This window comes from Pongo pygmaeus, chromosome 1, assembly GCF_028885625.2.
Source record: "Pongo pygmaeus isolate AG05252 chromosome 1, NHGRI_mPonPyg2-v2.0_pri, whole genome shotgun sequence".
In the NCBI taxonomy this organism is placed as follows: domain Eukaryota; kingdom Metazoa; phylum Chordata; class Mammalia; order Primates; family Hominidae; genus Pongo; species Pongo pygmaeus.
In genome coordinates, this window is record NC_072373.2 from 95,272,590 (window position 1) to 95,375,126 (window position 102,537).

Sequence of the window (102,537 nt, forward strand, 5' to 3'; positions counted from 1 at the left end):
CGCATCCTCTGCCTCCCAGGTTCAAGCAATTCTCCTGCCTCAGCCTCTCGAGTAGCTGGGAATAGATGGCTGCATTTTACAGGGCAGAGTACTGGAGAGGAAAGAGCTGCACAGCTATCTGCAGGGTCTCCCTCAAGTCTTCAGCTGCATGCTGAGCCGTATATGCATACGAGGAAAGGACAGGATTAGGGAAAGAACCACAGGAAAGATGCAGGAAGGCCGGGTGTGGTGGCTCATGCCTGTAATCCCAGCACTTTGAGAGGCTGAGGTGGGCAGATCACCTGAGGTTAGGAGTTTAAGACCAGCCTGGCCAACATGGTGAAACCTTGTCTCTACTAAATATGCAAAAATTACTCAAGCGTAGTAGTGCGAGCCTGTAATCCCAGCTACTCAGGAGGCAGGAGAATTGCTTGAACCCAGGAGGCGGAGGTTGCAGTGAGCGGAGATCGTGTCACTGTACTCCAGCATGGGCAGAAAGAGCAAAACTCCATCTCAAAAAAAAAAAAAAAAAGCAAAAAATCGGAAGTACTCACACAGTGCCAGGAATACTTTGTGTTCCCACAGACCAGAGTGGAAAGACCTCCTCACAGTTATCAGTTTGTGCCAGTTATTAATGTATTGCCTCTCAGCTCTAAATTGATTTTTCATTGCCTGCTCTGTGAAAATGTAGCTGGGCCCTTTAATTACTTTTCTTTTGCCAGCCCAGCATGATGTTAAGCTTTGTCAATGCAAAGTGCTAGAGAGACACCATGGGAGAAAGGAGCTTTTCTTCCTGATTCTGGTGTGCTCCATGAGTCCATAGCACATGCAGCTTCTCAGATGCAGAGAGGGGAGCTGGGAAACAAGGACCATCTTCTCACTTGCTTTTTTTTTTTTTTTTTGAGACTGGGTCTTACTCTGTCGCCCAGGCTGGAGTGCAGTGCCAAAATCTCAGCTCACTGCAACCTCTTCCTCCCAGGCAGCTGCAATTCCAGGCATGTGCCACCATGCCCAGCTAATTTTTGTATTTTTTAAAATTTTTATTTATTTATTTACTTATTTTTTGAGACGGAGTCTCACTCTATCACCGAGGCTGGAGTGCAGTGGCGCGATCTTGGCTCACTGCGAACTCCACCTCCCAGGTTCATGCCATTTTCCTGCCTCAGCCTCCCGAGTAGCTGGGACTACAGGCGCCTGCCACCGCGCTCGGCTAATTTTTTGTATTTTTAGTAGAGACGGGATTTCACCGTGTTAGCCAGGATGGTCGCGATCTCCTGACCTCGTGATCCGCCCGCCTCAGCCTCCCAAAGTGCTGGAATTACAGGCGTGAGCCACTGCGCCCGGCCAATTTTTGTATTTTTAGTAGAGACGGGGTTTCACCATGTTGGCCCAGCTGGTCTCAAACTCCTGACCTCAAGTGATCCACCCACCTCAGCCTCCCAAAGTGCTGGGATTACAGGCATGAGCCACCGCACCCGGCCCCACCTGCTTTAAACAACTAAAACACCTGACAGACTATATGAAACAGTGATTCCAGACATAGGACAACAGGCAGAATGGGGAGGGCCATTCTTGGGTGTTCCACCTTAGCCCCAGGAATAGCGGTCACTTCTTGTACCTGCTATTCCTGAATTTTTTTTTTTTTTTTTTTTTTGAGAGAGAGTCTCGCTCTGTCACCCAGGCTGGAGTGCAATGGCAGGATCTCGGCTCAGTGCAACCTCTGCCCTCCCCGGTTCAAGCAATTCTCCTGCCTCAGCCGCCTGAGTAGCTGGGATTACAGGCACCCGCCATCATGCCCAGCTAATTTTTGTATTTCTGTAGAGACAGGGTTTCACCATGTTGCCCAGGCTGGTCTTGAACTCCTGACCTCAGGTGATCTACCCGCCTCAGCCTCCTAAAGTGCTGGGATTACAGGCATGAGCCACTGCACCTGGCCCCCTATTCCTGTATTCATTTAGAGTTCTCTTTATTTCTCACTAGCCAATCCCTTCTAACCTCAATTCCTTGTTAAGTTAATACCTTTTTACATTAGGCTGCGTGTGGTGGGTCACACCTGTGATTCCAGCACTTTGGGAAGCTGAGGTGGGAGGATTGCTTAAATCCAGGAGTTCCAGACCAGCCTGGGCAACACAGGGCGACCCTCTGTCTCTACAAAAGAAATGTAAAAATTAGCCAGATGTGGTAGCAGATGCCTGTGATCCCAGCTACTCAGGAAGCTAAGGCTGGAGAACCACTTCAGCCCAGGAGGTGGAAGCTATGGTGAGCCATGATTGCACCACTGCATACCAGCATGGGTAACAAAGCGAGACCTTGTTTCAAAAAAAAAAAAATTTTTTTTTTACATTAAACTTTCCCTGTTCAAATTGCTGCGTGGTTTCTGCCTCTTGACTAGATACTGACTGATACATGGGACATAAGTAGAATCATCAGATGATACTACCTCAGTGGTGAGAGCAAATTAGCCTTAGACCAAAGGCTATTCTCCTCTTGCCAAATGGTACCTAAAAGCAAACCTTAAAAGGATCAATCTGTTTCCAAGTAACTTAAGTCCCTGAACGAGGCTCAAATATATTCAAAGGAATACAAAAAAATCCAGCACCAAACAACATAAAATATACAATGTCTGGCATCCAATCAATAATGACCAGGCATGCAAAGACACAGGCAAATAATGACACAAAGCTGACCCAGAAATGTCACAGGATTAGTAGACAAGGACTTTAGCTCCAATAGCTATTATTAAATACCACCCATATATTCAAGCAGATATGGAAAAACATAAACACGACGTAGAGAGGTGTGAAAGATATGAAATAAGACCTCAACTGAACTTCTAAAGATGAAATGTGTAATATCTGAGATGAAAAGTATACTGGATGGAAATAAAAGCAGATTAGACCTTGTAGAAAAAAAGGTTTTTGAAGACTTAGCAATAGAAACTATCCAAGATGAAACACAGAGAGGAAAAAAAGACTTAAAAACAAACAAACAAAACAAAACAAAAAAAACCCTCCAAAACCAAAATCCAGAAAATCAGTGAGATGTGGAATAACAAGTAGCCTGTATACCAGTTTGGAGACCAGAAAAGTGGGTCTAAGAGATTCACAGGAGAGATGACAGAAAAAATATCTGAAGGAACAGTAATTTTCAAATTTGATGGAAACTATAAATCCCTATGTCGAAGAAGCTCAATAAACCCTAAGCAGAAGAAATATGAAGACAACTACACCAAGGGTACATCATAATCTGCCTTAATCACTGCTGAACACCAGTGATAAAGACACAAATCTTAAGAGCTGACAGAGAAAAAAAACACATTGTGTAAAAAGGAAAAATAGAAGTGATTTCTCGTCAGAAACCATGCAACCCTGAAGACAGTGGAGTAATGTCTTTAAAGTACGAAAAGATAAAAGCTGTCAACCTAGAATTCAGTGGAGATATCTTTCAAATAGGAAGATGGAATAAAGATGCATTCAGACATTCAAAAGCTGAAAGAATTCATCACCAGTAGACCTGCACTAGAAGAACGGCTTTAAAAAGTCCTTCAAGCAGAAGAAAAATGATACCAGATGGAAATCTCCATCTACACAAAGGAATGAAGAGAGCTGGAAATGGTAAATATGTGGGTAGACAGAAAAGATATTTTTCTGATTTTAAAATTCTCTTTAAAAGATACTTGAGGGTTTAGAGCAAATCTAATAATGTATTGTGGGGCTTATAGCATGTGTAGAAATAAATCCATGGTGACAATAGCACAAAGGCAGAGAGGTGGGGAATGGGAGGAAGGTGTTTGCGCTGAGTGGTGTGATATTACTTGATGGAGATAGACTGTAAGTTAAAGAAGCATTGTGTAATCCTAAAAGAACCACAAAAAAAATATAAGTGTAGCATCATGAACCAATAAAGGAGATAAAATGAAGATCACAGGGGGCGTGCTGGCCACCCCCTTGGCACACAGAACAGTTGGGTGGGGTTCCCCAGCCCAGCAGGGTCCCATAGAGCCTCTGTAGGTGTTTGGGATAGAATGAGTACCGTCAGAAAGAAACTTCCTCTCCTGCCACCTTCTGGCAGTAAATCCAGCCTATTTTTAACTCGGGCCTCTGCTTAAGTGCTTTTGGCTAAAAGAGAATTGCTGCTTCTAAGAATCTCAGGCAGCCACAGTCTCCCTGGCTTCTCTGCTCGCTCCAGCCCTAGAAGGCTCAGGGACCACTCAGATGTCCCCGACTTCCCAACCACTTGTCCCAGGAGAGGAGGCTCCCTCAACTGTGGGTGCTCACTGTGGGCACCCACAGACAGGCAGCCCTTCAGCAGGGTGCAGGTGTGAGAGGATCTCTAGGGGATGTCATCTCATGGATACTGCAGGGATGGTGCCATGGAGTGGTGCGAGGGCAGCCTGGAGCGAACAGACCGCAGAGTCTTGCTCCAGGAGGGTGCACATGTGCACAAAGGCGCCCTGTGTGAAAAGGGCGTGCTCTGTTGTGAGTGTGAATGTTTTTGTGACTGCTTATGCTTTGAAACATAAACACAGCAGCCTCCATCCTTTTGATCATGCTGCCCCCTCTGCTGGCCTGTCTCCCCTCGTAGTCCCTCCCAGCCAACACCCACACCCTAGCTGGCAAACTGCCAATCATCCCTCAAGCCTCTCATCTCTCCCAAAGTCTTCCCTGACAACCCTGGCCAGAGGCCCAGCCAAATGGCCGCCAGATTCTGGGTTGTATACCCAGGGGTTAGCATGATGCCTGCTGTGTGCTTAGCCTGCAAGGAGGGAGGAAGGCTCTTAAGGCCTCTTTTGGGGGCCATTTTAGGAGGGCACTGAGAATATTCGCTTTTTCCACTGTCAGACCAGGTCCTGCCAGGCCCTGAAGGGCACCCAAGTGACAAGCCTGGGGTCACAGAGGGATGCGAGGGTCACCCTCCATGCCCAGTGTGCTTAATGGTGCAGAGAGGCCAGGCCTGGGGTCTGTGCCCAGAGTGGGCAGTGCTGGTGTCCAGGTAGTCAGATATGGGCATGGCCCCTCGTGGAGTTGGGCAGCCTCTGTTGATTTCTCCTCAGGGCTCTCCCTGGAGGCTCAAGGTCTGGCATCTGTGTGTGTGTGCACATGTACATGTGTGTGTGCAGGCATGTCTGTGGTATGGGAAGAGGGCTTTCTCCTGTCTCAAGCTTAGCTCTTACTCTTCGCAGCCCCCTCTGCTCCCCGCCACCATTGTCTTCTCCTTCACCAGCACAAGGTAGGAGTGGGTAGGAGGTTCCCAAGGTCCCTGGGAAGAATGTGGTGGGCACTGCGTGTGATGTTGGGTGTGGGCACGTATCTGTGGGTGCACATATTGATGTGATTGAGAAGCCCCTGCGTCTCCTTGTGTTTGTGTATGTGTCTGGGTATATCCTTGGGGTCCTAGAGGTTGTTTTTGTGTCTCCTGTGGCTGTTGAAATGACCTAACGGTTTCCAGAGGGTGTGAATGTGGCTCTGATCTACCCCTTCCCACCTCCTCCCTCTTCTGATTTTCTCGACTCTAGGGTTTGCCCAGTTGGCTTGGCTGAGATTGTCATTGGGTCTGTGTTAGAGAATTGTATCATCTGTTGAATGCCAGCCCTCAAGTGTGTCACCCTATGTGACCCTGGATGCAAGCGCGGCTCAGGGTATCTGGGAGCCCCTTGCCCTGTGTGGGGTCTGGTGCCTGTGTGAGTGTGTTATAGACAATGGGGCGTTAGTGTGTGCCTAATGCCCATGAATGGCTTGAGTGCGACGGCCGCAAAACGGGTCGAATGTGCACACATGGATGTGTGTGCAAGTGATGGATGAGTGTGTGTGCATGTTCCCTCCTGTGGGTGCCTGGGCTGGTCCCTCAGCCCCGTGGGGGGCCTCTCCCACTTCAGCTGTGTGAACAAAGCCTCTGCTTTCCTCCCTGCTTTGCCCCCCAGCCCCCTCTCCCTCAGCACTGAGTTTGATTGACTGTGTGCGGTTGCAAGGTTATGAGATTATATGATTGGTGTGCATTGAAGTGTATGCCATTGAATGTGAAACTCTAGTATCCCCTGGCCAATGCCAGCCTCTCAGGGGCAGGCTGGTGAACCCCTCGGTCAGTTGAACCTAGCTCTCCCAGGTTCCTAGGCTGGTCCATCCATCTTTTATAGCCAGGCTTGGCGACAGCCCTGTAATTACCGGGGGCCAGATGCTGTGGTGAAGGCCAAGAGTTTGGTGCTGACACTCTGGGGAGGGGTCATATCTGCCCCTCCCCCGGGCCACACCAGGGGAGACTGGAGGAGGCCAGACCTCTTTGGAGTCAGATCACAGGCCAGATCACTGGGTTCAGCCTGAAGCTGCTCTGCTGCTCTGGGCCCAATGTGTCTCTGGCTGACCTGGCCCCAGCACATCTGGGCTATCCCATCCTAGTCACGCTTCCCCAGGCTGTCATCCACAGGCTGCAGACACCGAGCCTATGTTCCCATCACCTCCCCCCTGGGCCCCTCTTGCCAGTCCATGCCCCCAACCCAGCTCATGCCTCTCGTTCCCCCCTTCCATATCCTCCCGCCCCCCTCATCCTAGTCCTTGTCTCCTGGTCCCAGTCTGTGTCCTTCATTCCAATCCATGGCCCCCCAGTCCCGTCACCACCACCTCCAGTCCACGCCTCTGTCCCCCCCACGTACCTCCAGCCCAGTCTGTATCCCTGGTTTGCCAGCTGGACGGAACATGGAGGTTGGGAGAGAATGGCGAGATTTGCGTGCCGAGTAGGTCTGGGCTGGATGGCTGTGGACTGAGCCCAAGTCCTCTCCCAATCCCATGGCATCTACAACCAGGGGAGGAAAAGAAGAGAGTGGGGATAAGAGAAATGGACGGAGAGTGGGCTGGGTCTTAGCCCACCCTGCCCCAGGCCTGAGACAGAGGGTCCTATGGCGCAGCTGCTTGAGTCCCCTCAAGGACCAACACCCGCTCCACCGACCACAAACCCATCCCAAGCTCCTCTCACAGCTCCCGCGAGTCCCAGCCCGGGTGCTGCGCCACCTGGTGGATATCGGCAGACTTGCAGGCCCCAAGTGGCAAACCCACGTGGCAGCGAGGCTTAGACTCCAGCCGGGATTGTAAATAGCTCCTTCCCTCCTACCCACAGCGCTGCTGGAGTGACCTCTCACCCAGAAGGGAGGGGCGGGGCAGCTCTGAACTTTACTCTCCAAGCCAAAATCTCTGTTCAGTTGTTTGATGTTGCTGTTGTTTTTCACCCTGGGGAGGACGGGAAGAGGAGGGATGTGCGCGATCTCTACCTGTGTTGGGGGCATTAACCTGTGACAGCCTCTGGGAATGCCAGCGTGTCAGGTGGGAGCCCTCTTTGTGCCCGTGCTGGAGGGGGCTAACATGAGACAAAACAAGGGTGAAGAAGACCCTGCCCAGGGTGAGGCTGCTCTGCCCTCAGGCCATACCACTGTGCCTGGTGACATCTTACCACTGCCTTGGCCAGGACGCCCTGGTCTCTGCAGACCTTGGTGTCACAAAGTAGGGCCCTGTACCAGACAGGCTCAGGGTCATTGGTGTCTGGCCATCTAAGTGCAGACCTCTCTCCCCAGTCTCCCTTACATGTTCTGGGATTGAAAGCCTCACTGGACGGGAAAATCCTCAGCAGGGCTCTGCAGCTTTTAAAACTGATTTCATTTATTTATTATTTATTTAGTTATTTATTTTTGAGAGACAGAGTCTCGTTCTGTCGCCCAGGATGGAGTGCAGTGGCTCAATCTCGACCCACTGGAACCTCCGCCTCCCAGGTTCAAGCGATTCTCCTGCCTCAGCCTCCTGAGTAGTTGGGATTACAGACATGCACCACGTGCCTGGCTAATTTTTGTATTTTTAGTAGATACTGGGTTTCGCCATGTTGTCCAGGATGGTCTCGAACTCCTGACCTCAAATGATCTGCCTGCCTTGGCCTCCCAAGTGCTGTGATTACAAGTGTGAGCCACAGTGCCTGGCCAATTTACTTATTTATTTATTTTAAAGACAGGGTCAGCCAGGCGCGGTGGCTCATGCCTGTAATTCCTGCACTTTGGGAGGCTGAGGTGGGCGGATCACCTGAGGTTGGGAGTTTGAGACCAGCTTGACCAACATGGAGAAACCGTGTCTCTACTAAAAATACAAAATTAGCCAGGTGTGGTGGCACATGCCTGTAATCCCAGCTACTCGGGAGGCTGAGGCAGGAGAATCACTTGAACCCAGGAGGTGGAGGTTGCGGTGAGATGAGATCACACCATCGCACTCCAGTTTGGGCAACAAGAGCAAAACTCCACCTCAAAAAAAAAAGTCAGGGTCTTGCTCTTGTTCTGTCGCCCAGGCTGGAGTGCAGTGGTGTGATCATAGCACATTGTAGCCTTGACCTCCTGGGCTCAAGCAATTCTCCCGTCTCAGCCTCCTGAGTAGCTAGAACTACAGGTGCATGCCACCACACCTAACTTTTTTTTTTTTTTTTTTTGTAGAAACAGGGTCTCACTATGTTGCCCTAGGTGGTCTTGCACTCCTGGGTTCAAGCAATCCTCTCACCTCAGTCTTCCCAGTAGCTGGGACTAAAGGTTTGTCACCACACCTGGATTTTTTTTATTTTTTGTAGAGATGGAGTCTTCCTATGTTGCCCAGGCTGGTCTCGAACCCCTGGGCTCAAGTGATCCTCCTACCTCAGCCTCCCAAAGTGCTGGGATTAGAGGCCTGAGCCACTGTGCCTGGCCATTTGTTTTGTTTTTGTTTTTGTTTTTTTAAAGATGGGGTCGGCTGGGCACAGTGGCTCACGCCTGTAATCCCAGCACTTTGGGAGGCTGAGGCGGGCAGATCACCTGAGGTCAGGAGTTCAAGAACAGTCTGGCCAACATGGCGAAACCCCATCTCTACTGAAAATACAAAAATTAGCCAGGCATGGTGGCATGCACCTGTAATCCCAGCTACTCAGGAGGCTGAGGCAGGAGAATCACTTGAACCCGGGAGGCGGAGGTTGCAGTGAGCCAAGATGGCGCCACTGCACTCCAGCCTGGGCGACTGAATGAGACTCTGTCTCAAAAAAAATAAAAATAAAAGACGGGGTCTTGCTATATTACCTGGGCTGGCATTAAACTCCAGAGGTCAAGCGGTCCTCCCACCTCAGCCTCCTGTTAGACCCACTTTGAATGCCAGCCCTATCATTAGCCAGGCTGTGTGGCCCTAGTCTTAGATCCTCATCTGTGTTATTGGAATAGTGAGGCTTACCAAGGCGCAACACTTGGCACATAGGAGGTGCTCAGTGAATGGAAGTTGGCTTATTCTAGTTACTGCCCAAAGCGCCTGGCCCTTTCAGTCTTACCATTCGTGAATTTTTGAATCTGCAAGGCCCTCCCCCATCCCATCTGGCCAGCCCCTATCCTGCCTGGCCCGGGAAATTGAAGCAAGCCTGCAGCCCAGGCCCACCGCTATGGGTCCTTGAGATTCTCCCCAACAGGACCCGACCCCAGCTCTGTGTATCTCCTCCTCCCTGAAGCCTCTTTCCTCTGTCCCTAGGCAAGTGTGTGCTTTTTCTTGGCATTCCCACAGCTCCCAGGCATTTACCCACGAAAGAGCTGGTTATGTTGTCAGTTATGTATGTGTGTGTTACCAATTTCTGCTCATACATCAACACATACTAAAGTATGAGCTTATTTTGGGGTAGAGGCTATATCTTGTTTCTCCAATACCCAGGATAGAACCTGGCACTTGGCAGGTGCTCGATAAATGTGGATTGGATGCATGGACAATTGGATGGATAGGCCCACCTTTTCTGTCTTATCAGTCCGTAGGGAGTCTCAGACTGGTCTAGTGGCTGCCCCCAGTTCTTTCCCCACCTGCTCTCCCACCCCACACTCTTCCCTGTTCCACTATTGGGAAACCCATCCACTCTGCAGAGTCGAACTCAGATTCCATTTTCCATGTTTTATGGTTAGAGAGGAGGAGAAAACACAGTCCTTACCACCAAGGGCTCACTCTCACAAAGCAACTGGCAAGAGCCGCAGGGGCACACAGGATCCGGCCTGCCCACACAGTGCCAATTAGAGAGCTTGGGTGGGATGGAGTCCCATGGGTGCACAGCTTGGCAATAAGGTGTCCCCTCCCTGGGCCAGGCACTTGGCTCAGCAAGTGAAGTTGCAGGTACATTTCAGCCCCTATCCGTACTCCCTTATGCTGTGCCGGCCTGTAAACCCTGACCTTCCCTGGGGCCCCTGGGAAGTGGCCATTCTCCTGTCTTTTGCCCTTCTGTCCCCTCTGCCCTCCCGAGCGATGCAGGGTGGTGTAGTTATGAGCAGCCCCAGCCCCAGCAAACTCCCAGCACCTTGGGCATAATGTTTGAAATGAGTAAAATTACAAAGGGTTATAAAGAAAGCTAATTATATTGAAAGAGTTATCAAAACATTTACACTTCTTGATATAGTAATATATATGCTTTCTTATTAACACATTAAAAATGAGGAAGGTCTAACAACTATGATCATTTCAAAGTACTAATGGGTGTAAATGGTATTTTGAGATATCTTCAACAACTATAATGCAGCCTGAAAACATCTGTGATTTCTGGTTACAAAGTCACAGGTACTATTAATACTATTATGGCTTGCTGCCCAAGCACACAAGAGAATGTTAAATTTTAGTTATAGGCAAGTGAAAATAAAGATAGTTTTTTTTCTGTCTAGGTTCTCAAATCCCCTGAAATCCATAGACTCCAGTCAAGAACCTCAATTACAGAATGGAAGGGGAAGAAAAGGTGGAAACCATAATTGATGGAGCCTTTAACTCCCTGCGTCATTTAATCCCTACACCAACCCTGAGAAAGAGATACCACAACCAGTTTTTCTGGTGGGATACCTGAGAATCAGAGAGGTTGAGTGATTTGCCCAAAGTCAACCAGGCCCTGCCTGGAGGCCCCTCTTGCTCTTTCCAAGCAGCGCTGCCTTTGTAATGAAGATGAGCCCCAGAAAAAGTTTTAAATACCTTGTTGTGACCCTTTGGCCCCAGAATTCCCTCTCCTACTCAGGCCCGGTGCCCTGTGAGGTTTAACCAGTGTAACAGAAGGGTGATGGCCCTTTGAAATCACACACACTCAGTTATTTTTATCTCCAGTTTATTTTTTTTAGACTAAGAGCAGAGTATGAAAGTCACAGCCAAAGCACTTGAAAAAGGCCCAGGAGGATGGGTGGGACCACATAGGGTGAGCAGGGCAAGGTCCTGGGAGATGGTTCCCGGCTCAGGGCTGGAAGGGAGGGGGCGTTGTTGTTTTACGGTCTCCAAAAGTGTCTGTGCGTTGCATAGGTCCTGTCTTCACAGAAGACAAAAGAGGGGCCAGGGGGTCCCCCAGGTGTGGGGGGCCTAGCCTGGTGGGGAAGGGGTCTGAAGCTGGAAGGGGAAGTCAAGAAAGGTCAGGGGGTTAAAGAGGGAAGGGACTCTGTCTGTCTGTACATTATATATAGAGATATAGAGTCTGTACATGCCTGCCTGGCACCCCAATGCCCACCCCGTACCATCCTTGTCCACTGCCTGCCTCCCCAGGGGTGTCTACTTGTAAACTTGGTTTCAATCCAAACCACAATCCTGGAAGTGGGAGTGGGGGAGGAGGACGTGCTTATTGCTGTAAACAGGGGAAGGAGGCAGCAGGCAGTGCTGCCCCTTGCCCATCTAGTCCCCTCCCCATGTTCTGCCCCTGGAGGAGAGCAATGGGGGTGCCTCCCACGCTTCGATTTGCTCTCTCTGGGGGCATATGTCTCTCTGGGGGGACAAAGGGAGAGGGCACCGGGAGTCAGGGAAAGGTACCAGGGGCCAGGGAGTCCTGAGCACTGCCCTTTTTGGCCCCCAAGTTTGGTACCAAACATTACCAGAGCCACAAGGCCACCTGGGACCCATGGCTGTCCCCGTGCTTGGTCCACTACAGTGCGCTACCTGGGGGGGAAGGGGTAGAGGGGGCGGACACAGATGTATGGTGCAGGCCCCACTTCTAGCCATGGGAGGAGGGGTCTAGGCCCACTAGGCTTCCCTTGGAGAGGCCAAAGGCTCCCTGCTCCTTCCAAGCCCCGCCCCATCTCTCCCCCCCAGGGGAGGGGGCAGAGCTAGGAGGCCAAGAACGTCATGAGGAAGAAGGCGATGCCCACGGCCAGGGGCAGGTGTTCCCGTTTGGGGCTGGTCCCGCTGATGCTCTTCTCAAGCTTGGGCACCTGAGGGTTCTCTCCCTCAAAGTCTTCTGTGAACAGAGGAACAGACAGACTGGTGAGGGCTGGGTTGCGCGCCAGGGCAGGGGCACGCGGCAGCGGCAGCAGCAGTGGAGCCAGGGACGTGACCACCCACGGGGTAGGAAGTATCAGTAGTGCCCCCGGGGAAGGCATGCGAGGTGAGCAGGCACCGGGGCGGGGGCTGCGGTTCCAGCAGTGGCCACCAGAGGGCGCTGCGCAGACTCACCCAGCACGTTGATCTTCACATTGGGGCCCATGGTGAACTGGGGGAGAGTGGGGACCGGCTTCTCCCCGGAGTGCGATGCTGCGGGGTGGGGTGCGGGTGGGGAGAGAGGAGGGGAGAGTCAGGGCCAGGATTCCCTCCCCTTGCTACGGCTGGGGAGCAAGCCCCCCTCACCTGTGCCCTCCGCCCCCACCCCCAGGAAGCCAGGGGAGCCCCAAAGCAGGGAGCTGAGGATGGGGGCGCGGCTCGGAGCCGATTCTACTCACTGGAGGCGCAGCAGACGAACACCTTCATCCTCAGACACTTCCAGTGCAGGTTGTGAGTGGGCGTGGCTGGGGAGGAGACCGGGCCTGAGTCACTTTCGCCCATTGTGTGCCCTGTGCCCTCCCTCGACGGCTGTATTTCTCACCCCCTCCAAACTGTCCCCGTCGGGCGGTCTCCTTCAGAGCTCCTCTACCCTTTGGACACGGGTCACTGTAGCTCTGCCGTCGGCCCTAGACGCCCCTTTGGTCCCACCCCTCAAGAAACTGGGATCCCTGATGTTCCAACCCCGGAATGTCCCTCACAGAAACAGCGATTCTCTGCAGCCCAAACTTGGGACTGTCACCAAACTCCTCTCTTGGCCCCACGACCTCGTCTGAGCTGAACCCCTGAGGCGCCCTGTGCCCACGCCTCCTCCCTGGTCTCAGCCGTGAGACCTGGCGCCCGCCGCGCCGGCCCCGCCCCGGAGCCTCGGGGCTCCACCCCCTGGCTGTCACTCAGACTCTCGCGTTCAGACCAGCCCGCCCGGCCGCCGTCACTCACAGATGTAGTAGTACTCGTGGCCAGCGTGGAACTCGTAGCCCAGCGAGAAGGCGCTGTAGCGCTGGAACTTCTCCGAGAACTTGATGGGGCTGTGCGGGGCGTGCGGCCGGTTGCACTCCCAGCGCTTGAAGCCCTGGCTGGCGTTGCAGGTGCGGTAGCCGTTGCGGCTCACCATGTACAGCACGTACTGCTCTGCCCCGCCTCCGGGCCCCGGCCCCGCCCCGGGGCCCACCCCCGAGCTGTTGTAGTGCGGGCAGTAAATATCCAGATAGTCGTTCACGTTCACCTGCACGGTGTAGCCCTCTCGCCGCAGGCTGTGGGGAAGAGGAAGTGGCTCAGAGAGAAGAAACCCCAGAGCAAAGCCGCTTTCCATCTGACCGCTCCGCAGCCCCTCCCCAGGGTCCGCGTAGCCTCCCGACTTTTCCTCGGAGCTTCCTCGCGGCTCAGCCCTGTCTCTGCCCCCGGGGCCCTAGTGCCGCCGCTCGCCGAAGTCTCCTTCCGTGCCCTCCTTCTTGGCCTGTCCTTCTCCTGTTGGCCACCAGAGGGTAGCAAAGGCGCAGGGAAGCCCGGCCTGCCTCCAAAGAAAAGGAGGCGAGGGAGAGGGGCGGAGGGAAGAAGAGAACGTACGCTTTGGTTGCCACAGAAACGGCGCAGGCCCCAGAGACTCCCAGACCCAGGCCCGGATTTCCTCCGTCCATTCCCCATAATTCAGCAGCCGGGAGGAGGGATGGGAGGGATGGAAGCCAAGGGTGAACGTGGGAGGGATCCCCTCCGAGGGACACACACCCTCCATCGCTTCTCCCACCATGCTTCCCTGCGGCTGCCAGTCCACCCCGGGGGCCAGTCCAACAGGACCTGCCCTTACAGACGCATGTATGGCGGCTTCATGCATATACATGCATAAGTTCTATGGCACACACACAAATATGTCCACCGCCCACTCATAGGCAGCAGACACACAGAAAAGCTGGGCTGTATGTGTGCTGGCCCGCATGCCAGTATTGGTTGACCCCACCAATCTGGGGGTCTCTCCCTGCCCTCCCCATACTACAATATCACTGGCTTCTGTACCTTGAGTCCCGTGAGAGACCCCACCCTGAGGCCAAGGACAGTTAGGCTCCCAGGAACTTTAAACACATGAGGGCGCTAAGGGACTCAGTACCAAGACTCCACGTGGCATCATGCCAACCAGCCCAAACTTCTGTCTCATTGTGCACCTCCTTCCTCAACCTGGCACAATGGCTCCCCTTAATGATGCTGGGCAGAGCAGTGGGCACAGGGCCTAGACAAGATGGCTGCGCCTCTTATTTCCCTGATCCCTCTTTGGGACAGAGAAGCAGATGCTGGGTCCCTTGTAATCCCCACCTGCCTTGCTAGTCACCATCAAAGTGTTGGTCTTAACACCCTCGATGGCAGTACTGAGCGGTGTGGGGATGGAGAAACCTCTGAATGGAGAAAGAAACTCGGAGAGGGGGCAGTTTTCCCTAATTTCTTTAAGGTAAGAATGCACATATCTTAGCAGTGCAAGGAGAGTGGTGGACACAGAAAGGCATGGGGTCCTTGGCAAAATGTCAAACCACGGGGTCCCTAGTCCCTGGGAGCTCCCTGGGGGGAGAGACTGGCTCCCTATGTCACCAGGCACCACCCAGTTCCCCAAACAGTAATTAGATCCATTAAAGAAATGAGCGTGGAGGCTTCTGCACACGGTGGGGCCTTGGGGGTCCCTCCCACCTGACCCCACTTCCCTGGCTTTGCCTGTGCTGTCCCCTCCACCAGCAACCCATTCCAAGCCTGGCAGTGAGGCAGGCAGACAGCTGATGTTTGGGTACCCCAGTAAGAATTGGCACAGCCTCCTTTGGTCATCAGGAATGCCAGCAGCCCCACTCTGTTCCCATGGGAGTAATGGGTCACTCAGGCCCCTCCCTTGCCCTGGCACTCAGGTGGGCAGGAGCCTCGGCCTGGGGCACTGGGAGCAGGAAAACGGGTTAGACCAGGCCTGGCTCCAAACTGCCATCCTAGGCTTGCCTGTCCGTCACCAACCCATAATCTGTTCCTCTCCTCAGGCCTTGGGGAGGGGGCCTCCAGTGGTGAGGGTGCCAGGTCTGGAGCAGCTGCACAGCCACACTGGGATCTCTGTCTTTGAGCCTCACCCATGTTTCCAGTCCCACTCTGAAGCAGCCCCTCCCTGCTGTACCGCCCATTCCCCCTACAACACACCCCATTCCAGCAGGGAGGAAGCCAACACCCAAGGTATTCCTACAGGTAATTCCATTTCCTCAACAGGGCAGGACTAGCCTTATAAAAAAGGTTGCAGGGCGACCACAGGTGAAGGGAAGCCATCTGTTATGTACTCCTGCGCTGGGTGGCAGGAACAGCCCCTGAAATGCCCCCCAAGGCTGGGCATGTGAGAGAAAGACCTGCCGGTGGGGTGGCTGGGCCCAGTTGGTACACAGAGGGCACGGGGACAAACGGGGTGAGAGCCAGGAATTCCCAACCACAACTCTTTGGAGACCCAACGTGTCTCCTTGGCTTGGGCACTTTAATTGAATCTGTCATCCTCCCTCCCTCTCCCTAGCAGTGCGGAGAGAGAGGTGCCGCTGGGCCCCTGCGAAGCTCCGCAGCTAACCCCGCCTCCAGGGCCGAACCTCCTGCGGAAGGGTGGGGGTGGGCTGGGACCTGGGGACCGGGTTGTGCCCTGCCCCTTCGTACTGTTCTCTCTTCTTGCTCCACTTCATCCCCTATAGCCTCTCGCCTCCCTTGCAGAAAGGCGAATGCCGACACACCCCATTTGGAGGGGCTGTCCCCTCGCCCCGTTATTTCGGTCTCTCCCGACTCTCACCGCCTTCTGAGGCGCATCCCGACACCTCTCTCTCGCTTTCAGTGCCCTGCCGGCCCGCGCCTGGCTCCACTTAACCCGGAGTGTCCGCGGAGGGGGCAGGCGGGCGGAGCGGGGAAGGAGCAAACTTCTCCCCCAGCGCGGGGCAATTAGGGCAGGTAAACACGGTGTCCAACAAGACCAGGGAGTAGGGAAAGGATCCCAGGCCGCCCTGAACTTGTCAAATCCTCGCCATCCTCCACCCCCAGCCCCGGTCTTAGACGCCGGGCTGCAGAGTTAAAGGGGTGGAGGAAGAACGTAGACCCGGGTTCCTCTTCCCTTTAGCGCGCGCCCCCGAGGCTGCGCGCCGCCCGCTCCAGCAGGCGAGGCCGGACCACGTGTGCGCGGCGTGGGGTCCGCGCGCCCGGGCTTTGAGGGTGGTGGCGGTGGTGGCGAGAACGCTCAGGGGGCGGCGGTTGCACGCTGACACCCCTGCGCCCCTCAGGCGCCCTGGGCCTCGGCGCCCCGCCCGTCCCAGTCTGGACAGACCGGGTCTGGGCGCAAGGCTTCCCTGGGCCGCGTCGGGTGGGGGAGAATCAGCGCGCCCGACACCTCCGCCCCTCCTCCCTGCGACAACGGCGGCGGCGGCGGCGAAGGTTTATTGATCTGCAGCGGCGGAGAGGAGCGAGAGACCCGCCGAAAGCGAGACACAGAGACGGAGTGACGGGGAGACACACACCGAGAAGGGGAGGGTAGCAGAGGCCGGATTCACTGAAAGGGGAAAGGAAGGGAGACACGGTGCGAGAGAGAAGCCAGAAACCGAGAGAGGCAGGGAAGAGAACGAGAACCGAGAGTCTTGGAGAACAGGAGAGACAGGCAGGCCAGAGAGGCCCACAGACGGCGGAGACGGAGAGAGACGCAAAGGAGAGAAGCAGGGACAGGGAAAGGTGCAAGGCTGAGACTCAGAGACTGGGAGAAAACACAGAGAAAGACCATCAGGGACGTAGTAGAGCCTCAATAAATATTTGTTGAATGAATGCATAAATGAAAGAGAGATCAGCAACAGAAACATTTCAGAGATAGGTCGAGAGACAGCTATATAGAAAGATGTTCCCGAAGCTCCTTGAGACAGGGGCAAATACCAACATCTTTGCTCAGTTCTGCAAAGAAATGAAACACAGGCCAGGGGGCATATATTTGGCCATCGGCCGTCCCAACCCCCCTCACCAAGTTCAGTTCCCGGTTTAGGGGACTCCTCGACCTCATACTCTAATGCATCCCTCCAATACAGTCCCCCCACCCCTAGTTTCTGGGCCAGATTGGGAACAGGTCTCTCCTATTCCACGGGACTAAATGGAAGTACTGAGTCGGGGGCAGAGGGCTAGGTCGCGGCCGGTGTGCAGGGCACAGTCCCCAGGTCTGTCAAAGGAGGCCGACGCACGTGTCCCACCAGCACCCTCCCACGTGACCCCCAGGAGGCGGGGTCGCAAGACCCTCCCCACGTGACCCCAAGGGGCAGAGACCCTCCGCACGTGACGGGAGGTGGGAGCCAGGAGCCCAGCTCACGTGACTAGGGGGAGGGGGCGCGGGAGCCTGTGGCTCGGTCGGCCCCGCCCCCAGCTCCCCGGCCCTCTCCACTCTCGGCTCCGGAGCACGTCGCTCTCACGATTTATGGGGCCGCGGCTGCCGCAGTGAGGGAGACGGGGAGCCCGGGCGCAGCGGCAACAAAGGCCCGGGAAGCGAGGCGGGGGCGGCGGCAGCCTCCTGGCCCGGTGTGCGCCCCCTCCTACCTCTGCCGGCCCAGGCCCGCACGGAGTAGAGAGGACAGAAAGGAGGCTCCCGGAACCCGGGCTCCCCCACCCGCTCCCTGAGCTTTCACCTGCGCCCAGGTGTATGCGGGGGAGGGGAACCTGATCAACACCTCCCCCCACCAAACCTACACCCGCATCCTCCCCGGCTCTGGCTTCCCCTAAGAACGCTGAGGTGCTCCAAGGGTGGCGGGGAACCCGGGGCCCCTCACCTGCGAGCTCTCCGTTCCCCGCCAGACTCTAGCGGGGTGGGGGGCGGACGTGTGAGTCTAGGGGAGGGGGCTGAGCTAGATAGAGCTGGAAAGTCAGCCCCCAGCACCCCCCGGAGTTCTTGGAGTCCCGCTCCGGGGGGGAGGGGCCACGTCCCCACCCCCGAGGTTTCCATGGGAAGCGAGAGGGGGGCGTCGTTGGCTCATCCCCACCCCCAGTCTGACACTCCGGGCGCGAGGAGGGAGAGGGGGAGGCGCGGAGCCCCAAACAACAAAGAGCGGAGCGGCGAGCGGCAGCCCCTCCTCCGAGAGGTTGGGGGTCGCGGCCGCCCGGCCCTCCCGGTCCCCTCCCCTGGGGTCTGGCCATTTGCTCCCTGGTCGGTCGGTCCCTGGGGTGGGGAGCCAGAGGCAGTGCTGCCGCCACCGCCCGGGCAGGTGTGACAGTGACCCCCGCGTCCCCAGGGATCTCCCCCTACCAACACACAGACACACACTAAGGTGGCCAGGGTGATACACACGGTGGCTTGGCGGGGAGGAGAAGACAAGGGCAGCAAGGACTGAGCAGAATGAGGACCCGGCCCCGCAGCCAGCACCCGGCCACCGCGCCACACACCCCGGGAAACCACACGGCCTCCCTGACACCCGCCCAGACCGCGGCGGCGCCAACAGCCACCCCAGCCCAGACGCAGTCGGCCGCGCGGACAGCGACCGCAGCCCCTTCCCCGACCCGCCGCCCGCTCCCACCCCCAGACGATCGCCGACGCAGACACACAAATCACACACTCAGACGCACACGCACACTGACAGCCGCGCACGCCCGCTCACACTTGGAGCCATTCGCCGTCCCCAGCCCGGGCGTGTGTGTGCGTGTGTGACACACCGACATCTCTCTGCCGCCTTCCCTCTCGCCGGTACCCCACGTTCCCATCCTAACCAAGCAGCATTCCCAGGGCTCCCCAACTCAGCGACCCAGCCCTAGCTCACCCCAGCCGGGCTTATCCACACAACCAAGACAACCCATTCGCCTTCCTTCTAGGGAGGTGCTCGGTCGGACTCCCTGCCTCAGCTCTGGACCCCACTTTTAAAAGAAGGAGTCCTAGACAGAACCCCTGGAAGCCCTCATGGCCAAAAACAGGTCATCCCTGGGCCCCAAAATGCAGCGGCCTATCCCCAGCACACCGCTACCCCCAAACCCCAGCCCAACTGGTGGGACTATGGGACAGGGGCATGCTATTCCAGCGGCGGGTGCGGAGAGAAGCCAAGATGGGGTGGGGGGCCCCTCCAGCGGCCTCCTCCGCACGACCCGAGCGCTCCTTACTATAGCCCAACAGCCTCTTCAGACACCCCCGAGTTTCCTAGACGCCCACAGAGTGCGTCCCCCTCTCCGTCCCCTCCCAGCCCCCAGCTCTGGTCTCCCAGGACTCCCACCCCGGGATCCCCCAGGACTTCTCGGGCCCACCGGCTCCCCCTCTCACTGACAGGGGACGCGCGGACTCCCAGGGTCCCGGACTCACTGCTGGTTGGAGCTGTTCCAGTACACCGCATGCCGGTTTCCCAGCGCCCCTCCGGGCCCTTGGGCCAGCAGCGGCAGCAGCGGCACGGGCACGAGCAGCAGCAGCAGCAGCAACGGAGCCGCCGCCATCCCCGGAGCCGCCGCCGCCGCCGCCCCCCGACTGAGCCCCGCGCTCCCGGCTTCTCCGCTTCCCAGCTCCCTGCTGCCGCCGCCGCCGGCCTCCAGCCTTAGGCCACGCCCCCAGCCCTTCCCTCCGCCCTCCTGGGCGCACCCCCGAAGCCCCGCCCCTGGCGCGCCCCCGACAGGCCCCGTCCGGCTCCGGCCGGGAGCGCGCAACGCGTGGGAGGTGGGGACCGCGCTGCCCCCTCGGGAAAGACCAGCGCGTGCCTCGCCTCTTCCTCCTGGGTTCAGTTTGCTACAACTGGTCCTGGGCCTTTTGCTCCCCAGGCTGAATTTCCCAGAAGGATTTGGGAACTCAAGATAAGGATCTCGATCTCAGGAAAGCCCATTCATCTCTGGGAATGAGGGGAAGGAGCAGACTTGAGAAGAAGCTGGGGATCCAGGACCTCTTAGTAAGTAGGGCTGGACCCCTTCCCTTCTGAACACTGTGGCCCTCTGCTGCGTCCATGCCCCCTTTTCCCGTGTGCATGAGGACTCAGGTGGGCACAGAAGGGTGGTGGAGAAGTCCTCAGCTGGCACCAAGGCTCTGACAGCTGGTGACCTGAAGCCCCCAGCTGAGCATGAGGCTTGTTTTTCTTGGAGGCAGAGTAAAAGAGCTCAGCCCCCCAGAATGTCAATACTGGGTGCTGTAAGAGCCTTCAGTGGTCCAGAATCCAAGGCGCAGGAGAGGGTCAAGGAGAGAGTCAGCTGGGGTAAAGCAGGGTTCCCTGGACACCTACAAAGGATTCCTCACTGGCACTTAGGCAGGGCCCCTCTCGGGGCAGCCAGGGGTGTCCCCAGGGTTTCTCACTCCTACTCTCAGAGACACTGATCCTGAGTCAGAGGGAAGAGCACCTTGTGTTCCAGCTCTCACCACAGTCATTGTCCTCACAGTGACACCCAAGCACACACATCACACACACACACACATTCAGGAAAAAAGGCACAGTCACCCAAAAGCAGAGAACATAGAGACACAGGCGCCTGACACAGACATACGGACACACAGGTACACCTTCCAGACACACATAGGAAAGGGCACTATCAGACTGCTAGAGATCAGGCACAGAGACACCCAAGCACACACCTATATCCATCCACACACAACACACACACAAACCCACATGCATCCTGACACACACAGTTCCTTGCTCTCCTCTTCTCTCTTTCTAGGAAGTAAAAGTTCAGGAAAAGTGTTCAGAAACCAGACCTAGGACTATCCGTCCCTTATCTCTTCTCTTTTGGAGAGGCCCAGACCAGGTGGAACCAGACCTGACTGGGTTCTCAGACCACAAGCCAACCACCTGTGTCCAGGGAGACAGGCATGCTGCTATTTGCTTCTATCCTTCAGGAGAGGGAACATGCAGGCACCTCCCTATCTGCTTATCTGTGGCAGGACAGGGTCTTGACCACAAGTCAGCCTCAGGTGCTAGGCTGGGGGCAGGGGTGGTGCTATCCAGAATAGGCTCAGTGTCTGACTGCTGCCAGGTGAGAGTAGGCTCTGTCTTTTCTGGGCTCCTCTCCACCCCAGGAGATCTCTTCTTCCTTCTCAGGAGCCAGCAAATAAATTAGGCCCCTTGGGATGGAAGTGGGGGACTCTGCAAACAGCTCTCCCTCCCCGCAGGCTCCTCATCCCCAGAGAGATTTGTTTCACCCAAATGATGCTAACCTGCTTACTCCAGGTGCCACAAATCCCAGCCCCCTCCACTCAAATCATATTCCCTGCTCCACAAGGGCAGCTTCTCTCTGTAGGGGCCCACAGTTGGCAGAGATGCTGCCCATATTGATAGTGAACAGGAACTTGCTGGTTTGGTCTAGGACTTTAAATTCCATTTTAGAAAAGATATATCCCTGTTTATCGAATCTAGGTTCTGCTTAAGAATTTGGGCCTTTTTCTATAGGGCCTGGGTACTCTTTAGAATCTGGCACCCCCACACCCACCCTCCAATAATAACTGAGACCTTCTCTTAGAATCCGGAGCCCTTTCTACAGGATTTAAGCAGCTCTCTCTATGGAGTCGAAGCCTCTGGTTTTGAAGTTGAGATACTCTCTATAGGGCCTAGCTAGGCCTGTGTCCGTGGGATCTAGTGCTTTGTCTACCTGGGCCTCTATCCATAGGGCTGCTAGCTGATTTGGGCCTTTGTGTGAATTAGGAAAAGGACCCTTCTTTGCAGGCTCAGTCCCTAGGGTGCATCTCTTGGCAAGTGGTGCCTTTGTGCATAAACAAAGGTGCTGCCTCCTTCAGTGAGAGGTGGCTCTAGTGGCCCCCTGTCTTAGTGAGGGAGCTTGGGCTGATGTCCCCTTCCCCTTGGGTGGCTCCTTTGTGCCATGCACAAACTATATGACCATGTATGGCAATTCTGTCTACAGGATATGTGCTTCTAGCTATAATGCCTATGTCTGTCTATAGGCCTCTATTCATAAGGTCTGGGCTTCTCTAGGGACTGAGTCCCTGTGTATAAGATCTGAGCCACTGTCCACATGCCCAGGGCCTAATCTAAAGGCCTGGGCTTCTCTCTGTGGCATGTGAGTCATGGAAGGACCCAGGCCTTATTGGTGGGGTCTAGACGTTTGCGTGTAACTGTAACTCAAATTGTTCCTGACTGTGATCCACCACAGTAGTAGTATATTTTGCACTGCAGTTCAATAACACACACACACACACACTCTCTCTCTCTCTCTCCCATACACACACACTCATACACACACACATTTAACTGAAATAATAAGTTTCATGAAACAATACTTACCCTTACTACAGAGGATACACAATGATATTTTCCTCTGTTCTAGTTTTAAAATTAAAAACAGTAAAATAAAAAGCTGGTTGAAGCCCATAAAATTGACTTCTTGACTTTACCATCCCCACTATAGATCACAACCTATAGTGTGAAAAACTGGTGTCTAAGGCCTGGGCCCTGAACTACCTCTCTGTTGGATGAGGGCCTCTGTGGAGGTTGGAGCTCCCTCCATGGGGCTGGTCCTGTCTTCAGGGCTTCAGGCCTCCTCCTCCTTATCTGCAGGGTAAGGAGCTAGCTAGCACACTGCTGGCTGCCAAGATCTCTCCTGGGACACTGAGCTCAGCTCCTAGGAGGACTCTGACATGGCGCCTCACTCTCCTCCATCCCTCAGGGGCCAAGGAAGCAGGGAGCTGAGCAGGTGTGGGACAGAGGGAGCTCTCAGGCTGTGTGGCCCAAGGCAACTTCTGGGACAGTAGGTGGCAACCACAGAGCTGAGCCGTGTTCAATAAATCATGGAGGCTAGGGCCTGGGGAAGGGGGAGGTCAGGAGGGAAGCAGGGCCATGGATAAATAATTCATTAAACAAATAAACAAGGAGCCTGTGAGAGGGAAGATCAGGCACACGTGTGAGCAAGAGAGGCAGCTGCCAGCTCCAGGCATGAAATATTCACAGGTTCTGCACCTTGCACAGGGCCCGTGTGTGTGGCCCCAGCCCAGGCAGGCTGTTGGTGCAGTCCTAACCAGGAAACCTGGGTCCCAGCAAGTGTGTGTGTCGGCATGGCTCTGAGGATGCTCTAACATCCATGAGTTGACATGGAACCACATACAAGCCTGACAGCAGGGAACATAGGCATTGGTATGTGGTCCAGTTCACAGGAAATTAGGATGCAGGGCTTGGTGGGTGGCATTGGGGTGTAATCACCTCTGATTCTGGTCATGTCCTGATCCCTCTAATGAGTCCAGCAAGCCAAGAAGCCTGGAGTGGGGAGGCAGCTCTGGGGTGTTACACTAGAGGTGTGTGTGAGTCCTCTAGAAAAGCTGAGAGGCAGCAGTATTGGCTTAGCAGTGAACAGCCTGGGCTTGGATTCGAATTCCAGTTCTGCCACTCGCTAACTATGCTAGTCACTTAACTTCTCTGAGACTGCTTCCTCATCTGTGAAATGGGGATAATAATGCCTCACCTCAGGGAGCTGGTCATTAAGAGGATTAAGATCCATAATGCCTGGGAAGCACTTAACACAGTGTTTAGGATCCCAGAGGCACTGGATTAATGGAGCGTTTCTTATAATTAAGAGGTTATCTACTGAGGTCTGCCCACCTAGACCAGCCCAGACCCTTTTCCATTTGTTCTCCCTCATTTCCAAGCTTTCCTAACAGCTAACATAGTGAGAGATGTGACCTAGGGCTTAGAAAGTATGCAAGGGGTAGGAAAAGATTAGATGGAATGAGAAGAGGTTACAGTCAAAAAAGGAAGTCTCTATTCTTGACAGTGTGGAAGAAGGGGTCCTTGACCTTCTCCTCAGACCCCAGAGACTCTCCTTAAGCCTTAAAAGTCTTCCTAAATCCAGACTTTCACCAAAGTTTAGCTCTCTAGAAAGTGACTGCAATGGCCGGGTGGCTCACACCTGTAATCCCAGCACTTTGGGAGGCCGAGGTGGGCGGATCATGAGGTCAGGAGATCGAGACCATCCTGGCTACCACGGTGAAACCCTGTCTCTACTAAAAATACAAAAAATTAGCCAGGCGTGGTGGCGGGTGCCCGTAGTCCCAGCTACTCCGGAGGCTGAGGCAGGAGAATGGCGTGAACCTGGGAGGCGGAGCTTGCAGTGAGCCGAGATCGTGCCACTGCACTCCAGCCTGAGCAACAGAGCGAGACTCTGCCTCAAAAAAGTAAATAAATAAATAAATAAATAAATAAATAAATAAAAGAAAGTGGCTGCAATGCCCATGCAGTGGCTCACACTTGTAATCAATCCTAGCACTTTGGGAGGCTGAGGCAGGAGGATGACTTGAGTCCAAAAGTTTGAGGCTGCCATGAGCAATGATCACACCATTGCCCTTCAGCCTGAGCAACTGAGTGAAACCCTGTCTCTTAAAAAAGAAAGAAAGGAAGGAAGAAAGTGACTGCAAGGAGGCAGAGAGATTGGAGCAGAGGTCTCTGAGTAGCACCACCACCACCCCCAACAAGTCTTCCTTGCCAGAGCTCTAGCCCCCACCCTCTGCCTAGTGGTTGAAGGCTTCCTTGACAAAAATGGTTGTGTCTGGGCAAAAACCAGAAGAGTGGCACCCCAGAGTGGGTGGGGAGAATCCAGGATGGAGAGAGCCTCAGAGGGCCAGGGTGGAGTATCTGGCGGCCGCCCAGTAGGCCCCAGCATTCCCCAGCCCTCTGTGTCCCCTGGAAAGGATCCGCTCCCTGTGGGAGAGCCAGCAAACAGGTCTGAGCTGGCCTGCTCCTCCACAGACAGAAGAAGAACAGGTTGGGGGAGGGGGCCTGAGATCTTGGTGGGGAGTGGTAGCGGTAACCCCCATGTCTCCTCTGAGGAGTTAGGGACAGAGGGGACTACAGCCTGGGCACACCCTACAAAGCCAGGGGCCCAACCCTTCGCCTTCTTTGGTCAGCCTGCTGCCACTTGGGGAGCCAGGGGTCTGGACCCCCAGGTGTGAAGATGGTGCTTGCCCACCCTTTCCCAAGGAGCCAACATCAGTCTCCACTTCCCCTCCCCTGGGCTGGGCAGGTTCAGGCCAATCTGCTCAAGAGCTTCACAGCAAACATTGATCTGTAATAAAACCACAATGTGTTCAGGAGAAGGGATTCCAGACACAACACACATACACACTCACACACATACATACAGATGCAAAACATGCCGCTCTGGGAGGGCAGACACCAGCAGTCCTGAAAACACATCCAAACATAGACCCACACTGTGTCAAACCCACAGACATTATTAGTTCTACACATCCCCTCTCTGCCATATACTTTGTCCTTCAAAATCAAAGCCTTCTCTGACGACCCGTTTTCCCTGTGTTCCCATAACACTTCGTATATAGCTCTATATTAGCATTTTCACTTTGCATTATAATTACTCATTGGCCAGTCTGTCTCCTTGGGTAATCTGAAGATCCCTTAAGGGAAGCGATCTTGTCTTATACAAGTGTGTATCCCCAGCATCTAGTATGCAGCCTAGTATTTACTTAGTAGGAGTAGGTGAGGTGCTTAATAATTGTTGAATCAAGGAACAAAAGAATAAATGCCTTCTGACAGTGGGACACCCATTTCTAGAATTCTTCAGAAGCCCACAGCGGAAAACTGTGCATGCTACTCAGGCTTCTGACCCTGCCTTCTTTTCTCCTGGTCCCCTCACCACCACTCAGCTCTCCAGAAGCCCTCCTTTCCTTCCCTTCCCTCAGTGTGAGACCACGAATTTGAGTTCAACCTGAGGGTTGGCAGGCAAGGTAAGGGTTAATGACACCTCATTAGTGTTTAATTGGAGGAAGGAAGCTGCCTTGGCACCAGACAGGTGGGCGGGCCTGCCCCTTGCTGGAACCAGGCATCCCTAGTTCCAGCACCCCGCCAGGCATGTGGGTGATTTGGCCCTGGAGACCCTCCACCCAGCCGGGGCCAAGCAGTATAGACCAGTACTCCCCATCTGTCACCAAACATCCAGAGGGAGAACAAACTCCTTATCCTTTCTTCTGTTGCTGGCTTTGCCCCATCCATCCCCAACAGACACTGGAGAATGGGAGGAGAGGTGGGGTATGAAGGTGGAGAACTGAGGGACAGATTACAGAGCCACTCAGGGATAGATTCCAGAAACAGACAGGCGACAGGGCTGGGGATGTGGAGATGTCTGCCCAGTTTGACCTTAAATGAAGAGAATGCAAATGAGATGCAGACGGTATGCAGATGAACACAGGATCTCAGTACTGACATTCCTGGTGGCAGCAGCTCTGCACCCCAGTGCTGTCGCCAATAACCAACCTACTCCTAATCTTTCTGCGTTAAGTGGTGCTGACCATTACTTTGAGAAAGAAAAAGGATCTCAAGAGAGATGAGAGCTTGCTTGGGCTAGGGCTGCAGGACCTGGGAAGCTGAGCTCCACCCCAGCTTCCTCACCCTATCCCAAGCACCCACCCAAGCTGCCACAGCAGCTCAGGCAAACATTACTCTCCAGGTTGCACTCGGACGCACCGTCGGTTGCTATGGGGACCCCTTCCTCACTTCCAGACCTGAACCAATGGGCATCACTGCTGATGACCTCATGCCCCAGGCCCCGGGATTCTATTGGCTGTTTGGAAGCCAGAGTGCACCCTTTTCAATGGCGTCACCGCTGGGGATCCCCCGACGACCCCAGCTAGCCTCTGGCCTACTGAAAGAAAGGCGCGCTGGAAGCTCACAATGTGCTGAATGAATGAAAAATAAAGGAAAGAAGGAACTAATAAAAGGGAAGAAGAAAAAGCGGGGAGGTGACAGAAAAAGAACAAAACTTCAGGGTTGAATCTGGAGAAGAAAAGGGAGATTTGAAACCCCAGAAAGTGTGGAGCAGGATTGCCGGTCGCAGAGACTCTCAGGCTCTCAAACAGGGAGACAGGGCGAGGTAAAGATGAGTGGAGTTTTCGCATCTATTCGGGAGAGACTAGGGCAGGCCCAGCAAATTGAGGGCCCCACCCTGAGCCGCCTAGCGCTACTGAGTTTAGGGGAGATCGGTGACGCCCCAAAACTTGCAGGCCTGCCCAGCCTCCTGGAACTGCGCCCTGGAACACGCCTCAACTTCTCGTGGGTAAGGCCCGGTGCCTGGAAGACCTCCCAGCGCCTGCAGCCCGTCTCGGCCCCATGAGTGGAGTCGGCCCTGGCTTTCCATGGGGACGCGCCCCGGGACTGAATCAGCCGCCCGCGCATGCTATGAGGAAAGTGTGTATAGGGAAGGCCGGCTTGGCCTGAGCGCCTGTGGCTGGGCGGGCCTAAGTTTAAGACTCCCCCCCTCCCGCCCGCCACCTCCCCAGCCCGGATCCCGTGGTCGCTGAGGCATCCGTCCTTGCACCTGCAAGGGGCTGGGCGGCCGGCAGGGGGGTGTTCGTGTCAGTGGGAGCGCCCGACAGTTAGGGAGTGCGTCTGAGTGCGGGGAAAGCTGACTGGGCCCCGCGTCTCTTTCGCACATGCGTTCTTATCAGCGGCGCATCCGCGCGCCAGCCCCAGCCGCGGGAGCGAGCGCGCCCGCCTGGTTCTGCGAAAAGGGGGGTGGCCTGGGGCCGCTGGGAGCCGGGTGAGACCCCCACAGTTCTCAATCCAGGGAAGGGGCTGCTAACCAGTCGCTCCCAGTCTACTCCGCCTATGGCTTCACTTGGGAGGGGCGGAGGTAGCAGTAAGCCGGTTTCCATGGCAACGTGTAGACACCCTCCTGGATGACAGTAAACGTGGAACTTGAACACTTGAACCCAGGACCTGAAGACCTAGCCCATAGCTTCTCCTTCAGCCGACTACACCCTCTCCTTCGCGCCCCAGACCCTCGCCCCCGCTAAAGATCAAGGTTTGGGGTGAAGGCCCTGATACACGCACCTACCTACAAGAGGCATTTTCTGAAAGGTGGCCTCGAATGGGGGAAGGGACTGACTGGAGTCTGCTCTGCCCGCGGTGCTGCCCTCCACCGAAGGCCTCAGCCAGAGCAATGGAATTAACATGAACGATGGCAGCCGAAACGGGTGCATGGTGGTGGGGGAGAGGGCCCCCGCCCCCTCCGAGAGAGACCGGGATCTGACCTAGGTGTGCAAAGGGGTGGGGGAGGGGTTCGCAAACCCTAGCACCTGTGTCGGTCTCTTGACCCCTAGCGCCCTCCCTCCTGCCCTCCCCCCACCCCGCCGTCTCCCCCACAACCCCCTAACCATGTTCACACACTGCCTCTCGCTGCCGCAGCCGGGCCGAGCTAATCAGCACAACATCCACCTATCGATCGCTGGCTCGGTGCCAGGCGGGCCGGCACCGTGCCAGTGGAGGCTGCGGGGCACCAGGGCGGGTAAAGTACAGCTGCAGGGGAAGGGGCGCCCCTTACCCAGGCACCACCCAGGATACCATTCAGAAAGAGGGCCCCACTTGGCCTTGTGGGGATCATAGCCTCGCCTACCAGAGGTGGAAGAGACAGTGTGGGCTGAGAGCAGAGGGGGCCCTCCCTCCTCAGCCCCACCTCCTCCTCCTCCTTATAAAAGCTAAGAACAAAGAGGCCGCTGGGGAAGGAGGCTTTGATCTGACCCCACCCTCCCAGTTCTAGGCCAGGCACCGCCCAGAGTGCCCTTGGGGAGGGGGAGGGATGACCAGCTCTCAGCGACCCAGGCATTCTGAAACCCAGATGCTATTAATACTACGCTTTGCTTTTGCTGGGCGTCCTGCTTGGTGCTACCAGGACTTGGGCAGGGCCCCAAGCGGATGGGCTGTCAGGAGCATCTGCCCCTCCTCAGCACAGGAAGCCGGCTGGGGAGGTGAGAGAGGGTGCCAAGCTCCACAGCTGCTGCTGGCACCCACCCCACATTGCCCAGAGGGGTGCCCACTGAGGCCTGGCATGGATGGTCTGAGCACAGCTGGCATGGAGGTCAGGCCAAGCTAAGCTGAGAGCACAGGCCACAGGGAGTCCTGCTATCAGGGAAGGGGCCTGAGGGCAGTAGATTGGGGAGGGCAACAAAAAGATGAGTGGTTTATTGAAGGTTTGGTCTAGATACTTATAAAAATACAAACTGGCATGAAATTCAACCTCATGAAGAGTCCGTCTTCATAGAAGACAAGTGAGTGACCCCCTGGGGAGGGCAAGGTGCTGCCCCAGGGAAAAGGCCCACAGGGCACAGATGGCAGGGCTTCTTCTTTGCCCTGGTCCAGCAATCCACCTGTCCCCAGGTCTTCAGCCTGGGCCCCCAGCTGGCTTGAGGATTTGATCGTACCAAATCCCAGTCCTCCTTGGGGATGGGCTGAGACCCTCAGAGCAGCCTGCAAAGCGCCTGTGTTTGTCTTGCCTCTGCTTCAGAGTGTCCAGGGCTGTCTACTGCTCTTCTTTAGCCTGTGATGAGGGGACAGGCTCCTGCAAGAGTCACCTCAGACCCTCTGATCTCCCCCATCAAAGCTCCATCTTGTCGGTCTGAATTGGTACCCCCAGTGCAGGCAGCAGGGATCCCTCCTCCTCCAGGGGATCTTGGGAGGACTCTGGCTCCTTGGGATGAGAGGAAAGGTCTGCTTGGCTCACAGAATTCGCAGAAGACGAAGAATCAGGAGCAGCAGTAATAGCAAGAGACAGAGGGGGCTGGGAGTGTCCCCCCCTCGCCACCCTGATGTGCCACTCTCTCCAGGGCTCCCAACAGGATGGGCTGACTCAGACTCTGTGAGGGGGAGGGGGTAGCACTGATCAGTCCTCCCACTTTACCAGCCTCCTTCCTCCCCTTCCCATTAGCAGTTCCCTCCTTTCCCATCCTCCAGGGCCTCCCAAACCAGCCACTCCCTTCCCATGATCTACGACCTCATCCTTTCTAAGCCCCAACTTCCAAGCCTCCCCAAAATTGCCAATAGAGACAACCAACTCAGCTAAGACCTTGAAGGGCCTTGCCCCTGGACACCCCGTTCTCTTGGCCCAGCTTAAAAAAGTGTACAGTATGTCGGGGGTGTGATGGCTCACGCCTGTAATCCTAGCACTTTGGAAGGCTGAGGCGAGTGGATCACTTGAGGCCAGGAGTTTGAGACCAGGCTGGCCAACATGGTGAAACCCTGTCTCTACTAAAAAAAAAAAAAAAAAAAAATCAGCTGGGTGGCGCACGCCTGTAGTCCTACCTACTCGGAAGACTGAGGCAGGAGAATTGCTTGCACCCTGGAGGGTGAGGTTGAAGTAAGCTGAGATCGCACCACTGTACTCCAGCCCTGGGCGACAGAGCGAGAGCGAGACTCTGTCTCAAAAAAAAAAGTGTGCTGTGAGGCCACACAAGACATGGTGGCTCATGCCTGTAATTCCAGTGCTTTGGGAGGCAGGAGGATCTCCTGAGGTCAGGAGTACAAGATCAGCCTGGGCAACACAGTGAGATCCCATCTCTACAAAAAATAAAAAATAATTTAGCCAGTTGTGAGTTGTGGTGGCACATGCCTGCAATCCCAGCTACTCAGGAAGCTGAGGCAGGAGAATCGCTTGAACTCAGGAGTTTAAGGCTGCAGTGAGGTATGATCGTGCCACTGCATTCCAGCCTGGGCAACACAGCAAGACCCTGTCTCTCAAAAAAAATGTTGGGGAGCTGGGGGCGGTGGCTCACGTCCGTAATCTCGGCACTTTGGGAGGCCGAGGTGGGCGGATCATGAGGTCAGGAGATCGAGACCATCCTGGCGAACACGGTGAAACCCCGTCTCTACTACAAATACAAAAAAAGTAGCCGGTCGTGGTGGCGGGTGCCTGTAGTCCCAGCTACTCGGGAGGCTGAGGCAGGAGAATGGCGTGAACCCGGGAGGCAGAGCTTGCAGTGAGCCAAGATCGCGCCACTGCACTCCAGCCTCGGCAACAGAGCGAGACTCCATCTAAAAACAAAACAAAACAAAACAGAAGTGGGGAGCGGATGGTGCAGTAGAAGCTCCCTCAAGGCTAAATGGGGAGAAGAGACCACGGCTTGAAGCTTCACCAGGACCCCTGGAGTCTGATCCTCCTAGATTCTTCTCACTCCTTCCCTCCTTCCCAAGGCCCCACATTAGCCAGTAGGGTCCATGCTCCCAACCCACTTACTCCTCTCCTTGCAGCAGACAGACACCTGGAGCCTCAAGCACTGGCCAGAACTCTCTGGAGTTGGCACCGCTGGGTAGTGGGAAAGTGGGAAGAAGAAGTTAGCACAAGGAGTCACCCCTTTGTATGCCTCAGACTGTTTCGGACCCTCCCAGCTTTTCTTCTCTCCAGGTCCCTGGAAAGCATTTCCTTACTTTGGGGCCACACCCATGTATCAGGCCCCGTCCAGTCCTCTCATCTCCCTGGCCCCCTTTCCTAGCTCCTACTTTCTCCTTTCTAGACATTTCCCTCCTCAGTCCTGAGTTCAGCCCATACCCCAACCCAATGTACATTAGAGACCCAGCCCCCTCCTCCTCCCAGGCCTCTCCTTCCCCCTCCCTACCCTTCTGGTACACAAGAGGTGTCCAGTGTGCCCTTGGCCACTCACAGATGTAGTAGTAAGTCTCTCCAGGTAAGAACTCAAAGCCGAGGGAGAAGGGTGTGAAGCGCTGAATCTTCTCTGAGAATTGGACATGGCCAAAGGGCAGGGAGCACACCCAGCGCTTGTAGGCCCGGGGGCCCTCTGCCTGGCAGGACTCATAGCCTGGCCAGTCCACCATGTATAAAGCAAACGTCTCGGGGCCCTCAGGGGGCCCTGGGCCTTCATAGTGGGGGCAGACAATGTCTAGGTAATCGTTAAGGCCCAGCTCCACCACGGCGTCTCCTCGAAGCAACCTGCAGGCATAACACACGGGTGGGCTGAGGAGCGGAGGGCACCACACCATGGCCATGGAGGCCAGAGACACCCCTTCTCAGAGGCCCCTGCCAGCCTCTCCTCCACTCATGTGCAACGGAGCAGCTCAGGAAGGCCTGAGGTTCCCAGACTGACAACTCTTGAGAGACAAAGAGAGTGCAAGAAATGGATGAGATGATCGATTCACAGGTTCCGAGAGGCTAAGACCTGCAGTGCCCATAACCACACAGCTTAGATGTGAGAAGGAGGGTCGCCACACCCTGTCTTACAGGCTGGAGCTGCCACACACCTCTCTAGCTCCAGTGCCCAACACTCAACGTGGTACAGCACCAGGCTTGATCAATGTCAGGTGGATGGATGCAGTGAAGAAGCTGGGCAGAGAGGCAGGAGGTACAGTTGCACACAGTGCAGCTGCAGACACAGAGGTGGAGACAGGGGTTGGGAAAGGTCTCCTCAAACACAGATATAAAGTGAGGAACACTGTCCTTTAGACTGACTTCAACCCAAGGGTGAAAAGAATGTCATGGTAAAAAAAAGAATGAGGGAGGCCAGGTGTGGTGGCTCACATCTGAATCCCAGCACTTTGGGAGGCCGAGGTGGGAGGATCGCTTGAGGCCAGGAGTTCAAGACCAGCCTGGGCAACATGGTGAGACTGTCTCTACCATAAATAAATAAATAAATAGGCTAGGCGCGGTGGCTCACGCTTGTAATCCCAGCACTTCGGGAGGCTGAGGCGGGCGGATCATGAGGTCAGGAGATCAAGACCATCCTGGCTAACATAGTGAAACCCTGTCTCTACTAAGAATATAAAAAGAAAATTAGCCGGGCGTGGTGGCGGGCACCTGTAGTCTCAGCTACTCGGGAGGTTGAGGCAGGAGAATGGCGTGAACCCGGGAGGCAGAGCTTGCAGTAAGCCGAGATTGCGCCACTGCACTCCAGCCTGGGAGACAGAGCAAGACTCCATCTCAAAATAAATAAATAAATAAATAAATAAATAAATAAAGGCCATGAGTGGTGGTGCACTCCTGTAGTCCCAGCTACTTGGGAGGCTGAGGCAGGAGGATCCTTAGAGTCCACGAGCTCCTGTAGTGAGCTATTATGCCACTCCACTACAGCCTGGGTGACAGAGCAAGACCCTGTCTCTAAATTCTAAAAATTAAAAAAAAAAAAAAAAAAGAATGAGGGAGTGGGTGCTAGGTGCCTTCCTTTTTTGGCCAGGAGGAGCAAGTGCCAGGCATGGGGGGAGTCCACATACTACCCAGTCTTCAGTCTTCTCGGGACTCCCTTCCCCACCTCTTGGGAGCTGCCTGGGGAAGCCAGCACAGGTGGGAAGGGCTGGAAGGGGCGGCTCCCCACAGTACCGAATGCTGCATGAACCACCCCCCATACCACAAACACAGCGAAGCGTGATTTAGGAAAAGCTTCCAATGAGTGGTCCAAGGACCACCTGTATCAGTTCTGATTAGAAATGAAGATTCCTGGGCTCAGCCAGCCCAGACTTACCAGAACGCAAGCTGAGCAAGGCCACGGTCTTGGTAAGTTTTGTTCTACCGCATCCCCCGTGCCTGGAAAAGTGCCCAGCACAAGACAGCGTTCAACAAATATTTGTGGATTGAATGAATGAGCCAGAAACCTTAAGATTGGGAGGTGAGAAACCTGAATTTTTAACAGGTCCTCCAAGTGATTCAGAAGCTTTTGTCTGTGACAGAGATATAGAATTCAGAGACCAAGGACAACAAAGGATCTTATCACTTGTTACTGGTATTGTGATGACCTGTCTTTACGCAGGCTCTCCTGTTTGCGCCTGTTCTCCAGAGAGTCTGTGGAATCCCAGAGGGCAGAGTCTTGATTTTCTCATCTATATAGTTAATCCCCTGCAACCCAGCACAGGGCCGGGCACACACAATATGTGTTTAATAAATAAATGTTAGTGAGTGAAGAAATGAATAGAGTCACAGATTGTCTCAAGTAGAAAATCAGAAAGAAAAACAGATGGGAAATAGGAGAGGCAGGGAGACTTGGGGAGGGGGATGGAAACAGTAAAATATACTGAGGTTCAAAGGCAGGCAGCTCAGGAGAGAGAAATAATAGTTTATATCTGTACAGCCTGAGCCTTTTTCACATACATGACCTCACTTACCCTGCCAGACTTCCCAGGGTACTAGGTATTATTAGCCCATTATACAGGTGAGATAAATGAGGTTAGGAAGGTCACGAGACTTGCCCAGAGGTGATTCGGCTAGAAGGGCAGGGCTGACACTGGAAAGAAACAGAAGGACGAATAAAGACAGAGATGAAAGCAGAGATAGTAAATGAGATCAGGAGACAGAGTGAGAGGCAGAGGTGAGACCTAGCAGGCAGGAGAGTAACCCACGCTCTTTCACAAGAGTAAAGCCCCCTCCCTCGCTCTCAAGTTGGTCAGCCACAGCTCCAGCCTGCGGGAGGCTGGGGATCGCCAGGAGAGCAGCGAGGGGGGCGGAGCCCGGAGTGCGGGCAAAGGCCCCCCCCCAGCTCCATGCTCCAAGATCCCCTAGACAACCCTTGGGGCTGGGGTCTTCTGCCTGCCCCCCAACACATGCGGGCTGTGGGGAGACCCAGGGCGCGCCTCGCCCCTCGCCCCTCCCCCGCCGGCTCAAACAAAGGAGCCCCGGCGCGCGGCCAGGCTCAGGCGGCGCCGCGCAAAGAGCGGGTGGCGGGCGCGCGCAAAGCCCGGGAGCGCGCAGACTTGGCTAGGCGCTCGCCCGGTTCGGCCCGGCTACCTGGGGTTACTGGAGTTCCAGTAGACTACGTGGCGGAGGCTGGAGCCCCCGCGCAGAGGGGAGCCGAGGAACGCGGCCCAGAGGACAGTCCGCAGCAGGGGCAGCAGCCGCATCGCCCCCGAGGTCCGATTTGGTCTGGCCTGGCAGGACCCGGCCCGCTTCACAGTCGAGGCGAGAAAGGTACAAAGTGAAGAGGGAAGTTGCGGAAAGGGGAGTGGGGTACGGAGATTCACTGACCCCGCCCCTGGATAACTTTCCACCAATGGGAGCGCATCTCCTCCTCTCCCCCCCCAGCGCCAACTCCAGTTAACCCTCTGTGCACCGCAGCGCGCGCCAGGTTCGCCAAAGCTTCCACTGAAGCTGCACCGCACTGCGAGGGGGCGGGAAGGAAGGACGTATTCCAACAGCAGTATTTTTAGGGAGGTCATCCCTTTCGTGTCTGCTTTAGTGCAGGGTAGACTGCCTTATTAGAAGTTTGGAAGATTTTAAATAAGGGTACATAACCTTAGCCCAGATAGGGGAAAGTGAGGCGCGGGCGAGGATCCATGAAGCCTGTCCAACCACCTTCATGCACTGCCCCGTTTTCTTTGCACATCTAGGGACAGTGCAAGCGGAAGGGACAACACAGCTTCTGGGACCACCTTCCCTAAAGAGCCTTAGGTGGCGCGCTAGATGCTTACTTTGGGATTGGCGTCTGTCCCTTGCCGCTCCACACCTTCGTTGCGGGCTGGGGGCCCACGCGGCCCCAGTCCCTAAGACGAAGTAATGAGGTGGTTGCGGCCTGTACAAAGCACCTTTGTTCCCGATCCCTTAGGTGGCGGCGGCGGAGGGGGAGGAGGCAGGTGCACGGCCTTGGGATCGTGGGAGCAGCCGCCGCCCCGCTCCACCCTGGCTCCTAGGCTCTGAGAACATCAGCCAGATCCACTTTTCCCAACCAATGGTCAGAGTGGGGACGGCAGGTCCAACAGCTTGACAGATTGCGCCGAAAGCCACCCCAGTCTGGGCAGAGGGAAGCCGCGAGCATCCCGGGTACACAAGCCGACCCTTTCTGGTACCCCCGCCCCACACAGCCCGCCCTCGTCTGAGGCGGCAGCGTCTCCTGGCGGCCAGACCTGGAACCGCAGCAGGAGCGACCCGGGTTCTAGAAGCAGGCAAACTCTGCGGAACGCTCCCAAGATGTCACGTTTATTGCAGCTGAGCAGAGACAGGCTGTGCGGACCTTCCTCAACCCTGTCCAACCCCCAGCCCCTCCCCAAGCCCCGGCTGCAACTACGCCGGCAGGTCCGCAGAGTGCTGCTTGACAGCGCGTGGCGGTGCCCGGAGCCTTAAGACACCGCATACAGTCTCTGGCGCCTTCAGTCATGGTAGGGGACTCCAGAGGGCACGCCCGCCTCTTGAAGCCCTAAGTCCGGCTTGGAGGCAGCGGAACGTCCAGAGATGTCAGAGGTAGAGCGAGGACACTGTCGGAGGCGGTGGCGCTGGTCTGGATTGCGGGAAGCCAAGAAAAAAGGGTCAGAGGCCCCCTTCCCCCAGGTCACTTGCCCCGCCCACCCATCCCCAGGGCTCCTCCTACCTGGAGGGTACCACTAGGGGTGGGATTCCAGCTCCTGGGCCGGGCAGGTCACCCGATGGGCACCGGCCCTGGGGGTCGGCAGGCAGTGGCTTCCTTGGGGGTGGGGGCTTGGCTGGCCCCTGAGACTGAGGGAGAGAAGGCAGGAGGCCGGCTTAGGTGTGGGGGGGTGTCATGTTGCCCACCCCCAACGCACTGGTGCTGGGGAACACCAGCTTGGGGGCAGCACCAGCGGTCACCCTTGTCTGCAAACAAACCTGTCACCATTAAAGGCACCACCGGGATATGTGCCCTCATGCACTGAGGGGGCATCTCGCCACGGCCACCACCGTCATGGCTACCAGCACCACAGCCCTAGGTGGGGGGAGAGGCCGTGCCCTTCTCCCCCCACCGTTACCTTCGGGCTTCTCACCACCGGGTCAGCGGGCAGAGGGCGGGTAGGGGGATTGGGTCGGTCAGCCAGCTCAGCCTGAACAGAGAGAGTGGCAGTGGCTGTGAGAGCATAACCAGGGGCTGTGGACATGCATCGAGATTCCCCAGAGGGGTTCAAGTCAACATGCAAAGTCAGCCAGGGGGCAGGAGAGAATGAGGGCATGCGCAGAGGGCTTGGAGGCATGCCTGCTGATGTCTCAGGGGAGGAAGGTGTAGGTCAACCGCGGAGTCCCTGGCCGACTGCAGTCCCGCCATTGACCACCAGATGGTGGTAGAAACCAAGGCAGGAGGCTCACCCTTTGCTGCTTCTGGGGCTCAGAGTGTCTGAAAGCTGAGGGGCACCCCATCACCTAATGAAGAGCACCACTGGCAGGGAGCAGGGATGAGAACTGCAGTTGGGTACCAAGCCTCCCACCTGCCTTGGCTCAGGGCGGGCCCTGGCCCAGATTTACCTGGAGTCTCTTGGACACAGGGTCAGGCGGCAGCGGCCTGGAAGGGGGGGCCGGGAAGCTGAGAGCACTAGCCTGCTGAGGGGGCAGGAGGGGCAGATAGGCACAGAGGGGGAACAGGAAGCAGAGAGACAGAGTGGGCAGAGAAGGGTCAGTGCCCAGGGAGGGCCAGCAGGGGCCCAGGGCAGTGGGTGCTGTGCATGCAGTTACGCAGGTGCATGCAGATGGGGAGCGAGTGGGGAGGAGGTGTGCACACACTCCCATCATCCAAGCAGAGGGCTCAGGGCGGGGATGCTCACCAGCCCTTCTGACATGGTGACCTGGGCCCACGGAAGGCCATTCTGAGCACCACTGCCCTTGTGCCCTCCTGGGGTCACTGCTGGGGGCATGGATAGACCCACCTCTCAAAGCCACCTCTTGGCCAGCGGATGGAGCCCAGCAGCTCCTGCTCCAGCTGGCTGCCCTCCCCACTCTTCTGGACTCAGCTTCTCTGCCTGTAGCCAGGGGAGGGGAGGGCAGGGCTGGCCCTGACTCCTTCGACTGACTCTTGGGCAGTGCTAGCCTTTCTCTGAGTCTGGAGCCTTTAATGCGCACCCCCCAGGGCCCAAGCTGGATGCCCGGCCAAGGTGGAGTCCCCTTCCTCTGGCATCCGGGACTCACCTTAGTGCCTCGCGCCAGCAGGGCCCTCTGCGGAGGTCCTGGCCGTTCAGGGGGACCTGATTGGGCTGCCCTATGCATGAGGAAAGGCAAGAAGGGAGAGGGCCCAGCCTCAGACCCTGTTTTCTACCTTATGCCATCCTTGAGTGGGGTTAACCCTTTGCAGGCACTTATGTGTGGTTTAGGTAAAATTGTGGTAGGGCTGGGGTGGGGGGCAGTATTTATTAGCTTGAGGGAAGACCCTACTTATCCAGCACAGGGGCTCCTGGGGAGAAATGGCCCTAGCACTCCAGCCACCCCACAGGGTCACAGCTGTGAGGTAAAAAGCTGTGGGCACATATAGGGAAGGGAGGTGTGGGGTATGGCAGTCAGCAACTTTAAGGTCCAAGGGGCCTGGGGCTCAGAACCAGGTGGCAGGGGCTGCAGAGGTGAGGCAGCCTTCAGCACTGTCCCCAGTTGAAGGAAGTGGTAGCAGGGAGGTGATGCTTATACCTGTACTGGCAGGTGGGTCCCTTGAGCTGGCAGAGTCGCTGGTGCAGGCGGGCACGGTACCAGTAGCTGGCACCAAGCATCACCAAGACCAATAACACCAGGAGGCTGAGGAGCAGCCCTGTGGTCAGGGAGCTGGTTGCTGTGGGCGGAAGTCAGGTTTACGGGAGGACAAGGCTAAGAACTCTGGATCCATGAAGGCGCAGGGGGCAGGGAGTGAAGTCAAGTGATCAGGGAGAGTGAAAGGGTCAAGGGGCACAGACTCAGGGAACCAGCAGCAAAGGGGGGTCAGAAAGAGAGGGCTGAGGGGGAAAGATAAAGCATGAGACGCTTTGCCCTCCCAGCTGCCCCTGTCCCCCACCCCCATGCTACCTTTGAGCTGAGTGGTGCAGTCAGGGGGTGCCCAGCCCTCCTCACAGTAGCAGTGCCTGTTGCTGTCACAGACCTAGGAGGTACAAGGCAAGCAATGAGGAGCTCTGCACTCTGGAACTATTTCCTTGTCTCTAGCTTTTCAAGATCTCAGATTTCTACAACTGGGGGTGCTGGGTATGTGTGTAGAGAGAGCCCGGAGGGAGGGTCTTTATCCATACCACAGCAAATTAGATCAAACTAATACTTACTGAGCACCTTCTGTGTGCTGGGCACTGTGGTACATGCTTTCTTTCTTTGTGTTTGTTTTGTTTTGTTTTATTTTATTTTATTTTAGACAGCAAGTAAGATGGAGTCTCACTCTGTTGCCCAGGCTGGAGTGCAGTGGTGCAATTATGGCTCACTGCAGCCCCGAACTCCTGGACTCAAGCAATCCTCCTGCCTCAGCCTGCCAAGTAGCTGGGAGCATAGGTGTGCACCAGCAGGCCTGAATAATTTTTAAATTTTTCCTTGATAGAAATGGGGTCTCACTATGTTGACCAGGCTGGTTTTGAACTCCTGGCCTCAAGTGATCCTCCTGCCTTGGCCTCCCAAAGTACTGTGATTTGGCTGGGTGCAGTGGCTTACCCCTATAATCCCAGCACTTTGGGAGGCTGAGGCGGGCGGATCACTTGAGGTCAGAAGTTCGAGACTAGTCTGGCCAACATAGTGAAACCTATCTCTACTGAAAATACAAAAATTAGCTGGGCATGGTGGTGGGTGCCTGTAATCCCAGCTAGTAGGGAGGCTGAGACATGAGAAATGTTTGAGCCTGGGAGGCAGAGGTTGCAGTGAGCGGAGATCACGCCAGTGCACTCCAGCCTAGGCAACAGAGCGAGACTCTGTCTCAAAACAAAACAAACAAAAAAACTGTGATTATAGGCATGAGCCACTGCGCCCAGCCTGTGCTAGATGCTTTCATACTCATCTCATGTACCCTGGATGGGGATACTATTATTATAGCCATTTGATAGGTGGGGAAACTGAGCTCAGCAAAGTTAGTAACCTGCCCGAGATCACACAACTAGGAAGTAGTAGAGCAAGGATTAAAACCCAGATATGTCTATTTCCAAAGCCCAGCATCCTTTTCCTCTTGAGGCTCTCTGCTCCCCTTCCACTTCCCCCATCCCAGCTCACCCCATGTCCATGGCATTTGCTTCGACATTCCTGTGCCCCCAGGAGATCCACACGCTGGCATCGATGGTCTATACACACCTGACCCAGGGAGAGAAGAGCCTGGATCAGATTCCCACAAAGCTTTAATGGGACTGGGAGGCCAATAAGGTTGAGGCCACACCCTGCGTTTACAGATGGGGAAACCAAGGCATAGTGAGTTGATAGGACTTTGCTCCATCTGAAGTAAGAAACTGACTTCCCTTGGAGTCCCTGCCTTTGACATTGGTGAATGGTGAAGTCTGGGCTCTGTTCACTGTGGTCCAAATGTCCCTTCTCACACCTGGTCTTGCCCACCCAGGCGGCTCACCAGGCCAGGGCCACAGGCTGTGCCAGGCAGAGTCAGGAGGGGCTGGGCCACATCACTGCCCAGGTCCAGGTGCACCCAGCTGCAGTTCAGCTCAGTCCCATTCACATCTATTGTCTCCCAGAGTAGATCCCGGATGGAGCCCAGCAGAGGCTGGGTCCTACCTGTCTGGCACTGGAGCTGCCCACAAATGGCATCTCTGGGGGGAGGGGGAAGGGCACACAGAGTTAGTAGGAGCAGGGCCAAGGCTCTCAGAAACCCAAAGGAGGAGCCAGGTTTCCTCACTTACCTAGGGGTGCAGGACACATAACTGCCACTGGGGTTGCGCCCACAGCTTCCAAAAGCATTTCCCCGAGTATTAGCTGTCTGGAGGCAAAGTGGCGCAGCGGGCTGGGCTCCAGGTCCCCAAAGTGACTGGCACTGCTGGGCATAGGAGGCACAACGCCCGTGCATGCACACAGCTTGCCCGCCAGCGCAGGGCTCACCATCCCCTAGGCTGACATCAGGGGGACACTGGGAGCTGTCTCCTGGGCAGAATTCAGGCAAGTCACAATCCCCTCTGGTAGGACGACACTGCCAGCCAGACGGGCGCAGCTGTGGAGGGTGGATGAGCATCAGTGTGGGCACTGAGCAAATCCAGCTGGGGGTCAGAATGACCCTTTCCATTTTGGCCCCGGCAGGTGAGCTCTAGGTGGGCAGTCTAGTCTCTACCCACCTGGCAATTTTGACAACAGGGTCCATCAGATGCACACTGTGCACCTGGCCTCAGCTGGCAGGTCGAGGAATCACAGCAGGGATCGACGCAGTCCTGTGGGCAGGAGCACGGGGGCCGGGCATCAGAGCAGGTGGGGCCTGTGAGCCTCCCTCCAATCCCTCCTCCTCCCACAGGCCAAGATCAGAAGCTACACAGCAAGCGAGGGCTAGAGCCCAACAACCCATGTGCTGTCCCCACAGACAGGGCAAGTAGGAGAGGGGTGGGAAGTCCCTTCAGAACCCAGGAGGAGCTCAGGAGGCTGGGAGAGGGCTAATGAGCCAGGGTGAAGGCACAGAAATGAGTAGGGCGAGGCTTTGGGAAAGGGGCTCACATTCGGGAAGCCACAGTCACACTGCTCGCCCGGCTCCACAAACGTATTTCCGCAGAAAGCCGCCATAGGGGGTAGGCTAGGCAGCCGTTCAAAGAGGCAGCTGCCCATTCCATCCAGGAGGGCTTTCTCCAGGGCCCGTCGGCTGCAGTTGCTGAAGTTCAGGCCTGGTAGGAAGCTGGGGAGGGTGGCAAGGAAGGTTGGGGCTGGGGGCCTCTCCCTGCCCCCTGCCCCACATCCTCTCTCCATCCTGCAGCTACTTACTCTGTGGAGGCCTCCATGATGCAGGTCTTGGCTGGGGCTGGACCTGGACAGGGGCAGCTATTCCCAGGCAAATCATGGTCCAGGCCCAGGCTGTGGCCCAACTCATGGGCTATGGAGGAGGCGACTCCCAGGATGCTGGTGGAGTGGTCCTGTCATTGGGGAGGGGTACCGCAGGTCCAGTCCCAGCCTGCCTCCACCACAATGCCCAGACCACCCTCTCTGCACCTGTTCCCTCCATATCTGACCTCACGGGCACTCAGCAGGCACTGCTTCCCTCCTGAATTGCTTCTGAAGTAGGAGAACCCAGGCCTGGATGGCAGAAACCTGGGTTCTAGCTCAGCTCTGTCCCCCTCCCTCACTGGAGGGAGATCACCTCTGTTCTTTGGGCCTTAGCTGCCTCCTACCCTCCTCTAAGAAATGGGAAGACTGCACAGGGGATGACTGTGTACACTGTGACTAGCTGGCCACAAGCGAGGGCTCCCTGATAGCAAAGGCCGCATCATGCATCTCCACCCTCTATACCCATAGCTTCGGGGTTGGGCAACTTTACAGGGGGGTTTCAGTGAATAAATGCCACCGCACTTGGGAGGAACTGAATTGGGAATGAGGAGGAGACCTGGAAATAACTCACCATGTTCACACCTCCTGAGAAGTCAGGAGAACAGATGGAGTTCTGAATGGCCATGCCCACCGTAGGCCCAGAAAATGAAGTACCACTGTGGGACAGAGAGGCTAAAATTCAGGGCCAGAAGCCACAGTGGCCAGAGCTCCAGGGGCTGAGGTAGGGTGCTGAAGGGGTGTGAATTTGGCCAGGACAGGACTGGCCTCTCTGGCTGAGTCCAGGGCCCTTACGTCACCAGCTGGGCACTGTCGTGGGGCAATCGAGGCAGCAAATGTGCCCTGCGCCAGTGGAGGAAGTTTTCGAGGGTGACAGCTGGGTTTGGGCTGATCTCCACCAGGTCACGCTGGGTCCAGGCCTCCAGGCCCACTAGTGCCACTCGTACATTCAGGGGCCGGAAGAACTGAAAGACAGCTGGGGCTCAGAAGAGGGGTTGTCATGGTCAGGGGCCTGGGGTGGGGGCTGCCCTGTCCAGCACTCACTGTGTCCAGCAAGAGGGCCACTTCCAATGTGCGGTTTAGCAGGTGCTGGAAGTCCCGGTATTTCTGGACCTGTAGGCCAAGAGAGGTGACACGAAAGGCGGCGGGGCAGTGCAGGGGGAGGAGCATGTGCAGGGGCCAGCAGGCTCACCTCCGAGTGATCAGCCACAATCACCAACTCCACAGTCTTGGTCTCTGTTACCACATCCCGCCTCCACTATGGACAAGAAGAATTATCAAGCAAACCTGCCGCTCGCAGCCAGCAGCTGTGCAGGGCTGACCAAGAGGCAGCCACTCCTACTCTGTGGGTCAAATAGGAGGGTGAAGAGCCCATTTTACAGATGAGCCACTGAAGGCCAGAGGGCCCAGGAACTTGCCAAGGAGGACCAGGAAGTAGATAATGAAGGTTGGAGTAGACCCCTGCTTTTCTGGCTCCAAACTCAGTGGTTTTTTTCAAATTTTTAAAAAACAGTAATTTAGCTGGGCGCAGTGGCTCACGCCTGTAATCCCAGCACTTTGGGAGGCTGAGGTGGGTGGATCACGAGGTCAGGAGATGGAGACCATCCTGGATAACACGGTGAAACACTGTCTGTACTAAAAAATACAAAAAATTAGCTAAGTGTAGTGGCGGGTGCCTGTAGTCCCAGCTACTCGGGAGGCTGAGGCAAGAGAATGGCATGAACCCGGGAGACGGAGCTTGCAGTGAGCCAAGATCGCACCACTGCACTCCAGCCTGGGAGACAGAGCAAGACTCTGTCTCAAATAATAATAATAATAATAATAATAATAATTTTTAAAAATCCCAATAACAACTCTTGTCACTTACCATAGGCCTGGCATAGTTTTAAGCACTTTACATCTATATGGACTCATTTAATCTTCCCAGCAACTCTGTGCAGCAAGTAGTTTTATTATCTTCATTTTACAAATTAGGAAATTGGGTTTATATTGCTTTATCATTGGTAACTACGTATTATCTATAACCAAGTGAGAGCTCTCTGCAAATGGGATCATAGGACAGATGAAGAGTTTGAGCCAAATACAACTAATAAATGGATAGGCCATTTATTAGTTGTAGGGCCTTGGGCAAACCACCTAATCTGTCTCAGCTAGATTTTATTTTATTTTATTTTTATTTTATTTTTTGAGACGAAGTCTCACTCTGTCACCCAGGCTGGTGTGTAGTGGCTCGATCTCGGCCCACTGAAACCTCTGCCTCCTGGGCTCAAGCGATTCTTCCACTTCAGCCTCCTGAGTGGCTGGATCTACGCGTGCACACCACCATGCCTGGATACTTTTTGTAAGGTTTCGTCATTTTAAAATAGAGCTATTGATAGCACCTACCTCCTAGGTATAGGAGGAGTACACGAGCTAATGTTCACAAAGTGCCCAGCATGTGGAAAGTGCTCCATTCGCAGGAGCTGTTGTTACTGTGAACGCATAGCTCCGAGTGTCTGGGGATCAGCCTTCAAGACAACCAAAGCCCACCCCCCTGCCATTCATCCTCACCCGGCGAATGTGGCGCTGTCCCAGGGGGTGCTCTGGTGGAGTCTGAGTGTATACAGATTCCTGCCAGCTCAGGGCACAGGTGTGGCCTGGCAGGTGGAGATCTTGGATTCGCGAAATAATGGGAGGACCCTGAAGGTCCCCAGGCCCCTGCTCCAGGGTATAGCTTCTCTCTGGGGTCAGGACCACCAAGCCTCTAAGAAAAAAGAAAGGAAGTCAGAGAACATTTCAGCTCCATGCCTGGGTCTCCTTACTTTCTCTACTGTCATCAAATCCGCCCAGTATACCTGAGCCCAGAGCAGGTGCAGACGGACACCCAGGAGCCTGCATATCCCTGCACTCTTCCCTGGTAGCAGCAGTTCTCCTGCAGCACAGGAACAACATTAGTGCTGTCTCAGAGAGCAGACCAGGACTGGAACCGAGGAGTCTAGCTTGACGGTAAAAATATGCAGTGTCCTCTCACCTTCCAGTCACCCCCTCCCTCTTTCCCCTAAGCCAAAAATGGCACAAGAGGGCCTGACTCACCAGAGTGTGTCCCTCACTGACCACCCGAGTGCCATCGGGCTGGTACCACACCAGGGTTGGGCGGCCTGGGACCAACTCTCTGTGGAGTGAAGAAAAAGAAGGCAGTGCTTAAAGCCACTTCCCAGGTTGTGCATTGACAAGCAGAGGCTTGAAGGTGGTGGTGGGGCTGGGGACCAGGCAACCCCCGCAGCCAACTTTTCCACTCCTGACCCCGGGGCAGCAAAGTATACTGGTTGGGCCACTGACTCTGTTAGTTTATTTGAATTCCAATCTGGTTTTCACCACATACTAGCTGTGTGACCTGGGGCAAGTTATTTAATCTCTCTGTGCCTTGACTTCCTCATGTATAAAATGAGGACAATAATACATGATAGTATATCCCTTATAGGGCTGTTATGAGGATTAAATGAGCACAAGCACTTAGTACCTGGCACATAATAAATGCTATACAAGTTGTTGGCCATGTGGTCACTGTTATTGCCACCATCACTATTACCTATTCTGTAGCAGCTCCAGGATATGACTGTCACCGTCCAGCTCCAACTTGATCCTCAGGGGCTCAGGCAGACTGGTCTGTGGGCACCAGAGGGCAGGTCACCTCCCTAGACCTGCCCACAACTCCCAGCCTCTCTAACCAGAAAACCTCAGGCCCACAGAAGAGCACCAGCGATTAGATCACTGGTGGGGGGATCCCAGGGGAGGGGCCAGGAAACCCTGCCTGGCCTGGAGCATTGTTCTGGGGGGTTGTGTGCGGAGGTCAAGGAAGGTATCTGAGCCGCCCCTTCTCGGTTTCCTGCCCAGAGAGGAAGCACTGTGTAGGACCAAGCACAAGCCCCAGCCCTTCCTCTGACTCAGCTTTAGAATGGGGTTGGGGGGGGGGTTGGTTTGGTAAGGTCCTGACTCTTTCCAAATCCCCCCCTGAGAAAACCGACAACATGAGATGAAGAAAGCAAGTTTGGCTTCACAATTTCCCCAGTGGAGATGGATAGGTTGGGTGGGGCTGAGGCAGACAGATGTGTGTGCAGAGAGAGAGGGAGATAAGTGAAGCCAGGTGCTGGGGTGTGGTGGGAGAGGCAGCTGGGCCTGGGATAGACCCACTACAGCGAGCTCTACCCACCAGCTCCTCAGCCAAGCTTTGGCCTTGAGACACCTGACTATGCCGGGGCTTGTGTGGATTCGTTTATTTATTAGAGGGGAGTGGGAGCTCACCTGAAGCACCTTTTTGAGGTCCTGAAGGACCTGGGGCTCCAAGGGCTCCCTCGGGGCCTTCTCTGACTCTGCCTGCTGCTCCTCGGTGCCACCTGCAGGTCCCAGGACACCCCAAGACAGTACTGAGGGAATCGACAGCAGGGCTGGGGGTGGCAGGTGCCCTCAGATCCACCAGCTCCCAGCCCATCAAGGCCCTTAGGTACCTGAGGGGCTTCCACATTGCATGCTGAGACTTAAAGGAGAATACTGGAAGGAGGGGGTGTCTCTCTAATTTATGGCTTTCCACCCACCAACCCATTCACAAGTCCCCAAGAAAGACTTTCGGCTTGCTCAGCCTGTGGCCCTCCTTGTCCCCTTCCGGCCAATCCCAGGTTCTCACAGGGACCCTCCCCTGTTCCCACTCCCTCCCAATCACTCTCCCCCCCTTCAGGAACGCCCCCTCTCGAGACTGAGCTAAGCCTTGTGGCCGGGTGCCCGCTCACCCTCCCCTTCGCTTACATCGGAGATGCCAGGAACGCCCATTTCTGGGTGAGCAGTGCAAACACCCCCACCTCCCTAAACACCCTCATGCCCAGTCAGGCACACCCGCTGCCTACAGCCTCTGCTTCCTCCTCGAGCACCCCCCACCCCCCCAACACACAATGGCCCTCTCTCCTCCGGACACTCCACCCGCGTCTGCCCTCACGGTCCCGGCCCAAGACAGCAGCGGGAAGTGAAAGTTCCAAGGAGGATTTGGTGTCCCAGCCTCTTTCCTGGCCAATTCTCCCTTCTCCTGTCTCATCTCGGGCCCCTCCCGCTCGGCCAGGCACTGGTGGCAACAGCACCAGGGTGAGGAGTGCCTGGCGGCTCCAGGAATAGAGGCTAGAGAGAATCCTCTTCACTAAACCCTACAAGCCATGCCCGCTCAGCGCCCTGGCACGGGGTGGAACGGTTAGCTAGGCCCCAGAGCAGCGAAGATGCCAGTCCTGGGGAGCAGCGACCCTCTCATCACGATCTTGAAGTGGCGCTGGACAGGCCGCTCGGTACCTGGTACCTGAGCCTGAAAGTGTCCGCAGGGACCGCGCAGCGGATGACCAGGCAGGGAGCAGGGGGCGCCGGCATCCCCCCTCCTTCTCTCTTCACCCCATCGCCAAGTCACCGGGCCCTAGGCCCAGGACAGCGGACTAGGGCGGGCCGCGCTCTGGCTGGGCTCTCCCAGGGTCTCCGTCCGGCCCCATTACCCTAATGCCTTCCGACTTTCCTGCACCTCCCTCCCAGTCCGCCCCCCGACCCTCTCCAGGCCGAGGACTCACCCATATTTGGGAGCGGCCAGGAAGGCAGAGGGCTGCCCGCGCCCAGGAGCCCCAGGGCCCAGAGCAGCGCCAGCCGCATGGCAGCGGCGCCCCGGGCCGGGCGAGGGCAGCAAGTGCGGAACAGCGCGCGGAGGAGCGGCCGGCGGCCAGGTCGCCTCGAAGCACCCAGCAGCGCCGCGCAGCCACCAGGCCCCGCCCCGGCCCGCCCCCTCCCACCCGGCCCCAAGCCAAGCTCCGCCCCCGGCAAGGCCCGCCCCGCTGCGCGCCGGGTGCCTCGGGAGCTTGGACCCCGCCCACTACTCCCGCGTTGCCCAGCGCTACCGCTTCCCCGCAACTGTGCGGGGTGGGAGCCGGGGCCCGGTCCGACCGGCTTGGGCGGCGCGCCTTCACCCGGCCCCAGGTCCGGAACCCTCCCTAGTAGCTTCGCGGCCTCCCTGCCTCCTGTGCGCGGCCTGGCTCGGAGAGGTCGGGCGGGCAGGCTTTCCCGACTGCAGGCGAGGCAGTGCGCGGCTCACCCCAGTCCTCGACCCACGTGAAGCGTACAGGGCATTTTATTAACCGGGAAGGACGGAGCGGAAGAGCGAGCAGGACGCCTCTTTACCCCGCGTAGGCAGTGTCGTCGTTGCTGTCACTAAAGGCGGAGGAAGAGAGCTCCTCGCGGGGCGTGCAGACCGGGCACCGCTGCCGCATGTCGTCCCAGCACGACCAGCAGTACACGGCCTCGCAGTCCAGCGTCCGGCACACGTAGGACTCGGGCGTCTCGGGTGCCTGGCACACCACGCAGCGCCGGCGCAGCCAGCGGCGCAGGAGCGGGCAGCCGCGGTGCAGGATATCCGCCAGCGGGTGGCGCTGTTGGGAGGTGGGCGTTAGCGCCAGCCGGGGAGCGAGGCGGGAAAGAAGGGGAACTGGACAGCGTTTCCTGTCTGAAGTCGCTAGACCTGACAATTCCCGCGTGTTGCAGGAGGCTGGGTTGGACAAAGGAAACCCCTGGAGGGCGAGGGTGCCTCCCTCCCCAACTCTGTGATGGAGAATGGGAGGATGCACCCTCCAGGCTCTCTCCAAGCGGATATCAGCCACAACTCTCATTTGCACTTCCCTGTAAATCATCTTATTTGGTTCTCATAGTGAGGCTGAGAAGTGAGCAGGCCAGATCGACTATCACTGTTGCTATCCCCACTTTACAGATGAGAAAGGTGAAGTGACTCTCAAAGTCACACAGATAGTAAACAATCCAACTTGGCTGGACCCCAGGGGCCCTGATTCCAAACCACAAACCTAGTTCACTATGCTCCCTGCCATCCCTCACGACGTGTCTCTACACAGGGATTTTTCACAGGCCACCTTACCCAGGAAGCAACCACTCTTTGCCCAAGAAACTCCATAGGCCCTGCTGCCTGCCAGACAGGCAGAACTCCTGGGCTTGGCCTTCAGAGCCTTCCATCACCTGGTCCCTTTCTAGCCTCTTTCCCACTTTAGCCCTCCCTGAGAGCTGTCTCTTCTGAGCCAGTTTCTCCTGAGACTAGCCCTGGCACTTGGCATTCCCTGTGGACTCTGAGTCTTTGCACATTCTGCTTGGAATGACTGTCCAGCACATTTCCATCTGTGCATTTACATTCAGTTTGCTTCACGACCCTGTCAAGGAATCCCAGCATGTTCTTTTTGTTTGTTTGTTTTTCATTTTTTCACAACACATTCATTTGGCCCCTATTGTGTGTCATGGGGGCTGGGGGTATCCAGGCACTAGGGAAAAAGCTAAGCAAACACAGTCTCACTTTTATGAACTTTGTTAGGACTGATTAAATAAGAATGGCTGCTACTCATTGTTTATAATGTCAGGTCCTGTACTAAGATACTGTACGTAAATTATTTCAATTCTAAATTAGCCGGGCGTGGTCGTGTGTGCCTGTAATCCCAGCTACTCGGGAAGCTGAGGCACGAGAATCGCTTGAACTGGGGAGGTGGAGGTTGCAGTGAGCCAAGATCACGCCACTGCACTCCAGCCTGGGCGACAGAGTGAGACTTAGTCTCAAAAAAAAAAAAAAAAATTTCAATTCAATTATCATATAAGGCAGATAGTGTTATTATCATCTCTTTTTTTTCAGGTGAGAAAACTGATGCTTGGAGATATGATCACTGCCTAGGGTCACACAATGATAACATGCATGCATATGGAATTTGCTGCATGCCAGCACCATGTAAGTACAACTCATTTAATCCTTACAACAACCAGATGGAGTAGTTAACCCCATTTTACGGAAGGCAAAAGCCCAGGCACAGCAGTTAAGTCATGTGCTCAAAGTCACACCGTTGTCATAGTAATGAGGGAAGGAGCGGGATTCACACTTAGGCCCTCTGGCACTGGAGTCCCACACCTGACCACCACTCTAGGTTGATCTCCAGTGAGCAGGCTTTACAGATCTCTCCAGTCTTGCCGTTCTTCAGAGGGAGAAACTGAGGCTCAGTGAAGACCTTGACCAAGGTGACACAACTTAATGGGGGAGTATGGACTGGAGTCTGCTCCCTCAGATTCCATGTGCCTTACCATGTGCCCCTGCATGAGGCCTTCCTGACTCCCAGCCCACCTGCCTCCTGCTGTTCCCTGAACTGCACTGAGCTTCTGGTCTGCAGCCCTCTGGTAGTACCTTTGGTTTTGCCTTGGGCCTCCTGTTTCTGTGCGGCCCTCTTGCTTTTCTATGAGCAGACTGTATTAAATCTCATTCTCCTTTTCTGCCTGCTTCCTAATGGTCCACTGAGTTTCTTAGGCTGGGCTGAATCCTGGGATTCAGAAACGGGCACAGCCCTGACCTTAGGAGCTGGATGGCTGGGGCCCTCAGCATGTGTTGCATCAGATCTCACCGGGCTTGGCCGGGCTCGGTGGCTCACGCCTGTAATCCTAGCACTTTGGAAAGCTGAGGTGGGCGGATCACCTGAGGTCAGGAGTTTGAGACCAGCCTGGCCAACATGGTGAAACCCTGTCTCTACTAAAAACACACACAAAAAAGCTGGGCGTGGTGGCGTGCACCTGTAATCCTGGCTACTTGTGGAGTGGGGGGCTGAGACAGGAGAATCGCTTGAACCTGGGAGGCAGAGGTTGCAGTGAGCCGAGATCATGCCACGGCACTCCAGCCTGGGCGACACAGTGAGATTCCATCTCAAAAAATAAAAAGAACTCACCAGGCTCGAGTAGGCCTGCGACCATTGGTGGGTACTGGGTGGACTGAAGGGAGCTGCCCCTTGCCCCGCTGTACTTAGACCCAGCCAGGAGCTGGCAGCACTCACGCCTGGACTTACCGAAGCCTTCTGCTGTCGCGCCCGCCTCAGGATAGCGGCCCTCCTGAGTTTGGTGAAGGCTGCTCTTTTCTTCAATAGGTCATTGTAGAGGAACAGGATCCGCTTCTTCTCTCGCTGGGGGCAGGAAGGGGGTCAATGATAGAGAAAGGCATCCCCCAAAGATGGAGTTGGTAGGGAGCTGGGTGTGGTGTGTGTGTGTGTGTGTGTGTGTGTGCAGGTGTGTAGGGGTGGAGAGGTCTGGGGAGGGGCAAACCTTGGGGAAGTAGAAGGCTGCGATGACCCTCCGGAGTCGGTAGCCAAAAGCCTGTAACAGGCAGAGACACACTAACAGGCCAATCGGTAGCGCAGCTCTCCAGTAGGCCCTGGCATCCAGGCCCACAGGCTGGGGCAGGCAGGCTAGGGGAGGGGCAGGCCAGGGGTCTGGTCAGGACCAGCCAAGGGGCAGGGCAGCCCTGGGTTGGACTTCCCATCCCAGTGGGAGGTGCAGTCCTCTGATTCCCCTGCTCTCCTCCTGCCTGCCCCTCACTATAGAACTGCCCTGTCAGTACTGTAGCCGCTGGGCCCAATGTGGCACAGATCTTGCAGATTTCTATCTTGGCTGAACGTCCTGTTGGACAGTGCTGCTCTGGTGGGCTGGGGCCCTCTAGCCCCAAGACCCTGGCCTCCAGACTCCTCTGACCGAAGCTTGTCATCCTCCCCTTCTTCAAGCCTGCCCAGATGTGTTCCCTGCTCCGATTTCCCCAGCTCAAGTACTCCAACCCCCATCTCTCCACACCCAAGACCCAGGCCCCCAACTCTTTACCTTGGAGTCTTTTGACCCTTGCCCCACCGCCCTCTATTCCTCTGATCCAAACTTTCAGCATCACTCACGCATGTTGTTTGATTCCATCACTGTCTCTGAGGAGGTGTTCAGGGCCCCAATGGTTTTTCGAAGAAGCCGGGCTAGCATGGAGTCTCCCCCAACCTTCACCTCCAGTTTATGACTGCCTGCAGCCAGGAGGGCAGGTAGGGAAGTCAGGGCAGGTGGGGAAATCAGGAATGTGTTAAGGGGGTGGATGTCAGGGAGGGGTCAAGACACAGAAATGCTTCTCAGCTGCCTGAGTCTTTCTGTCCCTTCCTGAATCCTAACCCCTCCCTGCTCCCAGTTGTAAGTGTAAAGGGGTAAAGAGCCCTCCTTCCCTGCTGTGAGAGCTGTTAGGTTGCAGGGCTGTCATTTGACCTTGAGGAGGACAGGGAGGGGCTGAATCACAGAAAGGGGAAAAGATGAGGCAGAAGGATGGCTGGCACAGTGGTGCACACCTGTAATCCCAGCACTTTGGGTGGCCAAGGCAGGTGGATCACTTGAGGTCAGGAGTTTGAGACCAGCCTGACCAACATGGTGAAACTCCGTCTCTACTAAAAATAGAAAAATTAGCTGGCCGTGGTGGCTCACACCTGTAATCTCAGCTACTCAAGAGGCTGAGGCAGGAGAATTGCTTGAACCTGGGAGGTGGAGGTTGCAGTGAGCTGAGATTGCGCCAGTGCATTCCTCCAGCCTGGGTGACAGAGCGAGACTCTTTGTCTCAAAAAAAAAAAAAAAAAAAAAAAAAAAGAGGCAGAAGGACAAGGCACAGTTGGAAGAACTAGGGTGGGGCGCCTGTGCAGGCATTGGAGTTCTCCAGAGGGTGTCTCTTGGGCCTGGAATGTGTCTGGGGGATGGGCTCACTGCGGAAGGAGTACTGCAGAAAGGAGTGGTGGCGGATGGTGTCGAAGATGGAGTAGAGAGCCCAGTCCAAGCCGCACAGCACCACCAGCAGCAGCAGAATGGGCAGTGTCTCCAGGAGCTCCCTCACCTAGCCAAGGAGCAGGAGGGGCAGAGCTGGGCAGTGCCACCTGCCTGGGCACGGAGTACTCTCTGGTGCCTTTTACCCTCCACCCTCACCTTCAGGCCTGTCTTTGCACCCAGGAGTCTGCTCCCCATGCCGTCCTCACCACATTGCTCATTTCTGAGGCCTGGATGGTGGGCTTGCAAGGGAAGATGACGGTTTTTGCCTCAGCTTTGCGGAGTGGCAGCAGAGTCCGTTTGCCCTGGAAAACAAATGTCCACACAGTCAGGAAGCCCAAGGGCCCTCTGCCCTTTCCCCTCTGCCTTCCTGGAGCATGAACCCACACAGGGCACACAGCAGCAAGGCATCCCCGGGCAGTGCCATGCCCACTCACCAGCTTCTTCCTGCGGTCATCGATCTGGCAGAAGTAGGTGCTGATGTAGATGTTGTCAAAACGAATGTCATGGTTATAGCTGTCCATGTAGGAGAAAGACCTGTGGGTGGATGGGCAGGGATGTCTCCATCTCTTCCAGGTCCTCCTCATCTATCCCCAAACATAGGCTTCCTTGAGGCACAGTCATTCAGCCAACCAGCCAGCATTCATTGAGCACCATCTATGTCCTAGGCACTGCTAGGCGATGGTGATAACAAGGAGAAGACTCTGTCCCTGCCTTCCAATTGTGTAGAGGAAGACATCCCCCTACACGATGGGTGAAACATAGCAGAAGTGAGTAGGGGATGAGGCGGGGGCTCAGAGGAGGGCATGGTCAGCCTGTCTGGGAGGGAGTTGCATGTGTGCATCTGAGGTAGGGACAGGCATGCATCTTGCAGGATGAATATCGAGCAGAGTCACAGAGAGGGGGAAACTCTTTGAGGTTTCAGGAATCACCTAATCCACTGTGACTCACAAGTTCCTGCCTCTTGGCTTTGCCTGCAGCATATCTCCTGGAGGTGTGCTGGGGCAAAACTCATCCCAGACCACCATCTCCGTCCTCCCCAGTACACCCTGGCCCTCCCTGGCTACCCTTGAGCACGGTGCACGTGTGCATGGGTGCATGCCTGCATAGATAGCTATCCCCCATGTATTTCCCAAAGTCCTACATAATGCTTCAGTTTGCTAAGGAAAAAATGTTAATTATTGCAAATGTGTTTAAAACTGTAAAAGTACATTAAACAAACTCTGTAAAGTGTGAAACATTAGTTTCAATGCTATTGCTTCTGGGGCCCTGTAAAAATCCACATCTTTGCCTTTAAAACTACTGTTAAGTGCAAAGACATACTGTGAGTGCCCTCTTGTGGAGAGGCTCACAGAGGTGGTGCCTGGGCTTCCTGAGCCAGGGCCTGCCCTCCCGCCAGCTGTCCTTTCAGTGCATGACCTCACCGAGCTTGAAAGCCTAGAAGTAGCTTTTGACTCTGTGCCTCCTTCCCTCCCTCCACAAGCTGGCTCTGAGCCTCGCTGCACCTTTCCCCTTCCCCCTCCATCTCAAGCCGTCTTCCTGCCATGCTTTACCCGGGCCAGGCGCCCTAACCTCTGACCCAGCCTGGCCTCCCTCCCTCCAGACTTCCTGAGGCCATCTTGCCACCACCGCCAGTTCCAGGTCTTCCTGCAGGGCTTTCCAGACTGTTCTGGTCATGCCCACTTCAGTCCTCCAGGCCAGCCTCTGCCCTCTGCACCCCACGGACACCAGGAGCCTTACCCAAGGGACACCCTTCTTTCCTTGACCACCGCTCCCCATCTGTAGCCATTTGGAGCCCAGTTATTGCCCTTCCAAGGGGCACCTTCTCAGCTCCCATACACATCTCAAAAGCCAATCCATAGAATGGCCCTTGAACCATCTCTGTCTTGTGGGTGTCTCATGATCCCAACTAGATCATTAGCTTTTTTTTTTTTTTTTTTTGAGACAAGCTCTCACTCTGACACCAGGCTGGAATGCAGAATGCAGTGGCACAATCACAGCTCACTGTAGCCTCGACCTCCCGGTGATTCTCCTGCCTCAGCCTCCCAAGTAGCTGGGACTACAGGCATGTGCCCCACACCTGGCTAATTTTGTTCATTTTTTGTAGAGACGAGGTCTCACTGTGTTACCCAGGCTGGTCTCAAACACCTCAACTCAAGCCATCCTCCCGCCTCGGCTTCCCAAAATGTTGTGATTACAGGAGTGAGCCGCCATGCCTGGCGATCATGAGCTTATTGAGGGCAGGAATAGAGCTCCTTCATCTTTGTCTTCCCATGGGGCCCTAGATACACACATACCCACTCACTTGCAGTCACTCTAGGCCCCCCACATAGGGGCAGACAGAGCAACAGCCCTGTGGCAGCCCTCACCCAAGCCCTGCCCATCTCAGGTGTTTGGGAGTGGAGATGGGAAATAGAGGGTCCAGAGACCAGCAGGAGAGCTAGAGCAGAGCAAGGCCCGGTGCAGCCCAGCTGGACACTGGGCTGGATGGGGTTGAGGACTTTGTTCTAAATGGAGGGAAAGTCGCTGCCAACGCAGCAGGCAGGAGAAAATGAAAGCAAAATGGAAAGATAAAAATGGCACAAAGTCAGAGCCAAGGGGAATATGAAGGGCAAGAAAAAATCAAAAGTCAAAGCTAAATGTAAAAAAAAAAAAATCAGTATTGGGATAAAGGCTGGAAGGAGGTGGATGAATGAAGACGGTTGGCCTTTTAAGGCAGTCGGAACATGGGTAATGTTCTTCTGACAAAATGTCCACATTTCCTTTAACTTTGTGTAAACAAAGACAAAGGTAAATAATATTCAGATTCAGAGGTGAGGATAGGTGCTAGGGTTCCATCCTTACAGCCTCCCTCAGGGCAGGGCTCCAGTCCGGGGCAGAGGAGGGGCTGCTGGGGTGGGGACCATGGCTTACGCGTGCAGGACCAGCAGGAAAGTGCAGGAGAGCAGCACATGCAGCAGCCCCAGGGCCCACTCCAGCCGGGCCTCCTGGCGGTACACATAGTCCCGCACCTCGGTGCTCACGCGCTCCCAGCTCGTGTTGAGCCCCAGCACCCCAGCCTGCTTTTCTTCCTGGTGGAGGGCACATGAGCAAACGCAGCCTGCAGCCACCTCGCCAGACCCAGGTCCCACCTCTTCATGACATCTGTCCCCCAGTACCCCACTTGTGTCCCCGGGGCCCTCCCAGGACCTCCAGGAGTTGTCACTTCCTTCTGCTTACCACCCTCCTGGACACAGTCTTCCTCCCCTGCACCTACATCAGCTGACATCATCTCATATCTGGCTGATAGCTCCCACCCCAGGCCAAGTCTGCACAAACCATAGGCTTGGCACTGTCCCCTCATCACCACCTTTCCCCTCCCCTGCCCATCTCAGGTGTTCGGGGGTGGAGATGGGAAACAGAGGGCCCCCTCAACACCAGCAACATTCCCCTCGTCCCCCTCCCTCACCCTGGTCACCTCTTTCCTGTGCCCTCTCACTTGTCCTTCCTCTAGCCCTATTCCCTCATGCCATCCTCCCGCTCCCTATCTACCCCCCACCAACCCTCGCCCTTGCCTTCTACCTTGAAGTCAATATTGGCTGAAAATTCCCCATCCAGGCCATGAATAGACTGGTTGAGGGAGTCGTAGGTCTGCCCAAAGTTGCCTTCCACTGGGATGCGATTGCGGCACCAAACCTCCATCACTGGTGGACAGTGGGTGGGGTCAGGGGCCTCCCCGGGCCTGTCCTCCACGTGCAGGCCTGGCCTGCCTGTCCTCCTGTGGTCCTCCTCATCCTGCTTTTTTGTCTCTCTGCCCATGGCTTGCTACCACACCAACACTGAGTCTTCCCCTCTCCACTGTTTTTGGATCCTGCCCTCCAGGAACCAGACCTGAGTTCCCCCATTTTTGTCAATCTATCCTCAACCATAACAAACATCAGTAAGGAGAGCAAGTGTTTACAGAGCAGCTCCTCTGTGTGCCAGCTCTGCCACTGCCTTCACATACGTTAGCCCCATAAATCCTTAAAAGCCCTTAATGTGGCTGGGTGCGATGGCTCACACCTGTAATCCCAGCACTTTGGGAGGCTGAGGTGGGTAGATCACCTGAGGTTAAGAGTTCAAGACCAGCTTGGTCAACGTGGTGAAACCCCGGCTCTACTAAATATACAAAAATTAGCTGGGCATGGTGGTGGCCACCTGTAATCCCAGCTACTCGGGAGGCTGAGGCAGGAGAATCGCTTGAACCCGGGAGGCAGAGGTTGCAGTGAGCCGAGATCGCGCCACTGCACTCCAGTCTGGGTGACAAGAGTGAAACACCCCGTCTCAAAAAAAAAAAAATTAATGCGAGAACTACTGTTATTCTGCCCATGCCCATCTTTCAGATGAAGAGCCACAGCTCAGAGCTTTGCTGTAACTCACCCTGGGTCACAGAGCTATTCAGCAGATGGACTGGGCTCTAAGGATGCTGTGGCCTCAGGGCCAAAACCCTCCTCATCTGTTGCTTTCCTGCCTGTCACCTACCAGTGGGTCCCAAGGACTCAGCTCCCTACCCCTGATGCTCCCCACCCCTTTGCAACTGTGCAGACCCTTGGCAATGCCACAGAAGAACTTGAACTTCATAGGCAGGCAGAGCAAGTGGGTGAGGAGTGGGACCCAGATGTGCTTCATGCACTGTTCATGCTTGTGGTCAAACCAACGACGGCAGCTGAGTATGGCCTGGTTCACCACATCTGTAGGAAGGAGCAAGGATGTCTGAGGTTCCCACATCTTGATCCACAACGCTGGCCCCACATCCCATCCCACCCTCCACTCCCCAGGGATACCCCTCACAGGAGCAACGCAGCTTGGTCTTCAGCTCATACATCTTCTGTGTCGACAGGTGGAGTCTGGAGGCTGGGGCTTGGCGGGCCTCCCTGCCCTGGGCTGTCTCCCCTGAGTCCACAGCATCCTCAGGCATGTAGCCCGTCTCACTATTCACCTGGGCATCCAGGTCCTCAAAAGTGGCAGAGATGTTCCGAGTCTCTGCTCTCAGCAATTCTTTGCTACTCTGAGATTGGAGGTGGAGGGAGGAAAGGGTGAGGGCTGGGGCTTTAGAGCTTCTGCTGCCTGAGGGCCTGTCCTCCCCCAGTAGCCAAGCTTTGGGCTCTCACCCCAGGCCGGCAGGGAGCCTAGGCCCTGAGACACAGCCTCTCACCTCAAATTCCCGGCTGTCCATTGCCCTTGGGAGCCCGCCCACCAGCTGCCTTGTCTGATGCCACATGTCCTGGCTCTCTGTACCTCCCAGACTCTCAGCTCTTCCTCAGTCCTCCCATCCCAGACCCTTCCTGGTCAGTGGTTCTCCAGGTCCTTAGACCTTACCCTTCACCACTAGTCTCTGAGATCATTATGCCATCTGAATGCCCCCAACTTCCAAACCCCTCAGCCCCCATCTCCCCAACTCTCCAGCTCTCCAATTCTCCCAAACCCCCAGTCTCCAGCCCTCCAATACCCAATTCTTGAATCCTCTTGTCTTTGAAACTTCTGAGCTACTCAAGGCCAAAGCCCCCAAATTTCCTAGATATTCTAGTTCAGCTGTCCAGAGTACTGACCACTCAGGTATTAGGAAATGTGTATAGAGCATGTCCTAATGACTCAGGGGCTCTCCTGGCATTTAATGTCCCAGGACCAGGGCACATTCTGCAATGTTTGGGAATAGTTCTGCAAAAAATGCCAGTAGTATCCCCATTGGGAAACTGTAAATCCAGGGTGACAACTCCCAGCTCAAGTTAACTCGGCCCCAGAGAGAGGGACCACCCAGGCCCTGCCTGTGCAGATTCCTGACCAGCAGGTCCTTGAACACGGCCCGTAAGGGGGCTGTGGAGACGCGCCAAGCTGCACGGGTGTTGTTGATCTGCAGCTCCACGGTGCAGCCCAGCGATGCGATCACGTCATTGAGATTGTGCCGCAGATTGGCTACTGGCCCTGGAGAAAGAGGCCCTGGTGGGTCACCTCCCTGTATAATCAGCACTTTCTCAAACCCGCTCAGCTCCCCTCTGCAAATAGTGCCCATTGCCTAGAACTATACAGTGGTGGGGCCGAGAAGCCTATGAAAGGTCAACTTGTTCAACCCTTGATTTTTTTCACTGCTTTTTGTTTTTGTTTTTTTTTTTGAGACAGAGTCTCCCTCTGTTGCCCAGGCTGGAGTGTAGCGGCTCGATCTCTGCTCATTGCAACCTCCGCCTCCCGGGCTCAAGCGATTCTCCTGCCTCAGCCTCCTGAGCAGCTGGGATTACAGGCACGCGCCACCATGTCTGGCTAATTTTTTTGGTATTTTTAGTAGAGATGGGGTTTCAGCATGTTGGTCAGGCCGATCTCGAACTCCTGACCTCGTGATCCGCCCGCCTCGGCCTCCCACAGTTCTGGGATTACAGGTGAGCCACCGTGCCTGGCCTTTTTTTTTTTTTTTTTTTTTGAGACGGGGTCTTGCTCTGTTACCCAGGCTGGAGTGCAATGGCGCAATCTTGGCTCACTGCAGGCTCCGCCTCCCAAGTTCAAGTGATTCTCCTATCTCAGCCTCCCGAAAAGCTGGGACTATAGGTGTGCACCACCACGCCTGGCTAATTTTTGCATTTTTAGTAGAGATGGAGTTTCACCATGGCTGGTCTTGAACTCCTGACTTCAGGTGATCCACCCACCTCAGCCTCCCAAAGTGCTGGGATTACGGGCATGAACCACCGTGCCTGGCCAATGTTTTCACTCTTATAAACTGAGGAGGCCCAGATATGGGGAGGAGCTCCCTCAGGGACATACAGTGAGTTAGACCAGCTGGGATGACACCACTGTCTTTTCTCCTTCACCCAGCCTGGCTCCCATTGGATGGCCCACCCAGGGTCACTGCTTCAGTGTAACTCACTGGCCCCCACATACTCACCCACATAGATGGCAGTCAAGGCGTATCCCAGGACAAAGAGCCTGCCTTCCTTGCCGAGCATCTTGGGTACTAGTAGGAGGCTGGCACAGCGGATGTGAGGGGAAGTCCCCCAGCCCATGGCCCCCAAGCCTGTCAGGAGAGCCCAGGAGGTGGTGAGGTGAAGTGAGGAAGATGCCTCCCTTTGTCACATTTACCAGAGCACCCACCTGCAACACCCCATTCTGGAACCACCACCATCCTGCCCTTATCCCCATTTACACTGACTCTGATAGACCTGCTAGGCCACTCATTCATTCATTCGGCAGCCACTCACAGAGTTGAGCTATGTGCCAGTCTCTGGAAGGGCATAGAGGGGTGGCTAGAACTTAAAAAGCCACAAATGACTGACTTGTGTGTGTTTGTGTTAGGGAAGGAAGCCAAGGTTTTCTGGGCTACAGTGACACTGACCCTAGGTGCTGAGGGAGCAGAGAGAGCAAGAGAAAATCTCTGGAAACAGGCGCTCATGCTCAGAGTGGTCCGAAGAGAGATCAGAGCCCACCTCAGTACTCCCAGTACTCAGACACCTACAGCACTCGCAGTCCCTGCCTCTAATTTTAGCCCTTAGTCATGTACTGCCTGGTATGTTTTAGCAGTTTCACATGTGTCTCCCTGTGGTCTCTGCAAGGAGACAGTGAACTTCTGGAAGCTCATAATCCAGAGAAAGAGACAGATGAGTAAACAAATGACTACAACACGATGTGCTAAGTGCACAAGGGAGGTGCTTATAGAGCGCTGTGGGAGCCAAGGTCGGAGTACGTATTTCTTCAGGGAGGGGTGGGGCTGAGAAGGCTGGACAGAGAGGATGTGTCAGCTGGGCCTGGAAGGTGAGTCAGTGTTGTTAGGAGGTGCAGATGGCATTCCAGGCCAAAGGAACACTATAAACTGGTCGGGAGAGCTAGAAGATTCCTGTGTTGATGGAACAATGATCGCCAAAGCAAATCCCAGATCCTTACACTTCCTCCATCTCCACTGTCATGGTAGAGTCCCCATCATCTCTTACTGGGACTATAACCTGATGAGTCTCCCTATGTCCTCTCTTGCTACCTTACACTTCAGTTTTTACAAGGCAGCCAGAGTGATCTTGCAGAAGCATAAATCAGATCACGTCCCTTCCCTGCTTCAAACCATTCGGTGGCTTTCTACCACATTTGGTATAAAATCCGAACTCCCTAACATGGTCTACCTAGCTTGTGATCTGGCTCCTGCCTGCCTCCTGATCTCATGCTATGCAGCCCTTCACCCACCATGTCTACCCACACAGACCTCGTTGCTGCTCCTTGGACAAGCCAAGCTCATTCCTCCTCTCTGGTCTTTTCCCTAGCTGTTCCCCCTGCCAGGAGCACTCCTCTCCCTGTTCTTCACATGGCTGGCTCCACCTAGTCATACAGGTTTGTGGCAAACCCTGTTGGGTGCCACCCCACAGTTTTTTTTCTGCCTTCTTCCTTGCTAACACAACTTAGGTTTTTTGCAAGGGCAATAGCCTGGCCCTGCCCCAGCCCCTGAGGGATAAATCTGGATCTGTCTAAACCAATCATGGTAGAACAGGACATTGAAAGGGACTAGTTCTGTGGTCTTGGCCTTCTGGCCAAAGACTTGAGCTGAGGCCAATAGTTGACAAATAGTTGCCCTATGTTCTAATGAGAGCCCCATGGAGCTACGGGTGCCTTCTTTGGGCTCACCAAAACAGCAAAACTTGACTCTCACTCCTCTATCCCACCCCATCTATATAAAAAGAACAGCAATATGGGCCAGGCATGGTGGCTCACGCCTATAATCCCAGCACTTTGGGAGGCCAAGGCAGGTGGATCACTTGAGGTCAGGAGTTCGAGACCAGACTGGCCAACATGGCTGTCTCAACTAAAAATATAAAATTTAGCCAGGCATGGTGGCAGGTGCCTGTAGTCCCAGTTACTCAGGAGGTTGAGGCAGGAGAATTGCTTGAACCCGGGAGGCGGAGGTTGCAGTGAGCTGAGATCGTGCCACTGCACTCCAGCCTGGGGAACAGAGCAAGACTCTGTCTTAAAAAAAAAAAAAAAAAAAAAAGACCGACAATGTGGATTTCCTGGAAGGGGAGAAAAGTGGTTGGAATGGGCAGGCAGAGAGGGAGAGTCTGTGGAGAGGATGGGTGTCACATGTCAAGTGAGAGACTCCAGGAGTCCAAGAGGCTTCAGGGACTGGCGCTGCAGGAAGGGGAACCTGCCTGGTCTCTGTAGACTAGACTCCTGCTGAGTGCAGAGCCTCATGAGGCCACTCCAGGGCTGCCACCGCAGCACAGAGTGGAGGGAGAGCTCCTGGGAGAGCTCAGCCTCTGTAATGCCTCTGTAGACCTCCTCTGGACGATGGGGGCACACAAGCTCGGAGACTGGTATCTGCTTCTCATTAGGGCAGGAGAGAGGCAGCCATAAGGTGCCCTGCTTTTGATGGGGCGTGGTGGCTCATGCCTGTAATCCCAGCTCTTAGGGAGGCAGAGGCGGGAGGATAGCTTGAGCCCAGGGGTTTGAGACCTGCCTGGGCAATATAGCGAGACCCCATTCTCCACAAAAAGGAAGGTGCCCTGCTTTCTCTGCCTGGCAGGGCATGGACATGTGCACTCCCAGCCTGCTGGAGGGAGGGATCCCAAAAGCAAGAGGCTGTGGGTGGCCCCTGAAAGGGGGCTTCACTCAAGGTCAGCCAAAAAGAACTGGCCTCTGCAGGAAACTGGGCATTGCCGAGGTCCACACACAGCCTCCAAGGGGACAATAATCAGGCCTACTGGGACAGCCAGGGTGTGAGTGCCTGCTACACGCAGGCATCCACAGTGGAATTATAACAGCATTAGTGACTTAAGACTTTTGTCCCTTTTCCTCTAATTCTTCTAATCTCCCTTCTGACATCAGAAGAACCAGAAAGGGAAGGAAGTAGAGGAAAAAAGGGAAAGAGCAGGCCACGCCCCTTCTCCATTGCAGGACCCCATGCTAGGGAGCAGGACTGAGCTGGGGGCCCAAGGGATGGGGAGGGCAAGATAAGGAGGGAAGATGCTTGAGCATGGATGAGGTTAAAAGTTTGATGTAGAGTGGACTGGACCTCTTTAACCCCTAAAAATAAGTCTTAATTGTTGAAGTAGGACTAGGTCTTCTAAAGAAATATAACCAGAAATCTAAGGGGCTGTGTGAAAGGTTATCAATGGAAAAAACATGTTTGAATACAGTGGGTCAGAGAAAAAGTAGTCTCCTGTTGGTATCCAGCAGGATTAATTCAATAAACAGGTGATGAAATGCTAATTCTATTTCTCTTGCCTGGGACAGTTTCAGGAAAGGGCATGTGTTGCACGCAGTTCTGACCAAAGAGATGTGAGGAAGTCTACTGCGGGGATTATAGGCAAGTTTCCCTTGTTCCTAAAAAGGGACATGAGGAAAAGATGTTTCTTCCTTTTTTTTTTCTTTTTTTTTTTGAGATAGAGTCTCACTCTGTCACCTAGGTCATTTTCCTTTTTCCCTGGCTTCAAATCACACATGGTGACAGGTGCCTGTAATCCCAGCTACTTGGGAGGCTGAGCAGGAGAATGGCTTGAACCTGGGAGGTGGAGGTTGCAGTGAGCTGAGATTGAGCCACTGCACTCCAGCCTGGGCGATAGAGCGAGACTCCGTCTCAAAACGAAAACAAAAACATACAAACAAAACCAAAGCAAAACGGCTGGATGCTTGTCATCCTTGTTTACTGCTAAATCCTCAGCAGATTCTCAGTAAGTGCTGAATGAATGAATGAATGAATGAATGAATGAATGAATTGAATTTCTTAGGAGGATCAGAAAACGAGGTCAGACAGGTCAGGAGAGATGAGAATTATGAAAGGTTATGGGGTTGGACTATATCATGTGGGTGATGGGGAGTCCCTCGGAATGGAGAGACTCCCTCAGGGCAAGGACGGTGTCTTCCTTCTTAAATTGGCGGCCTCTTCCCTCTGGACCTCCCCCTAAAGCCCAGGAGGAGGCTGAAGCCACAGGGGATGTTTGGGTACAGAAGAAACAAGTCCTGACTCCTTCCTGGGCATGCAGGACGGCGCTGTGTTCCACAGGCCGCTAGAGTGTTCCTGGCTTTTGCCCAGCACTAACCCACCAAGCTGTACAAAAACATCATCTTCTGTTCTTCGTAGATGTTCATGGGGTTCACCAGGAGCTGAAAGAGACCTAAGGGCACAAGGTCAAGCCAAAGGCCAAAAGATGGGTCCTAGCCCTGGTCCAGCCTCTGCCCACCCCGGACTTTCTGCTTTCACACTCACCTATGGCCAGGAGCCCCCCAGCGCCTGCCCCCAACAGGAAAGCAGTGACAGGAAACTCGCCCGGCTGGCGCCACAGGAACCGGCTACAGGAGACTGGCAGCCCCCAGCTCAGGAGCCTCTGCACCGCTAAGAGGGGGACAGGGTAGCTCAGCAGCCCACTCTTCTGCCTGGGATGGGGCTCATTAGGATTCAGGGCTTGCAGGTGGATAGAGGCTGGGGGAACCTGGCATGTGAAACAGTAGGAACTTAGGGGACCCTGGAGGAAGATGAGGGAGCCTGAGGAAGTGGTACGGGTGTAAGGGATAGAAAAGGCAAGGGCTGGGCTGGGAGGCAGGAGGCACTAGACCAGAGAGGTGGTGGAGGCGGGGACACCGAGTTGGGGGATAGTGTGCAGGAGTTCCAGGACGAGAGATGGGATGAGAGAGGAGGTCAAGGGATACTGGGTCTCTGCTGAGTGACTCACTGGTATGAGGCTGTTTTCTTCTTTGCCCTCTTGCGCTGTTCTGATGATGTTTAATGTCCATGGGTCTTTTTTGGGGAAGCACCACTCATCCCAGGTCTCCTGAAGGACCTCCTCGGACACAAGGTTCTAGTGAGAGAAGAGAGGTGCTGCCTGTCTCTTCCGCCTCACGGGAAGCCTAGGCCTGAGCTCTGGGTCTTTTAATCCTTCTGCTCCGAGAAGTGGGGAAGGAGATTAGAGACCTACCTATCCCCTCTCCAGTCCTCGGAACTGGGTCAAGGATTCCAAGACACATGCAGTGAAAGCCCTTTGGAACCTTAGAATACGGTGAGAAATTCCAGGAGCACAGAAGTCAGCCGGTATCTCCTGGAGACAGGCAGACATTTGGTCTCAGCAGCCATGCCCAAAGTCATGAAGGATGTTGTGCACCCCTTGGGGGGAGAGGAGCCTAGCATGGCGAGAGCTGTGGTTCGCAGCGTGGGAGGCTTTACCCTGGGCTTGTCTTTAGCCACGGCCTACGGGCTTCTGGAGCTACTGGTGGAAGGCCACAGCCCCTGGGGCTGCCTGGTGGGCACCCTCACTTTGGCTGCCTTCCTTAGCCTGGGCATGGGATTCTCTCGCCAGGTCCGAGCCACTGTCCTCCTGCTGCTGCCTCAGGCCTTCTCCAGTGAGCTTGGCACCCAGGGCTAGGGGGCAGATCCTGGGGCTGGTGCTGGGGCAGGAGAGATGCTGGAGGAGAGTCAGGGGTTAAGGGAAATATTCTGAAGGCTTATGTAAGGGACTTGCTGCCATGTTTGGGGCTGGGGTCTTGGTTCTAACAGAGCTGTCGCCCCCAGGGCAGGGCCGGACACTACTGTTGGTGGCTGCTTTTGGGTTGGTGCTTCAAGGGCCTTGTGCCAACACTCTACGCAACTTCACCCGGGCCAGCGAGGCTGTAGCCTGTGGGGCAGAGCTGGCCCTGAACCAGACCGCCGAAGTGCTACAGAGGGCCAAGCAACCTCTTGTCAGTAAGTCCCCCACCTCTACCACTGTCTCCCACGGACCCCTCTCGCCCCCCTCATCCTGCATGTTCTACAGTCCTTTGGCCTCCTTCTCTGCTGGTGCTAATCGCAGAGCATCTGGGCCTGGAAGAGACTCTGGGCACAGCTAAACCCTCTCTCCTTGCTCTCTGGCCTCCTCCACTTCCAAATTAACTATCTCCCAGGCCCCAGAATCTAGGCTTCCCGCCTCTGGAATGGTGGCCTCCTCTCCACTCCCTGCTTAAGGGGCAATGGTGAGAACCAGCCCCTAGAGGAGAAGACTCCAAAGTGCTTCTGTCCCTCACCCATCAGGTGCCCTGAACAAGATTAAAGCTATCGCCCAGAAGACCAAAGAAGTGGCTGACCGGGTCCGCAAGTTCTTTCGGTCAATCATGGATGGTGTGAAACACATAGGTAAGCACATTAGCATGTCTACCCCGGGGACTCAAAATGCACCCAGTCTTGGCCAAGTGCGGTGGCTCACACCTGTAATCCCAGCACTTTGGGAGGCCGAGGCAGTGGATCAGGAGGTCAGGAGATCAAGACCATCCTGGCTAACATGGTGAAACCCCGTCTCTACTAAAAATACAAAAAGTTAGCTGGGCGTGGTGGCACGCACCTGTAGTCCCAGCTACTCAGGAGGCTGAGGCAGGAGAATCGCTTGAACCCAGGAGGTGGAGGTTGCAATGAACCGAGATCCCTCCACTGCACTCTAGCCTGGGCAACAAGAGCGAAACTCCATCTCCAAACAAAACAAAACAAAACAAACAAACAAAAAAAACAAAGAAATTCAGTCTCCTCACCTGTATCCCTGTCCAGGGCTTTTCGGGCCCCTTCTGGGTGCTGGCTAGTGTTCACTGGACACAGCACAGCTAGGTCCCTGACCACAGGCCTCTCCAGCCCTGGGTACTGTGGTATTGTTCCCCAAACCCCTGAGAAGAGGCTGTAGGATTCCAGCCCTGGGTGCCAACCCTGCAGCTGTCCCCAGCCAGGGCTCTCCGGAATGTATGGCAGTGGCTCCTGCACATCGGCGATGTGTGCAACTCAGAACTGGGCAACCCTTACCTGAAGTGTGCACGGGTTTTTGATGATGCCAAGGACAGCTGCATGATGGTCATACCACAAGCCTACCACCTGTGTTACGTGCTCATGCCCTTCAAACTGGCGCTCTGTGGACTTGCCAGCCGTGAGAAAACCAGGGCCCGCCAGCGGGGAGAAGCCGATGTGGGGTGGGGCGGGGTGGGAATGTGGGGGTCAGTTGGCAGGGCAGGCCCAGGAGGATGATTAGGGGGCAACAGAGAGGAACCAATAAGCTTGGTGGGACCAGTATTGGGGGTGGGGGTGGGCAGTAGGGAGGGACTGGTGTTGGGAGAGAGGGGCGACAGGGAGGTGCTACAAGATTTTGAGCAAATGTGGAGGCCAATAGGAAAATCGAAAAGAGGCCCTGTGAGAAGAGGTCTCCAGAGGTAGGAGGGCAGGCCTGGCTGTGCCCCTCCTTCCGACACTCAGCCGACTCCGCCCGTCAGTGGTCCAGGTGTTCTGCGTCATCCCTAAGTACATTCAACCCTTCTTGCGCCAGACCATCGGCACCCGTGAGTGACCCCCTCCTGCCACACATGGTGTTCCCTAGTGATCTCCCTCCGTCATCCCAGTGTGGCCATGGCCAGCCCCCAGTGCTCCCAGCCCATAAAGGAGAATGTAAGAGAAAGAAAGGGGCTCAAGTGATCACCCAGGCCCATATCCATGCTGTACAGATCAGGAAACTGGGGTCCAGCGAAGGGCCAGTGCCTCACCACAGCCTGCCCTGAGAGCAGGAGCTGGGAACAGAACCAGGGCCTCCTGTCCACACTCAGGTTATCAAGATCATTCATTAGGGGCATCTGTTGCATGCCCTGTGTCATGCTGGGTGCTGAGCATGTGGTGGCGATGGCACAGATATGTGGAGGTTTTGTCCCCTCCTCAGTCCACCTTGACCCAAGCACTGGGGGGTTCCCAGCTGGTCTGTAAGCTGTGCCCCCTGGGCTGTGCCAGTCCCCTCCCCAGGGGCAGCTCCACCCTCTCCTAACTCTCCTTGCCCACGTCTCCCCTGAACCTGCTGGCCCCAGCCGTGATTCAGTTGCTCAACCGGGTGCGTCAGGAGTTTGAGTTCAACATGACAGCCACCCACCACTTCTCTGTGGATCTCAATGCCTCTCGGAGCCTGTCCCAGGTAGCCATGGACCTCCATGAGGCTGTCAGCATGAAGCTGCACCGTGTCCGAGAGGCCCTGGCTCTGATGGGCTTCACCACGCCTCTGCTGCTTGTGCTTCTCTACCTCCAGTGAGGGGCTGCCGGGCAGCGTCGGGGGTGCAGGGCCAGGGCTGCAGGGAGCAGCTCATTTCTCCCCACCCCAGCATCCAGGGAGGTTGAAGTTGTGGGGCTGAAGCGCGGATGCCCTGTGGGGTCTGGCTCGGGGTCCTAAGGGGCCTCAGATGTGCTCCACCTCCCCTTCCCAGAGCCCTATTTTACCGGTATTGTTACCTGAACTGGGACCATTATGACAATATCTACATCACCAGCCGATTCCTGCGCATGGAGGCTGTGCGCTCCACGGCAGGGCTGCCCACAGTGCTACCGCTCAGTGCTCACGAGGCCAGGCGCTACATCCCACCGGGTGAGGGCCCTGAGGACAGGGAGAGCCCAAGTCAGGGAGGCCAGGGCTTCCCCCCACCCCGCTGCCCTGCCCCTAAGCCCCTGCACAGGCAGGGCTCAGGATGGGCTTGGGGCAGGGGCTAGAGGGAGGAGACACAACCCAGAGCTTAAGGAACTTTCAGGCTGAGGGAAGACACTGCCCGGTCCTTGGGGAGCCCACAGTCTGAAAGGGGAACATAGACACCCTTGGAGAAAGTAGCCAGAGACAAGAGGGGCAGATGGTGCTTCTGGGAGCACCCTGGACATCAGGACAGCAGGGGATGGACACAGAGCGAGGGAAGTCAAGTTGGGAGGGCTTCCCCGGGGTGGGCAGGAAGTGCTAATATGGAGGGGGAGGACTGCCTGTGAGGTGGGGAGGCAGGTAAGGGGATGAGGGATGCCCTAGGATGGAGGGCTCCTTAGACTGGAATGGGCCACAGGGCCAGGTGGAGATGCTAGGCAGGCCCCTCCCTTCTAGCCACAGAGCCCCCTCCCCTGAAGAGATTTCCATCCTTGCCAGAGTCCTCACAGCTTCTTTTCTTTTCCGTATTCCCGATGAGCAGACAGGCCCACGCCTGATCAGGGGCAGGAGGCCTCTCCAAGAACTGGGGTCTGGTGGACGGGAGAACTGGGGAGCATCCTCCTGACCATCCCACTCCTGCTCAGGCTCCATCTTCTTGTCCCAATGGGAGAAGTTTTTTTACATTCTGGAGACCTTCAACCTTATCCGACACCTCCTCCTCGTGCTGTTCCTAGTCTTCCTAGACTATGCTGTCTTCTGGGTGCTTGACCTGGCCCGGCACCAGCTGCAGGGGGAGATTGTGGCCCGCAGTGAGTGCCTACATGACAGCCTCCTCCCACTCACCCACTGCAGCCCCCTCGGCCTGCTCCTGATCTCCGCGCCTGCTCCCAAGCCTTCTCCTCTTCCCATCCTCCGTCCTGATGACTGCCTGAATGTCCCCATGTCACTGTTACTCAGCAGCCCCCAAGTGTGCCACTCTTTCAACTCTATGCTCTGCCTAGTAACACCTGTGTCTAGGTCAAGATTATAACATACAGAGTAGTTAAAAATGCAAGCTCTAGAGTCAGACTGGCCAGGGTTCAAATCCCAGCTCTGTCCTTTATTAGGCGGTGACCTTCAGCAAGTTGCTTAACCTCTTCAGCTTCAGTTTCCTCTTTTTTTTTTTCGAGACAGAATCTCATTCTGTCACCACGCTGGAGTGCAGTGGCACCATCTCAGCTCACTGCCTCCGCCTCCCAGGTTTAAGTGATTCTCCTGCCTCAGCCTCCTGAGTAGCTGGGACTACAGGCGCATGCCACCATGCCCAGCTTATTTTTGTATTTTTAGTTGAGACGGGGTTTCACCATGTTGGCCAGGATGGTGTTGATCTCTTGACCTCATGATCTGCCCGCCTTAGCCTCCCAAAGTGCTGGGATTACGGGTGTGAGCCACCATGCTTGGCCTTTTTTTTTTTTTTTTTTTTGAGATGGAGTCTCACTCTGTCACCCAGGCTGGAGTGCAGTGGTGCAATCTTGGCTCACTACAACCTCTGTCTCCCGGGTTCAAGCAATTCTCCTGTCTCAGCCTCCCAAGTAGCTGGGACTACAGGCACATGCCACCATGTCCAGTTGTATTTTTAGTTGAGACGGGGTTTAACCATATTGCTCAGGCTGGTCTCGAACTCCTGACCTCAGGTGATCCACCCACCTCAGCCTCCCAAAGTGTTGGGATTACAGGCGTGAGCCACTGTCCTGGCCCAGTTTCCTCATCTGAATAGTGGAATAATAATGGTAGCAACCTCTCTGGGTCACTGTAAGGAGTAAATTAGATTATGTGTGTTGGGCCAGGTGGGTGGCTCATGCCTGTAATCCTAGCATTTTAGGAGGATGAGGCGGGTAGATCACCTGAAGTCAGGAGTTTGAGACCAGCCTGGCCAACATAGTGAAATCCCATCTCAACTAAAAATACAAAAAATTAGCCAGGCGGCGTGGCAGGTGCCTGTAATCCCAGCTACTTGGGAGGCTGAGGCAGGAGAATTGCTTGAACCTGGGAGGCAGAGGTTGCAGTGAGCCGAGATCCTGCCACTGCACTCCAGCCTGGGCAACAAGAGTGAAACTCTGTCCAAAATAATAATAATAAATATAAAATAAAATAAAATAAATTATGTGTGTCGAGTGCCTGGTAAGCCATTAATTGAGAATGTGAGCCAGGTGCGGTGGCTCACGCCTGTAATCCTAGCACTTTGGGAGGCTGAGGCAGACGGATCGCCTAAGGTCAGGAGTTCAAGACCAGCATGGCCAACGTGGTGAAACCTTGTCTCTACTAAAAATACAAAAAAATGAGCCAGGCGTGGTGGTAGGCGCCTATAATCCCAGCTACTTGGGAGGCTGAGGCTCGAGAATCACTTGAACCCAGGAAGCAGAGGCTGCAGTGAGCCGAGATCACACCACTGCACTCCAGCCTGGGTGACAGAGTGATACCCTGTCTCAAACAAAAAAAAAAAAAAAAAAAAAAAGAATAAGTAAAAAACTCCTAAAAAACAAAAACCAAAACCCCAAAACAAACAATAAAGCACTTGGTTAAGTGTCTGCTATACAGTCAGTGCTCAGCCAATAAATGTTTCTGGGGGCCTTACTCGGTGGCTCATACCTGTAATCCTAGCACTTTGGGAGGCTAAGGCAGGTGGATTGCTTGAGCTCAGGAGTTCGAGACCAGCCTGGCCAGCATGGTGAAACCCTATCTCTTTATAAAAAAAAAAAAAAAATAGCCGGGTGTGGTGGCACGTGCCTATAGTCCCAGCTACTTGGAAGGCTGAGGCAGGAGAATCACTCAAACCTGGGAGGTTGAGGCTGCAGTGAGCCAAGATTGCACCACTGCACTCCAGCCTGGGTGACAAAGTGAAACCCTGTCTCAAAAAATAAATTAAAAAAAAAAATAAATGCTTCTGGGTGGTCATGGAGGCCAGGGGGGTGGACTCACTGACCATTAAGGTCATCTTAGATATGGTGGCTTGGATAGGAAGACCAGACACCAGTACCACCCAGCTGGACCATGGGGCCAGTCCTAGGAGCCAGAACTGAGGTCAGGCCCCAGGGCACCATGAGGGTGCCTGAGGCATCAGAGGCCCCCAGCCGAGGGTCTGAGTCATCCTATGACCTGCGCTGCTCCACTTTCCTCATTCCAGAAGGTGTGGGCTTTTCTGCATAGCAACTGCCATGAGTGTCACTCACACAGTGTCTTTGTGCCAGGTCCTGTGTTGGTGTCTATAACCGTGGAAGGTACTGGCTATGCTGGGAATATTTATCGTGACCTGGTGTCAGCATTTGATGTCCTGCAGCAAGGCAACATCAGTATTTTGTCCCGGCGTTGTCTCCTTCGTCCCTCGGAGCCTGACAGCACTGGCTACATAGTCATTGGTATCAACCACACCCTGAGGTCCCTGGGGGCGTGGACACCATGTGGGAAATGAGGGGTGCAGACTGCTGAGGGTGTGGGGGGCGCCAGGGGTGGGCTGGCACTTGTGCCTGCTGGTGAGGCTGACTGTGGCTGCTGTGCTCCTAGGCGTCATGTATGGCCTATGCTTCTTCATCACCCTGTTTGGCAGCTATGTCAGCCGGCTGCGGCGAGTCATCTGTGCCTCCTACTATCCATCCCGGGAGCAGGTGAGGGGTCCAGGGCTGGGAGCTAGTCCCTGCCCCCTCCCCAGGGGGCTTAGCTAGTGGCTGGCTTTTTTGGCTTTGGGAGCTGACTTCCTTCAGCAGCCCCAGCCCTCTCTCCTCTGGTTGAACTCCAAAGCAAATGACCTGGACTGCAAGCCTCTGGACCCAAGATGGGGCTGGGAGAAATGGTGCCTCTGGGGTGGGGCTTCCTGAGACAGCATTTATATCCAAAGTTTTGTTAAAATCACAGGGGTGTTGGGGGGGTGGGGGATGAGGGATCGGGGAGAGTTGGAGAGTGGAGCAGGCAGCATGGCTCACACCTGTAATCCCAGCACTTTGGAAGGCTGAGGCAGGCGGACTGCTTGAGGCAAGGAGTTATAGAGCCTTTCAGCAACAAAGTGAGCCTCTGTCTCTATTAAAAAAAAAAGAAAGAAAGAAAAAAAAAAAACGCTAGGCATGGTGGTGTGTGCCTGTAGTCCCAGCTACTAGGGAGGATCACTTGAGCCGAGGAATTCAAGGCTGTAGTGAGCTATGATTGCACCACTGCACTCCAGCCTGGTAATGGAGTGAGACCCTGTCTCAAAACAAAACAAAACAAAACAAAACAAAAAAAATGGTGGTGGGGTGGGGGCAGTGTTGGCATGTTGAGGTGTAATTAAAAACTCACCATTGGGGCTGGGTTTGGTGGCTCGTGCCTGAAATCCCAGCACTTTAGGAGGCCGAGGCGGGCAGGTCACAAGGTCAAGAGATTGAGCCCATCCTGGCCAACATGGTGAAACTCCATCTCTACTAAAAATACAAAAATTAGCCGGGCGTGGTGGCGCGTACCTGTAGTCCCAGCTATTCGGGAGGCTGAGGGAGGAGAATCGCTTGAACCCGGAAGGTGGAGGTTGCAGTGAGCCAAGATTGCGCAACTGCACTCCAGCCTGGCGATAGAGCAAGACTCCATCTCAAAAAAACAAAACAAAACAAAACAAACAAAAAACCCTCACCATCGGTTTACTCATTTACTAATCATTTACTGAGCATGTACTGTATTCCCCTATCTCTTTGCTGGTCTCCAAGGATGCCAAGATGAACCGGACACAGTCTGGAGCTCACAGACTCGAGGCAGGCCAGACAAGCTTTCTTTTCTTTTCTTTTTCTTTTTCTTTTTCTTTTTTTTTTTTTTGAGATAGAGTTTCGCTCTTGTTGCCTAGGCTAGAGTGCAATGATGCAATCTTGGCTCACCGCAACCTCCGCCTCCCGGGTTCAAACGATTCTCCTGCCTCAGCCTCCCAAGTAGCTGGGATTTCAGGCATGCGCCACCACCCCAGTTAATTTTGTATTTTTAGTAGAGACGGCATTTCCCCATGTTGGTCAGGCTGGTCTTGAACTCCCGACCTCAGGTGATCCGCCCGCCTCGGCCTCCCAAAGTGCTGGGATTACAGGCATGAACCACCACACCTGGCCAGACAAGCTTTTAACAAGACATTGTAATTTAAAAAGCACTTTTATTTAGGAATGAATAAAAGTGTTATGGAAACCCAGAGGAGTGGTAACTCCACCTGGGCAAGTCCAGAAGACTTCCCAGAGGAAGGGGCATTTGAGCCAAACCTAGAGGGATTCATAGGAGTTGGATAGAAGGAAAAGGTAGGGAGTGGAGATGGGTGCAGAGGGCATTCCAGGCAGAGAAAACAGGGTCAAGTGGGACCCCATCCCTGATCTCCCCATACCAGGAGAGGATCTCCTACCTGTACAACATACTTCTGAGCCGCCGAACCAATCTGTTGGCTGCCTTGCACCGATCAGTGAGGCGGCGGGCAGCTGACCAGGGCCACAGAAGTGCCTTCCTAGTGCTGGCCAGTCGGTGAGGCCACTGTCTTTTCTATAGGGGTGGGGCAAGAGGGGATAGAAAAAGAGCCAGGAGTTGGAATGGATTTCTGTGCTATCTAAGTGTCAAGAGATTTGGTTGAAGAGAATGCCCATTGCATACCCTTAACGCTGTGAAAGGTGGGAATTCTTAGGGGTGAGGAGTGAAGGGAGGAAGGAAGGCAGGGCCATGGAGAAGTTGCTGCTGAAATCAGAGGAATGGAGGATGTACTGCAGGAAGTCAGGAAGTCATCCCTGCCATTTGGAGGTTGGTGCTGGAGTGGGGAGGCTTAAGCTGGCTGGGCTGGCCTGCTTAGTGTCTGTGATCCTTTTCTCAGGTGCCCCTGCCTAGGTCCATTTGTCAGCCACTTTTGGCTACATCAGGCCTACTGCCTGGGCTGTGGGCAGCCCCAGGATGAGGGAGACATGGAGAACATTGTGTCCTGCAGTACCCCGGGCTGCCAAGGTGAGACCCCCTGGGGCGTGTGCCTCTCCCTGCTCAGACTTACCCCATTTGCATATGACAATCCACTGTGGTCCTTCCTTGATGGACTTCTCTTGTACCTCATCTTTTGTGCCCCTCCCTTCATTACTTTGCACGTTCTCATTTACACAGAACCCTCAGGTAGCTCATTTTCTCCATGCTTGCCTTTATTCTCCCGGGTATTTATGAATGGGATTTACATGCAAGTGGCATTGCAGCAGTTCCCTAGTGTGCACCCCTTGACAAGGATGGTTCCTCCAGGGCTGTGAGAGGGGAGGCAGGGGCTGGCAACCAGGAAGCACAGAGGGTGGGTGGGTGAGCACGGGTTCACCTCCATTCCCCATGGCCTCCACCAGCTCTCTACTGCCTCACTTGCTTCCGTCTCCTGGACAATACCTGCTCCGTGTGTGCGTCTCCCCTCTCCTACCAGGGGGACCTGGACGTGGAGCTGTGAGTCTTTCAGTGACATGGGGTGGCTGGAGTCTGTAGGGGCAGTGGAAGTAGCCACCCTTCTCCCAGGATGTCTGCAGGCCACTGAGATGAGAGTCTTCTCCAGGGACTCCAGCGATGAGGAGGGCCCTCAGCTATGGCTGGCTGCAGCTCAAAGGAAGGACCCTGAGCAGGCATGGTTACTGCAGCAACAGCTCCAAGAAGTGCTCGGCAGGAGCCTCTCAATGGAGTCCACTTCCGAGTCCAGGTGAGCAGGAAGCAGGAGTTGGCACCTGGGAATTGTGAGGCCTGAGCATGTTCTGTTCCATTTACAAAGGCCTTCCTGGGTGTCTGGACCTTTGCCAGGGCTTGAGACAGACGTGAGGGGAGGGGAAGTAACTGAGGTTTGCCAAGCGACTGCTCTGTGTCAGCACCATGGCCCTGGAGGAGCTCACCATGCCCTTGGGGAGAGTGACATCGAATAGATAACAGGGTGGACAGCACCCTGATAAAGGAGTGAAGTACACTCTGGACAGCACAGAGGACACAACAGCCAATTTGGGAAAAGGGGCATATTAATGAAGGCTTCATAGAAGAGGTGATAAATGAGCTGGATTTTTGTTTTGTTTTGTTTAGTTTTGTTTGAGACAGGGTCTCACTCTGTCACCCAGGCTGGAATGCAGTGGCACAATCCCAGTTCCCTGCAACCTCGACCTCCTGGGCTCAAGTGATCCTCCCACCTCAGTCTCCTGGGTAGCTGGGATGTCAGGAACACCACCACACCTGGCTTATTATTATTATTTTATTATTATTATTATTTTGTAGAGACGGGGGTCTCACTATGTTGCCCAGGCTGGTCTCAAACTCCTGAGCTCAAACCATCCTCTCTCCTTGGCCTTCCAAAGTGCTGGGATTACAGGATTATAGTTGTGAGCCATGGTGCCTGGCCATGGGCTGGATTTTGGGGGCAACTTGGTGGTTTGTTAGGCTGAGAAGTAGAGGAAAGCATTCCAAGGGGAGGCCTGTGTGGGTTTGGAGAATGTGAGGCATTCAGAAGGGTCGAGCCCAAGGGATGGGTGTGGCTGGGTAGAGACCTCAGAGAATGCTGGGAGATAAGGTTGGAAATCAAGGTGGGAAGAGATGGGCAAGAACCTTAACTTGTCATTTGAAAAGCTTAGGTTGGAAAGTGATATGCTCATATTTGTCTTTTAAGACCATAAGCGGGCCGGGCACGGTGGCTCATGCCTGTAATCCTAGAGGTGGCCGAGGTGGGTGGATCACCTGTGGTCAGGAGTTCAAGACCAGCCTGGCCAACATGGCAAAACCCCATCTCTACTAAAAATACAAAAATTAGCTGGGTTTGGTGGTGCATGCCTGTAGTCCCAGCTACTCGGGAGGCTAAGGCAGGAGAATTGCTTGAACCCAGGAGGCAGAGATTGCAGTGAGCCAAGATCACACCACTGCACTCCAGCCCAGCCTGGATGATAGAGCGAGACTCGGTCTCCAAAAAAAAAAAAAAAAAAAAAAAAAAAGACCATAAGCAAAGAAGGCAGAGTGGAGGTTGGGCAGGAGCAGGGAGGTCAGAGAGGAGCTTGTCTTAGTCTAGGAGAAGTTCGTGATGGCCTCAGGACTGAAGTGCTGAGCGTGACTGGGATTTCTATGCTTGGGCCTGGGCAGGAAGATAAACAGGTTCTGGGGAAAGACGACTGGCCCAGTTTGAGATCTTTGAGGTGTCTGTAGGGCATCCAGCTGGAGATGCCCAGGGGGGCACTTAGAAAAGGGCAGGGCTCCGGGCTGGAGGTATATTTTTGGGGAGTTGTTAAGTTAGAGACTGTAAGAGAGGATGAGCTAGATCTTCCTGGCAGAGGGCATGGCAGGAGAGTGGGAGGGGACAGGGAGGGGAGAGGCTCAAGAAAGCAGGAGAGCCAAACATATGAAATCAAGTAGGGAGATGGGCACAGTGGCTCACACCTGTAATTTCAGCAACTTGGGAGGCCGAGGTGGGCAGATCACTTGAGTCCAGGAGTTCGAGACCATCCTGGGCAACATGGCAAAACCCCATCTCTACTAAAAATACAAAAACTTGCCACGGCATGGTGGCTCACGCCTGTAATCCCAGCATTTTGGGAGGCTGAGGCGGGAGGATCACTTAAGGTCAGGAGTTTGAGACCAGCCTGGCTAACATAGTGAAACCCCGTCTCTACTAAAAATACAAAAATTAGCCAGGAGTGGTGGCATGCACCTGTTAGTCCCAGCTACTCAGGAGGCTGAGGCAGGAGAATTGATTGAACCTGGGAGGCGGAGGTTGCAGGGAGCTAAGATTGTGCCACTGCATTTTAGCCTGGGTGACAGCGGGAGGATTGGTCTCAATAAATAAATAGGTAATAATACAAAAATTAGCTGGGCATGGTGGCGTGCATCTTTAGTCCCAGCTACTCAGGAGGCTAAGGTGGGAGGGATCACTTGAGCCAGGGAGGCTGAGACTGCAGTGAGCCAAGATTGCACCACTGCACTCCAGCCTGGGCAATAGTACAAGACCCAGTCTCAAAAAATTAGAAGATTAAAAAAAAAAAAAGAAATCAAGTAGGATCATGTGAAGACAGGTGACAGGCAGTTAAGAAATCACTGGAGTGGCTTGTGGGAATATTTTTCATGGCATTGGGAAGACCAAAACTGGATCTGTCATGATGGGTTGAGGGGTGTCAGGTAAAGAAGACTCAGAAAGGCTGGGTGTGGTGGCTCACGCCTGTAATCCTAGCACTTTGGGAGGCTGAGGCGGGCAGATCACTTGAGGTCAGGAGTTTGAGACCAGCCTGGCCAACATGGTAAAACCTTGTCTCTACTAAAAATACAAAAAACTAGGCATGGTGGCAGGCACCTGCAATCCCAGCTACTTGGGAGGCTGAGGCAGGAGAATCACTTGAACGCAGGAGGTGGAAGTTGCAGTGAGCCGAGATCGTGCCACTGCACTCCAGCCTGGGCGACAGAGCAAGACTCCATCTCAAAATAAATAAATGAATAAATAAATAATAAAAGGACTCAGAAATATGGTATGTGGCTCCTGCATCACTGTTGCCAGGAGTTTGATAATGCTTTTAATCTAATGAGTGCTGTAGTTTGAAAAAAATGTAAGCTTGATGGTGAAGAGAAAGACAGAGTCAGCTTCACAGAGCAAGAAAGTAGCTTGAAGGGGATTCAGCACTAAAAGGGTTTTCTAGATCTAAGGACAGGAAGATTTGAGCATTTAGGCAGTGTAAAAGCGTGTTGGGGAGGGAGGTTTGGGCTCCAGGGCCAGGTGGACCAGGTGGCCTGCCTGAGAAAGGAGCAGGCTGGCAGAGGCAGAGGGGGAGAGTATAGGTTCCCCTGAGCAGCTGAGCCCACTCCAGCCTGGTGGCCTCGCTTCTTTTTGGGGAGTAGGAGGCAAGAGCACCTGCTGAGAGAGCAGAGCAGGCGGCTGGGAGTGGAATAAAGGTTTCAAGGAGTGGGTGGTAGAGGTTGAAAGACCTGCCATGGCAAGTGTGCAAAGAAGCCGACTAGGGAGGTTAAGGGATTTCCAGGTAGCGTCAAAGGCCCAGATGACGCTGGAAGCCGTAACTTATAATGACTGCTCCAGTGCGCTTGGTTATGTGATTTTCTCTGGCAAATGTGGTAGCCATGAATAGGATTCACAGGTGGAGGGCTTTTTCTGGGCAGGTCAGGAGGACAAGATGGAGTGAGAATTGAGGTGTCTTTGGTAAGAGTGTCTGAGATGACTGGGGAAGAGGAGGGGCTGAGGCCCCTGGGAGCAGCCCAGGGTCTCTGTCTTGATGACGTGTTAGAGCAGGGGCAGTGGCCAGGAGGGAGAGCTGGCTGAACAGGAGGGGCTCAGAGAGGGGGCCGTGGCCAGGGAAGAACTCTGGAATGAATCCAGTGAAAGGCCAAGGCTGAGGAAGACGTCTGAACGGGAACAGAGATGACAGTCAATAGGACCAAGGAGGTTAGGGATTGAGAGGCCAGAGAATTGGATGGGTCCTCTAACGAGGAGGTTGCAGGACCATACAAACAGCAGGAGTCCAGAGCCGGCATCTTAAACAGATGTGGCAGGTGTCTGGCAGGCCTGAGGAGACAGCCACAGCGCTGGTGGTACAGCTGTCATGGCAGCCAGGGGCTTTGCGAAAAAACACTATGGGCCAGCTGGGTTTGAGAAGGTTAAGCTGCCTCCTCTTGGGATGACTGCAAAGAAAACTGTCCAGTGGGCACATTCCAGTGTGAATGGGGCGGTGGAGGTCATGATGAGTCAAGAGGTTGAAGGGGAAGCAAAGCTTTCTTTTCAGAGGTTCTAGAGGGCCCAGTGAAAGGATAAGCTGGGTCAGCAGAGGGGACAGCTTGAGCCTTGAGCAGGTGTGACCACTGAGGTCACTAGTGGTTCTGCCCTTCCTAGCCATGTGGCCTCAGGCAAGTCACTGCCCCCCCCTCAGCATCAGCCTAAAATCAGAAAATACCTACAGCCATTGGCTGGTACGCCTCGTGGGCCTGAGAGAGCAGGAGTTGCTCAGAAAGAACAGGAGCTGGATCTGAACAGATGGGGCAGGGCAGGGGGCAGGGATGCACCTGTGAAGACAGAAGGTGGGTGATCCGGCCACCTCCTTCCTCTCCTCACTAGTGACCTGGATGAGGAGAAGGGGCCTCAGCAGAGGAAGCATGGGCAGCAGCCCTTACCTGAAGCCCATCAGCCTGTCAGCATTCTCACCAGCCCTAAGCCCCACAGACCACCTGAGACATCCTCCGCCCCCAAAGCAGCCCCCACTCCAGCTTCAGAACCCTCAGTCCCTCTCTCACCTCCCTCTCTTCCTGATCCTTCCCACCCACCCCCCAAATAAACCAAAAGTGGACACAAATGTGAATCTTAAATTATTATTATTTCTTCCTGTCGCTTACACCCGAGGTGGGGGAGTTGGGATGGGGGGAAGGGAACAGGAGGGGGGGAGTGCCTCTCCCCCTAAGGCACTGACTGGGAAAGCCGAAAGTAGGGAGAAGGGAGGCCACATTGTCCCCACTCTCTGGGGCTGGGCCCCAGGTCTCCCCAGCCCTGGGCTCCCCTCATCACCTGAAATGCTAAGATGAGGCCCAGGACAACCCGATCTCCCCGCCACCCCAATATATTACATCATCACTTTTTAAATAGATACAGGGACTGGTCCCGCTACCCCCTCCCTGTGACCCCTCCCCACTGTTAGGGGTACCTGGGCAGCTGTGCAAATGGGCATGGGGGTGCATGGAAGGGAGGAAGAGCACCGAGCCCCTGAACCTGCCCCTTTTAAGGAGGGGGAGGAGCCGTCAGGCCAGGAAGGGGAAATAGTGCAAGGCAGAGCCCAGGCTGCAAAAGGGGTCCAGCACCCAGCGAGGAAGGGGGGGTATCCCCCACCCCCAGCAGAATTGGGTAGTTAAAAATCTGAAACTAGATTTCAACAAGACCAACAGAAAAGGCTATGTACAGAATGGGGGTGGATTCAATCCTAAGAGAAGAGTGAGGGGATTATTCTCCCCTGCCTGACAAGAAGCCCGGCTGGCAAGGATCTGGGAAGGGGATCACTTTCCCACAGGTCCGCAGCCCCTTTCCCTGCGGCCAAGCGAGAAGTTCCGTGCCCACTGCCTTGGCAAGGGGGCGCCGCTCACCAGCTGGGGTGGATGAGGAGCGTGAAGACAGCTCGCTCCAGTGGCCGCGGGGGGCGCTCGCCCACTCAGAGCATGGCCGCCAGATGGCGCCGGCTCGCCCGCTCTCCACAAGGCTCTTCCAACCCCTTACCCTGTCCCACACCCTTCGCTGCGCCAGCCCGGGGGCGGCGTGAGTCAGGGGCAGCGGTGGCTGCGGCTCCGGCTCGCACCTGGGCGGGGAGGAGATGGGGAGGAGGAGAAGAGGGTAGGACGCCGCCTGGCCCGCCCTGCCCTCTGGCCCCGGGGAGGGAGCGGCGGGAACAAGACATTCCCTGCCCAGGGCCGCGGGGAGGGAGGGACAGGGAGGGGAGTGGAACGGAGCGGAGCGGCTCCCCTAGCTGGGCGGGGCCCCCTCCACTGCCCCCAGGGGCGGGCGAGCCAATCAGGCCACCCCGCCCCCTTCTCCACGACCCCATGACTCAGCGCCGGGAGCAGGGCGGAGGGGGACTGGGATGGCTCCTTCCTTACAGGCCCAGTCCCCCCAGTCTTTCAAGCTTCCACCTGGCTTTCCCCCACCTACCCTTCCTTTGCCGGCCCCCTTTGCATAATTCACTGCCAGGAAAAAGGAACAGAAACCAGGAAGGAGGGGTCTCGGAAGGGAGGGGCAGTCCTTCACCCCCTTACACAGCCAAAACCCCCAAGGGGCATAGGGGCAGGGCAAGGCTTTGGTCCCAAGCCCCCACCCCCTAGAAACCCGCATAGCCGAAGTGGGACCCACAAATCAGAAATACATTATTGCTTCTACTCCCCAGGAGCAGCTGGGGACAGGGACCCCACTTTTACAATACAGCTGTAAATATATACACAATATATGTATCACTCCTTGGGGGATCACCCCAATTTGGGGAGCCTCTGCCCCAATACCTTCTTAGCTTGGAATTGGAATGAGGGCTCTGGGAGGAAGGGCTGATGCTGATGCCAGCAAGGCTCCGTGCCCCAGACCCCTGCTGTGTCTGTCCTGCGTGCTCCCACTGCTTGGCATGGGTGTCCCCGGCCTTGTGCTGCTTCAGTCTGGCCCTCGTCCCTCTTTAAGAGGACTCCATGGCACCTTCAGCCTGGGGTGTGGTGGGTGCCCCTTCCTCCTCCTCATCATCAGGGGGCCCCGGGGTAGAGACCGGGGGCCCAGTGGGGGCTGACTGCTCCCAGAATCGAGCTAGAGAGAGGCGGAAGGTGTCCAGGTGGCCATTGGAGAGGTCGAGGCCAGCGGGGGATGCAGCAGCGGTAGAGGGTGGCGGGTAGTGGGGTGGTGCATCGTCCTTGCGGCGCCGTCGGGTGCGCACCTCCAGGCAGTTCTGGCCTTTGAGGTGGCGCTGCAGGTGGTCCTCCTTGGCGAAAGCCTTATGGCACAGGTGGCACTCATAGGGCCGGTCCCCCGTGTGCAGGTGCATGTGGTTCTTGAGGTCGTAGCTGTGCAGGAAGCGGGCTGGGCAGTGCGGGCATGAGTAGGGGCGCTCTCCCGTGTGCTTCCGCATGTGGATCTTCAGCTTGTCGTTCCTGGCACAGGCAGGGGTGAGGGGCAGGGAGGTATTCAGGATGGGATCCCTGGCTCCTCCTGGTCATACCACCCTGGACTTGTCCCATCCCTGTCCCTCACCATTTGTTACCCCACTACTGCCCCAGGAGATACCCTGCTGGCTTGCCTCTAGCTTAACTAGGCCTTGTCATTATCCACTCCTCTGCTTCCAGCACTGCCCTCCTGGGGCATGCTCCAGACCCACCCCCTCCTGGCTTGTTTTCTTCTGCTCGCCTCACTCCAGTAACCCACCCATGCCCCAGTCCCTCCAGGACCACCTACCTCCACCTCGGGTCTCCTAACTTCTTCCCCATCTCCTCCCACCCTGTCCCCTACCCATGGCCCCTGCCGGGCCCTTCCCCACTTGCTGCTCACCGGGTGAATCGAACACCGCAGACCTCGCAGGCAAAGGGCTTCTCGCCTGTGTGGGTCCTCATGTGGCGAGGCAGTTTGCCTGCCCCATGGATGATCTTGTGGCAGACAGGGCACTCCTGAGGCATCTGGGAGCGGCGTTTGCGCACCAGCTTGTCTTGGCTGTCCAGGCCTGGTGCCAGGTTGTCCTGGTGCAGGGAGCTTAGGTAGGCCATCAGGTCAGGATCGATGGCATCCTCATCTGAGCCCAGCTCCTCTGGGGACAGCGGGGGCCCACCACCCTGCGCCAGCCCATAGGCTGGGGGATATACCAGCTCCTCTTCTTCTTCCTCACCCTCATAGGGTTCGTAGCTCTGGGGCCCCTCAGGAGGGGAGGCAGTTCCTGTGGGAGGGCTGTAGCTGTCCCCCAGCCCACTGCCCCCACTGCTGCCCACTCTGCCCGCCACCTCCTCCTCCTCATAGGTCAAAGGATGGGCAGGCACTGTGGCCACCTCAGGGACTAGGTGGTTTGCTCTGGCCCCCTTGGTTTGCAGGAAAGCTTTCCGGGGCTTGCGGCTGCGGCGGGCAACAGGCCGAGGTGGCGGTGGCGGAGGTGGTGGGAGGGGCACCTGTGGAGGACTGTCTTCACCATTGGGAACTCCAGAGGCCGTGGCTGTGGCAAAGGCCTCCAGATACTGGCGGGCTCGCTCACAGTCATCCTCGTCCGGGCTGGGAGCTTCTAGCCCACTGCCCTGCAGAATCTCCATGCAAGCAGCGATGACACACGGGATCTCCAGCAGGCGGGCAGCCTGGAGCACAGCTGGCATGTTGGCGCTGCTGGTGGTCAGTGTGGCTGTATAGGCAAATTCAAGGAGGGCGCCTAGTGCCTCTGGCCCTACAAAGTCCAGCTCACACACTCCGGCCCCTGCTCCCCCAGCGGCCGTCCCGCTGCCCCCGGCCCCCATGACAGCTCCGCCACCACCCTCAGTGAAAAGCTTCTTGAAGTAGTGGCTACAGGCAGCTAGCACAGCCCTGTGGGTGCGGTATTCAAGGCCCTGCGTCCGGATGGTGAGGTCACATAGGTGGCCCAGCTGGCGCTGCTCATTGAGGCAGCTCAGGAGCTCACTGCTGTGGTCCGGGAATGGAATCCCAATCAGATCATCCTCGGGGCTCCCCATCTTCTCCTGCAGAGTCAAGTAGAGGGGAGATTAAGAGCGCTCAGCCCATAGGGGTCTGGGGAAAGAGGACCAACTTTAGCCAATACTTATTGAGGGATGACTGTATGCCAGTCACCCTTCTGAGTACTTTACACTCATTTCATCTTCCAGAACCCTCTGAAGTATGATCATCATCTGTTTCACAGACAAGGAAACTGAGGTTCAGACAGGTGAAGTGATTTTCCAAGTTAAGTGCAGAACAGTGTTCAAACTCAGGCAGTGGGCCCGGTCCTTGTTCCTAACCACTATACTATTGTACTCTGCCTCTGTGGCAGCAGGAGCCCTGCCTTTCTGGCCCTTTCATAGAGGTCCATCTATGTCACCTGCCCCATTCCCCATCTCTTTGGAAGGAGCAGTGGACTGGGAGATAGGATGTCTGGGTCCCAGTTCAGGCTTCATAAAGAATTGGCTGAAGGACCAGGGGTGGTACTGGCAGCTGGCCTCAGTCATTTGAAAAGCGAGGTAACAGTCTTTGTAATGGAACCTCCTCATAACTTGGGGAGAGGCCAATGAGAGAGTTCAGACTCACACTGGACCAAGATCTGCTGGAGGCCAGGCACAGACAGGTGCTTTAACTCAAGTTATCGCTCTCCAAAGTGGTTAGGACACTGTAAAACATACGCAAACAAGAGAAGGCAGCTTCCAAGCATCATCCTCTTCCTCCTTGTGCCCCTCCCCTGGCTACCAAAAGTTCATCTCCCCTTCTAGATCCCCCGCTTCTCCAGGCCAAACGGGAAACACAGCTCCCAGCATCCCTCCCCCCACATCCTCCCCTCCCCCATGGGGCCAAGGAGCAACCACCCTTTGCTGGGGTGTCACTGGCTGGCGCGGGTGCTTCCTGCCCCGCACAGATAAGCATCGCCCCCGCCCCCTCCCCCACTGCCAATAGGCCAAGTTCCAGTCCCACCCCCCACCTCCCCCTCAGCTACTGCCACCCCTCCCTCCCTATTCCAGGAGAGCCCCGTCTCCAGAGGGCCTTGGTCCGGCTCTCTATCCTTTACCCTCCAAGGCCCAGCCACAGGAGGTGGGTGCAGAGCAGCCAGGAGGTGGGTGCAGAGCACCAAGGCTGGCAGAGGTGTCAGCAGGGGTTGGGGCCTGGAAGTGGGTGAGACCTGCTTTAAATCCTGGCTCTGCTACTGTCTTGCTGAATGACCTTGGGAAAGTCATTTCTCTCTGTGCTTCCATTTCCTCGGTTGTGCAAGGAGGGGGTGGAAGTAGTGGCCCCAATGGCTCAGCCCTTCAGCCCTGACATTTTGTGGGTCTGGAGCAACTGGAGACAGTGCTGGGGCCTGGAAAGAGCTGGGCTCTGGAGTCAGCCAGGCTTGAGTTTGAATCTTGTCTCTGCCACCAGTTAGCTCCACGACGTTAAACAAGTGATTTAATCTCTGAGCTGCCTTCCTCGTCTGTAACATAGGATAATTCCACCTGACTCCTAGGGTTGTGGTGAGGGTTAAATGAGACCAAATATGGCACAATGCCTGATATGCAGTGGGGATTCGATAAATGTTCTGGCCTTGGCCTAGCCTGGGGTCAGATTCCACTATACAGATGGCCTCTGTTAAGAAAACTACTTGGGGACTGGTCTGCCTCCCTCCCTCAAATCACCCTGAGGGAACCAGGCTACTACTAGCTACATGACTTTGGACAAGTCACTTCCTTTCCTGAGGAGGCCTGTTCCTCATATGTAATATTAAAGACTAGCCCAGATGATCCCTAGGGCAAGTCCCACTACCATTTTGTCAGTGTCCCCTCTGCCACTCCAGCAGCTGTTCAGACCTGGCCATTGATGGGGAAAGGTTTTTTTTGGGGGGTGGGGGGGGTGAATGGGGGAGTCAAGCCACAAATTTCCTCTTTAGGACACAAGAACTGCATTCTCTGTGTCTGCCTCCCTGCCTGCCCTCTTCATTGCAAGGCCAGGGCTCCTGCACAGAAACCTTGGGTGAGCAGCACCCGCATGTCCTTCTTTGCTTGTAAGCCACATCTAGGCACCCTTAGATAGCTCACCTGTTCCCACCTTAAGTCCGCAAACCACTTCTCTCCCTAGGAACCAAGCCATCTGGGAGCTCTCCCTGCTCCCTTTAATCCTCCTGCCTGTACTTTACAAATGGTACAAGTGGCAAATGGCCCCCAGACTTGGGAACAAACAAAAACCAGGTGGGCAGCAGCAGCAGCAGGAGGAGCAGCAGCAACAGTGGCTGCAGCTACTTAAGCAGCAGTAGGCACCCTCCTGGGCCCAAGTGGATCCTGTCCCTCCTAAGGGGGATGGGTGGGGCTGTCCTCGCTGTCCATTGGCTGGGAGCTGGGCACTGGCAGGCACGTGGCTCACCCCATCCCTCTCCCTCCTTCCCTGCCCACCCCACCCATTCCCGCCGCTAAGCCCGCCTCCTTTCTCCCACCCCAGGGCCGGTCTCCGTGGCAACTTGGTGTGGTGGGGGCGCTGATTGGCTGACCTCACTGTCAGGTCACAGGCTCAGGCTCGTTCACCACGCAACTCACACAGGGATTGGGCAAGGGTGGGTGTTTAACTCCTTAGGCCCAAATCCAATGCCCATGGCCAAGAGGTAGCAATGAAAGAGGGGGAGAGGCAGAGGACATGTGTGGGAAGGAGAGGGTGTTCATAAGCTTCTCTAGCTTCTGGGAAACTCCCCTAACCCTTACCCAGGGCTCTAGCACCCATGCCAATATAGGTGCCACCTGGAGCTATGGTGGTGCCAACCAGGCCAAGGGGCCCTCCTAGACCCATCATCTGGGAGGGATGGGTGGGGCAAAGGCCTCCCCCTTCTTTCTGCCAGGGTAGGGCTCTGGTGCCAGGGTGCCCACCCTACCTTGGGCACCTTTCCCACCTCTGCATCCCAGAGGGCCCAGTCCCCTGACGCCCCATGAAGGCGGCCCATCCCCACCCAGTCTGGCATGCCCCCTCTTGCTAAGACCTTGTGGGCATGGGCGTGTGTGGTGGCTGGGGGTGCAGCTGTGCCAGGGAACCGGGCAAGGTCTGTTTGGTCTGTTTGCCTGGTAGGGGGAAGAACTGGGGGCCCCACCCCATCACTCCCCTCTTTCCCGCCACCCCCCCAGGCTCCCCTCACTGTCAGGCCTGCTAGACCGGCCAAGCCGGTGGGCAGCTCTCTTGAAACTGGGCCCTGAGTCAAGCCTGCCCTATCTTTGGTTGGGGGAAGACTTCAGGGTGAGAAAGTTGGGAGGGGGTAAAGGTGGGAGTGCCTATCACCTACCCTTCAGTGCTCAAGGGCACCTGGCAGGGTATGTCCAGCACCAAGAAACCAAAAGGTGGAGGCCACTGGCCTGGTCTTGGAAAGAAAAGGGAGATGGGAACTCTTGCCAGGTGCTGACCTCAGGCAGGGTCCAGTGCAGGGCTGGGGGCCACTAGGGCCAACACTGCTGGCTTGAGCCAGCCGAAGGGCAGGGATAGCAGGCCCTGAACAGGGCAGCTGAGTAAAGCTGGCCCCCCTTTCCCCCACCCTGGGGATTAGGGGAGTGAGGCTTAGTGTGGGGGGCAGCAGGCGGAACCAGGATTAGCAGCGGAGAAAATAGATATAGGCCTGGGACACAGGCACACAGAGCCCCCCCTCCCCAGGTTCCAAGGCCCCTACCTCTAGGCTCTGCCAGGGAGCCTGAGAGGGGCCTGGCCAGGCTTCTCCAGGAGCAGCAGCTTGGGGTGAGGGAGGATGAGAACCAGGCTGTAACATCTTCCTGCCAGGGATGATGGAGAGACCTGAGGCTCTTCCCAACGCTCCTGGTGCCTTGGCTGGCCACCCCTCCCCCTTACTTCTGTCTCCTTTCTCCCTCCACCCCCCACCCCAACTCCAGCCTCAGGTTCTCTTCCTGTTTTTTTGGAGCTAAGTTTGCACGAAGCCATGGCTTTGGCCTGTGTCTGGACCAGAGGGGTGGGGAAATTGGACAGCCAGTCCAAAGTCCTAAGGGACCCAGGAATCCTTGTTCTCCAGCTTCCCCCATCGCTTCCCAAGGCCTCTGGGGCCCAGGAGCTGCAGCCATCTGGATTGCCCAGTTGGGGAGGGAAGGTAAAGGGGCTGAGCCTCTTCTCACATGAGGACTAGAAGGGCTTCAAAGAAGAGGTTCTCTGCCCAGGGATGCTCTGACATTTATGGAGCCCTTCTCTCCCCACCCCAGCCCCTCCAAGCTTGTGCATGCCTTCCCCATCCCCCATATGACGCTTCCCCCTCCTAACCTCACCACCCCCAGCACTCACACTTCCTGGGGGCCGAGGCGGGGAAGAGAGACCGCAAGCCACGAAGGGGGAAGGAGGCGAGGGGAGTTGGCTGCTTCCCGGTGCTGTGGGGGTTAAGTCTCTGCCCAGCTCCAAATCCCCCAGTCCTGGTTCTGGGGCTCCTGAAATGAGGGAGACCTTAATGCTTCCCTACATTTTCTTTCCATGACACCAGCCCTTGCCCATAGCCCCTTAGTCCCCATCAAGGGAAATATGAGGGAGATAAAAGATGGCGGAGGAAGGAATGGGGGCAACTCTCTCAGCCTTCGCGCCGCCACCTTTGGGTATTCCCTGCCATCATCCAGCCCTCACTCTTGCCCCTCTCTTGGCCTCCTGGTTCTTCCCCTCATTGCCTCCTCCGACCCTTGTCTTCCCCCCGCAAGTCCACCCTTTGCTTTCCTTCCTTCAGCCCTCCCGAACTCCGCACCCTCTCCACCACAACAGTGTCCCTAGGCCTCCTCCCAGGAACTGTCCCTGCCTCTCCTTTCTCTTCCCCTTGGTTGTCTCTTGCTCAAACTTCTCCACTTTCTCCATTGGCCCCCTGCTCCAAGCATCCATTCCCTTCTCCCCAGGCATGTGAGGGGTGGAGAGCCGCAGAGGAATTAAATCAGGGACCAGGCCTGCCTTCCAATGCCTGGTCTTGCCAAAAGATGGTTGAGTTTAGGGCACCCACGCCCCACTTTTGGATGAAGCAGGGGACCACAATTTGGGAGCCAGTTGGGGAGAATGAGTGGTGGAGGGGGGTTTGCAGCGAGAGCGGATGTGGGGTGGGGGTGGGGGGACAACCTGTGCCTCTCTGCCCGTCAGAGTTTCCAGCCCTGGAGCTGCTGGACTTTCCCCGGAGGGTGCCCACCCTGGACCAGGCAATTGTCCACTTGGACAGACTCTGGCCATCAGGATTCTCAGCAGGGTCTGCCTGGACAGTGCCAGCTCCCCTTAGGGCCTGAGGAGACCGCACAAGGTGCCAGGGTCTGCCCTGTGCCCACCCCCTCCCCCCCAGCCTAGTGTCTCCGGCTGGGTAACCGAGCTGGCTGGTAACCCCACACCCGCCAAGCCGCCGGCAGAAACCTGAGCCCCCCAGCCCCAGAGGACACCCCAGCCCGATCTCCGGAGCCCGGCTCTCTGCCAGCCTGTCCAGCCTCCTGGCCTGGCCCAGCAATCACTCAGTCCCTATAGGCCCCTCTTCTGCCTCTCCTGATCTGCTCGGGTTCCCTTAAACACTGAAGCCTCCCCACATTCCCGCTTCTCAAGCCCTCAGTTCCCTAAACTCTCTTGTGAAGTCTGGGTACCCTCTTCCTGGCCTGTTTTTCAGTCCTCTGACCCTTGGCTAATTCTAGGCCTCCAAGCCCCCCTGGGGCCTGATCTCCCAAGCCAGAGCAGGGCCTACTCACCTGAACGCTGAGGGGCCTGGCGGCAACTCCTCCTGGCCCCTGGGGGCAGCAGGTTGGGACAGGTGGGGGAGGGCCAGGCTTGGGGGGAGGTAGGGTGGCTGTTCCCCGCTCCAGCTCCCTCCTTCAAAGGGGCCGCCCACGACCTGGCCCAGCCCCTCCCCCCTACAGCCTTAACCCTCTGGGTGCTGTCCCCCCTCCCCCCAGCTTGGAGGGAGGGGTTACCGGAGGGCTGGCGGCGTGGGAGAGGGCCCAGAGTCTCTGCCTGTGGTGCCTGAAGCCCCAGCAGAACCCACCCACTCCTGTCCTTACTCAGTCCTAAAAGAGGAAAAAGGTGAGGGGTAGGAAAGGTAGGAGCTGGGACAGTCCAGGAGGACAGAGATGAGGAGGAGCAATGGGAGAGGCTACTGGAGGTGGGACCAGGAGAAGGAAGAAGGGAGGGGAGGGGACAGAGGCGGCAGTGGCCAGAAGAGGGAGGAGGGGAACCCTGGACAGTCAGTGCCAGGGGTGACAGGTGCCTGGGACCCAGCCCCTCAGAGTATGTGGGATGAGGACCACAAGGAAGCCCTCTAGACCCCAGCAGGCTCCTCAGTCCCCCTGGGAGCTGGTCAAATTCTCCCTACCCTGTACTGGGCTGGGGCCCTCAGGGGCTGGGCAAGGCGGCACCCCGCCCTCCCCATAGCCTCACCCCAAACCCACTCACATACCACAGTTCCTCGCCCGGGTGCCAACCCCTGCCAACCAGGCCAGGGGGCAGCACTCATGCCAGCCCCCAATAGCCAGGGTGATCAGGGGGAACAGAGCTGGCCTGAGGGGGATAGACAGATTGGGGGAGCTGTGGGCACCGAAAGAGGAAGGAGCCGGGAGGGGGCATCTGCTGGGAAGCGCCTAGCCCCACCCCTTGCGCAAGCTGCTGCCACCCTGGCCGGTTGGGTGGGACCCGCCTGGGCCCGAGGGGCAACTCAGGAGAGCTCTGAGCCCAGACATGGATGGGCCACCAAGTTTCACTTAACTCCTGGGGTCCCTTATTCCTGGAATGAGGGGTGCCCTAGTGTCCCCCAGACACTAGGCCATCCCAAGTCCTGCTAGGCTTGGGGGTACCATAGAAATGCCCCCTAAAGTATCCCCTCCCCTTTCCCCCAACAGCTGCTGGCTCAATGCCGCTGGCCTGCTGCCCCTCACCAGCTCCCGGCCCGGTTGGCACCTACCCACCAGGATGCTGGCAGTCCTGCCCTCCTCTCTCTCCTACCCCCCTGCTCCCAGCACCCCATGCCAACTGTGGGCCTGAGGTGGGGGAGGGTCACCCTGTGCCTTGGTGCCAGCCAGACGGGCCCAGGCCCCTAGGCCCTACAGATAAGGCCTAAGACCCTGTTCTCCAGCCACCTCCTCAAGGGGTAGCACACTGGTCAGGGCCTACACAGAGAGAGCCTAGGAGGCAATGGACAGCCCTGTGAGCAGTTAATGAAGGCTCCACACCCCAGGGTGGGGGCCAGTGTCTCTCCCTACCACCAGGTGCCAACCTCCCGGCATTGCCCCTGCCCAAGCATTTGCTTGGGCACCAAAGTCCCTGCAATTCCTGAGAGCCCTAGTGCCTGCAGCCTGCGAGGGAGTGGGGTGGGGCTGCTCTCTGCCCTTTGATCCCCATAAAGGGAGGGAACCAGCCTAGAGGGCAGGGGGCAGGGAGGGAGTTCATGGGGCCCCTCTGTTTCACCCCTGCCAGGGGCAGCAGGGCAGGGTGTGGGCATCTTTTGGGTGGGGCCCTAAGGTGAGGACGGGTAGCATGTCTCAGCAAGGGAGATGAATGTCAGTCATAGGTACACGGCATCCCATGGCAATGCGATAGCAAGAATAAAGTGGGGGGATGCAGAGGGTACCCACATTCCAACCCATCCCAGTTCTGGCTTTCACCCTCATCCAGAAACACTTCCAGACTCAGCCAAATTGAGAGCTCAAGGACTACAACTCCCAGTGTGCACCACAATTGCTTTGTATGTACCTTGGGAGTTGTAGTCCCCCCTTGAGAAGCTCTGGGTTCTCCTCTTCCCCAGAGCCTTGCTGATGGGTGGGAAGGGCAGATGACTTGGTCATGAATCTCCAAGGGGGCTAGGTTTAAGAAGAGGTAAAAGGCTAGGATGTCCATGGTGGAGGAAAGAGGACCCCTGCTCCCAAGCAAAGGGGGAGGAAAGGAGGAAGGAAGGAGGAGAGGATGTCTGTTGAAAGGGGCATATGGGTGGGGAGGAGTTGGGGGGACGGTGGAAACAGGAAGGAAACTGAAGCCAGAGACATGAGGTCGAAAGTAAGGGCCTGGGGGAGCCCCACTCTGAGGCCTGTCAGGGACTGGGATGGCATTTCCCCATGTCATTCTGTTGGCCTGGGAGGAAGAAGAGGAATCAGTGATGTCAAAAGATAGCAAATTGATATATTTATGGGGGATCACTGTTTCATTTGCCTGCCATCAGCCCTCTTTTGCCTGGGGCACCTTCGACCCTTGAATCTGGCACAGGTATTTGCTGACTGGGAAGCTCTGAAGGCTGACCTGGTTCTGGGGAAGATAGCAGGCAAAGGAAGGGGTTTGGGGAGATCAGGGCTAGGCCTGATGGTGAATATGGTAGAGGTATATGTGGGGTTAGGCCCAGGTGTGGTCAGGGCAAGTGCTGGCAAATGAGAATGCTATCCTCCAGAGCAGAACCATGGCATCTGGAGGCCTCAGGGAAGAGAGGGCTAAGATGTCCATCCCAAACTGTGGGACAGGATGAAGAGGGCAGCCCTCTCTGGTCTCCCTGGGGAATTTGTTAAAGGTAGCTTTGTCCCTGTGCCAGTGAATATTAAAGATGGCAACTCAGGGGGCCAGGTGGTAGCTGGGTGCCTTTCCCTAGTAGAGGTGGAGGTCAGAAGTGGGCAGAGGACCTGCTTCGAAGCCACATTTCCTGGGCTCCCCAAGGCTCTGGGACAGATGCTGGCAGGCCCCAGCCAAGATTCTTGCCAAGATCTAGGCCTGGCTGGGTGTGGGGGTCTTTCTTGTCCCCACCCCACCAAACACTTGATGGTGGATGACAGCAGCTCTATCCCCTTCCTCCCAGTCCCCCGGGCCCGCCTGGGCGCCTGGCCGCTTCTGTGTTGGCAAGAGTTGGGGGGAGGGGGCAGCGAGGCAACTTCAAACTGTCCGGGCAAAACGTCAAGTTTACTCACGAGTTTACTCAGCACAAGGAGGGGGAAGAGGCCAGGGCGGGCACACCCCATGCCAGGGTCCTATCCATCTGCCTGTCCCCACCTTCCTCCCCCACTGTTCTCTCCCGCCCTAGGCCAAAACAGGCATAGGCCCTAAGGCCTGGTGTCAGGGCAGTCTTAACTCTCAGGAAGGTCAGGGAGCCAAGCGGGGCAGAGGCAGGAAGCCCCGCAGCAGGCCCAGAGGCTTCTGTCAGAGGGCAGTGCCCTGCCTGGAGCCCATTCACTACTCATCTTGGGGCCTTGGTCTTGGGCCAGAAGAATTGGGTCTCTCAGCCATTAAGAAGGGGGCAGTACCAGGCCAAATCTCCTCCATCTGAGCAGTCCCCTGGGCAGTGACTTCTGACCCCAAATGCGCAGTCCTAGGCTGTCCCTCAGTCTGATGCCATCCAGGCAGCCATAGGATCAGGGGCTGGTTCTCTCAGCCTTGGCTTGGAATGGGGGGCTGGCACCCTATCTGACCTACTTCCCTTTCCTCCCCACCTGCTTTCATTTGCTTCTCTCCCCCAGCCTTCACTGTCCCCACCCCAGAGCGCTCCGCCCCCCATGCCTGCTGGGCCCCCTCCCCCACCCTTCCCCAGGGTGCCAAGTGCAGGCACACAAAGGGCCTGATGGTGCATTGTTAGCCCAGCCCCCGCTGCCCGCCGCGCCCTCCCTGGGCAGGCACTAGGCCAAGGAGGAGCTGGGGGCCCTGGGTGCCAGGGGGCACCATGGGGAAGAAGGGGACAGCACCTGTCTTCCAGACACTGGGGTCTACATCAGCCAGAGCTGAGTAGTGATGAGAGTCCCATTACAGCAAGCCTGTCTCCTTGACACCTGAGCCTAGTGGGCACTGCCTTCTTTCTTCCCCAGAGCCCCATTCTGGTGGTATTAACCCCTTTTTGACCCCTGTGCCAAGGCTGGGGGTGTGTGGTACCCAAGGGAGGGGACAGTGTCTGGGGGTGCCAGCAGGTTGTGTTGTGCCCACAGCAACCATGTAACAGAGGCACACTGGGGGAGCTGGGGTCCCGGGGGCCAGGGACTGAGGCACTGACAGAGATTTCTCCTTGTTTCATCAGCTGCTCCAGGGGGAGCCCCCTGCCCTTCTCCCCAGTTACCACTAAGGAGGAACACTAACTATCACCCAGACATAGTCACAAATATGTCCCTCTCTAGCGCAGCACAACACTCCTTATGCCCACTCTCTCCTCCCCAACCTGATGTCCACTCCATGCCAGCTCTCCCAGCAGTGCCAGGCGGGTGCAGGGGTGACCAAACCAGTTGGTGTGTGTGGGGCAGCAGGAGGCAACCCCATAATCCTCCAGGCCTCATCCCCACACTCACACATACTCCCTTAGGGAACAGACAGTTCCCATCCTGGTTTAACCCCTCACAGCCCAATCTGGTTCCCCCGCCCCTGATAATCGGTCTCCCTCCTCCAGGAATAAGTTGGGGGAAGGGGGAATAGCTGCGCTGACTCATTCCCATTCTCGGCTGCAGCTAGGGGTCTCCAAGGCATTCGGGCGGGGGTCAATTCAAGAACACCCTCCACCTGGCCCGGAAGCCAGGACAGCCTGCCGGTCTCCCCCTCTCCCCAGCACCCACTTCCGGTGTCCCAAACTAGGTCAGCAGCACTCGTTTCCTGTGGGTCAGCTAGCACCGGCGCCTCTGCCCCTCCCCTGCTCCGGACCCAGGCTCCCCCCCCCCCGCCCCCCAGGGCGCCCCGAGGTCTCACCACGTCTCAGCCGCCCTTTGATACGTGGGGGTTGTGCGGGGCGGGGGGCAGGGGACCCGCCCTCTCTCTAAACACCAGCAGGGCCGGGGCGCCTGGGCAGGCACGTGTCCGGGCACAACCCGCTGCCCACGCCGCCCCCCCACTCCCGCCCCCACCTCGCTCTGGCCGGGACACGTCGCTCTCTTACTTGGGATGGGGTGGGAGGAGGGAGAGAAAGCTGGAAATTAAAAGCAGCGCCCCCCACCCCTTTGAATGGCAGCCTTCTGCCAGGCGCACTCTGTAGGTTCTACAACACAGTAGCGACCCCCACTCTGGGCTGGGGCAGGTGCGCCGGCGCCGGTGGGGGGACGGGTAGTAGGTAGGAGAATTCTTCCTAGTCACCCGCCCTCGCTCTCGGGTTCAGGGGGCATGAGCTGGCGTGGAAAAGGTAGCGGCAGGACTGGAGCCTGAAGGAAGGGAGTGGGATTGAGGGACAGGGAAGAGAGCGGTCGTTCTATGTCGGTTCAGAGGTTGTTGCTGAGCCCCACCACCACTGGAGAGAGCGCGGCTCTGGAAGCGCAAGAAACCGAATAGTCCAGCCGGTAACTTTCCCCCAAGCCGCGGCTCCTCCTGCGCCCCCCCAACCCCCATGCAACTGGCCTGGGGCCAACCCACCGCGCCAGGGGGCGCAGGGTGGGGGGGTGCGCGTTGTCCTAGTTAGAGTCCGTCAGCGTTTCCACTCCCTCAACTCGGTCCGGTCTGGGGTCTCCCCCTAAAGTCACGAAGGAGACTGGGGGAACGCTCAGCGTCGCCTCACCCCCTCTCCATCCCGAAGCCGCCTGTCTGTCTGATCCCAGAAGTGCAGATAAACTTTCTGGGGACCCTCCGCCTACGGTTGGGGGGCATCCGCAGTTCCTTCTCTGTCTTTCCTCCCAGTTAAAACCAATTCCAGAGACCCGGGGTGTTGGGAAAGCACAGGGAAGGGGAGTGGTGGGAATGTGATATGCATGCGTGTGTATGTGGGGGTCCCACTTACAGGACGGACGAAGGACACTGCAGTAGTCTCGAGCCTAGTGAACCCTGAGCCAGGAGAGAAAAGTGGGGTACACTCACCTCTCAGCCGTCGGGTCCGCTGGCTGGAGCTGCTGAGGCTCAGGGTGTGGGAAGAAGCGCGTCCCCCACCAGGCCCGGGGGCTTGGGGCCCTGCTCCGGTCCTGGTCAGAAGGCCGCGGTCAGTTGCTCGCCGCTCGCTGCTGGGGGGCTCCTCCTCCGCCGCCCTCTGCCTCCTCCTGCCGCCCGCCCCCCCTCGGCCGCCAAGAGCCGTACATTAACCTGGCTCCCACCCGCCCCCCCCCAGGGCCCGCCTCACCTGTCCTGCTGTCTCACCTGTCCTCCAGCTTGCTTTCCCCCCATCCCTCCCCTCCCTCCCCCCGCCCCTGCCACCCCCCAAACTCCCCCCCCAACACTTAGCAACACCCTCTGTCACTTCCTGGTTTTTCACCCGCCCCCCCAGGCCCCCTCCCTCCGCCCAATAAGGACATAAACTTCAACCCCTTCGTCCAGCCAGTCCCTGCAGAGCGCAGATGGGTCCCTCCCTCCTTTTTTGCCCCCTTCTCCGAACTCTTACTTAGCTCTTCTAGCCTTTCCCACCCTCCTCCTTTCCCTCCTTCTTTCTCTCTGTCTCCCTTCACCTGCCGCGGTCCCTCTTTCCCCCCCCTTTCTCCTGCCCCTATCTCTCTCAGTCCACCTTAACTCAAACTCCGCCCCCGGCCCCCATCCAGCCCTTTGCTGCTGCTCTGCCCGCCCCCTGCACGCCACCGCCCTGTCCGCTCATTGGCCTGAATACCCACTCATCTCCCGTAGGTCTCGCCTTGCGTTCGTCCAGGGAGGGGGCGGAGCCGAGGGGCTGGCCTGGAACCTGGAGGGGGGGGGGAGGGGGCAGTGTCCGCAGCGGCCAGGGAACCGAGCACCCCCTGCAGGGGCTCCCTCTCCTTCAAGAGGGGCTTCTGTAGGGTCAGGACCTCAGGAGGGAAGGGTATGAGAGGTTAGGGATAGGCTGGGTGGGGGTGAATTGGGGACTTAGGGTCTTGAGGGAGGGGGTCCCGTGAGGGGCTGTAATCAGGTCAGGGACCTAGAAGGGAGGGGGAGGGGGAGCCACCAGGCCTTCGGCTCCGGCCCCTACGCCCCACCCCCTCTCGGAGGGAGCCGGGGAGTTGAGCCTGCGGGCGCCCTGCGTCCCTCCCCACGCGTGACGGTGCCCCGCGGGGAGGGAAGGGCGCCCCAGGCAAGCAGCCTCTGTGCTGTCGCCAGTGCCCGCTGCGGCCTTGGCATTGTCGGAGGGGAGGGGCCCAGTCTGCGAAGGGAGAGGGGGCGCGCCGACGCTTTTGCTCCCCACCTCCATCCCGCGGGTTCCCTAAGTGGAGAAACTGAGTCTCCACCCAGGAGGGATATCTTGACATGGTTTCGCTGAGAGACCCAAGTGGCGAGGGGTGCCTGGATGTTTTGGGATGTGTGGTATATGTAGGTTTTGGGGAGGACGGGGATAAATACTTAGGAGCCCCCAACTGAGAAAGGTAGCGGGTGAAGGATGTTTCTGACTGAGCCTGCGGAGCTGCGTACCCCAAAGGGCCCCTCCCACTAGTGTCAAATGGAATCAAATCCGGCTACCTAGGGCCAGGTTTGGCTCCCCTGCCACAAGCCAGGCCGAACCGGGTCGGACTCGCTTTCCCCTCCCAACCCCCCTCCGCAGGGGGCCTCCCTCCCTTTCCAGCAGGTGGCTTCTCGGGACACCAGCTCAACCTGTTGGACCACAATGGGCGGCGCCAGGGGGGCCCTGGCCCTCACCCGGGCTGACCCGGGATCCCCGCGCACGAGGGGCGGAGTCCAGGTCCCTCCCTCGCTCTTTCTCCCTCTCTCCTTCTCCGCGCCGGGCCGTGACTCAGCCTCGGGGCCGCTGCCCTGCGCCCCAGCCAGGGGCGGAAAGTGTGAGGCGCCCCTGAGGGCTGAAGCCAAACCAAACAGCCCCCCACCCCAGACATTATCTCACTGGAGAATTAGGGGGGCTACAGGAAGGAGGAGGTAGCGGCAGGCATGGCGCGCTCTGGCTCGAGTAATCCGCTCCGGGTTTTCCTATCGTCCCTGACCCCCTTGGGTGCCGAGGCTGATCACTGCTCCGGGTTTTCTTCTCAGCCCCGCCGGACAGATTCTGGTCCGGAGGGTCCCGGAGCCGGTGGGGTCCAGGCCGGGGTTTTCCCCTTCCTGCTCCAGCCGTCCGGGTCGTGCAGGCCTGGCGAAGGGTTGTGCTAGGGGCTAGGCGGCAGTGCCACAAGTGAAATGGAGAGGGGGCTGCTTTAGGGAGGAAGGGGGATAGCCAAGGAAAGGGGGCGGGGGGCAGGGGGGTGGGAACGTGGCTCGGGGAGGGCAGAGCCAGGGCTTCCAGAGGCAATAGAAGGGCGGGATCCCTGGCACCAGCCTTTGGGTACAGAAACTCGAAAGGTGCCCAGTGCCTCAGGCTCGCTTCGCCCAACTTCCCCCATGTTTGAGGGTCGCGTTCTGCGTCTGGCTGAACATGACTGATCTTTCTGCGGCTAGATTGCCACTCCCCACCTCATTCCCAGTGGTCCTGGAACCCGCAGTTAGTTCCTCAGTGACGCTCACTCTCCCTTGTCTCTCTTTTTCTCCTGGTGCAAATAGCTCCCCTCCTTACTCAGAAATCGGAGGGGGGAACCCCTACTTGAAATTCCCTCTTACCCCAACCCCTAACCACGCCAAACGACAGAAACAGCGGCGGCAGAGAAACGCTGACTGGGGACCCCGCCCCCTCCCATGAAACCCCTGCTGGGCCCCAGGGGCCGGCCGCCCCCGCCCCGCCACCAGGCCCAGACTGGAACTGGGAGCTGGAAGGCAAGTGAGGGGCCTGCAGGGGCCGCCTGGGGATAGGGGAGCGTCCCAGATCCGCATGTTAAGACTTAAATTTTTAGGCGACCAGCTAGACCTTAAATTTGGGGAGAGTAGCACGAGTTGGACAAATACCCAGAGAAGGAAGTGTTTACCCTAAGAGAGGAATGAAAGCCCCGAGTGGGAGGACTGAATACCTGGGGCTGGGGACAGCGACTCGGAATGACGGCCAGGTGCCCGGACTGGCCGGGCCACGTGCGCCGAAGGGTAGAGGCATAGAAGTTAGATGCTTGCAGAACCTGGGGGAAAGAGGCTTTCAGGTGTTAAGAAAGGCGAGGCTTTTCCTGGGCGGGGTCCTGCGTGAGTGGGTCTGGGGGCCTGTTTCGGAATGTGGGGGGCTGAGCTGCAAGCGGAGCGTCAGCCTGCGCCAGGCGCCCACCTCTTCTTCGCTGCTCCCCCCCATCCTCCGCTGCCTCCGCTTCCCTCGAAAAACCCGCCGCCCAGGAAACCGCTGGGGGCGCTCAGACCGCAGACCCCCCACGCCCCCCGCCCCCCAGCGCTCCCACCGCGACCGCCCAACCCACCTGAAGGGGCCGTGGCCACCAGGGGTACCCCCCTCCCGCCGACTCTCCCCAACACCTGCGGGTGGCACTATTTATAACTCCGCGCCTATTCCGGGCCTCTGGGTTGGAGACGGCTGCGGCGCAGCGCTAATCGCCACCAGGATCTCTGCGCCCCCCAAGGCCGGGGGAGGCAAATTTAGCTTCAGGAAGCTCAGGGGAAGATTTTCCAAAACTCCACGTCCCAGAGAAGGCGAGGCAACCCCTCTGCACTCAGTCTCCCTCCGATCAGCCACCAGGAGGCGCAGGTCCTCGGCTCCTCGAACCCAGCCAGCTAGGAGGTACGGTCGCTTCTTTGAAGCTGGGGTAGGCGAAGGGCTGAGGGCGAATGATGGAAAGGAACTGAGGCCGAAGAATGGCTGCAGGAACGGGTACGCTCCAAGGCTGGTGAACACTCTAGAGTCTGAGAGTAACTGAGAAAGTGGGTAGGGGGAAATAACTCACATGCAAGAGAGATGTATATAGGATGCAAATAGGAGCCTATGCCCATGCCGGGCGCGGTGGCTCTCTCCTGTAATCTCAACACTTTGGGAGGCAGAGGCGGGTGGAACATTTGAGGTCAGGAGTTCGAGACCAGCCTGACCAACACGGTGAAACCCTGTCTCTAGTAAAAATACAAAAATTAGCCAGTCGTGGTGGCACACGCCTGTAGTCCCAGCTACTCGGGAGGCTGAAGCTCCCGCCTGAACCTGGGAGGCGGAGGTTGCGGTGAGCCGAGATCGCGCCATTGCACTCCAGCCTGGGCAACAAGAGCGAAACTCCGTCTTAAAAAAAAAAAAAAGCCTATGCCCTTGGGGGTGGGTCTGCGCTCTGGCGCTGTCAGTGAAATGATTGTCACACACCCCTTTTTGCCGGCCTCTTGGTGTTGGGAAAACGTGGGACATCCCCACCCACCGACCCCTCCCCGCCGCCAGATTATTGCTATGATATCCAGTTTATTGCCTGCCGCTCCTCAGACCCTTGGGCCGTGACCCCTCTCCTCCAACTGTTTCTTGCATGCCAACGAGGGTCCTGTATCTGATGTAATCCGCCGGGAATCCTGGATATCAGGCTTCTCCTCTCGCTGTTGTACTTGAGGGCTCACATCCAGCTGGTCCCTCCTGTCTCCATTCCTACTCCACCCATTCCCCCACCCCCTGTGACCATTAGAGGGCACTGGGGCACCGAGGGGTAGGTGAGGTTTTAATGGCAAAGGCCGCAATTACTTTTGCCCCAACCTAACATCTTGGTACCCTGTCTCTTTCACCTCCCTCCCACCTTACTCCACTTGAGTTCCTGAGAGAGTAATTTGGACACTCAACCTGAGTTGCCCTAGTCGGGGAGAGATACTTGTGGGGGAACAGCCACAGAGTGGGGAGCCGTGGGCCAAAAAAGATCTCTTGGCCTGTGTGGATTAGGTGGAAGGGCTGCAGCTGAAACCTCCAAATGGGCTGAGAACAGGGAGCTTGGGGCTGAGGTGGGAAGTAGCATGGAGCTGGTGCAGAGCGGGGTGGTGGTACCCTCCATGCTTTTGTTTGCATGGCCCTGCCTCCAGGCCACTTTGGCCACCATCTCCATGCAAACACCAGCTCAGAAGAGGAAGGCAGGCTCATTAGGAGAAGCTGTGAGCTGGTGATCTGAAAATCTGGGTTCGCTAAATGACTCCTTTACTTCAGTGTGCTGTGTATGTTCTTGGGCGAATCATTTCACCTCTTTGGGCCTACTTCCTTCATGTTAACATGGGATAATTGCTGAAGTGGACTTTCGTGAGGCTCAAAGCACTCTGTATTGTGAAAAGGGCTCTCCGAATGGTATCTGAGGTTTCTTTTATTCTCCTCATCCCTCTCCTCAGTCTTTACACTGTCAAAGCCCTCTTTCCCACTCTGACATTCTCCTTGGGCTACTGGCAGTCTCTACCCGCCACTCCCCCTGCTGCTCTCTATTACCCATCTCACCACAGGCCACAGCCCTGGATTCAGCCTTCCTCTACCCACCACTTCCCCAGTGGTCTCTGCCAGACTTCCCCTCCCCTGGCAAAGGCCCTTGAGCTCAGACCTCAGACTCCAGGATCCACCTCCAGGCACTGCCCCGCTTGGTGGGAGTGAGGCCTAAGAAAGGAAAAGAAGGCAGTAGGCCAGGGCCTGAGTCAGGGAAGGAAGGGCTGGAGCTGGCCAAGTAGGGTGCAGGCTCTGAGGGGGAAGAAGGAGCCCTAGATTCATGGGAAGGTAAATTCTGACTACCCCCATCACTGGGACCAGGTAAGAGCCTCTCAACGGACCAGCCAAGAGCACTAAGCTGCATTTTGTGGATGCCTAAAGAGATGCACTGAGGCTGGGCGCGGTGGCTCACGTTTGTAATCCCAGCACTTTGGGAGGCCGAGGTGGGCGGATCACTTGAAGTCAGGAGTTCAAGATCAGCGTGGCCAACATGGTGAAACCCTGTCTCTACTAAAAATATCGAAATTGGCTGGGCGTGATGGCTCACGCCTGTAATCCCAGCACTTTGGGAGGCTGAGGTGGGTGGATCACGACGTTAGGAGATCAAGACCATCCTAGCTAACATGGTGAAACCCCATCTCTACTAAAAATACAAAAAATTAGCCGGGAGTGGTGGTGGGCGCCTGTATCCCAGCTACTCGGGAGGCTGAGGCAGGAGAATGGCGTGAACCCGGGCGGCGGAGCTTGCAGTGAGCCGAGATCACGTCACTGCACTCCAGCCTGGGCGACAGAGCGAGACTCTGTCTCAAAAAAAAATCGAAATTAGCAGGACATGGTGGTACGCTCCTGTAATCCCAGCTACTCAGGAGGCTGAGGTAGGAAAATCCCTTCAAACCCAGGAGACGGAGGTTGCAGTGAGCTGAGATTGTACCATCGCACTCCAGCTTGGGTGACAGAGTGAGAATCTGTCTCAAAAAAAAAAAAAAAAAAAAAAAAAAAAGATGCATTGACCTGCCAGGGATAAGAACTAAGCTCAAGTTGGAGTACTGTAGAGACTAGGCTGCTGTAAAAAAGAATGGACAGGCTCTCCATGTACTGATGTGGGATCCTGAATCCTGTCCAAGGTTTATCAAAGGAAAAGAAGCAAAGTGCAGAACAGTGTGGAGAGTATGTTAACTAGGAAGAGTAATATATCCAGAATCCAGCCACCCCTCACTACTGCTATTGCTATAAACCTGGTCCGAGACCACCAACATGTCTGGCCTATATTGTGCCATTACCTCCTAATAGGTCACTTGTATTCTACCTTTGCTCCCCTGAAATCTATTGTCAACACAGCAGCCAGCTTGAGCCTTTTAAATTAAAAAACTCATTTCACACTCAACATCCTGCAATAGTTCCTCATTTCACTCAGCATAAAACCTCAAATTCTTAGGCCCTCTATGACCTGCCCCCATTCCCACCTCCAGCTCGATTTCCACTTTTTTTTCTATAGTGCCTATCATCTAATAACATATACATACTTTAAAAAATGTTTATAGTTTGTCCTGTCCACCCCCTAAAATGTAAGCTTCACAAGTACAAGGATCTGTTTTGTTCACTGCTGTATCCAAAGACCCACAGTGACATATAGTATACACTCAATAACTCAATATTTGTTGAATGAATGAAGATGCAGTCTATGCATAGACTGGAATGTTCTCCAAGAAACTGGTAACCATGGTTGCCTCCAGGAGGAGCGCTAAAGGATTGGGGGATAAACATGGAGACTTTTAACTATTAGAGTTCTTTTTTTTTTTTATAAGATGAAGTCTTGCCCTGTCACCCAGGCTGGAGTGCAATGGTGCAATCTCGGGTCACTGCAACCTCTACCTCCTGGGTTCAAGCCATTCTCCTGCCTCAGCCTCCCAGGTAGCTGGGACTACAGGCATGCGCCACCACGTCCGGCTAATTTTTTTGTATTTTTAGTAGAGATGGGGTTTCACCATGCTGACCACGCTGGTCTCGAACTCCTGACCTCAAGTGATCCACCCGCCTAGGCCTTGTCCCAAAGTGCTGGGATTACAGGGATTACAGACGTGAGCCACCGCGCCCGGCTTTTTTTTTTTTTTTTTTTTTTTTGAGACGGAGTTTCACTCTTGTCCCCCAGGCTGGAGTGCAGTGGCGTGATCTCGGCTCACTGCAACCTCTGCCTCCCGGGTTCAAGTGATTCTCCTGCCTCAGCCTCCCAAGTAGCTGGGATTATAGGCGCTCACCACCTCACCCAGCTAATTATTTTTAGTAGAGATGCAGTTTCACCATGTTGGCCAGGCTGGTCTAGAACTCCTGACCTCAGGTGATCCGCCCGCCCCTGCCTTCCAAAGTGCTGGGATTACAGGTGTGAGCCACCGTACCTGGCCTGGCCTAAAGTTCTTTACTCTGGGCATATATCACCTTTACAAAAAGAACCTAGAAAAAAAAAAAGAGTTAACTAAGAAGAAGGCTGAGGAAGAGCTGGTCCCAGGCAGGGAGGAAGAGGGCACTATCTATAATCTCCAGGCCAGTGCCCCAAGTGACAAAGGGCTGGGGGATAACTGGCCCCCAGGAGGGGCCAGAGAATGCTGGATGGGAATCCCAGGGAAATATTGAACAGTCCCAAACAGACTGGCTCTGAGGTTTGGGGGGCTGTGGGTGGGCACATCAGTAAGCATAAGCACCCCCTGAGCAAGACGATACACATGGCTGGTGTATATCTACCACCGGGAGTAACTCATGGAAAATACCAGCTGTGGCTACCAAGAGGAAGTAAAGAGCCAATTCTGCTCAATCTAGCTGTTTATGTCCTGATAGGGCTGTGCCATGATAAGCCTG

The 102,537-nt window shown here is 56.0% G+C and overlaps 6 protein-coding genes and 1 long non-coding RNA gene across 43 annotated transcripts; 2 read left to right on the plus strand and 5 right to left on the minus strand.

Moving 5' to 3' along the window:
- Positions 1 to 11,053: 11,053 nt before the first annotated feature.
- Positions 11,054 to 19,775, minus strand: EFNA3 (ephrin A3). Of its 2 annotated transcripts, XM_054460052.1 has the most exons (5): positions 19,543 to 19,775; positions 13,197 to 13,510; positions 12,659 to 12,724; positions 12,396 to 12,473; positions 11,054 to 12,180 (listed from the first exon to the last, which is right to left on the minus strand). In XM_054460052.1, exons 1-5 carry the CDS (start codon positions 19,668 to 19,670, stop codon positions 12,050 to 12,052), a joined length of 717 nt encoding a protein of 238 aa, XP_054316027.1. In that variant the 5' UTR covers positions 19,671 to 19,775; the 3' UTR covers positions 11,054 to 12,049. The 2 variants fall into 2 exon arrangements, with proteins under 2 accessions (XP_054316027.1, XP_054316036.1); XM_054460061.2 differs by lacking the exon at positions 12,396 to 12,473 and having other exon boundaries at positions 11,067 to 12,180; positions 19,543 to 19,755.
- A 9,320-nt stretch (positions 19,776 to 29,095) lies between these two features.
- EFNA4 (ephrin A4) lies at positions 29,096 to 34,905 on the minus strand. 5 transcript variants are annotated; one of them, XM_063650695.1, is made up of 5 exons: positions 34,662 to 34,775; positions 33,406 to 33,467; positions 31,597 to 31,883; positions 31,173 to 31,241; positions 29,096 to 29,630 (listed from the first exon to the last, which is right to left on the minus strand). In XM_063650695.1, the coding sequence occupies exons 3-5, from the start codon at positions 31,766 to 31,768 to the stop codon at positions 29,476 to 29,478; spliced, it is 396 nt and encodes a 131-aa protein (XP_063506765.1). In that variant the 5' UTR covers positions 31,769 to 31,883; positions 33,406 to 33,467; positions 34,662 to 34,775; the 3' UTR covers positions 29,096 to 29,475. The 5 variants fall into 5 exon arrangements, with proteins under 5 accessions (XP_063506765.1, XP_054316059.1, XP_054316050.1 ...); XM_054460084.2 differs by lacking the exon at positions 33,406 to 33,467 and having other exon boundaries at positions 29,096 to 29,796; positions 34,662 to 34,905; XM_054460075.2 differs by lacking the exon at positions 33,406 to 33,467 and having other exon boundaries at positions 34,662 to 34,876.
- A 919-nt stretch (positions 34,906 to 35,824) lies between these two features.
- ADAM15 (ADAM metallopeptidase domain 15) lies at positions 35,825 to 47,342 on the minus strand. 19 transcript variants are annotated; one of them, XM_054459746.2, is made up of 23 exons: positions 47,123 to 47,340; positions 45,831 to 45,922; positions 45,118 to 45,194; positions 44,622 to 44,700; positions 44,384 to 44,460; positions 44,100 to 44,292; positions 42,742 to 42,807; positions 42,594 to 42,662; positions 42,345 to 42,514; positions 42,124 to 42,208; positions 41,493 to 41,641; positions 41,232 to 41,406; positions 40,862 to 40,954; positions 40,436 to 40,740; positions 40,150 to 40,345; positions 39,804 to 39,881; positions 38,631 to 38,703; positions 38,262 to 38,400; positions 37,773 to 37,842; positions 37,116 to 37,190; positions 36,629 to 36,700; positions 36,235 to 36,359; positions 35,825 to 36,144 (listed from the first exon to the last, which is right to left on the minus strand). In XM_054459746.2, exons 1-23 carry the CDS (start codon positions 47,199 to 47,201, stop codon positions 36,102 to 36,104), a joined length of 2,580 nt encoding a protein of 859 aa, XP_054315721.1. In that variant the 5' UTR covers positions 47,202 to 47,340; the 3' UTR covers positions 35,825 to 36,101. The 19 variants fall into 19 exon arrangements, 17 of the variants coding, with proteins under 17 accessions (XP_054315721.1, XP_054315731.1, XP_054315713.1 ...); XM_054459756.2 differs by having other exon boundaries at positions 37,116 to 37,187; positions 47,123 to 47,311; XM_054459738.2 differs by having other exon boundaries at positions 37,116 to 37,187; positions 45,831 to 45,973; positions 47,123 to 47,310.
- Positions 47,343 to 47,657: 315 nt separating this feature from the next.
- Positions 47,658 to 64,053, minus strand: DCST1 (DC-STAMP domain containing 1). Of its 2 annotated transcripts, XM_054459937.2 has the most exons (16): positions 63,824 to 64,053; positions 63,361 to 63,486; positions 63,194 to 63,268; positions 59,065 to 59,193; positions 57,976 to 58,115; positions 56,985 to 57,201; positions 56,741 to 56,884; positions 55,737 to 55,858; positions 55,089 to 55,246; positions 52,613 to 52,712; positions 52,385 to 52,480; positions 52,119 to 52,245; positions 51,284 to 51,400; positions 50,667 to 50,809; positions 50,414 to 50,527; positions 47,658 to 47,971 (listed from the first exon to the last, which is right to left on the minus strand). In XM_054459937.2, exons 1-16 carry the CDS (start codon positions 63,882 to 63,884, stop codon positions 47,720 to 47,722), a joined length of 2,121 nt encoding a protein of 706 aa, XP_054315912.1. In that variant the 5' UTR covers positions 63,885 to 64,053; the 3' UTR covers positions 47,658 to 47,719. The 2 variants fall into 2 exon arrangements, with proteins under 2 accessions (XP_054315912.1, XP_054315917.1); XM_054459942.1 differs by lacking the exon at positions 63,194 to 63,268.
- On the plus strand, positions 47,853 to 53,413 carry LOC129018390 (uncharacterized). 2 transcript variants are annotated; one of them, XR_008495252.1, is made up of 4 exons: positions 47,853 to 47,981; positions 49,225 to 49,317; positions 52,359 to 52,645; positions 52,752 to 53,413. It is a non-coding gene; the product is annotated as an uncharacterized LOC129018390 (long non-coding RNA). The 2 variants fall into 2 exon arrangements; XR_008495250.1 differs by lacking the exon at positions 52,359 to 52,645 and having other exon boundaries at positions 52,844 to 53,413.
- Positions 64,054 to 64,139: 86 nt separating the features above from the next.
- DCST2 (DC-STAMP domain containing 2) lies at positions 64,140 to 78,810 on the plus strand. Of its 2 annotated transcripts, XM_054459923.2 has the most exons (16): positions 64,151 to 64,288; positions 64,445 to 64,487; positions 64,657 to 64,827; positions 65,152 to 65,253; positions 65,828 to 66,025; positions 66,366 to 66,431; positions 66,945 to 67,158; positions 67,335 to 67,492; positions 68,176 to 68,340; positions 70,759 to 70,926; positions 71,072 to 71,172; positions 72,888 to 73,018; positions 73,359 to 73,486; positions 73,861 to 73,954; positions 74,061 to 74,201; positions 78,576 to 78,810. In XM_054459923.2, exons 1-16 carry the CDS (start codon positions 64,220 to 64,222, stop codon positions 78,790 to 78,792), a joined length of 2,166 nt encoding a protein of 721 aa, XP_054315898.1. In that variant the 5' UTR covers positions 64,151 to 64,219; the 3' UTR covers positions 78,793 to 78,810. The 2 variants fall into 2 exon arrangements, with proteins under 2 accessions (XP_054315892.1, XP_054315898.1); XM_054459917.2 differs by having other exon boundaries at positions 64,140 to 64,487.
- A 2-nt stretch (positions 78,811 to 78,812) lies between these two features.
- Positions 78,813 to 95,149, minus strand: ZBTB7B (zinc finger and BTB domain containing 7B). Of its 11 annotated transcripts, none has more exons than XM_063650689.1 (5): positions 95,105 to 95,149; positions 94,368 to 94,468; positions 86,931 to 87,070; positions 81,516 to 82,675; positions 78,813 to 81,121 (listed from the first exon to the last, which is right to left on the minus strand). In XM_063650689.1, the coding sequence occupies exons 4-5, from the start codon at positions 82,667 to 82,669 to the stop codon at positions 80,656 to 80,658; spliced, it is 1,620 nt and encodes a 539-aa protein (XP_063506759.1). In that variant the 5' UTR covers positions 82,670 to 82,675; positions 86,931 to 87,070; positions 94,368 to 94,468; positions 95,105 to 95,149; the 3' UTR covers positions 78,813 to 80,655. The 11 variants fall into 11 exon arrangements, with proteins under 11 accessions (XP_063506759.1, XP_054315929.1, XP_054315988.1 ...); XM_054459954.2 differs by lacking the exon at positions 95,105 to 95,149 and adding an exon at positions 94,624 to 94,690; XM_054460013.2 differs by lacking the exons at positions 86,931 to 87,070; positions 95,105 to 95,149 and adding exons at positions 83,238 to 83,316; positions 94,641 to 94,665.
- Between the last annotated feature and the right edge of the window lie 7,388 nt (positions 95,150 to 102,537).

Bases quoted from the DNA above. Each gene is read 5' to 3' on its own strand.
- EFNA3 (XM_054460052.1), bottom strand. From the start codon at position 19,670: ATGGCGGCGGCTCCGTTGCTGCTGCTGCTGCTGCTCGTGCCCGTGCCG. The intron at 13,511-19,542 runs GTGAGTCCGGGA...TCTTCCCCACAG, and splicing joins TGGAACAGCTCCAACCAGCA to CCTGCGGCGAGAGGGCTACA. The intron at 12,181-12,395 runs GTGAGTCTGCGC...CTCTGTTCACAG, and splicing joins TGTGAAGATCAACGTGCTGG to AAGACTTTGAGGGAGAGAAC.
- EFNA4 (XM_054460075.2), bottom strand. From the start codon at position 34,774: ATGCGGCTGCTGCCCCTGCTGCGGACTGTCCTCTGGGCCGCGTTCCTC. The intron at 31,884-34,661 runs GTAGCCGGGCCG...TTATGCCTGCAG, and splicing joins TGGAACTCCAGTAACCCCAG to GTTGCTTCGAGGAGACGCCG. The intron at 31,242-31,596 runs GTGAGTGGCCAA...CCCACTACCCAG, and splicing joins AGAGACTTACTACTACATCT to CGGTGCCAACTCCAGAGAGT.
- ADAM15 (XM_054459730.2), bottom strand. From the start codon at position 47,201: ATGCGGCTGGCGCTGCTCTGGGCCCTGGGGCTCCTGGGCGCGGGCAGC. The intron at 44,461-44,621 runs GTGAGTCAGGCC...CCTGTGCTGCAG, and splicing joins TCAGTGAGGGACACACTCTG to GAGAACTGCTGCTACCAGGG. The intron at 38,704-39,803 runs GTGAGCTGGGAT...TGTACCTCCTAG, and splicing joins GCAAATGCCATGGACATGGG to GTCTGTGACAGCAACAGGCA.
- DCST1 (XM_054459937.2), bottom strand. From the start codon at position 63,884: ATGGACATTAAACATCATCAGAACAGCGCAAGAGGGCAAAGAAGAAAA. The intron at 63,487-63,823 runs GTGAGTCACTCA...TCCCCCTCTTAG, and splicing joins AAGAAAACAGCCTCATACCA to CGGTGCAGAGGCTCCTGAGC. The intron at 52,713-55,088 runs GTAAGCCATGGT...ATCCACCCACAG, and splicing joins TTCCTGCTGGTCCTGCACGC to GTCTTTCTCCTACATGGACA.
- DCST2 (XM_054459917.2), top strand. From the start codon at position 64,220: ATGCCCAAAGTCATGAAGGATGTTGTGCACCCCTTGGGGGGAGAGGAG. The intron at 67,159-67,334 runs GTGAGGGGCTGC...TCCCCTTCCCAG, and splicing joins CTTGTGCTTCTCTACCTCCA to AGCCCTATTTTACCGGTATT. The intron at 71,173-72,887 runs GTGAGGGGTCCA...TCCCCATACCAG, and splicing joins ACTATCCATCCCGGGAGCAG to GAGAGGATCTCCTACCTGTA.
- ZBTB7B (XM_054459954.2), bottom strand. From the start codon at position 94,667: ATGGGGGGAAAGCAAGCTGGAGGACAGGTGAGACAGCAGGACAG. The intron at 82,676-86,930 runs GTGAGTGCTGGG...TTGACTCTGCAG, and splicing joins CGCCTCGGCCCCCAGGAAGT to GAGAAGATGGGGAGCCCCGA. The intron at 81,122-81,515 runs GTGAGCAGCAAG...TGCCTGTGCCAG, and splicing joins TGCGGTGTTCGATTCACCCG to GAACGACAAGCTGAAGATCC.